General features: G+C 35.8%; 2 protein-coding genes, 3 long non-coding RNA genes and 1 pseudogene across 14 annotated transcripts in view; 3 read left to right on the top strand and 3 right to left on the bottom strand.

Annotated features, from left to right (window-relative positions):
- Positions 1-30090: 30090 nt before the first annotated feature.
- LOC131429990 (uncharacterized) lies at positions 30091-31705 on the top strand. The gene is made up of 3 exons (XR_009229475.1): positions 30091-30157; positions 30215-30557; positions 30613-31705. It is a non-coding gene; the product is annotated as an uncharacterized LOC131429990 (long non-coding RNA).
- Positions 31706-47420: 15715 nt separating this feature from the next.
- LOC131432091 (uncharacterized) lies at positions 47421-65427 on the bottom strand. Of its 8 annotated transcripts, none has more exons than XM_058598168.1 (7): positions 65278-65427; positions 64772-65211; positions 64451-64716; positions 64316-64391; positions 63390-63452; positions 63150-63300; positions 59674-59807 (listed from the first exon to the last, which is right to left on the bottom strand). In XM_058598168.1, exons 1-5 carry the CDS (start codon positions 65305-65307, stop codon positions 63440-63442), a joined length of 825 nt encoding a protein of 274 aa, XP_058454151.1. In that variant the 5' UTR covers positions 65308-65427; the 3' UTR covers positions 59674-59807; positions 63150-63300; positions 63390-63439. The 8 variants fall into 8 exon arrangements, with proteins under 8 accessions (XP_058454145.1, XP_058454151.1, XP_058454148.1 ...); XM_058598165.1 differs by having other exon boundaries at positions 63390-63439; XM_058598167.1 differs by having other exon boundaries at positions 63394-63439.
- On the bottom strand, positions 53965-63018 carry LOC131428857 (uncharacterized; annotated as a pseudogene).
- Positions 65428-83637: 18210 nt separating the features above from the next.
- On the top strand, positions 83638-84581 carry LOC131432096 (uncharacterized). The gene is made up of 3 exons (XR_009229786.1): positions 83638-83891; positions 83973-84240; positions 84296-84581. It is a non-coding gene; the product is annotated as an uncharacterized LOC131432096 (long non-coding RNA).
- Positions 84582-99937: 15356 nt separating this feature from the next.
- Positions 99938-111134, top strand: LOC131432095 (uncharacterized). 3 transcript variants are annotated; one of them, XR_009229785.1, is made up of 3 exons: positions 99938-100329; positions 110861-110958; positions 111010-111134. It is a non-coding gene; the product is annotated as an uncharacterized LOC131432095 (long non-coding RNA). The 3 variants fall into 3 exon arrangements; XR_009229783.1 differs by having other exon boundaries at positions 99944-100302; XR_009229784.1 differs by having other exon boundaries at positions 99977-100086.
- A 24391-nt stretch (positions 111135-135525) lies between these two features.
- LOC131428856 (probable cyclin-dependent serine/threonine-protein kinase DDB_G0292550) overlaps positions 135526-138591 on the bottom strand; it is a gene marked incomplete at its 5' end in the record, with an annotated part of 15927 nt that continues 12861 nt past the window's right edge. The window contains one exon of the mRNA XM_058592915.1: positions 135526-135550. Coding sequence (XP_058448898.1) covers positions 135526-135550 — 25 coding nt within the window. The remainder of the gene's footprint in view (positions 135551-138591) is intronic.

Raw genomic sequence — 138591 nt, 5'->3', positions numbered from 1 at the left:
GTCAAACAAGTTACGCGTTGTTGTGTCCGACCTGAAGCAAGCAAACGCGATTGCTACCAGCGAGTTGTTCACGAAGGAGTACCGCGTGTACGTCCCGTCTCATGTGGTGGAGATCGACGGTGTGGTCCGTGACGAAAGTCTGACAATCGAAGATCTGATGAAGGACGGGGTAGGCCGTTTCAAAAACCCCGACCTTCATCCAGTGAAAATTTTGGAGTGCAAGCAATTGCACTCCAAATCGATAGATGGTAAATTTTACCAATCGGACTCATTTCGCGTGACTTTTGCCGGATCTGCACTTCCAAATTATTTGGTAGTGAGTGGAGTTCGTCTACCTGTTCGGCTGTATGTACCGCGGGTAATGCATTGTACAAGCTGCAAACAGTTAGGTCATACGGCAACCTATTGTTGCAACAAACTGCGATGCGGCAAATGCGGAGAGGCCCATGAGGACGATCTCTGCAGAAGAGCAGTGGAAAAGTGTTGCTACTGCGGGGAGAATCCTCATGATCTTTCGGTGTGCCCTACGTACATACAGCGTGCGGAGAAATTGAAGCGATCCGTGAAAGAACGTTCCAAACGTTCTTATGCGGAAATCTTAAAAAGAACCACTCCATCGGCTTCTCCCAAGCTTCCTCGTAAAGGCCTCAGACTGTCCTCTTCGTCACAAAAGAACCAAACGGAAACAAAAAGTGCTGACTCAAAACCGAAGCAAACACCTCCTGGGTTCAAAAAACTTAGGGATGATAAGGAGTACCCAGCACTTCCTGGGGCATCAAAAAACCCGAATGACCCCAAAGCACAACCAGAAAATCCAACAAACGCTGGATTATTGAAATTTTCTGATATCGTGGACTGGATATTAACAGCCTTCAATATTACTGATCCTCTGAAAAGCTTCCTAACTGCTTTACTGCCAACAGTAAGGACATTTTTAAAACAGTTGACTGAACAATGGCCCCTCCTTGCAGCGATCGTATCTTTTGATGGATAATTTACCACTGAGAATCGAAGATATGATCATTGTGCTTCAGTGGAATTGCAGAAGTATCATCCCCAAACTTGATTCTTTCAAACACTTAATACATACTCATAATTGCGATGTATTCTCCTTGAGTGAAACTTGGCTTACTTCTAACATCAACCTCGACTTCCATAATTTTAACATAATCCGCCTGGACCGAGAAGACTCTTATGGAGGGGTACTTTTAGGGATTAAAAAGTGCTATTCATTTTATCGTATTAACCTCCCCTCGACACCGGGAATTGAAGTTGTTGCTTCCCAAATTAATATTAAAGGCAAAGATCTATGTATAGCTTCTATCTACATTCCTCCCAGAGTCTCGATAGGGCATCGTCGGCTTGCAGACATCATAGAACTTCTTCCTTCACCGCGGCTGGTTTTAGGGGACTTTAACTCGCATGGTACAGGATGGGGCTGCTTATATGATGATAATCGTTCTTCGTTAATCCAAGATCTGTGTGACAACTTCAATTTGACAATTCTAAACACGGGAGAAATGACACGGAACCCTAGACCGCCAGCACAACCAAGTGCGCTGGATTTATCCCTTTGCTCGACTTCGCTACAGTTAGATTGCAAGTGGAAGGTAATCTGTGATCCTCACGGTAGCGATCACTTGCCGATCATAGTTTCTATCACCAACCGTGGAAGACCATCGGAAACAATCAATGTTTCGTACGATTTCACACGAAACATTGATTGGAAACGTTACACGAGCTCGATATCTGAGAAACTAGAAACATCACAGGAGCTTCCTCCGGAGGAAGAGTATACATTTTTGGCTGGCTTGATTCTTGACACCGCAATTCAAGCTCAGACGAAACGAGTACCTAGCGCGCAAACTAGTATGCGTTCTCCCAACCCATGGTGGGACAAAGAGTGCTCAGAGCTGAAAACGAAAAAAGCTTCAGCCTTCATCTCGTTTAGAAAGAACGGAACTCCAGATAATTATCGGAAATACGCGGCGTTAGAATTTCAAATGAAAAGTCTTATTAAAGCTAAAAAACGCGGTTACTGGCGAAGGTTTGTTGACGGATTAACGAGAGAAACAGCAATGAGCACTCTTTGGAATACGGCCCGTCGCATGCGCAATCGAAATCACGCGAACGAAAGCGAGGAATATTCTAACCGCTGGATATTTGATTTCGCTAAGAAAGTATGTCCTGATTCTGTTCCGGAACAGAAGATATCCCGCGTCGCGACATTGAATACAAACGAAACACCGTTTTCGATGGTAGAGTTCTCACTTGCGCTCTTGTCGTGTAACAATAGAGCCCCGGGGTTAGACAGAATTAAATTCAACTTGTTGAAAAATCTGCCCGACTCTGCCAAAAGGCGCTTGTTGAATTTATTCAACAAGTTCCTCGAGGGTAATATTGTCCCACACGAATGGAGAGAAGTGAGAGTTATTACTATTCAAAAACCTGGAAAACCAGCCTCCGATCACAATTCGTATCGGCCGATTGCTATGCTTTCCTGTATCCGGAAATTGTTGGAGAAAATGATTCTCTTCCGTCTAGACAATTGGGTCGAAACAAATGGATTGCTTTCAGGTACACAATTTGGGTTCCGCAGGGGCAAAGGAACGAACGATTGTCTAGCGTTGCTCTCAACAGAAATTCAAATGGCATTTGCTCGTAAAGAACAAATGGCATCAGTTTTCCTCGACATCAAGGGGGCATTCGATTCAGTTTCCATTAACGTTCTATCTGAGAAGTTGCATCAGCATGGTCTTTCACCAGTTTTGAACAACTTTTTATATAATCTATTGTCCGAGAAACACATGCATTTTGAGCATGGTGATTTGACGACAAAGCGATTCAGTTACATGGGTCTTCCTCAGGGCTCATGCTTAAGCCCCCTTTTATACAACTTTTACGTAAATAACATTGATGAATGTATCAACACATCTTGCACGCTAAGACAACTTGCCGACGACAGTGTTGTGTCTATTATAGGACCCAAAGCTGCCGATCTCCAAGGACCATTGCAAGATACCCTCGACAACTTGTCGACATGGGCTTTTCAAATGGGTATCGAGTTCTCTACGGAGAAAACTGAGCTGGTTGTATTTTCAAGGAAGCGAGAACCTGCGCAATTACAGCTTCAACTAGGGGGTGAAACCATAGCTCAGGTTTTCACATTTAAATATCTCGGGGTCTGGTTCGATTCCAAAGGTACCTGGGGATGTCACATTAGGTATTTGAAACGAAAATGCCTACAGAGAATCAATTTCCTTCGTACAATAACCGGAACTTGGTGGGGCTCTCACCCAGGAGACCTGATCAGGTTGTACAAAACGACGATATTGTCAGTAATGGAATATGGATGTTTCTGTTTCCGCTCCGCTACGAATATTCATTTCATTAAACTGGAAAGAATTCAGTATCGTTGTTTACGTATTGCCTTGGGTTGCATGCAATCAACCCATACGATGAGTCTTGAAGTGCTGGCGGGCGTCTTACCGTTGAAAAACAGGTTCTGGGATCTCTCATATCGACTGCTAATCCGATGCGACATTTTGAATCCGATGGTGATAGAAAACTTTGAAAAGCTCGTTGAGCTTAATTCACAAACCCGTTTTATGTCCTTGTATTTTGACTACATGGCTCAGAATATAAATCCTTCTTCGTTTGTTCCCAATCGTGTTCATTTTGTGGATACTTCTAATTCTACTGTGTTTTTCGACACATCCATGAAAGAAGAAATTCGTGGAATCCCGGATCCTGTACGCCCTCAAGAGATCCCAAAAATTTTTAATAATAAATTTAAAGAAGTCGACTGTAATAAAATGTTTTACACTGACGGATCATATCTAGACGGGTCCACTGGCTTCGGTATATTCAATGTAAATTTCACCGCTTCCTATAAACTCAGTGATCCAGCTTCAGTTTACGTCGCAGAACTAGCTGCAATTCAGTATACCCTTGAGATCATTGACACTCTGCCCACAGATCACTACTTCATTGTATCGGACAGTCTCAGTTCCATTGAGGCTCTCCGTTCAGTGAAGCCTGGAAAGCACTCACCGTATTTCCTGGGGAAAATACGGGAACAATTGAGTGCTTTATCTGCAAAATCATACCAGATTACCTTGGTTTGGGTCCCCTCACATTGTTCCATACGGGGCAATGAGAGGGCGGACTCGTTAGCCAAGGTGGGCGCACTAGAAGGTGATATCTATGAAAGACCAATCTGCTTCAATGAATTTTTCAGTTGCTGTCGTCAGAAAACTCTAGCCAGCTGGCAGAATACATGGAATAGTGGAACTCTGGGACGATGGTTACACTCAATAGTCCCACAGGTATCGACGAAAGCTTGGTTCCGGGGGTTAGACGTGAGCCGAGACTTTATTCGTGTAATGTCAAGACTCATGTCTAATCATTATATGTTCAGCGCGCATCTCCGTCGTGTGGGGCTCGCTGAGAGTGGTGTCTGCGTTTGCGGTGAGGGTTATCATGACATCGAACATGTTGTTTGGACATGTGTCGAGTATTGTGATGCCAGGTCCCAACTCATAGGTTCCCTTCGGGCCCGAGGTATACCACCCTTCGTACCAGTCCGCGACGTCTTGGCAACTCGAAATCTTCCTTATATGACTCTCATCTATAACTTCTTGAAAACTATCAATGCTCAAATTTAGTGCTCTCCCTATCTCTTTCTCGTCTACAGCTCTACCGCACTCTTCTTTACGTTGCTGGAAGTATGGCCTGTGTAAACGATGCTTCGGAGCATGCACCTGCCTTGAACTGACTGAGTTGCTGGAAGCTACCCAAAAACGTCACATCAACGTCAGAACACACCAACGAAGCATCCCAATCCATAATAATCTCTTCATTGCTACAAGCTGAAAAACATGAAGATTCATCGAACGCAAAATGTGTCTAAAAGATGTATGCCACTAACCAATGATGTATTCAAATTTCAATTCAATACTGTGTAGGTCCCACCCTCCCTATGTCCCCTTACTAACTGGGGAGTATGCCGCCCCGTAATACGGCATCCCTTTCTCTCCCCCTAACAACAAGACAATCGGCCACGTTAAGCTAAAGCAAATGAGCCTAATAAAAATTTTATTTGAAAAAAAAAAAAATTATTTACACTGCTTTTTTATCAAAAATATTGACATTTCTTTATTTATATTACTAATCGCACAATATTTTTAATAAAATTAAACCAAAATTGTTTTGAATCTTTTACCTATAAATCGTCTGCTTAAAAATTTTAAACCTGAGATAATTCAAGTTTCCTGAATTGACATTCTTAAAGCTTTAGTTCTATGCTCTCACATTCACCTTTTCGAAGGATATGATTTGTCACATAAACCTTTGCGTTACTCAAAACTATGATTTTAACAGTATTTTACTATTCAAACGATGAGAATAGTAAATTAGGTTTGCTACATAGGATAGGATTCGCAACAAACAAACAAATGTATGTAAACAATGTATATTGTTTCGGGTGATTTTTTGTTTTTCTTAGTTTGTTCTTGTTTGAAAGAGCCATATTTTGATTAAAAGCTATTATATACTTATTTACTAGTTTACATTACTAGTTTTTGAGTTTATATACCTCAAATTGGTTTATTGATTTCTAGTAATCTTAGTGTACGAGGACCGAGAGCTTAATTAAGTAATTTAAACTTCATTCAGAAAAAAACAGTATAATGAAAACGATGAAACGCTCATCAAACATCAAATCAATAGATTCAAACTCGAATGTTATAACTTCAATCGAGGACATGGTTGCTCCAAACAAATTGTGCTTATTACAAAAATATGTCGTGTTTGTTTTAAAGTCACTAAGCACCCTGCCACTTACTTGAAGATCTGTTATGTACTGGCTGTGTGTATATCATAACAGTAATCGAAGAAGAAAAGTTCTCCCTTTCGTTTGGTCGTTAAAAATATGCTCTATTTTGAATAGTTCGCCTGCATTTCTTCAAAGAAAATTTTGCCATGTGACTTATTGGAGACCAATATTTGATTCAAATTAGAATATCTATTCATTCTAATTACTAGGCATTTGTTTAATTTTCGTGCGTGAAATAAGTAAGTTGTTTCGAAAACAATCTGGCACCACTTGAAACAACAAATCGACTTAAACAAAATTGACAATCGAACGTAGAACTAATTTCACCTGACGCGCCATCTAAGTTTCATTATTTGAACATTTCTTAAGATTGATTTTTTCTTATATAATTTCAATTATTTTGTAGAATTCTAGGACCTGTTATAAGAACTGTTTTTTTTAATGTAAGAAAATTTATTTTCTTTCGTTTCGTGTAATCATTTTTGTTTTTATAGGATGATATGTTGATAGGTAGAAATTGATTTTTCTCACACTAAAATTAACTTTTCGCTTGAAAAATGACGTTGTATGTAAGTTATAAAGGATTTTACAAGTGAAAATTTGTTTTCCCCTGTATTTTGACAGCTAATATTGCAATCATCATCCTCGCACACGTACGCATCTAGCAGTGAAACACAACGTTAGATCGCCCATCAAATTTAGTCATGCTTAATCGCAAGCTAATCGATTAATCGAGTAATTCTGTACGATTAATCAAGCAAATCGATTAGTTTGAAAATTTGTATTCGATTATTTACTAATCGAGTATTTCAAAAAACGCGACATCCCTAATCACTACTGTCGATATGAAAATTTCCGAAAGAATCCTCCTTTTCTTGGTTCAATTTTTCATTGGCAGGTGTCACTACCGGTAATTCAGCTTTGCAACAATTTGTCAATAGTAAGCAGGGATGCCAGGTATTTTTTTCAAAAATCTTTGATCAAACCCAAAAGATGTCTGTGAAAATCTGTGACCATTTTCCGTACCACAATAGCAGTTCAAAATCAATTTGATGAGCAAAAAAAAAGCGGTTTCACTACCAACACGCTCTGTACCTTTTTCCTTAACCGCTCTGTACTTTTTGGAGCTAAACTGTGCTCGATTTCCAAAATCTGTGAAAATTTGTGATTTATGCAAGAATCTGTGAAAATCTGTGATCATTTTCAGAAATCTGTGAAAATCTGTCATTTTAAAAATCTGTGCAGAAAATTCAAAATCTGTGAAACACAGATTAATCTGTGAACCTGACATCCCTGATCGTAAGAGCAAATTCAGCAGCTATCAAAAAAATCCGCACGTTAACCTTATGTGAAAAAACACGTAGATTCCAAAAATGGCTTTGTCATGGCGGATCATGATTGAATAACCATATATCAGAATTATTGCTGTTGTCACATATATTTTATGTATCACGCACTTACTTGAATTCATTTTGTCATGTTCATTTTGTGCTCGCAATATGGCGTCAGTTGAAAAACCTAGAACAAACAACATAGGCCAAATCCCTTTTGACCCTTCTACGGTATTTAGGAGTTCTATATGGAAGATCTATACACCGAAGAAAATAAACTTAATATTTTCATAAGTTGTGACTTATGAACCAGCAGCACAATATTGATTTTATTAAAGACTTCCCGCATAAATCCTCCTTATTATACATGAACGATTACCCTTGATGTTATTATATGTGGTATCGTTCTCGTAAGTTTTAAAAATAAGAGTATTTTCAATCATTTTTGGTAGAAAGATAAAACGAATATAGCATGTGTAGTCACCATATACCGAATCCTTCATTTATAAGTAAAACAATATGATGACTAAAACCATTACCATGGCTTAAACATTTTCATTAATTAGGTCATGAGGTTCCTAACTAAGTATGAGGTTCCTAACTTTAGAACAAATATTATTAGCACTGCAGAATTGTCTAGAAGCAGAGAAAACCTGTTTATTTCAAATAAAAAAATAACAGTTAGTTGCCGTCAAACTAAATATAAATTATTTTGAATTCCGGATGTTGTTGCTTAAAACTAGAATATAATAAATTTAAATTAGAATGTGATCATTTTGAACAAGCACATTTGGTTTTATTTTTGCCTTTTCACAAAAAATCGTTGATTCAAATCAGATTTTTTTCTGTCACTTCATTGTCACAAAAATTCGTTATAATAAACCGATATTTGCATAATTTCACAGTTTTTTAAACAAGTTAATCAATTTTTTAATCTAATCAACGTGAAGAGTATATTGTAGTTTAACTAGATACAAACTTTCTTCAGATTTAATTTTAATAAATTTGGTAATCGAATCGTCAACTTTAATTAGAAACATTTCGTTTTCCATCAGCTTTGCTTCATATATGTCTTTCATTATCATTTTTGTCTCAAATTGTTTAAATACAAAAAAGAAATTTATATCATCTGTCACTATATGCTGAATCTCTTCATATATATTATTGGCTCCATCTTTCAAAGAAAAATAACAATCATTATGAAAATTATTCCTGTTTGATTAATGATTCCAGAGGAAGTGTTTGAACAAATAATTTTTGAATTTAAACTTAGAACATGTTTTGAATTTCGTAATTGATAATCATTGGATCCAAAAAGTGGAATCCTTCATTTATTATTGTGTTGTTTGGTTGTACACAGTTAAGTTTATCCCTAGGACAGGACCTGACAATTGTTAATCCACTTCTAGGACCAGTTTCGGACCAGCTCGTGATTGGTTGAAATTGACATAAGCAAGTACAAGTTGTTGAAATCAATATTACTGCAGGGTGGTAGAAAAAGTGTTGTCAGTATCGTCAGTAACAATGTAGCTTGATATTGGATATTTTATTTTTCGGATCATCTTTTCAAAATTATTAATTTCAATAGGATTTAAGTTCAATTTGTTTTTAAGTCCTGTCAATGTGGAAAGTATACGAGTACATTTAACAATCACTGGAGAAAGCCTGAAATAACGAAATGTGATATGGACGAGAATATTGATTATGTTGGTTGAGAATAGTACCGAATCTTTGGATACTTCTGTATGTTATTATTTTTCTCAAATAGAATATGTTGAATACTTTAGTTAATAAAGCTGCAAAAAATAATTACCCAAAATTGAGTGTTTTTTCCGCTACGAATATTCATTTCATTAAACTGGAAAGAATTCAGTATCGTTGTTTACGTATTGCCTTGGGTTGCATGCAATCAACCCATACGATGAGTCTTGAAGTGCTGGCGGGCGTCTTACCGTTGAAAAACAGGTTCTGGGATCTCTCATATCGACTGCTAATCCGATGCGACATTTTGAATCCGATGGTGATAGAAAACTTTGAAAAGCTTGTTGAGCTTAATTCACAAACCCGTTTTATGTCCTTGTATTTTGACTACATGGCTCAGAATATAAATCCTTCTTCGTTTGTTCCCAATCGTGTTCATTTTGTGGATACTTCTAATTCTACTGTGTTTTTCGACACATCCATGAAAGAAGAAATTCGTGGAATCCCGGATCCTGTACGCCCTCAAGAGATCCCAAAAATTTTTAATAATAAATTTAAAGAAGTCGACTGTAATAAAATGTTTTACACTGACGGATCATATCTAGACGGGTCCACTGGCTTCGGTATATTCAATGTAAATTTCACCGCTTCCTAGAAACTCAGTGATCCAGCTTCAGTTTACGTCGCAGAACTAGCTGCAATTCAGTATACCCTTGAGATCATTGACACTCTGCCCACAGATCACTACTTCATTGTATCGGACAGTCTCAGTTCCATTGAGGCTCTCCGTTCAGTGAAGCCTGGAAAGCACTCACCGTATTTCCTGGGGAAAATACGGGAACAATTGAGTGCTTTATCTGCAAAATCATACCAGATTACCTTGGTTTGGGTCCCCTCACATTGTTCCATACGGGGCATTTAGAGGGCGGACTCGTTAGCCAAGGTGGGCGCACTAGAAGGTGATATCTATGAAAGACCAATCTGCTTCAATGAATTTTTCAGTTGCTGTCGTCAGAAAACTCTAGCCAGCTGGCAGAATACATGGAATAGTGGAACTCTGGGACGATGGTTACACTCAATAGTCCCACAGGTATCGACGAAAGCTTGGTTCCGGGGGTTAGACGTGAGCCGAGACTTTATTCGTGTAATGTCAAGACTCATGTCTAATCATTATATGTTCAGCGCGCATCTCCGTCGTGTGGGGCTCGCTGAGAGTGGTGTCTGCGTTTGCGGTGAGGGTTATCATGACATCGAACATGTTGTTTGGACATGTGTCGAGTATTGTGATGCCAGGTCCCAACTCATAGGTTCCCTTCGGGCCCGAGGTATACCACCCTTCGTACCAGTCCGCGACGTCTTGGCAACTCGAAATCTTCCTTATATGACTCTCATCTATAACTTCTTGAAAACTATCAATGCTCAAATTTAGTGCTCTCCCTATCTCTTTCTCGTCTACAGCTCTACCGCACTCTTCTTTACGTTGCTGGAAGTATGGCCTGTGTAAACGATGCTTCGGAGCATGCACCTGCCTTGAACTGACTGAGTTGCTGGAAGCTACCCTAAAACGTCACATCAACGTCAGAACACACCAACGAAGCATCCCAATCCAGAATAATCTCTTCATTGCTACAAGCTGAAAAACATGAAGATTCATCGAACGCAAAATGTGTCTAAAAGATGTATGCCACTAACCAATGATGTGTTCAAATTTCAATTCAATACTGTGTAGGTCCCACCCTCCCTATGTCCCCTTACTAACTGGGGAGTATGCCGCCCCGTAATACGGCATCCCTTTCTCTCCCCCTAACAACAAGACAATCGGCCACGTTAAGCTAAAGCAAATGAGCCTAATAAAAATTTTATTTGAAAAAAAAAAAATTATTTACACTGCTTTTTTATCAAAAATATTGACATTTCTTTATTTATATTACTAATCGCACAATATTTTTAATAAAATTAAACCAAAATTGTTTTGAATCTTTTACCTATAAATCGTCTGCTTAAAAATTTTAAACCTGAGATAATTCAAGTTTCCTGAATTGACATTCTTAAAGCTTTAGTTCTATGCTCTCACATTCACCTTTTCGAAGGATATGATTTGTCACATAAACCTTTGCGTTACTCAAAACTATGATTTTAACAGTATTTTACTATTCAAACGATGAGAATAGTAAATTAGGTTTGCTACATAGGATAGGATTCGCAACAAACAAACAAATGTATGTAAACAATGTATATTGTTTCGGGTGATTTTTTGTTTTTCTTAGTTTGTTCTTGTTTGAAAGAGCCATATTTTGATTAAAAGCTATTATATACTTATTTACTAGTTTACATTACTAGTTTTTGAGTTTATATACCTCAAATTGGTTTATTGATTTCTAGTAATCTTAGTGTACGAGGACCGAGAGCTTAATTAAGTAATTTAAACTTCATTCAGAAAAAAACAGTATAATGAAAACAATGAAACGCTCATCAAACATCAAATCAATAGATTCAAACTCGAATGTTATAACTTCAATCGAGGACATGGTTGCTCCAAACAAATTGTGCTTATTACAAAAATATGTCGTGTTTGTTTTAAAGTCACTAAGCACCCTGCCACTTACTTGAAGATCTGTTATGTACTGGCTGGGTGTATATCATAACAGTAATCGAAGAAGAAAAGTTCTCCCTTTCGTTTGGTCGTTAAAAATATGCTCTATTTTGAATAGTTCGCCTGCATTTCTTCAAAGAAAATTTTGCCATGTGACTTATTGGAGACCAATATTTGATTCAAATTAGAATATCTATTCATTCTAATTACTAGGCATTTGTTTAATTTTCGTGCGTGAAATAAGTAAGTTGTTTCGAAAACAATCTGGCACCACTTGAAACAACAAATCGACTTAAACAAAATTGACAATCGAACGTAGAACTAATTTCACCTGACGCGCCATCTAAGTTTCATTATTTGAACATTTCTTAAGATTGATTTTTTCTTATATAATTTCAATTATTTTGTAGAATTCTAGGACCTGTTATAAGAACTGTTTTTTTTTAATGTAAGAAAATTTATTTTCTTTCGTTTCGTGTAATCATTTTTGTTTTTATAGGATGATATGTTGATAGGTAGAAATTGATTTTTCTCACACTAAAATTAACTTTTCGCTTGAAAAATGACGTTGTATGTAAGTTATAAAGGATTTTACAAGTGAAAATTTGTTTTCCCCTGTATTTTGACAGCTAATATTGCAATCATCATCCTCGCACACGTACGCATCTAGCAGTGAAACACAACGTTAGATCACAGACTAACAGACATGACACTATGTGTAAATTCTTCTAACAAATTATTTTTCGTGAGACACTAGCTCCGTCTATATTGAACTGCGCGAACTATTTACTATCGGCACACCCCTTGTGTTATGCAAGCTGTTTTTTACTAGTTGGTTTCCACCCGTTTGTCAACACAGATCAGCTGCTTGCAGGGATGCCTGATTTCATCAGACTTTGTTTATTTGAAAATTAATCGTCACAATACGTTATGGGATTACGTTGATAATACATTTAATTTTTTCGGCGATTCTTGAAGGCAACAGTTTACGGCGAAACTGTTTACTGATTTGACTGATGTGTAAATTCTAATAAAAGCATGGGTAGAAAGTGTGAATTTGGCTGGTGCTACAATAACGTTGAATACAATCCAGAGAAAACTTTTCATTTTTTCCCAAAGGAATACGGATTGTATGACAGCCTCTATCTGTTTATTTTTTAATCTAAGAAATAAACCCGATTTGTCCGCAGATGTGCTTTATGGGTGCAGTTATGCTGTTCAGAAGAACTTCACAGCGAATTTTCGAGAAAGGGCATTGCTGCAGTTCGTCAACGCCGAATTTGCTCTGACCACTTTCATCCAGAGGCGTATGAGAATATTTCAAATTCAAGAAAACGGTAAGACCTTAGGCACAGCCTGTGCGAAGGGTATATTATTATTGAAAAGTGTGTTTACTTATTTTTCTCCATCCACCAGCCTTCGTCCGAATGTCGTTCCGGCTATTGGCGACAACTTTTTTGAACTCTTTGTTCTCGATAGCGAAATCGATACAGTTTCTCGTGGTGGGTACGGAAGCTTAGATTGTACAAATGAGTATATTGAACAGTCCTCTGTCAGCTGGAAGTATGATGATCCCACATTCCATTCCGACAAAAAGTACAACTTTAAGTTTGTATCGCTTGCTGCCTTCGATTCATATAATGACATTACTGACTACCAAATCACATACAAACGTTTGTATGAAGCAGAAAAGCTTGAAAAATTGCACCTTCAAAGTGAGAACCAAATTCTTAAACAAAAATTAAAAGCATCAGAAAACAAAAGCAATTGGAGGTTACATTCAAATATGGCCAAAAGGAAGAAAATCATTTCTTTGAGGAAGGCTCTAAACTTAGAAAGACAGTCTAACGCATATTCAAAAAGACTTACCAATACTTTGAAATGCAACAAAGTTATGTACAACTCACTCAAAAACGCAGTGAAAAAGCCAAGAGGTCGTAGGTACGATAAAGAGACAAAAAAATTTGCCCAGGAGACCTATCTGGCTGGGCCATCAGCATATAGATCGATTCAAAAATCCAATGTTCTGACATTACCTAACAAAAAGACCTTGGCTAGGTATAATGCAGATGTCCAGATAACACCTGGTATAAATTACAAAATTTTGAACAAACTAGAACGAAAAACACGGAGCTTTTCGGCACATGAAAAGGCAGTAATTATTGCAATTGACGGAATGTCAATTAAGGCAGAATTGACGTATAACGCACGAACCGACGTTTTCATGGGTTTCCCCTCTGATGGTAAGCCGAAGAAGCTAGAAAAAAATAATCCAAAAATTTTAGCTACTGAAGCAATCGCTGTAATGGTGTGCGGTGTGAGTACATTGGCGATGGAACATTGGAACATAAAAAAAACTCTAAATAAACACCATCGTTTTAAGCAGGTTTCAATTTTTGTTCAATTTGTGCAAAATGTCTATATGAGAGATCGGCAATATCATTACCAGAGTATTATTTCACTTTATTTAAGGCCATCGTCCAAGTATCATGCGCGCGGGTGGTTTTAGGAAATTTTCGATGGAAATTTCGAAAAATTTGCCAAAACCAAAAACATACAGACCTTTGAAATACATTTATCTATCTACAGGGTGAAAATGGCTGGAAAATTCGGAGGATTTTCCGAGTCTTATCAAAAATAGCTCTGAAAAATGAGTGTTTTTGTGATCTTTCACAATTATCTGGAAAAATAAAGCTATGACATAAACTTTTTTTTTCAAATAAACTTTATTATGGATACACAGATTACATTCGGACACATTTTTGGAAAACCTTTTCACGCTTTTCATAGAAAATCCACGAATTTCAAAAATTTCCACGAAATCGGTTATATGAAATTCATTGATTTTCCATGAAAAGCGTGGAAAGGTTTTCCAAAAATGTTTTCGAATGTGATCCTTGTTGCCAGCATGAGGTTTTTTTTGAAAAAAAAAATTTCATTCCATCGAATTATTTTTTCAAATAATTGTGAAAAAAGCTCATTTTTTCAGCGCTATTTTTGATAAGACTCGTAAAATCCTCCGAATTTTCCAGTCATTTTCACCCTGTAGATAGATAAAAGTATTTTAAAGGTCTGTATGTTTTTGGTTTTGTCAAATTTTTCGAAATTTCCATCGAAAATTTCCTAAAACCACCCGCGCGCATGGTACTTGGACGATGGCCTTAAATATGCAAAGTGCAAATGGGTTCTTGTACGAGGACCAGTAATGCCATTGATTGCTAGTGATTCCACTATTAATGATAGTGTAAGGGCAGTAAAAAAGAAAAACACAATTGTGATTACCAAGGATGTAAGAGCTGTTATCAGAATCCTCTACACGAGAATTCGGTAATATCATTACTAAGTATATGAAGATTTCGTCATTATTACCCTTACACTCTTACTTGCTAGTAATTACATTACTGGCCTCACATGTCCTCTATACAATACCTCGTAATGACATTAGCGTAATCTTATGCAAAAGTTCCTAATACCTTATTAATTCGATACTTTAAAACTGGTCAGTTATTTTAAAAACGATATCTACATCACTCTTCAGGCAATGCCTTCTGCCACATGATAATATTTGAATATCGAGTTAAATAAAGTATGAGAAGCATTTGCATTTTGAAATTATTTTGAGACTTATATTTATATATACATATCCTTAAGGCAATAGGTTACGTACTGGCACACCACACACTTGGAAGTAAAGCGCAATTTAAACTAGTTACAGAAGCAGTCAGATCACTCAAACAACGGGGTTTGGAACCAGTAGCTTTGGTTATGGATCAATGTTCAACGAACATTAAGATGGCCAGTGAGTCCGGCGTTACGCAAAAAATACCGTTATTGCAAATCGAAAATACTTCTCTTGCTTTATTCTATGATAGCCCTCACCTTATAAAAAATGCTAGAAATAATTTATATAAACACAACGCGGTATTTGAGAAAAAGATTGCCAGTTTTTACGACATACGAACTTTGTATCATATTGATTACACGTCGGTACCAAGGCTAGTTCCGAAATTAATTGAACGTTACGTGTATCAGAAACCATTTACATCCATGAATGTGGCCCAAGCAACACGCACATTGAGTACTTCGGTATCAAAGGGATTACAATATTATATTAAGTCTGGGGAAATGCCTGAACGCGCGGATGGTACCGCAAGATACGTCGAATTCTTCGACATATTATTTGACATATTCAATTCTAGAAGCACCCAAGAAACTGGCTCAAAAGTATATCATAGAGCATGCGGCATAAGTACGCGTTTTTAACCTCTATATACTTTTTAGCCGTATCAAACAGCAATTAGAGATGAATCATTCCATTGGGACTTTTTGGATACCGCCGTAAAGACCTTGCAAAATTTGTACTTCGTACCACCAACTTGTTACGATTTGGAGAAGGTATTAATGACACATCACGCGTAGAATTGATTGATATTTATATTTCAACTTCAGGTCCACGATGAAGTTAAAATGCTTACAACACGCCAGCGCAAGCCAGTTTTCATAAGTGGACTGATAAGCAACATATATGCTTTGCGATGGCTTTGGTATAATTTGAAAAATAATTTCAAATTTGAATATCTATGTACAAATCATCTCACCCAGGACCCACTAGAGAACAATTTCTCTGAAATTCGCAGAAGATGTGGAAGCAATGATGTTCCTACAGCATATCAATTTGGCACAGCATTCAAATACGCTGCAATAGCAGCACAGACTAACAGACATGACAGTATGAGTAAATTGTTATAAAAATAATTTTTCGTGATGCACTAGTTCCACCTATATTGTACTGCGCGAACTATTCACTATCGGTACACCCCTTGTGTTATGTAAAAGTTTTTTTACTAGTTGGTTTCCCCTCGTTTGTCAACACCGATCAGCTGCTTGCAGGGATGTCTGATTTCACCAAAATATTTGAAAATGAATCGTCACAATAAATTATTGGATTACGTTGATAATATATTTAACTTTTTCGCGATGTTGGAAGATAACCATTTATTTGACTCAACGTTGTCTAGACTATTTTTGATTGTGTTGGTAGTTTTCACCCGAAATTAAGTGGCGGCAGACCAGAAGCAAGTAAATATTGTAACAAAACGGGTTCGATTTTGTATTGCGTTGGAGGATGAGAAGTAGGCACAATTATGTATATAGTTTTGGCAATATGTATTAAATCTGTATCCTGCATGAAATTCGCATCGACGTATACAAATCAATACATTACAGGTAATTCTGTATGAATGGCAGCTCTGTTGGTAAATGAAAAAAATAAACACAGTCTAGATGACAGACAGGATGTTTTTGATAGGGTAACGTGGCGCCATCATGACACATGTGAGTGCTGTCCCAAATAAAGGAATATTCGAAATGACCGGTAAAATGATTGATGAATCTTATTTGAGTGTCCTGTCTGTTAGTCTGTGATAGCAGCTAATGCGAAATTGGCTGAAGGTGCCAACTGTGAAAAGGACAATGTTTTACCTATTCTCGACGATCATGATCTTTTGTGTGATGCAATCCCTAGTAGTTCTGAAATGTGTTCATATAAATTTGAAGCACTGAAATCAACAAATCAAACTGAATACACCCACAATGAGATGAATGCACTCATGTACATTTTAGGGGATTGAAAGCTCCATCATAAACGTTGCCGAAAAAAATTGCTATTGAATCGTGACGAAATGAAGCAGAGCTGCAACACGGTGTACAATTTCTGCCTACTAAAAAGTGCCCAATGCTATCCAGGCACCATCCTTTTTGACATTGGATTAAACGCCTTTACTGCCTACAAACAACGGTTCCTAAAATATTTGTTCCAAAATCGTAAATATGTTAAACGTAGACTCTCAGAGCACGTTCCATACGAGCAGTTCGAAGCATACGTATGCTTAAGTTGTTTCAAAATAATTATAGATAAGGTTTTTAATACTCTAATATCTAGCTATTTAAAGCAATTAAAGGAAAAAAAACCTCTAAGGAAGCAACTTGTATACAAAAAACGAAATCGTAAGGCAAAAAGAATGAATCTTTAGATGTTGAAGCAGATATAAAGACGTCGAAGCAAATACAAATAATAATACCCCTAGGTCCCATACAAATGGATCTGTTTTTCTTGGTTCAGCAAATAAACTAGTTAGCCTAGCCCAATCGTCTATTTCGTCGTGAGTGTTTCAAAATGCCGAAAAAGAAATGATTTGGCAACGCAACATCAAAGTTGCTATGAAACGAGGCTTGTTTGTTTGTTGTTTTGAAATGTCGACACCGTTTCCCATTCATCAGTGCCTCTTCTGATTTGAACTAAATTTTACATAGTCAGTCTATCCGCGGTTGGCGGATGTTTCAATCGGATACAAAGCTATTGACAGTGCTATGCAAGATTCACTACAGGTTACCTTCATTATGAAATTCAATTCGAGCATTCACCTGGAATCAAGTACAGTCACAGATTCAAACCAAACGAATTATGGAAATCGACTCTAAAATGTCGGCAGGTTTTTCCGAATGACTGGGGACTTAAAAGTCAGGTTGATAATTTCACCCATGATGATGATGCTTTTGCATTGGAGTTAGATAGTTGTGGTTGGTGAACCGGAAAGTAAACCCCACCCATCCTAAACACTAACTGATTCCTATGCGTCTTATGCAATATTATTTTAAGAAATCGTAAAGCTGACTTGAAAGATTTCTAGGTGCAATGAGAACGATATTAGTATGCCTTTTTTTGTTGTTTACCTACTGTTTCGCTGATGAGTTTTTGGTTGAGACTCGCTTTCGTTACTTTCGAATTGCCATCAGGATTGAAGTGGTTTCTATGACCAAGTACAAGACCCAATTCAATCTTATTTTTCGAATCTCTTGACTTGGTTTCAATAGCTATAAAACAATCAGGTTGGACCTGACCGAGTTTATGATCGTAGCCCTCTTCATATGAAGCAGCTGTTTGACAAAGACCCTTTTAAAAACAGACACGATCAGTAGCTCAATTGACCATTAGATACTGTATATTTTGATTCGATTAGAAGCGAGAAATAATTCTTGTTGAGCCGATTGAAATAGCATTCCAAAATTTGTCGGATATTACAAGCTTCGGAAGAACGACGTCTATTTAATCCAGTTTGAGTTTATTTTGTAAAATGCTTAAATATGTTTTCGCAGCGTTTCGTCTCATACTCCGCAATGTTGTAGTTGAATTTCTTTCTGTGCGACGATAAACTCAAGATTTTATTCGGCTCTATGAATTCTTTTTTTTTCGGTACTTAGGGCGTGTGTGGCATGGCAATTCAATAATATGTTGTTAAAAATGTCTGTGTGCTTAGAATTATCCGGTAAACATATTTCTTAGCGGTATTTTACAATTTCTAGCATAAACTAAGCACTGTCTAAAATCCGACGAATATGAAAAAGCTCGATCTTAAATCTTCCATTAATTTTCTGCAATAAATTCATAATTCTACGATACGATAATATGGTTAATTCACTAATGAAAACTTACCGAATCATGATTTCTTTTATTTTTATTTTGTAGCACCAGCCAAATTCACACTTTCTACCCATGCTTAAACTTTTTGGAATTGCATTGATAAAACGAAATGGTATGCTATAGTATTAATTCATGCATTGAAAAATAAATTTGTCAGTATTTACAGATTAAACCGATGCGTTAGAGATTGACACAGATGATTTTTATAATTTGTATAATTTTGATGTAGTAGCACAATTTTGTAGTGCTTAAAATTCGCGAGGACGTATACAAATTTGTACATTATAGATTATTCTGTATAAATGGCAACTCTGTTGGTAAATGAAAAAATAAACACAGTCTAGATGACAGGCTGGATATTTTTGATAGGGTAACGTGGCGCCATCATGACACATGTGAGTACTGTCCCAAATAAAGGAATATTCGAAATGACCGTTGAAATGATTGAAGAATCTAATTTGAGTGTCCTGTCTGTTAGTCTGTGGTTAGATCGCCCATCAAATTTAGTCATGCTTAATCGCAAGCTAATCGATTAATCGAGTAATTCTAGACGATTAATCAAGCAAATCGATTAGTTTGAAAAGTTGTATTCGATTATTTACTAATCGAGTATTTCAAAAAACGCGACATCCCTAATCACTACTGTCGATATGAAAATTTCCGAAAGAATCCTCCTTTTCTTGGTTCAATTTTTCATTGGCAGGTGTCACTACCGGTAATTCAGCTTTGCAACAATTTGTCAATAGTAAGCAGGGATGCCAGGTATTTTTTTCAAAAATCTTTGATCAAACCCAAAACATGTCTGTGAAAATCTGTGACCATTTTCCGTACCACAATAGCAGTTCAAAATCAATTTGATGAGCAAAAAAAAAGCGGTTTCACTACCAACACGCTCTGTACCTATTTCCTTAACCGCTCTGTACTTTTTGGAGCTAAACTGTGCTCGATTTCCAAAATCTGTGATTTATGCAAGAATCTGTGAAAATCTGTGATCATTTTCAGAAATCTGTGAAAATCTGTCATTTTAAAAATCTGTGCAGAAAATTCAAAATCTGTGAAACACAGATTAATCTGTGAACCTGACATCCCTGATCGTAAGAGCAAATTCAGCAGCTATCAAAAAAATCCGCACGTTAACCTTATGTGAAAAAACACGTAGATTCCAAAAATGGCTTTGTCATGGCGGATCATGATTGAATAACCATATATCAGAATTATTGCTGTTGTCACATATATTTTATGTATCACGCACTTACTTGAATTCATTTTGTCATGTTCATTTTGTGCTCGCAATATGGCGTCAGTTGAAAAACCTAGAACAAACAACATAGGCCAAATCCCTTTTGACCCTTCTACGGTATTTAGGAGTTCTATATGGAAAGAAAATAAACTTAATAATTTCATAAGTTGTGACTTATGAACCAGCAGCACAATATTGATTTTATTAAAGACTTCCCGCATAAATTCTACTTATTATACATGAACGATTACCCTTGATGTTATTATATGTGGTATCGTTCTCGTAAGTTTTAAAAATAAGAGTATTTTCAATCATTTTTGGTAGAAAGATAAAACGAATATAGCATGTGTAGTCACCATATACCGAATCCTTCATTTATTAGTAAAACAATATGATGACTAAAACCATTACCATGGCTTAAACATTTTCATTAATTAGGTCATGAGGTTCCTAACTAAGTATGAGGTTCCTAACTTTAGAACAAATATTATTAGCACTGCAGAATTGTCTAGAAGCAGAGAAAACCTGTTTATTTCAAATAAAAAAATAACAGTTAGTTGCCGTCAAACTAAATATAAATTGTTTTGAATTCCGGATGTTGTTGCTTAAAACTAGAATATAATAAATTTAAATTAGAATGTGATCATTTTGAACAAGCACATTTGGTTTTATTTTTGCCTTTTCACAAAAAATCGTTGATTCAAATCAGATTTTTTTCTGTCACTTCATTGTCACAAAAATTCGTTATAATAAACCGATATTTGCATAATTTCACAGTTTTTTAAACAAGTTAATCAATTTTTTAATCTTATCAACGTGAAGAGTATATTGTAGTTTAACTAGATACAAACTTTCTTCAGATTTAATTTTAATAAATTTGGTAATCGAATCGTCAACTTTAATTAGAAACATTTCGTTTTCCATCAGCTTTGCTTCATATATGTCTTTCATTATCATTTTTGTCTCAAATTGTTTAAATACAAAAAAGAAATTTATATCATCTGTCACTATATGCTGAATCTCTTCATATATATTATTGGCTCCATCTTTCAAAGAAAAATAACAATCATTATGAAAATTATTCCTGTTTGATGAATGATTCCAGAGGAAGTGTTTGAACAAATAATTTTTGAATTTAAACTTAGAACATGTTTTGAATTTCGTACACGCAGGGAAATAGAACACATTAGATTCTAATATATTGAGTCTTTAAGTCAACTTCAAACAATTTTTTGAATCAAATAAAACAATTTTTGAACTAAAATTTAAATCTAATAAAACACTTTTTGAATCAAATTTAGTGTGGCAAAGTATATTAGATTCAAATATATTGAGATATGGATTCAAATTTCCAAATTTTATTGAAACAAATCAAAAATGTATTTGATTCAAATGCTTATTACAGTACATTAAATGTATTTGAATCAAATATGTCGTTGAATAGATTCGAATAAGATAATATGTTGACGCTTGAGTTTAATTGAATTAAATGTACTGAGTCTTAGATTCAAATTCTTGGATTGAAACTTTTCGTCCTTGAATCAAATGCCAGAGATTATTGATTCTAAAACATTTTCATTGAATCAAACGTTTGTACTGGCTGATTTTATGAAATTTAACACAACTTTGACTAAGATTGAAATCGATCGAATTGTGCGATACTATAGTGAGTGCTTTCATAGGATAGGTAGGTTATGAATTCTTATCTAACATTTGTATTCATTCCAGACAGCGGTTTCACAGTAGAGCTTTTGGAAATTATTGAACGAAAGGAATCAGAGGAGTCAATACCGCAACCGTACTCAACTGAGCGCACAAAATGCATTCAATAATAAATAAAAAATAATTTTCCATAATTAATATTTAATTTACAATAATTAGTCAAAAATTCTTTTCAAATAACAATTTATTGAATTAAAAAAAACATCATTGAATCTACACACAGTCGCCCGAAAGCCTGATTTTAGAAACAAAACTAATTTGCTTTGAATCAAATAACAATTGTATTTAAATCAAAGTGAAATGATTTTAGAAACAAAATTATTTTGTTTGAATCAAATAACAATTGTATTTGATTCTAAGTGAAATGAAATTCAAGTGGAAATAAAATATATTTAAATTCAAAACACAATATATTTGAATTTAATGTTTATTTTGTTTATTTCTGTGTGCGTAGAAATAAAAATAATTTGCTTTGAAGTAAATATCAAATGTTTTTGAATCAAAGGAAAATGAAAATAAGCGCTGATTCAAAATAAAATATCTTTGAATTCAAAGTGTAATATATTAAAATTTAAAATAAATTTTTCTGCGTGTAATTGATAATCATTGGATCCAAAAAGTGGAATCGACGACACGACCTGCCACTCGACTATCAAAACTGTATCGCAAATTTAACTACCCCTCAGTAACTGGTAATGTCAAAACGGATTTGCTTGAAAAAATGTTGGAACTGGCAACACAAGTTGATAAGTTATTGATTTTGAAAAACAGTTACCAGTAGCCTTGGTAACTACATATGGAATGTAAACAAAAACAAGAGATTCTCACTTGAAACGAAACCAGTTGGCGCGCTGGCAGGTATTAAATGCATTCTTTCAAAGAGTTTTGAGTCATTTTTGCTCATTTTTTTTAATTTGTTTTATTTTATAGCCAGTCAGATACCTCTAGCTTCGACTATCAGTTCGATGTTTCTTTCCATAATCTTCACAATATCAACATCGTCAGGGAAGCCAAAGAGCTGTACGTACTTTCGGAAGATCGTGTTGATCCTCGCTCTTCGAAGCAATATTGAACAAGAGACGAAAGAATCCAAAACCATGCCGTAGCCCTCTCTGAGACTTGAGACGACTCGAGAGCGTCCCAGATACTTGGACGTAGCACATTACTCTATCCATCGTTGCCTCGAAGAATCACGTCAAATTATACGGAAATCCGCATTCGTGCATAATCTGCCATAGCGATTGTGTCGTATGCCGCTTTGAATTCAATGGCGCGTTGTATTTTCGACACTTCTGGAGTACTTGTCTCATAACGAATATGTAATTCGTAGTGGCGTACCGTACCGGCAACGCAAATTATTCACTACCAAAAATTTGATTTCGGTTGTTTAAGGCAATAAAAAACTTCTCTTGTGTTATCTTCAGAGGGAATATATTCATATAACTAAGCATTGATCACTTTCATAACGTTCCCAGAATTACATTTCTCGTTTACAGTTTTGCTCGAACTTCCTGGTTTAAAACTAGTCCACCAAGCCGATTGAATGTAGACATTTTGATAACTCGCTCCAGTCGACCACAGTGTTTCTATAAACTCGAATGAATTATTGTTATTCCACCAATAAGGGCATCAATGTCTCTCGCATTCAGTTTATCAACCGATCCACCACCTGATGTGTTCCCTGATCGTGCATTCCAATTAAAGGAAAAATTTTGAAGAATCGTTCTACCGATGCCAAATTATCTTTTTTGATTGCATCTTCAAACTTTTGACAAACGACGTTGCGGATCTGTGTTGTTGCTTGTTCTAGCGTAGAAACAGCTTTTCGAACGGAAGCTATCGATCCAGACACGTCATCAGTAATTTTTTGTAAAAGATTCTTAATAATGAAATGTGGAATTATTCCACAACTATTTCAAACTGTTTGTTTATTTATTCTGGTGCTCCTTGGTAACTAGTTCATAGCAACTTAAACAGTGTTGCTCGAATAGTTAGTTTTTGTCATTTTCAAGGGGTGGCTATATTTATGGTAACTGGTGGTAAATCGCACACGAACACTTTTTATTCCGATTTTTCTTCGGAGTGTCTGGTCGTGTCGTCGGTGGAATCCTTCATTTATTATTGTGTTGTTTGGTTGTACACAGTTAAGTTTATCCCTAGGACAGGACCTGACAATTGTTAATCCACTTCTAGGACCAGTTTCGGACCAGCTCGTGATTGGTTGAAATTGACATAAGCAAGTACAAGTTGTTGAAATCAATATTACTGCAGGGTGGTAGAAAAAGTGTTGTCAGTATCGTCAGTAACAATGTAGCTTGATATTGGATATTTTATTTTTCGGATCATCTTTTCAAAATTATTAATTTCAATAGGATTTAAGTTCAATTTGTTTTTAAGTCCTGTCAATGTGGAAAGTATACGAGTACATTTAACAATCACTGGAGAAAGCCTGAAATAACGAAATGTGATATGGACGAGAATATTGATTAGGGGCTGTCCATAAAAGACGTCACGCTTTTTTTGACGATTTTTGACTCCCCATCCCCCCTTTGTCACAAATTGTCACAGAAGCAAAGACCCCCCATCCCCCCTATGTCACATGTTACGAATTCGAAATAAATAAAATTCATTAAAATACATTCTCAATATGTATGACAAACCATACAAATATGAGGGAAAATCGATTTATTACATGCTGTCGTTAGATTAAAAAATATCCCTAAAAACTACAAAATCATCGAAATTATTTTATTAATATCAATTATATAAATTAACAAAAGTATTTGGTTGAAATTGATGAAACATTTAAATCATTTGTTTTATTCTTCCTAGGGGTACACAGATATATTATTGTTTTAGGTAAAGAATAAAATTTCCTTAGTGTAGTATACAGGGCTGAGAAAATAAAGACCAAAACCTCATCAAAACGAGATCACTGCCGGAGAATCTTTTCATGATCATTTGATCAGTGAATTTTAAATCACATCGATCAATATCGGTACTGATCTTCCGTCACACAATAGTGATTTTGAGCTAAAATGATTCTTGATTTATGTAAGTTCAATCATTGGATGATTCGATAAGCTTTGATGTTGGTGGAGGAAAACCGCATATAATCAAGATAAGATATGACATGATCTACGTCTAAAATCGTTGATCTCCCGCTCTTTTTCAAATGGTGTACAATAGAATAAACTGCATCAGAATCAGATAAGAGAAATTCTTATGATATACTATTATCAATGCTAGAAAATCAAATTACTGAAAAAATTGTCAGTGCACAACTTAAGTTAAACCGTTTAAATGCATCTTTTTCTTTTTTACTCATATTAGGCAAAGTTTATTAATTTCGCTAATTTACTCGCTCCTCCGTGCACTTTTGCTGATCACAACAGAAATGATTTCCTGCATCATTCATTTCCGAATTTACATAAAGAAGCTTTTACATCAACAAATACACGTTTCTCTATAGAATGTAAACGTTTATTGTGGAGATTTTTTCAGGAAATAGGGCAAAGCAGTAATATAATTAGGTATTTCAAAAATGCGCTCATTGAAAATATTGGACGTCACATTCCAAAAACCTCCCCCCCTTCCCCCTGTCACAAAAGGTCACGTTTTATGAAACACCCCCCTCCCCCTTGCGGCGTGACGTCTTTTATGGACAGCCCCTTATGTTGGTTGAGAATAGTACCGAATCTTTGGATACTTCTGTATGTTATTATTTTTCTCAAATAGAATATGTTGAATACTTTAGTTAATAAAGCTGCAAAAAATAATTACCCAAAATTGAGTGTTTTAGAAAAATTTTATTACGCTGTTTCAACTAAACGTTTTCATCAAAACAAACATCTGATCAAAATGAATCCAGAGCTTTATATTTTTGACCGATATAACATTTGTCTAAGTGTTTTCAAATGATAAATAATCGCATGTTATATAGGGGAGAAAGTTTTCAGAATGAATAATTATCTCTACTGGCAACAGTGATCGAGAGGCATTTATTATTTACAGCAGGGAGCAACCGGAATAAGAAGAGAAATATTTTTCTGGAAAAAGAAGCCAGTTGTCTGGTCCTGTCCTAGGTTTATTCCAAAAATCTGAAACATGCGGCTGGAAATTTTTATTATCCGAACTACACGTAGAGAAATTTTTTTTAAATATAACCAAATTTGGGTTTCACGCAACGATTTATTTTGTTAAAATAGTGACAAAAGAAAATCTGGTTTGATATAGAAAATATTGCTGCTTGAAACTACAAAACATGATAATCAATTTTACTCAGTGTGTTAGTTTGTTTCAAACGACAATTTGATAAAAACAACAAATATTTCACTTGTGCGTTCCTGTCAATTTCTTGACAAACAATTTCACAGTGAATTCAATTTGAAAAATTTGTTACGAATGAACGAACCTTCGATAAAGTTAAGAATTGTTGCGCTTTAAATTTACAAACTTTTTAGTTGAAATAAATTACCTTAAATTTAGCTATTTCAACTAACGCTTTTGTTTGTTGAAATCATACATTTTTGTATGTTTTTAAAAATAAAATGATTTCTTTAAAACTAATTCACAAGGTTATATTTAAAACTACTTTTATTTCGATTTATATTGGTTTAAAAATTTCTAGAAAACAATTATTTTTAATTTTGAAATTTTTTAAGACGCTTCGTCATTCCCGTTGCTACACGATCGAATTATTCACATACCATTGTATGTAATTGTAAAGCCCTGTTTCTTAATTTTTATAGCATCCAAACGATTCGGTGCTCCATCAGTCCGACCAATATAGAGAACCTGCATCAAATATTTTTGGTAAAGAAAATGTGTTATGTAATGTTATACAAATTTTTAAAATATACTTTATCATCAATACATACACTTGTACCCTTAGGACATGAAAGAAGCAGATCAATTTTTACTTATGAAACGCGTACAAACTTCTTCCGTGGGAGACAATAATGTCAATAATGGTGTATACGCGCGAGAAAAAATTGTTCTGGTTTACATGAAATAAAACTAACACGGTTCATTTAAACAGTAAACTTAGTTGTATCATTACACAAATAATACCATAGATAAATTGAACCAAGTTTTTTCTAGATGTGAAGTTATAGCAGGATTGAGTCAACGAGAACACTGCCGGTAACATTAATTCAACTTTGGTTGACATGTAAAAAATTGTTAGTTTATTTCAACAATAAACTCATTCGGAACAATCATATTTTTGGTTTGGTTGGACCATAATTTTGATTCAAATCAAACAGAGATCATTGTTTTTGTTGAAGGGAGAAATTGGTTTGAAACAATCATATTCTAGCTTGAAATGAATATAAATCAAATTTAAAAAACTACTAACTGTTTTGTTATTTTAAACATGCTCAATTTCTCTGCGTGTAGTTGTATTATTACTCAAATAATATCATAGATAAATAGAACCAAGTTTTTTCTTGATATGAAGGTATAGCAGGATTGAGTCAACGAGAACATTGCCGATAACATTAACTCAACTTTGGTTGACATGTGAAAATTTGTTAGTTTATTTCAACAATAAACTCAGCGGGAACAAATATATTTTTGGTTTAGTTGGACCAAAATTTTGATTCAAATCAAACAAAGATCATTGTTTTTGTTGAAGGGAGAAATTGGTTTGTAACAATCATATTCTAGCTTGAAATGAATATAAATCAAATTTTAAAAACTACTAACTGTTTTGTTATTTTAAACATGCTCAATTTCTCTGCGTGTATATCTAATATGTGACATTATGCATCGATTCGCAATCTGAACAATGGGTTCATTTGGACCTTTGACTTATCTTTTCAAAACTCCATTAATGTTCTCAAATACAAATACTGAGAACGCCCAGAGAGGACCCACGATGTAAAATACCCTGGTGGCGTGATAAGACATTTTTAGTTGTGTTGGTAATTTTCTCACGAAATTAAGTATGGCGCGCCGGGATTCAAGCATGTAAACATAAACAAACGACCAGTTCAGATCGTGATTTCACTTCTAAGTTACTCCAGTTGTCGCGCACCCTGGCGAATCTTTGGCACTAATTGAAAATCTGGACGTCGAAATATAGAAAATTGTACACACATCCGATTCTGTTCATTTCGTTGGATGAAGGATTTGGCGGATCGCACTGTGGAATCTTTTACGGTTAACATGGATCAGTGTGATTGTGCTGTGGCTGGCATTTCAAATGCTGGCGATGCTCTAGATGATTCGGAATTGGATGAGAAAAATGTTGCACTTATTGATAATATTAACTGATAAACAATGGAGACCATACGTTGATTGTTGCTTAACCGATCGGTTCACCGATAATGGATACATCTTAGTTCCTAATACAGTTCCTAATCGATCAAACAATGTCTGACTGTAGCTCTTCTGACTCGTAAGTATAGTTTTATTTGACCTATTAACTTTTTCTAACACAATTTATTGTCATCGGTTCAGCGCTCTCACTGGCGAAAATGATGTTTTGTCAACACCACAAGGAGACATCAATCCATCGTGAAACACCAAAGATGACAAAATGAAATCATTCCAGACAACCGATGTTCACATGGAGGTCGATCGAATCATTTCATTTTAGAGATGGGCAATTCGCTCCTGAGCTGTTCCAGTGAATCGAATCATTGAAGTGAGCTGACAGCTCACAGCTCTTTTCAAAAGAACCGCAGCTCATCAGCTCACTCCTTTGCTACCCAGTTCACTGCATTATGACGCAGGGAACACGCTACGAGCTGATCGGATCTTCGGCTCTTTAAGAGATTCAATTTAGTCGACATCAATTAAAGATAAATTATTTCGCATGGCATTCATTGCATCATTGCAAATCAATGATTCAATTTCGATCATGCATTTGAAAAAAATCGGTGCATAAGAAAAACGGCGCACAAAATGAACCTTAAGTTCAAAATAAAAGAGCTGATGAGCTGATACATCGAATCGATTCACTTTGGTGAGCTGATCGGTTCGGAGCTGTTCACCAAAATGAGCTGTTTTGCACGCCTCTATTTCATTTGTTCGCTCGAATTACACTGAAATCCATCGGTGAGAATGTTATCAGCTCAAGTTTTAGATTCCGAATGTTTACTGCGTACATCCGTTCGAAGTTAACTACGAGCGAGTTGGTTATACGCTGGTCTACTCTACGATACAGGCTTCAGTACATCCGTTAACTCACACACAGTACGAACGGTTCATTTCAAGTTTATATCCGTAGTACGTAAGTGCTTTTTTTAATTATGGTCGACGTGTTTCTAATCTTAGTTTTTTTACAGAGGGAAGGTGCTGTGGTCACTAAGTCTGGCAAGACAAGAGGCGAAAAGATGTATCATTATAGCTTGATGACTAATTGTTTGATCAGTTAATTAGTATTACGTAAAATGCAATGATTAAAGAAAGTGAAATTTCATGGATACGAACAATCGATCAATATTCCTGGGTTTAGAAACGTACTCTTTCGAAATGAACACATGATGCATTGCTGTAAATTGTATATTCGGTTGGTATCTTTCACGGGTCGATTGACACTAGAAAAATTAGTTTAGTTGACAGTTTGTTCAGGTTGCAATTAGAATAACTGGCTGGTGCTTGGTTACACTCAAGCAAATTGAGTAGTGAAAATCATAAGGTAAATCTTATGATGCATCAAAAATCACCAAAATCATAATTTCATAAGATAAAAATGAAAAATATACCTCTGCAATATACATATTAGGGTAACAGAGGTATTTTGGCCAGTTCATATATTTTGGCCCACCTGACAAACTTTTTAGGATTTAACCAATGTTAAGTAACCCATGTTGCATCTATTGAAGCTATTCACATGAAATTACCTATTGCGGAACGATTTTTCGAAAATATTTCAACATTTGCTAGTTATTTTTACAAAAAAAACATCATTAAAATGTGGTAGTCAGTTGATACCTACGGATTACGAGAAATTGAGAGGAGGTTGAATTTTCGCAATCATTTTTCAAAAGATATTACATCTCTAAAACGACGTGTTTTGTGCATGTAATGAAGTAGGCCAATAATTACGAACTATTTAAAGTAAGTATTATGAAAATAAAAGCAAAACAATCGTTTATAATTAAAAATACGCCATGTCCAGAATGCATTCCACATTTTAAGACAAAATGTATTTTTGCCATAGCCGTTGTTTGAGTGTGAAGAGACTGTTTGTCAACAACAACTTCTTACAGAGGAATTATTCATTTAGCTTTGAGCATTCGAGGTTTGCAAAATATACTTAGATGAATCTATAAATACACTTATTATTTTTCGTTTGCAGATGGCTAAAACAAAAAAGAACATTAGGGAGAAAAGGTACACGGAAGAAGGTGTACAAAAATGTTTAAGTGAGATAAGGAGCGGAATATCTATCCGTAGTGCATGCATACGCTTTGGAATACCACGATCAACTATAAAATTCCGCATGAGTAAAAATTACAAGCAACAAATTAGATCCGGACCACCTACTGCTCTTCGATCGGAACAAGAAACAGAACTGGTTAATTGGATATTAAAGATGGCCCGGAAGGGTTTCCCAGTTACTAAGTACCGATTAATAAATAGTGTGATGAATTATCTCGAACATAATCCCAATATGAATGTCTTCAAAAACGGCAAACCAAGTAAATACTTTTTTTCTGCTTCCATAATAAGACTCACGGTTTGTATTACCAACAGGTAGCGCATGGTTCAATTCCTTCATGAGTCGTCATAAGGTACTTTCTATTCGCAAACCGGAAAGTGTCACAAAGGCAAGTGCCAATGTTACAGAACTCGATATACGGAATTGGTTCAAGGAAGTTTTAACGGTTTTGGAAGAAGAGGGACTATCTGAAGTGCTTATGAGCGCAGGCAGTACTAAATGGTGATGAATCTTCATTCTATCTTGATCCATCCATCGATAAAGTAATCTCAAGACGTGGAGAAAAAAATGTATATAAAGTCGACCAGGGCCCTACCAAAAAGAATATAACCGTTATGTTCACTTGTGCGGCTGATGGAAAGATGTTTCCTCTTATGGTTGTTTTGCCATATAAAAAAATACCAACCGACATAACTCGAAGTGTACCTGCTGATTGGGGACTAGCTAAAACCGATTCTGGTTGGATGACAAGATCGTGCTTCTTAAAATATATAAAGTTTATACTTCAACCGCAGTTGGCAAAGGAAAATGCGCTACCAGCTATATATTTTATTGATGGTCATTCTTCTCATACTGCTTGGGAAACTGCAGAAGAATGCCGCAAGATTGATTGGACTCGACACCCTTGGCATTCGACGTAATTTGTCCCGTGCTATGTTGATCGCCGACATGTTGAACAACAAAATAGACTGCCCTGCACTCCTCAGCGAAATTTCTTTAAATGTACGCAGTAGAGCTCTTCGGAATAACGTCTTTCTTCGATTGCCTCTTAGCCGTACGAATTATGGATATAACGGTGCTATTATTGGTCTACAGCGAACTTTCAATGGAGTATCTGCCGGATTCGATTTTCACATTACGCGTAGCAGAATTCAAACAAATTTTTTAAACATACTTAGAAATAGGAATAGTTTTTAATCATTGGGACTACACATTGTCTGTTGATTACATGTAAATAAATAAACAAATAAATAAGATGGGCATACACTTAGTTTGCCTGTATGCAAACTGCACTAGAATACTACAGCCCCTTGATGTTGCGGTATTCAAACCTATGAAAAGTTCATGGCTTAAAGTGGTAGATGATTGGAAATGTTTAAATCCTAATAAATATTTAAAAACAGAAAATTTTGCTCCGCTTCTTGCGAAAGCTATTAAATCAGTTGAGAGTAAAATAATACAAAACGGATTCAAAGCGTGTGGACTATATCCATTCAATGAAAATAATATCGACTACAGTAAATGTTTGGCGAACAGTCTTCCAGTAGGCGAAAATTTCGAGAATAAAGGGACGGATACTCGACAAATTACTTCACTAACATTTCCCATAATACGATCGAAAGCTGTGGAAATTTTAACATTGATAGGGCCCGACCGTATATCGCTTTACAAAAGAAATAATCCTGATGATTTTCCATCTGATGAAGATAAAATTCTTGCGCGCGTGTATAAACTTCTTGAACCCTTGGATTCGTCTTCGAATATGAATATTCCTGGAAGTAATACTACAAAGATGCATATAGAGCCAAACATGCATATTGCGGAGTTTGTCAATATGTACAATGTGGAATCTGTTACAGAGGTAGAATATTTGGACAAACAAGAGTCATATGAAAGCGGAATGTTGGACTTTTATCAGTCGACCAGTGAAGATCCACTGAAAGAATGTGTTTCAGATTTAAATATTATTCAACAAAACAATTTAACTGATGAAATCTGTGAGAATATTTCACAAATTTCGTTGTCTCAATTTTTAACGTCACCAGAAACGCCACATAGAACCGGGAACAGACGCTTTAAACATCGAAGCCCAGCTGTTCTTACCTCACGCCGTAGACTACAATATCACAAAGCACTACAAGAAGAAAAAGCTAAAGAAATAGAAGTAAAACAAAGAAAAGCAGAACTACGAAAGAAGAAACAACTGGAGGAAAAGAAACGAAAATGACAAATTGCTATTTTTATCTTGATTGTATTTTATACGTTAATGTCTGAGAAATACATATTCTAATATTATTTCTAAGTTTTATTGCTGAAACATTTCGCATTTATTTGAAGATACTGCTTAAGATATAATCTTTGTTTACTTTTTTTGCATTTACACATTGAAAAATTACGATTTTAGCGTAACAAATAGCTAAATTAGAGATGATATTGTTCTATTATTAGTTGGAATAGCTTTACAATTTAGCTAAATGTTAATTTAAAAGTAAAAGTGATTTATTTATTTGTTTATTTATTCATATTATCATATTTTTTTAAGGGGGGTCAAAATGTAAGTGATACAAATTTGCTCTGGCCAAAATATATTTCCACCATGGGCCAAAATAAAATTGGGGTGGCGAAAATAAACAAAAAACTAAATATTTGGAATCTATAATTGCAAATACAGTCTTGATAATATCACGCCGCAAAAAAGTTTATATCGTAGAAAAGATGTCTATTTATGATCTCGGTTTGAAATTTCAACATACTGTATGGAACTAGCCCACTAAATTCTCAATATTGTGAAACTGCTTCCTAAAGCGGGCCAAAATACCTCTGTTACCCTATCTATCACTATTATAGTTTTCATACGAACAACTTATGAACTTCACAAGATATGAGAGAAGTTATGTTTATCATAGAAATTTCGCATAATGTTCCTAAAAATTCCGTATGAATTTCATAAGGCGTTTTATTGGAATTCCTATTTTCGGGATTTCATAAGGCGGTCTTATGGTTCGCTTACGATATTCTTGTGGCTAAAAATCATACGAAATCATTATGAAATTCCATATATTTTTTGCCTGAGTGTAGGAAACGATGAGTTTGAAGAAATTCTATCCATCAAGTAAGAAAATTTAGCAAATGCATCACATATTTCAGTAAGCTGATAGCAAGTGTTGTCAGGAAATCTTACGGAAGATTCGTGAAATAAAATTTTCCGAAAATGCTTTTAAATTGTTTTGATAGGTACGAAAATAGATGGATTCATTAGAATTATTCGTAATAATAAAGGAACAAAGTGAATTTATTCGAAACATAATGTTTATGAGTTAGAATGCATTCCGAAAATGTTTAAGTTTTGTGTTATTTTTTCTAATAACTGAACTTCTTTTGTCTATTCCGGCACGGGTTTGCTTAAACTTTAGAAATTTGCTCTCGATTATTTTTTTTCGTGTGTGGCGCACACGTATATTTATTCTGGTTCTAACAAATCGAAGAATGATATCATCTTCAATTTCAGGAAACTTCTTTTTCATTAAACGTATTGTTCGATTCCTAACAAATTTATGGTTTTTGAAACCAGTGTTATCCAAACTGTTGTGAATAGCATTGAAGAATTTTTCCAGCTTCCGTGATTGAGCCAGAAATTTCTCTGATGGTTCAGTCAATCCACCATATGAGAGATCGTTAATGTAATTCTCTTTTTCAGATTCCACGTTTTCGAATGTATAGTGAGCAATCTCTGGATGATTTGGTTTCGGCACTTTAGCGACATAGCCCATCGCATATTCGAAACCATCTTCTTCTTCCAAATAGCCATTTTGTATTTTCAGACTTTCACTTGGACTTGGACTTTCGGGCATTTCATCAGTATCATCGTATTCGTTGTTTTGTTCGAAAATGTTTGATTGTTTGAAAATTTTGCAAATCACATAATTTTCTTCTATTTGAATTCGTTGCGAGTTTTGATTTCGCGTTAGTTGATGTTTGAGCCCCTTGCCTAAAATTATCATCCTCAAACGATTTAATGTCTCAAAAGGAGAAGGATGGTTGTTTGGGCCACCATTTTTTTTTCTAAAACATCTTGGTTCAATTTATAAGTCATTATGTAATTTACTTTGTATTTATTGGACATATCGTTCAGCAGTAACCTGGTAGACTTCATTGACATTAGAATGCCTTTTTGAAAGACCTGCAACAATGTTTGATTAGAATGAGAGTTACTTGTGTAAGGAATCAGAGAAGTGTGATATTTATATTACGAAAGTTTAATTCAAGTGAAAGCGACAAGGCATTTTTATTTGAATATGTTGCTTCAAATATTAATTTTTGTTGCTTCATTCTATTAGAACTTATAGAATTTACCTGTAGTGAGCTGGTAAACGATGTTTGGTTAGTGTTCGCATCGTCGAGAGCATAGTCGCTACTTTTTCCAGTGCTACATCTTGTTCATGTTTTTGCAGGCCGTAACACTTTTTCAATTGTATTGTTACTTTGAGATTAGAACTATTCATTATATCAAACCAATCGTTTATGGTTTGAATAATATCGGCTAAAATACGAGCTTCCTCGAATTCGCCGAAATGTCTTCTAAGGTTGATGGCAGTCGTGTGACTCAGTAGCTGTACTGCTAAGCGTACATTTTGTCGCTCAGATTGTTTACACATAATACGTCTTTGGTTGAGCTTGAACAAGGCATTAAATTCTGGACATCGCCTTCTCTGCGCGTTTAAAGTTGATGCTTTCAACACAAGCATAGAAATGAATTGTTTGGTAATAATTTTACCTGTAAATAAGGAATATTTTAAGATTGAAAGAATATGTTAGTGTCATTACTTGGTTTGGTAAACAAAGAATATAGGTAGAAAAGAATAGACACTGATACGAAAAGCAAAAATGCACTGATTGGCATTATTCGTAAATTCAGCTACCTTTGTAAAAAAATCCATGATCGAGTGTCCAATTACGGAATAGTTTCAACAAATGCGGCGCATCCGCAAAAAAATATACACTTTCGCCAGTAACAGGATGTCTCGTACTTGTATGTTCATGGTCAACCAATAGGGAACTCCAGAGTCCCTGATTTCCTCCACCACAATCCGAAACGCAACCAACAACATTATAACCCGCATTATAAAGAGAAATTATTATAGTTTTGAGTATCTCTACGGTCATCTTTGTGTCAAATGCCGCATATACAGGTTGCTTCCATTGGCCAAATAGGCCGCGAGCTATTGCAACTTGAATGTGCTTATGAGGACCAATTGCGGTGTTGTTTCTGCTATCGTATTCGAATGTTTCATCGACAGACATTTCATCGAAGCTCAAAATGGTAACGCATTCCTTTTCTGGCATAACAGTAGCAGCAATTTTCATTAATTTTAGAACATCTTCGAGTACCCCTTCATGCATTTTTATGCGCGAGCCCCATTCTTGCATGGTTTTTAAGGAGGGAAGAGGGAACTTAAGTTCTTCTTTAAGGAGTTTCCATGTTGAAATTCCACAATATCTGCACAAATGAATATTACTAATAACAAAATATATCAAAAGACAAGGGGCAAATCACTCTAAACTTTGTCTGAACTCAAAAAAGTTTTACCGGGAGTAAAAAAGTTTAGCAGGGATTTCGCTGGATTAGAATGGGATTAGAGAAGTTTAGCCGAGATCTAAAAAAGCATTATTTTGACATAAGAAGCTGTAAACATGGGAGCAGAGATGCCAGATATTTTCATAGAAAATGTGTATTGCTTTGTATAAAAATTCTGTATTTATCTGTATTCACTAATGAAAGGAAATTTCGGAAATAAAATGATGTTTAAAGATGTTATTCCATTAGATTATTGTAATAGATGCACTGGCAGATGCAAGGAGAATTCCTTTACATCGTAAGTCCTTGCCGCACTGACAAGAACATTCAACGACGAAATTTAATTGTTTTTGTTATCAACCACAATTGAATTGTAAATCCATATACTTTTTTCGTTTGAAAATGATGACTTGGAATTCAAACGCCCAATACGCAACGTCAAGTCAGGTCATACAACTTTTCAGTCTGACAATAAAGTTTCATGACGCCATGACTTCCATGAACATCAGTTCAAATTGGTTTCAAATTATGATATAAATGTATTTCAGCGTTCATCATTAAACAGCTGTACGAAAAAAATTTCATTCTAATATGGGCAATCAAACACACTCAGACGGAAAAGTTTCATTATTTCTTTCTTACTTTTTGTGGTATCTGTGTAAATCTGTATTTAATTTGAGAAATCTGTATAAAATCTGTACTCTGTATTAAATCTGTATGCGCATGTAAAAATCTGTATAATACAGATAAATCTGTATAAATGGCATCTCTGCGTGGGAGCTCGAATGACAGATATACTTCAAACAAGATTAGCCAAAACTAGGTTGGAATAGTTTTAAATTACCCAAACTTATCTAGACTAGTTGGGATTAAATGAGATTAGAGAAAATTATTTTGGAATGACATGAGTTTATTAGTATGAGATTGTCTAGAGTTTAGAGTGATTTGCCCCTTGTCAAAAGATGTTTAGTTCTTACCGTATAGTAAAAGCGATAGCGATTTCTTCTGTAGTCCAACGAACCTTTTTCTTACGCCCAAGAAGAAGATCTATTTGATTAGAAGTAAGGATGTCTTTCAACGCTTCCTTTATCCGCTTCACAACTTCTTCTTCCCTTATATTATTCAGCTCTTCACATGCTGCTCTAAGTGCAACTATTCGTTCTTCCTTCCCAACAATTCCCTTCTGCTTCCTTTGCAAACATTCAGTAAAAGACAATCGTTCTTTTTGCAACATCTCTTGAAGCTTCGCGATTTGATGAATCAGTGTCTTAGAAAACAGTTTTTCTTGGGTTAGTTCTTTCTCTTTTGTTATTGGAAATGGCATTTCCACTGATTCAGTCGACATCGTTTCGAGGCTCTCAACGTAAGAATGATCATGCGCACAGGTAATTTGATTTAAATTAACCTCTTCAGCATACTGCCTTTGGACTTGTTCTTCGACATGACTAACTGCTGCCAACAGCAAATCGAAATTGTTATCGTTTGCATCTATCCTATTAGCATCAAGCTTGTTCGCGTTCTGTTCATCAAGCAATACCTGAAAATTTCTTAAGTTATTATTACTGTATAACTACACCCGAATATCTTAGAGCGACTTACATAGTGGGAATCAGAAGTCCGAACAGGATCCGTTTTCATGGATTCGTCAAACGATTGTTCACCATCCTGTTTTTCGACATAAGAAACAGCTGATAGCAATAGATCAATACCATTTGCTTCTACCGAATACGTTTCGGGAAACATGTCTTTACCAGTGCTATCAAATGGAATGAAATCCAACTCCGACATGGATTTACAGCGAATCGAAGGTTGAGCTAAAATCAGTGTCCTCATTACCTGTGATGACTAAAAATATTGAACTTACCATGCTTTGCTAAGACCCGACGTTGAAATCCACAAAATTTACGCTGTATTTCGCTCGACTGATAATCTTTGGTTCCGAAATGTGCAGAACATACGCGCAAGTTTTTTACACTATTGTACTCCAGTCCGCAAAAAATAAACCAGTTTTCTCTAATAACCGGATTCTTCGGTGCTCGATGATATGAAATAGACAAATCATTTCCTCGAGTTCGACGATTGAAACATCCCGGAACAAAACACCGCATTTCACTGTCAATATTTTTGCAAACAGAACCAACTCTAAATATTTTCATAAAAGCAACTCCCGAAACGTCATTTGTTAATGTTTTTTCTTCTTCACGTCTCTCTGTTATTCCAAAATAAAATGACAACCGCACCAACACATAGAAAAACGTGATCACCAGGTATTTTACATCGTGGAGAGGCCCATTGAGCAATTTGACGTCTCAGTTACTCACACCGATGCAGAGTGCGCAGATCTATTCATATACGAAATTGGAATGTGTGCGAGCCGAAGTCAAAGTTTGTTGTGGGTTCAATTTTACACTGAGGAAAAACATTTTTGACTCATAATCATACACTGCGAAAAATGCATATAGAATTTCGTAAGCTATGGACTAATGAACCCAGTAGAAGACAGTACCATTACGTGGTATAGAGTTTCATGAACGATTTTATGTCTTTCTCAACTGTTCTCTTGGCATTGCAGTGTTTTTTATTGCATATATGTCTACAATAATTGGCACGATGCGGCTCGACAAAATTCACTGGGTTATTTCGACATACTCACACTAGCATTAACCTTTCAACTGCTGAGAATTTTGTCGAGCCGCATCGTGCCAATTATTGAAGACATATATGCAATAAAAACACTGCAATGCCAAGAGAACAGTTGAGAAAGACATACAATCATTCGTAACCGAATGTTCGAAGTGAGCACACGCGTTTTTTTAACAATCGACATCGGTAAGACGAAGGTGCCTATCACAGCAGAGGCTGTAGTATAGGCATTAAATAAAAGTGATAAAAAGTAGCATCCCCGCAAGTGAGTTCTGTCTGTGCACCGGTTTTGTATCGGTATCGACAGTAGACGCTATTGTGCTATCCTCGGGCAGCAGTTATTTCTATTTTTTGCTACCCGCATCGCAGCAGCCAAATCCGGACTCAAGGTCACGCTGAAGCACAACGAAGGAGTGAAGGAGCAACTCACCTAACAGCTTACCGTGACATACTGTTAAGTATTTTCTCAAACTTTTTCTTTCAACTTTTACTATTCATATATTTTCTTTTCATTTTATTTCTTTCTTTCTCATTTCAAGTGCGGGAGACTTCTTTACTCCCGCACTTTAAATATGAATATTGATGACAGTGGGGGTGTCTCGGAGGAGGGCGAAGCTGAACGAATGAACGAAGAACATTTAGAGGCTGAGTTTGCTTCCGAGATGCCATCTACCCCTCCTATACCATCTCCCCCTCCGATACCATCTCCCCCTCCGATGCCATCTCCCTCTCCGATGCCATTTCCCTCTCCGATGCCTCCATCTCCCTTTAAGATATTGCCTGCTCGTCAAAAAGTTTACCAAGACGATGGCTCGGAGGGTCCGTGGGTGGTATACTTCCGGCCCAAATTAAAGTCTCTCAGAGTTTTAAATATTGCTCGGGACCTGGAAAAACATTACTCGGCAATAAAAACAATAGATAAGGTTTCGCCAAACAAGTTACGCGTTGTTGTGTCCGACCTAAAGCAAGCAAACGCGATTGCTACCAGCGAGTTGTTCACGAAGGAGTACCGCGTGTACGTCCCGTCTCATGTGGTGGAGATCGACGGTGTGGTCCGTGACGAAAGTCTGACAATCGAAGATCTGATGAAGGACGGGGTAGGCCGTTTCAAAAACCCCGACCTTCAACCAGTGAAAATTTTGGAGTGCAAGCAATTGCACTCCAAATCGATAGATGGTAAATTTTACCAATCGGACTCATTTCGCGTGACTTTTGCCGGATCTGCACTTCCAAATTATTTGGTAGTGAGTGGAGTTCGTCTACCTGTTCGGCTGTATGTACCGCGGGTAATGCATTGTACAAGCTGCAAACAGCTAGGTCATACGGCAACCTATTGTTGCAACAAACTGCGATGCGGCAAATGCGGAGAGGCCCATGAGGACGATCTCTGCAGAAGAGCAGTGGAAAAGTGTGGCTACTGCGGGGAGAATCCTCATGATCTTTCGGTGTGCCCTACGTACATACAGCGTGCGGAGAAATTGAAGCGATCCGTGAAAGAACGTTCCAAACGTTCTTATGCGGAAATCTTAAAAAGAACCACTCCATCGACCCCTGAGAACCCGTTTGCAATCTTGCCAGTTGAAGAGGATACCTCTGACGACCCAGGCGAAGGACCTTCCTACACACAGGTTGAAGAAAGCAGGAAAAGACAAAATCTGGCTTCTCCCAAGCTTCCTCGTAAAGGCCTCAGACTGTCCTCTTCGTCACAAAAGAACCAAACGGAAACAAAAAGTGCTGACTCAAAACCGAAGCAAACACCTCCTGGGTTCAAAAAACTTAGGGATGATAAGGAGTACCCAGCACTTCCTGGGGCATCAAAAAACCCGAATGACCCCAAAGCACAACCAGAAAATCCAACAAACGCTGGATTATTGAAATTTTCTGATATCGTGGACTGGATATTAACAGCCTTCAATATTACTGATCCTCTGAAAAGCTTCCTAACTGCTCTACTGCCAACAGTAAGGACATTTTTAAAACAGTTGACTGAACAATGGCCCCTCCTTGCAGCGATCGTATCTTTTGATGGATAATTTACCACTGAGAATCGAAGATATGATCATTGTGCTTCAGTGGAATTGCAGAAGTATCATCCCAAAACTTGATTCTTTCAAACACTTAATACATACTCATAATTGCGATGTATTCTCCTTGAGTGAAACTTGGCTTACTTCTAACATCAACCTCGACTTCCATAATTTTAACATAATCCGCCTGGACCGAGAAGACTCTTATGGAGGGGTACTTTTAGGGATTAAAAAGTGCTATTCATTTTATCGTATTAACCTCCCCTCGACACCGGGAATTGAAGTTGTTGCTTGCCAAATTAATATTAAAGGCAAAGATCTATGTATAGCTTCTATCTACATTCCTCCCAGAGTCTCGATAGGGCATCGTCGGCTTGCAGACATCATAGAACTTCTTCCTTCACCGCGGCTGGTTTTAGGGGACTTTAACTCGCATGGTACAGGATGGGGCTGCTTATATGATGATAATCGTTCTTCGTTAATTCAAGATCTGTGTGACAACTTCAATTTGACAATTCTAAACACGAGAGAAATGACACGGAACCCTAGACCACCAGCACAACCAAGTGCGCTGGATTTATCCCTTTGCTCGACTTCGCTACAGTTAGATTGCAAGTGGAAGGTAATCTGTGATCCTCACGGTAGCGATCACTTGCCGATCATAGTTTCTATCACCAACCGTGGAAGACCATCGGAAACAATCAATGTTTCGTACGATTTCACACGAAACATTGATTGGAAACGTTACGCGAGCTCGATATCTGAGAAACTAGAAACATCACAGGAGCTTCCTCCGGAGGAAGAGTATACATTTTTGGCTGGCTTGATTCTTGACACCGCAATTCAAGCTCAGACGAAACGAGTACCTAGCGCGCAAACTAGTATGCGTTCTCCCAACCCATGGTGGGACAAAGAGTGCTCAGAGCTGAAAACGAAAAAAGCTTCAGCCTTCATTTCGTTTAGAAGGAACGGAACTCCAGATAATTATCGGAAATACGCGGCGTTAGAATTTCAAATGAAAAGTCTGATTAAAGCTAAGAAACGCGGTTACTGGCGAAGGTTTGTTGACGGATTAACGAGAGAAACAGCAATGAGCACTCTTTGGAATACGGCCCGTCGCATGCGAAATCGAAATCACGCGAACGAAAGCGAGGAATATTCTAACCGCTGGATATTTGATTTCGCTAAGAAAGTATGTCCTGATTCTGTTCCGGAACAGAAGATATCCCGCGTCGCGACATTGAATACAAACGAAACACCGTTTTCGATGGTAGAGTTCTCACTTGCGCTCTTGTCGTGTAACAATAGAGCCCCGGGGTTAGACAGAATTAAATTCAACTTGTTGAAAAATCTGCCCGACTCTGCCGAAAGGCGCTTGTTGAATTTATTCAACAAGTTCCTCGAGGGTAATATTGTCCCACACGAATGGAGAGAAGTGAGAGTTATTACTATTCAAAAACCTGGAAAACCAGCCTCCGATCACAATTCGTATCGGCCGATTGCTCAAATGGCATTTGCTCTTAAAGAACAAATGGCATCAGTTTTCCTCGACATCAAGGGGGCATTCGATTCAGTTTCCATTAACGTTCTATCTGAGAAGTTGCATCAGCATGGTCTTTCACCAGTTTTGAACAACTTTTTATATAATCTATTGTCCGAGAAACACATGCATTTTGAGCATGGTGATTTGACGACAAAGCGATTCAGTTACATGGGTCTTCCTCAGGGCTCATGCTTAAGCCCCCTTTTATACAACTTTTACGTAAATAACATTGATGAATGTATCAACACATCTTGCACGCTAAGACAACTTGCCGAAGACAGTGTTGTGTCTATTATAGGACCCAAAGCTGCCGATCTCCAAGGACCATTGCAAGATACCCTCGACAACTTGTCGACATGGGCTCTTCAAATGGGTATCGAGTTCTCTACGGAGAAAACTGAGTTGGTTGTATTTTCAAGGAAGCGAGAACCTGCGCAATTACAGCTTCAACTAGGGGGTGAAACCATAGCTCAGGTTTTCACATTTAAATATCTCGGGGTCTGGTTCGATTCCAAAGGTACCTGGGGATGTCACATTAGGTATTTGAAACGAAAATGCCTACAGAGAATCAATTTCCTTCGTACAATAACCGGAACTTGGTGGGGCTCTCACCCAGGAGACCTGATCAGGTTGTACAAAACGACGATATTGTCAGTAATGGAATATGGATGTTTCTGTTTCCGCTCCACTACGAATATTCATTTCATTAAACTGGAAAGAATTCAGTATCGTTGTTTACGTATTGCCTTGGGTTGCATGCAATCAACCCATACGATGAGTCTTGAAGTGCTGGCGGGCGTCTTACCGTTGGTTCTGGGATCTCTCATATCGACTGCTAATCCGATGCGACATTTTGAATCCGATGGTGATAGAAAACTTTGAAAAGCTCGTCGAGCTTAATTCACAAACCCGTTTTATGTCCTTGTATTTTGACTACATGGCTCAGAATATAAATCCTTCTTCGTTTGTTCCCAATCGTGTTCATTTTGTGGATACTTCTAATTCTACTGTGTTTTTCGACACATCCATGAAAGAAGAAATTAGTGGAATCCCGGATCCTGTACGCCCTCAAGAGATCCCAAAAATTTTTAATAATACATTTAAAGAAGTCGACTGTAATAAAATGTTTTACACTGACGGATCATATCTAGACGGGTCCACTGGCTTCGGTATATTCAATGTAAATTTCACCGCTTCCTATTAACTCAGTGATCCAGCTTCAGTTTACGTCGCAGAACTAGCTGCAATTCAGTATACCCTTGAGATCATTGACACTCTGCCCACAGATCACTACTTCATTGTATCGGACAGTCTCAGTTCCATTGAGGCTCTCCGTTCAGTGAAGCCTGGAAAGCACTCACCGTATTTCCTGGGGAAAATACGGGAACAATTGAGTGCTTTATCTGCAAAATCATACCAGATTACCTTGGTTTGGGTCCCCTCACATTGTTCCATACGGGGCAATGAGAGGGCGGACTCGTTAGCCAAGGTGGGCGCACTAGAAGGTGATATCTATGAAAGACCAATCTGCTTCAATGAATTTTTCAGTTGCTGTCGTCAGAAAACTCTAGCTAGCTGGCAGAATACATGGAATAGTGGAACTCTGGGACGATGGTTACACTCAATAATCCCACAGGTATCGACGAAAGCTTGGTTCCGGGGGTTAGACGTGAGCCGAGACTTTATTCGTGTAATGTCAAGGCTCATGTCTAATCATTATATGTTCAGCGCGCATCTCCGTCGTGTGGGGCTCGCTGAGAGTGGTGTCTGCGTTTGCGGTGAGGGTTATCATGACATCGAACATGTTGTTTGGACATGTGTCGAGTATTGTGATGCCAGGTCCCAACTCATAGGTTCCCTTCGGGCCCGAGGTATACCACCCTTCGTACCAGTCCGCGACGTCTTGGCAACTCGAAATCTTCCTTATATGACTCTCATCTATAACTTCTTGAAAACTATCAATGCTCAAATTTAGTGCTCTCCCTATCTCTTTCTCGTCTACAGCTCTACCGCACTCTTCTTTACGTTGCTGGAAGTATGGCCTGTGTAAACGATGCTTCGGAGCATGCACCTGCCTTGAACTGACTGAGTTGCTGGAAGCTACCTAAAAACGTCACATCAACGTCAGAACACACCAACGAAGCATCCCAATCCAGAATAATCTCTTCATTGCTACAAGCTGAAAAACATGAAGATTCATCGAACGCAAAATGTGTCTAAAAGATGTATGCCACAAACCAATGATGTATTCAAATTTCAATTCAATACTGTGTAGGTCCCATCCTCCCTATGTCCCCTTACTAACTGGGGAGTATGCCGCCCCGTAATACGGCATCCCTTTCTCTCTCCCTAACAACAAGACAATCGGCCACGTTAAGCTAAAGCAAATGAGCCTAATAAAAATTTTATTTGAAAAAAAAAAAAGACATACAATCATGCATGAAACTCTATATCACGTAATGGAACTGTCTTCTACTTGGTTCATCAGTTCAAAGCTTACGAAATTCTATATGCATTTTTCGCAGTGTATGATTATGAGTCAAAAATGTTTTACCTCAGTGTAAAATTGAACCCACAACAAACTTTGACTTCGGCTCGCACACATTCTAATTTCGTATATGAATAGATCTGCGCACTCTGCATCGGTGTGAGTAACTGAGACGTCAAATTGCTCAATAGTCTCTAGCACACTCTGTCAAATGCATAACAAGCCACGCTTAGAAAAAGTTACTCAGAGTTTGAGTACTAGTTACTCATTTTCAAATGATACATGGAAACGTCAAAAATTGAGTAGTTATCATCAATGATATTGAGTAACTCCTACTCTAAATTTGAGTTTAACGCAATAACTCGTTTTTTTTGTTACTATTCGCAAGATCAGTCTAAAAGTTGTAATAACCATTTGTAGCAACAGGTTGTATTTTTTGTTATCGAGATCGCGTTTTTCGAGGGTGAGTCGCTCAACACAAACGGTGTTGTGTCTGCAAAAACCGGAATGATAAACTCCGTGTTGTGCTTTAGAATGGAAACGAATATGCTCAAATGTCATTTATGAGGAATAAGTGTATGATTGGTGCCTGAGAATAACTGACATGTATGTTAATTTGTGATTGACACACTACTCCAAGCAACCACAACCTGATATAGTATTGAGTTTAATTGCCTAATATTTTAATACAATACACTCAAAAAAGGAGTAATTTTTTTTTGCAAATTTGGTATATGTGAAATAAAATTTCACTCAAAATTTGAGTGATAGTTACTCTATTTTTAGTACATGTACAAATAAAATATTACTCAGTAAATGAGTAGATTTTACCCAAATATCGTTTCCAGTGGAAGAACTCAAATTTGAGTAACTTCGGAGTTACTCTAAATTAGAGTTGTTCCACTTTTTCTGTAGATGAGTAAGATCTTACTCAATTTTGAGTAACTATTTTTAAGCGTGCATGTAACTGTTGAAACTGTCTTACAAATTTATCTAGGTTTTCAGAACATGTTTTAAATGTATTATCCTGGATTTCGTTCTGTAACAGTTCAGTAACTGATGTTACTAACAAAATGTGGTGCTTCAAGTATTTACTAGGTAAAAAATTTTGCAGACTTACACAACTATAGTGTAGCAACCAATGTAACCATTCATTGGCTTTCCAACTGCATCGCTCACTTATTTTTCTAGCGTTACGCGAACTTTCAGCAAATGGACTGATCGAAATTAATATTTTATCAATCAGAATTATTTTATCTTTAATATAAGCTGGACTACTGGGTGTTTCGAACCATATTCGACACATTTGTAATCCAGTGGACAGTTTTTAACAATATCGCACTCCGGTATTCTGATTACTGGTGAAATTCCCTTTATGCCATTGATTGGGGTTTTACGGTAGCTGCTGATAGCCATCGCTTTTAATGTGTCTTGAAAATTTCTCCGTGGTAAATCTTTTTTGTAACTATATCGAATTTGTTTGCCACTTACGTCACCAGGATGTAAGCAAAAACTGCACGCCTCATATCCGTTATATTGCTTGAAATTTTGTATTTTACATCTAGCTTTAGTATCCACACAACAAGCAACCACTTGGACTGTATCCACAAATGATGAACCAAAAAATAATCCATCATTGTATAATGTTTTGAATGTGTTGCTGATAGGCTTTAAAAATACATCCAAATCTGGCTCTCCAGTTGAAAGCCATAGTCCTGCGACAATAACATTTTTTCTTAAATATCTTAACTTAGGAGGTAGTTCATTGATGCAAATAATTATAGGCCACAGAGATTTTCTCATTGAAGAATTGAAAATTTTTACTCCATCTGTGTTGAAACTCAAAGTTATGGCATTTTGTAGTCGTCTTTTCTTAATTATGCCAGCATTTATGATGTCTGGTACAAATTGGAACTGTTCAGCCTTACTTTAGTATTCTACAATACTTTCCCAATTATTTTTAAGTATATCACGAATATTTTCAACGAAATAAAAAATAATAAAAAATGACGAACTGTTACTCTTACAATTCAAACATGATGTTTTTTTTTCACCAATATAATAATTACACCGTTGACACATGTAATGCCGAGCGAAATTGTTTTTGGCAAAGAAATCAGTAAATTTTTAATATGTCTCTGGAATAACGTTTTTTTCATTTATTAAGTTGATCATTTGACACAAGTCTTGCAGGGCCACATTAGTTAAATTATGCCGCATAAATATATTCATCAGAATGAACATTAATTCGTGTTTAGTTATGCTCAAGCTCGGATGAATAGTAGTCTCCATCAAAAAAACTCCTGAAACATTATCAAAATTTATATGTTTACATGCGACTCCATTCATTTTGTTACAAGCTTACTGTTTCAATACTTTTTGAGTTAATATTTAAACTACCTTCGTCATATACATATTCGAAATCACTGTCTGACATATCTGTATGATTATCACAGCTTTTTGTTGGCCACTGGAGATTGAGATTACCGAAAACTCAGACTGAATATCGCACATTTTTGCCGGATTATCATTGGTAAACTCTCCACTTTTATCCCATAAATTCGAGATAGTTTCGGTACAGGAAACATGATGCAAATTTAATTTTAAATAGTTTTTACGTGTACATAACATAAAACAGCTGTTATAAAAATCATAAATTGTGTTTTAAGGAATGCATATGTCATTGATATGAATTTCATAAGTCATGCTTATAAAGTTCATATGTGTGCTCACTGAATGCATAACCCGCATGTGTCGGTAATACATAAATTCCATAACTTGTATCGTTCTGCAGCTGGGTTATAATCTATAATACGCATCATAATAAAAATTAAAAGACAGTGATATAAATGAACAAATATATTACTCTTATTTTATTATTACAGGATTTAGTTTAATTCTTACATAAATCAACTTATACTATAACAAATCTCACTGGTCGGTTATAATATTTCGCCCTTAGAGTATGTTCAGTTATTTTTCTTCGTTCCAGAAGTTTTTAATATAACGGTCTTTTTAAGATTTGCAATTTTCTGCGCCAGGTATCTTCTTATGATTTTTTCCTCACAACGCTTACGAATCAATATTATATTATCCTGGCCGACACTAATTGCTGTACGTTCTGCAACTTTGTCTGTAAGAAATAATAATTGTTTTGTTGAATCAATCCTAGGAACTAGAACATACACACTACAATAATCAATATATTTCACACAATATACAGTATAGACAAATATTAACAACTATATAAGACTTCACAATTCGGTTGAAATTATCGAAGCAAAAATCTGTCAATTAGCTGGAGAAAGTAAGAAAAGTCAGTAGATAGTTCGAGGAACAATATGGAATAAACGATTCCATCGAAAATATTACGAATGTAACAATCCTAGATTACAATTTCTATTACTACTCACACAGCTACTTTGATAATTGTTCACAATACTACGTACTGCAAATAAATTCAAATATATTCGGGTCCATCTTCGTTCCTGCTGGATAGAGAGGTGATCCATCTGGCTTTTTCAAATTCATAAAACGATGGGATTGTTGTCCCGTAACACTCATCGTTATCAATTTATCTGTTCCAATTAAATGCGGAGCCAACAAACCTACAAACATCCTATCTGTAGTGGCACGGTTGTTCAGATCAACCAATTCTTGAACCAATTTCTTATAGGAATGCCATCAGTTTGAGTGAATTTAGCCTGTAAATAAGATAAATATAATCTAATGAAAATTCTGGATGTTTTGTTCTACCTATGGAATTTTTTGTCCATCCTTTAATGCGACAAGATCTTTTGAAAGACGCAGAGCATGATTGTCTGACGAGCATTTGGCATCATCCATTTTTAAAAGTTTCTTACGCAATATTCGCAGTTGGTTGCGCAGCTTTCTATTTTTTTCTTCTAAGTTCTTGCATAACATCATCCAGTCGATTGATGAATTCCTTTCGAGCGTTGGTAATGAATCATCTAATTCATGAAACTGTTGATTATCCACACCAATATCATCCGTCTCTGTCTCAGGGGACGATTTTCGTTCTCTCTGGGTCACTGTTGATACCCTTTCTGTTGACATCTCAATTTCGATTTGCGTGTATTGTTCAACATTTTCCACACTGATCAAACTGTTGTGCTCTTTAACATTTTTAACATAACTTTCATTTGATCCTCCTTGTGACGACGACAAATCAAGCGGTACATCTTTGTGCGTTTCATCAGTTTTGAATAAATTCTCGGATGAATTTGTAACAAGCGGATCCTGGATAGCAATATCCCAAAGCCGACTGGTTGTGGGCATAACCGACACAAATGTCCCATCTGAACACCAGATTGTTGTAGTAGTTGTTGTAACTATAAAAATATAAAACAAGAATATTATTAGTATATGAGGGATGTTAACAAAAATTGAACCAACCTCATCCTGCAAATCGCTTTTGTTGAGTTGATCAGCAACCCTTTTACTGAATTTCCTGTTCTGTAAGACGCCATTTTCTAAACTTTCTGAAAGGAATAAAAACCTGAGTGTATGTTATAAGAAGTAATTTAGCGTCGTTAATAATACCTTGAACCGAACATTTTTCACCTTGTTTTTATTAATTTGTCTTTTCTTCGGCATCCTAATTGAATATTTCCTGACGTCGACCCAAGCCAAATGAATGTAATGGAATATCACAATGAACTGAAAAAAGTATGATGACACTAACTCAAACATTTGTTTCGTAGCATCTAAGAGCAAATTCAGCAGCTCCAAGATTCATATGGGTGGTCTATAATGTAACTGAAACTGAAACAAACGTATCCCCAGCAATCCGTTTTAGTTTTATTTATTCGACAGTTCTATAGAGATGGGCAATTCGCTCCTGAGCTGTTCCAGTGAATCGAATCATTGAAGTGAGCTGACAGCTCACAGCTCTTTTCAAAAGAACCGCAGCTCATCAGCTCACTCATTTGCTACCCAGTTCACTGCATTATGACGAAAGGAACACGCTACGAGCTGATCGGATCTTCGGCTCTTTAAGAGATTCAATTTAGTCGACATCAATTAAAGATAAATTAATTCGCATTGCATTCATTGCATCATTGCGAATCAATTAGTCAATTTCGATCATGCATATGAAAGAAAACCGGTGCATAAGAAAAACGGCGCACAAAATGAAATTTAAGTTCAAACTAAAAAAGCTGATGAGCTGATACATCGAATCGATTCACTGCAATCACTTGAAAACCCGACTAGTGAAAATTGGCCCGGAGGGCCAAGTGTCATATACCATTCGACTCAGTTCATCGAGCTGAGCAATGTGTGTGTGTGTTTGTGTGTGTGTGTGTGTGTGTGTGTATGTATGTGTGTGAGTGTATGTGTCAAATAATCTCACTAGGTTTTCTCGGAGATGGCTGAACCGATTTTGAAAAACTTAAACCGGCGAAACAAAAAACGTAAAAAAATTTCTAAACTGGTCTCAAAACTACACAAATCGATAGTCATTATCAGTAGGCAACTAAACAAACCGATTCCGGCTATCCTGGTTCTTGGTATCCGGTTCCGGAAGTACCGGAAATAGTGGTCATATTTACCAAAACGCATCTCACTCACTTTTCTTAGCGATGGTTTGATCGATTTTCACAAACTTAGATTCAAATGAAAGGTTTTTCGGTCCCATACGGAATTCCAGAATTTCATCCGGATTCGACTTCCGGTTCCGGAGTTATAGGGTAAAGTGTGTTCAATATTGTACACCGGCACTTAAACCGGCGAAACAAAAAAAGGTAAAAAAATTTCTAAACTGGTCTCAAAACTACACAAATCGATAGTCATTATCAGTAGGCAACTAAACAAACAGATTCCGGCTATCCTGGTTCTCGGTATCCGGTTCCGGAAGTACCGGAAATAGTGGTCATATATACCAAAACGCATCTCACTCACTTTTCTCAGCGACGGTTTGACCGATTTCCACAAACTTAGATTCAAATGAAAGGTTTCCCGGTCCCATACGAAATTCCTGAATTTCATCTGGATTCGATTCCCAGTTTCGGAATTATTGGGTAAAGTGTGTTCAATATTGTACACTGTCACTTAAACCGGCGAAACAAAAACCGTAAAAATGTTATAAACTGGACTCTAAACCGTTATTCTCAATCTTAGGGTCAATTGAAAGGTCTTCTGGTTCTACCAAATATTCCTGCATATTTTCGGATGCAACAAACATTTAAATCATCATTTAGAGTGCGTACTAGTAGAGTTTGTATGTCATGTTATTTGGTGGCCGTACGAACCGACTTTGATTATACCGGTTCTCGGGTTCCAGTGCCGGAGGTGCATATAATAGTGAACCCACTTCGTTTTCTTAAGGATGACCTACGCAATCAAAGCACTGTTTTATTCTGTATGTTATACTAGTTAATGCACAAACAATCTCTTGGTTTCTTTCAAAAATCGAAGAGAAAAATTTTGAATAGAATACCACAATATTATATGTACATGAGAAAGACATCATTACACCACTAGGTGGATTAAAACGGGTTTTTTTTTATCGGGATCAGTTTTAGCGAGCAAAATAAGGCCTTAAAAATTTACAAAATATGTGCAACTCTATATCTTGTACCAAAAAACTATACAAATCTGTGTACTGCGTCAGATATCCGAGAAAATCTGTGCGACATATCTGTAGGCCTGGCACCTCTGTTTATGAGATCTAGAAGTGTATACAAGGGGCAGATCACTTATCATATATGCAATATATTGAAAAAATTAAATGTATATTCTCACATGAACATTAAAATTCAATATATTTTGCGGAGTGTGTAATTGTTATTCTTTTTCCCTTGTCAATGTTTATCCGCCCAGTCACAAAGATGCAAACATGGTACTGCCTAAATCTAAAGCGAATATTTTGAGCTGTGTTCAATTGAACCCGCAAGAGTTGCTTCTCAATTTATTTTAGTTTGGATGATCCTCGAGCAGGTATGTGTTTTCGATCCGGTAGAAGCTCAGCTAAAGGAAGTTCTTGTGATTCAACAGCAGGCGGTTACACAGGAATCGTATGTTTTCCTGAAATTAGGTTATAGTGAAGAAACAAAACACTGTGTTGATCATTTAATAAAAGCTGGCCGTTGGACTGGGTGCTTCAAATAGTTGTGCTTGTCGGAGATCTTGCACTAGCACGTAGTACAGAAAAACTTTTGTGTAGGAACTAACACAACACACACATATTTTGTGTTTTAAAAGGCGGGTGAGTAATGTCAGAGACATAACTGGATGTCGTGAATACGAAAAAACGGACACGCTCCCATCACTTTTCCGAATATCAGTTAGTAGATTGATTGTATGAATTGTGCAAGCTTTCCTCTTTTTCACTAATAGAATTTGAAGCGATACACCTACATTAAAGTACAGATTAGTTACATTAAACAGCTACTATTCTACAACTATATATTCCAAACTTGAAACAATTCCTTTTTAATTTGCTAATATAGGAAGCTAGGTACAACAAATTTGTAGTTTATTTTTATTGAAGCTATGAAGTTCGAAGATATCTGATTCTTCTCGAAATTCCAGTACGAGACAATTGCAATGGCCTGGTCTGAAATGTATCTACGATCTTCGGTATGCAAGTGATTCTAATAATAATAATAATAATAATAATAATGATAATACATATTAATCTGTATATATGGCAACCCTGTTTCGCAAGGCATATTTTCACACGACCCCATACTAGTATAAAGATGTGTTCAACATTCGCTTTCGCATTGCCGTTCGTAATTGAATGTGTTAGTAATGGTACAAATCTGCTTTTCTACCTGTTTTCGGACCCATCGTTCTGACGGTGTCTCGTACGTACAGAGTAGCTGCTTTAACTTAAATGACGCTATTTCTCACATCACATTTCCTTTTATACGTGCTAGTGGTAGCGGTGGACGGACTTCCCATTTGTTAGAATTCCTTTCCTATACGCAGAACGGGAAACAGTGAAACGATATAAAAGAGAGAGTTAGCAGAGCGGCAGCCAGTACTGAATTGGTCGTCGAGCTGTTAACTGTGTATTGTGGAATTTTTACGCAGAAACACACACACAGGAGGAACAGTTAAGGGCAAGGCAAAGTCCCGCTTAAACCGTGCTGGTCTGAAGTGCCCAGTTGGCGGCAGAATCCATCGTTTGCCTCGGAAGGGGAACTACGCCGAGCGTGTCAGTGCTGGTGCATCGGTCTATCTGGCGGCAGTGATGGAGTACTTGGTTGCCGAAGTGTTGGAATTGGCCGGTAACGCTGCCCATGACAACGAAAACGAAAATCATCCCTCGCCATCTGCAGCTGGCCATCCGTTGAAAACCCCGTCCTTTTCAGGATGACCACATCACTGTGATAAAGAAATATTTAGAATTGCTTTAAGTTTAGCCAGTTCTGATACGCCTGGAAAGTAGAATGCGCAAATCAAGTGGAAACATTTGTTCTAACAATTTTTGTTTTCGGCCGCATACTAAAGTAATCGCGACAAAAATACATATTGATCTGTGGCAACTCTGTTTCGCTCGGCATATTTGTATACTAGTATAAAGATGTGTTCAAAATCATCACTTTCGCTTTCGCATTGCCGTTCGTAATTGAATGTGTTAGTGACGGTGCAAATTATTTTAACTCCCATCTTGATTAATCTTTTGGTAGGAAATATTGAGATCTGAGATGGTTCTCGTGTGTGTCTTGTTTCGGAAATGGGCCTTGCTGGACTTTTCGGCTGCCTTTTTCGGTGTCATTGTGCTGACGGTGTCTCGTGCATTCGGGAAACAATGAGACGACAGGTCCTCGATGTTGCTGTCGTGTGTCTTGTTTCGGGAAGAGTTGCTCAGCAAATGGTAGGAAAAATGAACCATTCAACTTTTATATGGATGCTCTTGTATAGATGCAGACAACTCGCGTTCTGATTGGCTGGTGCTGTCATGGGTTAAATCAAACAGGTTTTTCAATAGTGTACTATTGAAAAAGTTCAATATTGTTGTAATACACGTTCAAGTTGAAAATTTTCGATTCTATTGGTAGTTAGATTATATAAATCCTTCTACAGATCACTGAGCTATGAGCTTTCAAAATACGAGAATGGCAAACGCGCCTTATGAATTATCTTCTTTGATACTCGTTTATACCAAACATTTCAGAAAAGTTTAATTGTGAACTATTTAAGAATATGTCACACAACTGAAAGTTTTATCATAAAATTGTGATCATATTTTCGATGGCATGTAGCAAGAATTATGTTGATTCGTTAGATATAACAGGAGATATTCACGATCAAAAACTTATCACTCTCTCAGAGGGTAAATTTCATTTAAATCATTACAATTTCTACTAGTAATGAGTATTGGTTAACCTTTTGATGAAGATGAAAACACATGTCCTACTTTTTAAAAAATATTAGAGTGAAAATACCATATTTCAACAAACGTGACGGGTTAATCAAAAGTTCCACACATCGATTTCTGATACGATGATAACATAATGTGAATTCATATTGGAATACACGCATTAGAACGTTGGGAAGAAAATTAGCGTTCCGTGCCAGTACTGAACCGTGTAGAAAAGGTTTGAATTAATCTTCGTGATTGAATATTTGTAAAAGTACAAATACAAATACAAATGTACTTGGTGAAAAGTCCGAACAGTTTTTTTAGATTGTTAAAAACAATGGATTTCGGTATATTTTTAAACAGTAAGCTTAAAAACACACTTAAATATACACTCCTTTTTTATTATAAACAGAACAACCACATACTTAATCATCCGAAATCAAAAATCCTCATCGATCCGCTAAGTAATGGTCTCATGGTTTTTGTAGTGCTGGATAATTTACATTTCGATGACGATACCTTGAAACACGAGTTTCTGTTCTTCTGTGACGTCCGTTTGTTAGCATCCAAACGAATGTCGATTTGTTCACGAAAAATATTTTTCCTTTCTGATCTTTGATTTTGAACGTATGTTTTTTCGATGTGCTATTTTTCAAGTTCAGTTCACTTTTCAGATTGATAAATATTTTTTTCGGCATCGAAGATCTTATTATCGTCTTTTGAAGCGTTAGAATCTTCTGATTCAATTGAGCTTTTGTTCATTGGTTCAATCTCAAACAATGCCTTATTTTTAGAAAATTGATTGCCTTCCTTAAAGTCATGATAATCACTTGAGTCATTCATAGCACAAACGAATTCGAATGACGCTTCTCTTGCATGTAATGAATCGTAGAATGATGGCTCGATAATTCCAAGCGCTACAAGCATGGAAGACGCCGATTCAAGAGCTTTATCAATTGTCTGCGTTATTTCTTGATCAGATGGCAATTGAAACAACTGTGTGTATTTCGAGTTCATTCGAATAATTGAAGGAAAATTTAGTAATTTTTTGTTACGATATGCGACGCGTAATAGCATTTGGGCGCGACGAAGTTTTTCTCCGAACTCTTTCAAAGTAAAATCGACCTGTGTGTGCTGAGCAGGCTTCCCAAATGTACCGCCGCGCGACATTATTATTGAGGATGTCATGCTACTCTTTCCATGACAGCCTTGTGATAGGTTTCATCACGACAGCCCTTAGACAAATAGTTCTGTACAGCCAACGTTGCCGTCATTCACTTCGTTCGACAGTTCATTCCATCTTAAGACATTTTGTCGTGGTCCACGACAGCCGAAGAAGCATGAAGTTCTCGCTGTTGCGACAGTAAGCTTCGGGTATCAGTCACTGCGTTGTTTCTATCGAGAGCAAAATATGACTCTCCCTTGACCAGGTCTGCGACAGTAGCCGGTGCGGTTCAAATTTGTTGCTCTTGGTTTGCTATGAAGATTCGAGGCAAGCATGTGGGTTTTAGTTTTGCCTTTGGTGATTGCTTTGCGCAGCGGTTGATCATTGCGCATAGCAATCACCGTTGGTAGGGCATTGATAACAATATAATTGATAATTAATAATATACGAAACTACTAATACGAAACGGATTGAAGAACGGACTTTGGTTTTAATGAAAGTTAATTTTTATATTTTGGTCGATCTTCTATGAATTGATCGATCGATTAATTAAAGAGCAATGTATTTCAATAGCTGAGTCAGTTCGGCGTGCTCCTTTCAGGCAGTTTGCGGTCGGTTTGTGGGCTGTAACATTCATAGTGTATGCGCGTACTGATGTGCGTGGAGCATTATTTTCATCCAATCGTTCCTTATATAAGAGTGTAAAAGCCAATTGAATCAGATTTTAGATTTATATGTTAATGGTAAATAAATGTTCGTAGTGAAAGATATATTCAAATCAAAGATTCCGTATTCGATACTCGTTAGCGTTAGCTTTACAGTCGACTTGTAAGTCTACGGGATTTTTGCATGGCTAGTGCTGCAATACTACGGACACTAAGAATTCTTTCAAGTCAGGAATGAAACATACAAAACCTGGCTCGTTAAGTTCGTTATACATTGAACCACCAATCGAATAAAAACCTTGAGTGAAAAATTTGGAGTCGGAATTTGCAAGGTAAAAATCATTCAGAAACATCTTATTTTCAGGTACTGTACAACAAAACTTTGAATGCAAAAACTGAATGAAAAATTCCGGTTCTTCCAAAAAATATGTTTCCAAGCGTGGAATGCAGCATGGTTGCCCGTAACAGATTCGAATGTTTATTTTGTTTTATTTAGAAAAAAAGTTTTAATTCCCCAAGTTATGTAATAATGTCTTTCTTGAGTAATGTGGTCTCAAGCTTTCCAGACATATCAAGTTCTCTTCTATATATGAATAGTATAGTGTTTCTATTACCCTGGAATATATTCCAAAATACATATCGGATATAGTACGGTTACTTATATGATATAGGGTTGTGCTGATAATCTGCTGAATCATTTTCTTCCTGTTATGCATAGAATTATCTTATTTCCAGAAACAGCATATTAACTATTACATTATTTTGGTCATAGCTACCAGAAGTTCGCGACTTTTACACACGTTGAAACTGTCACTTTACATTGTAAAATTTAAAACTCGGTTAAAGCGTATCTTTCATCAAGTAGAAGCTTGTGTTCAGTATATTTTGAATTCTTTAACTTAATGTCGTTGTTTGCCACAAAACTTGCTATAAAAGTAACTGAGGCCCAAATTTATATCTACAGTTAAAAGGACAATTTCATGTAAACTTCTAGAAGTATCTCAATCATTTCCTTTATGTGCTTTTACGCTCAATCCAATTTTGGAAATGTAGATGTTGCAATCACGAGCCGCACGCAGAAGAAGATACGGTGCATTGAAATTTCAAACAGCACATCCAGTTTATATGCGCTCGCTACAATTCTCGTACACATTTTTGGTTTTCTGTTTGAGTCGGCTCTCACGCCCTCACGGAAAAGGACAGTTATTCGTGAATAGCAAAGCGAACTATTGAATTTAATTCGGATTCGACTTCCGCAGTTACAAGTCTAATAATGTCGAAAATTTTCTAAAATCTAATTGGCTTAGTAGCTTGTGTCTGCATTTAAAAAAATCAAACGTTTGGAACTATAAATATTGTAACTAAATAGTCAAACTTTCTGAGAGCCGAGTTCTTTGCACATATTCAACAGTTTTCTTTCTGAAAAGAAATTATGTTCTGAAAAATGTAGGTGTAAATCCCCGGTGAACAATTAAGTTTGAAACCGGGAATAAATAAAAGATATAATAAAAATTATAATAATAATAATAATAATAATAATAATAATAATAATAATAATAATAATAATAATAATAATAATAATAATTATAATAATAATAATAATAATAATAATAATAAAAATAATAATAATAATAATAATAATAATAATAATAATAATAATAATAATAATAATAATAATAATATTGTAGCAGTCATTTCCGACCCTAAGAAACTCATTGTTTTCGTTATCCTAGGAGAAACAGAATTTAAGAGCTGTATATGACACGAATTTGTCTTTCATTTATTTAAAATTCAAAAATTAAATTTTTAAATTCCCAGTTTTGGTACTGATCATCCCTTAATTTCGAAACAAGAAGTTGGATATGGATTAAACTAAATGGAAGGCTTTTAATTAAATGATTTGCGATTTGAAAATTTCTTCTTAACTTTTCTTCACATAAACAACCATCTGTTGAACTACTTTTTATCTGAGAGCTCCCCCAATCAACTTCATGGTTGCGGACCTTGTATTTGTGTAGATGGTACTAAAAGATCTACCACCTCAACGAAAAAAGAAACTGCAAAAACATAGAAACTTGCAATGAAAGCAAAGGGAAAGTCAATTTAAGCCGCAATGAAGCTATATTAATAGGCACTGAATTCCATAAAAAAAAACTTATAAATTTATTTTCCTAGTTTTGTGATATTTATGAAAACAAAAGAGGTTTATTGAAGATCTGTTCTCAAAGGTAGTAACAAATTAAGAACTCAACGTTTTTATATTCTCATTCCTTCAACTGCTGGAAAAACCTATGTGAATGTTAAATGAACAACTAAATTTAAGCTATTTTAAATAAATTTAAGCTATTAGTTGATTGATTCCTATGTGGAAAAGAACAATTGAGAATACTATATTTGTAACAAAGTTTGGGGAAAACCAAAAAATTTCATGCTTTTGGGAAAAATAATGGTTTCATTATATTTTTCTTTTTAAAACACTTTTATCGAATATCTGAAAGCACATGTTCACATATAAACATAAAAGTTGCCCATTCAATTTTATGGTCGAAAACTATTCAAAGTGCACCAAACATCTTATTTGGGTTCAGAGTATCATATTCTATAGTTTCAACGAAATCGGTAAGGCACGGGTACCAAAGTGTGCCAACAATTGGTGGAGTAACGTTAAATACACTAAATAATTAATTAGTTGTGCATAGTAGCTACGATTCGATCCAAAAATCAAACGTCATTATTCAGAATAAGGGTGCATAAGACATTTTCGGAGTATTGTTAATGAATGGAAGTGTATCTGTTTCTTTAGGAATAAGAAGGAAGCAGTAAGGATCAATACTTTAGAAATTCATATATATGAGCCGTTACACAAAACTCAGTGTTTATCTTTTAATATTCGTTAGTTATTAAAATTCATTGCCTTCGCCGACAGTATATATAAATCTAAAACAATTTCTTTATTTTACAATGGAATTGTAATGAAACCCTAAAATTTCCTGCAAAGGTAATCCCAACAACGCAATCGTATGTACTAGTACCATTTCATTGAGGCCGCCGAAATAGTGCGAGCGCACTATGAACCACAGCTCGTCTCCAGAAACAGCCGGTTTATTGCTTCAAGAGACATTGATGAGACAGCCGGCTGGCGACAGCCCTTCGTAACAGTAATTCCCTAAAAATCAAAGGATGTCTTCGATTTTCTAAGGCTGTCCCCGTAACATTTTATGCGAATGAGCGAACAGAAAGAAACAGGATACAAACAGCCCGTTCGGTTTGACTACTCTCCGGATAGAATACTCTCATTAAACTGGCGAATTCAAACTGTCTCAGTGACAGCACTCATTTAGGCATGCGAGCGCTGTTGCCATTACAGTTCGGCATATGCTTGCACACATATTGTAGACTGGGCTTTCGACTTTGCGCTCCGACAGTTCATGCTATCTCGTGGCGGATGTCATTGAAAAGCAGTACTGCTGGGAAGCCTGGTGCTGAGTTGTAGTCATTGAACGTAATTCGCGAAATAATGCTTCTGCAGGTTGGCTCGAAAAATTCAATATCCAAAATTGCTCCGGTGCATTGCGATCCCTGCATCTTACCATCAGTAGAATAAGAGCGTGTGCGTTTAGTTCTAAACATATGTAAGCATTGGTTGTTATACAATTGTTCAAATTACCATATTTATATTTAGCCCAATTTCGCCAACCACGTATCAGAAAGAGCACATACCTACAAAGTGTTTAAAATTTATTATTTTCAAAATTATTGTACTTCGTAATCATGTTTGATGAAAGAAATGTTCATACCAAAGTTTGAAAATCCGATCTATTGGAGATAGATCCACATTTGAAAATACTTGATGAATTTTTTGCATGCATCTCAATATCTCGGCTGACCGTATTGCTTCGCGATACGTTTGCCTCCATATATTCGACTAAATTCTCGTTCATGATTTTCTCTGTTGGAGAAAATTTCATTTTGTCATGTGGGTTTAGATCTGCTGCAGTCAGTTTATGCTTATCTTTTGAATGTACTAACAATTCATTTAAATGAGTTTTCGTGATTTGAAAAGTACCTAAGAGAAAAATGAAATTATGGTTGATAAACAAAACAAAAACATCAAAGGGATCATATGAAACAAAGATGTCTACTGATCATCATATCTGCTTTCAGAATCCGATTCCGAATTTTATTAATCAGATGAATGAAATCCTGTACGAAAATTGGTCCTTGTTCATGACTAACAATAAACCATCCTGACCATCTTGATACTTCCATACGTGATATGATAGCTGTCCGCAACATCATTGCCTTAACTAGTTTAGGATCACCGTCTGAGCTGTAACCCATCACTTTGATACCTTCAGATTCCAAAAGCTTTTCTGTATACTTCCATCGATTCACAACATCGAAAAATCGGAAGGTGTTGTCGGTTCCAACGTAATACAAAACATAAGGTGGTGCACCTACTGCCATTGGTAATGCCAATTGAACATACGCTGTATCTGCTAATGAACAATTTTTCAAATGATCTGCTACAAGGTAAGCATCCTTAGCATCGAAGTGATGTTGAATCGGAATTCCATTTTCATTCAACGGAGATACGCATCCCGATAGAGTATCCATTCTTGCATCATATTGCACTTGTTGCAAAATTCGTGTACCATCTTCTACCAGCATAACTTCAGCTGAATAATTATTCTCGGAAAGATAGTCTTTTAAACCAGCTACATCTATTATACCTAATTTAGGACAAATCGCACGGAGAACCCTTCGATCATAAAATTGCGATATCGCACTTTTTGATTTTTGCGATAGTTGATTTAACTAATTTCTTTTTGATTCAACCAAAATGGTTTTTGATTTGCATATATTCAAGTAGTTGAAAAAGTACAGGTGTGTAATGTCAGAGACATAACTGGATATCGTGAATACGAATAAAACTGGCACTCTTTCTTTATACTTCCGAATATCAATTAGTTGATCGATTGTGTTAATTGTGCAAGTTTTGCCCTTTTACTAGAATTTGAAACGTTACACAAAAACTACAGTACAGATTAGTTACATGAAACAGTCTGACACACAAATATTACAACATAACAGTATAGTCTTTATGTTAAAATATTGGTGATTTTGGAAAGAACCTCTTATGAAGGCGTGAGTGAAGGGCCAAATTATATAATTTTCTAAGATATTGAACACTGATTGGATATAAACGATTTTGAACACTGTTGCGAATTTAGAACTGTGAAAATTGCAAATAAAATGATCATATTATCTTAGATTTGCGCTGCACTGCTAATTTTAATTTTTGATTTACAATTTATAGTTTTTTAGGTAACATTTAAAGCCATTAGAAAGGCTGGTTTTGCATAATGTACCACATTGTTGTCCATTTCCCGTTGTATGCAAACGACCACCAACAGGCTTATGTAATCGATCTTCTTCGAAGGGAAACTGGCTCTGCGACCTAAGCGTTTGAGGCTTTATACCACGCAAAAGGTCTGCTTTCATTGACTACTGCTCCACCTGACGGCTGAAGTCCAAATGAGAGCACGACCTGAGCGTTTGAGGTTTTTAACCACGCAGAAGGTGCACTCTCCGAAGCTGCTAGTCCCACGACGTCTGCTTCCGTACAACGCACAAGAAGAAATGATCGTCTTTTGACCACGGTTCCCCTTTTATACGCAGTCAGTTGAAGATATGTGCCTGACTACCTCAAAATCGTCGTCCTTGCGCGAAAAAGCCAAGCAAAAGTAAAGAGTTTTCCGCGTTGTTTTCAAAGTTTGAGAAAACTTAATTTTTTAGTTGTTTGTGGTTATCTCACACTGTTCAAAATATTATCCTCAATTCCTGATCATATTTTTGATGAAATAGTGAAAGAATTATGTTGCTACCGTTAATACAAGTCGAGATATTCACGATAAAGTTCTGCCCATTCTTCCATATGGCTAATTTTGAAAAGGCACCCCATAGTAAAGTAAGTCGTATTCACGACAAAATATGTTGTTTTGAATGCTGTCAAATACCGGAGACAGTTGAAAGCAAAACAATAATCGCAATGCAAAATCAACAACTTTTCTAGTTGAAATCTGTTCGCGTCGCTTCAAAATGTCAATGAAAACAACATCGATGGTTAAAGCGTTTGGTGAAATTGTGTTCATTCGATTTGAAAAATTTATGATAACAAGTGTTTATCTAACAGCGGTGTTGTGATAAAGTTAACCTTGTTTAAGATGAAAAAGATTTGGTGACAAATTAGAAAATGTTAATGAATGATCATCTCGTAATTTTTCAGGTATGCGCAAAAATTTTATGCTTCAAACTCGATCATTGATTTACTTCCAGCAGACTGTTTTACTTCCAGCTGTTTGATACCGATGATGATGTTCATGCATTAGCAATAAAACGCTTTTTGACATGAATTTAATTTATAAAAGTAACAAGAGCGAAGGGTTTCAAACACACAGAGGCGCTGCGATTGAATGGCGCGTTTGAATTGCCGTCGCAAAATTCCAATTCCCAGCGGTGCACCCAAGCTCATATAAATTGACTAAAATTATCAGTGAATAACTTTAGTTCAACCGTTTGAAGGCATCATCTTTCAATACTCATTTTTTTTACTTTCAATACTCATGTCTAAAACAAATAAAACCGATTTATTTTTCAACTAACAGAATTTTGTTTCAATAACAACACCAGTTCTTTCAACTAAAATATTTGTTGAAATCGAAAGGTATGTGTCCTCACTAATTGACAGCGTTTTTTTTTCAAACAGTTAATTTGGTTGTTTCAACCATCGTTTCTGCTTATCGAAAAACAAAAATGACAGTTTAGTTAAAACAACAATCGATTAGTTGTACCAAATTTTAACCAATCGAATTCAGAAAATCAACTAATATTCTGGTTGAAATGGGATCGCGGGTGGTTCCGTGCGCAGTAATCAATATTGTATAGCAATTAATATATGTGTAGTCACCTTCATTTACATTTTTCGTATTTGAAGAAATATGCCGCAAAATCGTACTACGAGCAGCAATTGGCATATTAGCCTTTTAAAAAGCATGGCATGAATTTCCCGTCGATATAAACTCGTAGGTGAAAATGTCCTTTTGTATTTCTGTGTATCTTTGACCATGATTCTTTTTGTTCTTATTTTCATTTTGTACTGCATTATAATGGTTCAGCAAAGGATGATTGGCCGTTGGAAATAAAATGGAATGGCCGGCCGATTCATTCCATTTTTTTAGTTTTCCTGGTCTGTGTCTAATATTTGCTCGGAATGCACATCATATTCAGTTGACTCAGAAAACGAACTCTTAAGCTGCTCAACTTCCATATAATCACTACTTTCAAGCTCTAAACGATCATAGTTGAATTTGGATTTATTCAGAAATTTTGTCAACTATATACTTACCGACGACATCAGAAGCAGAATACACTGGGCTACATGCTAACTGACCGTGTTGTTGTTGGTGTACACTCAAAAAAAATCCACACGTTAACCTTATGTGAAAAATCACGTAGTTTCCAAAATATGGCTTTGTCGTCAGAGTTCACGTGATGTTCTTACCAATCATCGGATCATGATTGAATATGAAATGAACCATATGTCAGAATTATTGCTGTTGTCACATATATTTTATGTGTCACGTACTTACTTGAATTCATTTTGTCAATATGGCAATATGGCGTCAGTTGAAAAACCTAGAACAAACAACTACGGTATTTGTCACAGTGATTTTAGGGTAAATAATTGCTTATTAATTTTATCGACAGTTATGAAGTCTAGCTAATTTTTGTTATACTTTCAGATATACTACTAGTATCAAGCAGAAGTATATTTATAAACAAATGTACCATTTATTGAGTTTACTAAATGGCTCTGCGAACCCAATCCTCAACAACTTATTTGCAAGACCAATTGGCGAATTACGCGAATTCTCTGCACCAGAAATACGGAACTGAAACACAATTCAATTTTGTTTTTTTCTACAGCGGAGTTCAAAAGGCAAAACCTCTAGATTGTGTTCCAGCACATCAATCGCATCTTGAACTACTAGTTCCAGCTGAAGGTATTCTTTAAAGGAAACAATGTTTGCTTCAGTTTAGCTGCTCCGAAGAAAAAATCAGATCATACATTTAGAACAATGCATTCTGTATTTCTGATATTTTTCGTCAGTGATTCAACAGAAACGAATTTAAAATTAAAATTTGCAGAATATCTGCGTGCAAACAAAACTTATCGCAATGTTATGTCCAACAGACTATGTAATCTATTAGTTTTTAGTACCAATATACATTATTAAGATTCAATATACAACTTTATAGTAACAGTTACATGAAAATAATGTGACTATTATGTAAAATTATGATAAAATCTAAGTTCAGATGATATAAATTTACAGTATATTTTAAATGAATTTTGTATAAATTTCACAAAATTATTCTATAGAATCTACGAAAAAATGACGTAGATATTACGTGATACAAATGTGGACTAAGAGTTCATGAGTTCATTATGTGCTATCTATACTTCACATAAGTATTACAAGAAAAGTTCGATGGATAAAAATCACATACATTTTCACGTAGCATTGAAGTGAGAATTTTTCTGAGTGTAGATTTTCAACAGCATTGAATGGTTCAAACACTTGCTCTACAATGAGAAAAAAAATCGGATAAGTGAAAAATTATGAATTAAGTTAATACCCTCACCGTTAGAATGTTCTGCTTGTGTCACGAACGGAAAAATGTTTGGTTTTTCGGAAAGAGATTTTGGGGAATTTTTGTTGTGTTTGTTAAAGTGCTGTGCAAAGTTATACACCGGCCAGGAATGAGACGGATATCGCACAATCTTTATCTCTTTTATACACACTGGGCACGTAACAAAGGCTACTAACTTGCCTCCTGATCCTTGTGTGCTTCTAATCACTAAGTTTGACATGAAGTCATCAGGGAATTCACCTTTGCACTGATTTAATCTGCAGAAAATTACGATAAATGGATTTCAGAACTGAAATTTATCAAAATTCGTACTTGTTATAATAACTTAAAATTCTTTTAACCAATACATCGTGTTCGGTAGTATTATCTGTTTTGTTTCGTACTATGTCGCTTTTCTTGCCTACTTGTTCGGAACCAACACTCGTTCCATTGAAATAATGAATACCATGTTTATTTACTGCTGCAATTATGGCTTGTATACATTTCCTTTGTGCCATAGAGAAAGTGAACTCTTCTGGATTGTCGACAAAACCACCAAAATATTCTTCTGGTTTTAATTTGTTGTTCTCGATAACCGCTCTGTTGACAAGTTTTTCTCCTCTATTTGGCATTTCAATTTCAAGCGCATCAATGTCTCCTTCGGTTACATTGGCTAACCAACTGGTAGCTGAAAGGCCATGTAAATCAAGAATGTTTATCACAAGTGGAGGTATTAAACCAATGGTCACTTCCATGCGAGTCCAGAAATGTTTCTGTGAAGATTATTGAAAACGAATAAAAATTAAATGAGATTGAAACTGACTTTATAGTTCACGTACTAGTACACTGCTCCTATTTTCATTCTCCATTATATTCAAAAACTTAAAATGTTTTTAAAATTTAATTGAACCAGTAACAGGTCTTATCTTTTTTCTTCAAATTAGTGCTGTCAAGTGTCTGTTGTAGAAACGTCATTATGGTGCTATGACGTTTCATCAAATCGAAAAAGTTGATGCCAGAAATGGAAATTGAATGTCAGGTTTTGATAATTGACTATAAATTAAATGTGCATTTTCTGAGTGATCTGCCCCTTGATTCAAAGTCAAATATTTATTGAATCAAAATTGAAAATTGCCTGTTTCAAACCAATGATTTATATTAATCCAAACTATTAATTCAATAAGTTTCCAATCATTTAATATTATTGTTTTAATCCACTTAGTGGTGTAATGATGCCTTTCTCATATTACTCATTACATCATAATATAACCGTGAAATTCGCAAAAACAACTGTTTATTGAATAGGAATAGGATAATTTGTTCGGGTCTAATCTCACAAACTCTATAAATCCTGTTTAACCTGTAGTTCCGGAACCGAAAGTAGTATCCACAACAAATTAAGGAATTCCGTATGAAACTGTAAGACTTTTCTTTTGAACCTATAAGTTTGTGAAAATCTATTCGGCCATCTCCAAGAAAAGTGAGTGAGATCCTTTTTGCAGTTTCTAATCACAATTTCCAATTCTCCCGAAACCGGATTCAGATGATCGGAATAGCCGAAGTTGGTTCGTTTGCTACCAACAAATATGACCTACAAATTGGAACAGTTTTGAACGTAGTTAAACTTATACTTACTATCTCATGCTCTATTTCGTTTAAATAAATTAAACTAAATCTAACGAAACGAACCTGCGTTTCTGTTACTACTGCGTGCTAAACAGCATGAATATACAGCATGAAACATGTAGTAGGATTGTTATTATTATTATTGACATCACTACACAACGTGTACGAAATAGAACAAAGCACGCCTTGTTCGTTTTGTGTTTTCTTCTTCTTTCGGTGTTGTACATATTGTCACTCTATATGGCGATTTGAAAACTTTGACACTCATCGCTCTGTAACTGCGGAACCGGAAGTCGGATCCGGATGAAATTTCACAATAGGTTTAAATACAGTATGAACTTCAATTCAAATCAAGATTTGTGAAAATCGGTTCAAGCATCGCAGAGAAATCGAAGTGAATGAACATTGGTCAATGAGGTTTGAATCGAAACATAAAGAATTCAAAGCGCATTGTAGAATTAATAGTAATCGTATAGATATGCGCTCAACCACAGCCATAAAATCCGGTTTTAAATTTGCAAATGATTGTATCAGAAATAATTTCTCAACCTCGAAAATTACATACGACGAAAGTCAAATATATTTTAATCAATTTAATTCAGTTAATGTTAATGAAAAATACAGTGATACCATTGATATTTTCAAAATAACAATATTTTTCAAAAACGATAATGCGCTTTTGCTGCTCTGCGAGAAATATAAAATAAACAAATGTAACGAACACTTGCAATCGTATGAAATAAGCACTACAGCTAGACCAGTCTACTACATTGAATACAATAATATGCAATGTTATAGATCTAGGGTACGGGCTCCCTATTTCATCTCATTTGTAAGGATGTCGCCTTCAAACCTAGATTTAGCCACTAAAATCACTATAACTATTTCATATTACTGCTTCATTCGCCTTGCTCCACATTGAGAATTGATTCACATTCCTTGGAAATTAAAATAATGTTCATAAAACAGCAAAAAACACTTATGAAATGTTCACTACTCTGCTCCTAATTTCATCTCAATCCATCCTATCGTTGATCCTTTATTCATCCTATAAATTATCAAAGGCGACAGCAATCAAAACGAAATTTTCCACTATTACACTCTCAGGTTCAAAATGTCAGAATTCTTCTTAAAAACGGTCTAATGCCAACTATGAGACAATATACGATATTTTTAGAACCAGTTTGAAATCATTTCAACGTTTAAAAATTTTTCAGTCGTTTTCGTTACCTTTCGCTTTAAATTTAAAATTTTACTGAAAAGTTAATTTGGTGAACTTTAAATAAAAACAAAACTGTGATTGTTACTATTTATTCATTAGCCCTTCTTAAAACAAAGTGTAGAGCCAGAGATGCCATTTATACAGATTTATATGTATATTGTATAGATTTTTGCGTTCGCATACTGGTTTAAATCAAAGTACCGATTTTGTAAAGATTTCCTAAATTTAATACAGATTTGTACAGGTTCATAGAAAGAAAGAAGTAAAAAATTAGACTTTTCTCTCTGAGTATCTATTAGTATTTGCAGTGATTCTTTAAAAGTTTATTAATCAACGGACAAATCGCATGTTAAAGTGGAAATCTTTTATGTAGATAATTGATTATGAACACTGACATACATTTATATTAAAATTTGGAACCAATTTGAACTATTTGAAACCAGATATTTTCATAGAATATGTATTACGTTGCATAGAAGGTCTATATCTGGTCTATCTGTTCTCACTAATAAAATGATGTTAACAGATTTTATTAGTGAAAACAGAATTAACATCTTTTGTCGTGAATACGACTTACTTTACTATGGGGTGCCTTTTCAAAATTAGCCATATGGAAGAATGGGCAGAACTTAATCGTGAATATCTCGACTTGTATTAACGGTAGCAACATAATTCTTTCACCATTTCATCAAAAATATGATCAGGATTTTGGGATAATATTTTGAACAGCGTGAGATAACCACACACAACTCAAAAATTAAGTTTTCTCAAACTTTGAAAACAACGCGGAAAACTCTTTATTTTTGCTTGGCTTTTTCGCGCAAGGACGACGATTTTGAGGTAGTCAGGCACATATCTTCAACTGACTGCGTATAAAAGGGGAACCGTGTACGAAAATCGATCACAATTCGTCATCTAACACTCGATGTGGATAGACGAATAACCTACTACGACTAATTTCGATTTTGTTTTATTTTTTATTCGCAGTTGTCTACCTACCCAAGCTATGGGTAAAAACCGCCATAGATCCGAGAAGGATCCAAAGGATGCTAAGCGTCTGAAGCCAAGTGATGTACAGGTAAACGACCGTTTGCTGAGTAAAAACCAATATGCTGATCTGCCAGTAGATGTCGAAGAGGAACTGCAGAAGAAGGAAAAAATGCCGCCTTTCTACCTGAAGGGCTTCCCACCAACTCTGCGCTCGGATTTCAACACACTGATCAGCAAAGGACTACAGGCAACAATCCGTTTATGTACTGAAGGCTACAAAATAACTGTTCCGGCTTTGAACCACTACAAAGGAGTGGAATGCTATCTAAAGCAGACAAAAGCGGAATACTTCACACACGATATTGCCGCCAACAAACCTATGAAGGTTGGAATTCGAGGACTACCCGACATGATGGAAGCCGAACTAAAGCAGGCACTGTCGGAGGCTGGACTAAAGCCTTTGATGGTATTTAAAATGAAGCGCCATAATACGGACAAAAAGTTTAGAGATCAACTGTACCTGATTCATCTGGAGAAGGGCTCCATCACCATGAGTCAACTGAAAACGATTAAATCGTTATTTCACATAATCATCGAATGGCAAAAGTATAAACCGGTACATCGGGATGTCACACAGTGCACGAACTGTTTGAACTACGGCCATGGAGCGAGGAATTGCCACATGAAAAGTCGGTGCGGGAAATGTGCCGAACCACACAATACCAACGATTGCCTACTAGATGACATCGCTGTAAAATGTGTGAACTGTGATGGCGACCATCCATCTACTAGCAAATCGTGTCCCAAACGTGCTGAGTTCACAAAAATTCGACAACAGGCATCCCGTAAACAATCAACGCACAAGAATGTTCCACAGAAGGATGAAATTAATTTCCCACGGCTCCCACCGAAGAGGGATATTCCGAATTTGCCGCCACTTCCTCGCAGCAATCCAAAGACTTCAGCCTCTGGATCCCAAAAAGAATCTTCCTCAAGAATCCCTCCTGGATGGGGCAATAATCAACCACAAGCAAAGGATGACTCTGGTGATTTATTCTCTGCTGAACAACTGATCGTCATTTTTGAAACAATGACAACAAAACTACGAAACTGCAGAACGCGGTTAGATCAAATCAACGCCTTAGGCAAATTCATCATCGAATATGCAATATAATGAGTTGGTTATAGTAAATTGGAATGCTTGCTCACTCAGGAGCAAAACTGCGGAATTGTCCGACTTTCTTCAAGAGAAGAATGCCGATATTGCTATTTTAACTGAAACTCATCTTAAACCTGAAATTTCTATTTTTATTTCCAATTACAGGATTCACAGGCTCGGCAGGACAAATACCAGAGGAGGGGGAGTTGCCATTGCCGTTAAACGATCCATTCAGCACAGGCTTCTGTCAGCCTTTAAATTGCAACTCATAGAAGCCATCGGAATTGAGATTACAACGACGATGGGACCCATCATCATCATTGCAGCGTACTGCCCCAAACAAACCAATCTTCGAGATGGTACGTGTGCATCATTGAAGCGAGATCTGGCTATGCTCACTCGACGACAGAACAAATTCATCATTGCTGGGGACCTGAACGCACGGCATGAGCTGTGGGGAAACAGAAGACAGAATCGAAACGGATTCGTACTTGCCGAAGATTACGAAGCTGGACAATACAACATCTTCGCTCCGGATCAACCAACGCGACTTTCCAGATCGGGAGTTCATTCCATTTTGGATATATTCATCAGCAACATCGCCATAGACAGCTCTCCGGTTGTCTTCAACGAGCTCTCTTCCGACCACTTTCCAGTAATATTGACGTTGGGATCTTCACCAGAAACAGTGCCTATTCAACCTCGGAGGAACTATTATCGCACCGATTGGGTCCAATTTCAACATATCGCCGACCAACTTATTAATATCGATTTGCCACTTGATTCCCCGATGGAAATCGATGCAGCCCTATCTTCCTTCCAGCATTCAATCACAGTCGCTCGTGATAGGACGGTTCCAGTACAACACATGTCGAGTTCCTCTCTTCAAATCGACAGTGTCACCAAGAAACTCATCCGACTTCGGAATATCTACCGGAGGCAGTATCAACGAACTGGCATTCTAGATAGGAAGACTACTTATAACAACTTAACTAGGATAATCCAGGAAAGGATATCTGAGCTTCGCAACAGGAACTTCCAGCAAAAGCTTCGAGTAATTCTCCCACATTCAAAGCCCTTCTGGTCCTTAACGAAGGTGCTTAAGAAAAAACCGAAGCCTATTCCTCCTCTGATGTCACCCCAGGACGCAGCTGAAGGAATACCTTTAATCACACTAGTAGAGAAGGCAAATGCGCTAGGCCAGCAGTTTGTGTGTTCTCACAATTTAGGACTTAACATTGTTAGTCCATATGAAAGAGCCGTTGCTGATAGCGTAGCTGAGGTTGACCAATCAGACAGCTTGGTTCCTGAGGAAAGTAGAGTCACTGCGAATGAGCTGATGGCTTTTGTGAAAAAATCCAAAAATATGAAGGCCCCCGGTTTCGACAACACATTCAACATTGAGCTGAAACATTTGAGTATTCGCTCATTTGTCTTCTTAGCTAAAATTTTTAACAGGTGCTGGGAGCTTGGTTACTTCCCTTCAATGTGGAAGTTAGCTAAAGTTATCCCAGTTTTGAAACCGGGGAAAGATCCTTCCTTTTCAAAGAGCTATCGGCCCATCAGCTTACTCTCTGCCCTATCCAAGCTGTTTGAAAAGTCAATACAAAGGCGAATTCTTGCTTTTGCAGATGAACAGGATATATTTCTGGAAGAACAGTTTGGGTTCCGGAAAGGAAGATCCACCATCCACCAGCTCACAAGGGTTAACAACGTCATCCAGCAAAACAAATCAGTGTCCAAAACGACTGCCATGGCAATATTGGATATTGAAAAGGCATTCGATAATGTGTGGCACGATGGCCTGGTGTTTAAACTGCATCGGTATAATTTTCCCATGTATCTTATTAAAATTATCAAAAATTATCTTGCAGATAGAGCATTCCAGGTTTCTCTGAATAATGCACTTTCAGAAAGATTTACTATTCCTGCTGGTGTACCCCAGGGAAGTATCCTAGGTCCCATTCTATACAACATTTTCACATCAGACATCCCACCTCTTCCAGGTGGTGGTGTTCTGTCACAATTTGCTGATGATACTGCCATTCTTTACAAAGGTCGTGTCATTAATGCTCTGAAAAATAAACTACAGACAGGTCTGGACGCTTTAACGGAATATTTTACAAGCTGGAAAATTGTGATCAATGCAGCAAAAACTCAGGTCATCTTGTTTCCACATTCAAGATCTCCAAAACTTGTTCCATCAGACGAATGCAGAATACGATTCGGTGATGAGGTCATTCAATGGTCCGATGAAGTTATCTATCTAGGACTCACCTTTGACAGACATCTGATATTCAGGTCACATGTTGACAAAATCGTTCAAAAATGCAGCATACTCATTAGGTCTCTGTATCCGCTGATTTGTAGAACATCTAAACTATGCCTGAAGAATCAGATGGCTGTCTATAAACAAATCATCTACCCCGCAATTGAATACGCAATCCCTGTTTGGCGGGGCTGTGCACGAACACACAAACTTAGGCTTCAGCGCATTCAAAGTAAGATCTTAAAGATGATTCTAAATCTACCCCCTTGGACAAGAACCAGTGAAGTACATGAGATGGCCTCACTGGATATACTAGAACAAAAATTCGAACAATACTGCACGAAATTTGAAGAGAGGTGCTCAATCTCTGAAATACAAATAATTCAAAATTTGTACGTATTAGGTTAAGGATAGTTATAAGTAGGTAGACATTTTATAAATAATTAAAATAAATATTATGATTAAACATTAGTATGTAAAACAAGAGTAACTAACACACCTAATATTAATAACGAATCGTATGAACAACAAAGATGAAAGGCCAAAGGGTCAAAACACTTGTACTGTAAAATGTTGATGTAATACACAAAAATAAGATTAATAAACAGATATTTATGCAAAAAAAAAAATGCGAAAATCGATCATTTCTTCTTGTGCGTTGGACGGAAGCAGACGTCGTGGGACCAGCAGCTTCGGAGAGTGCACCTTCTGCGTGGTACCAAACCTCAAACGCTCAGGTCGTACTCTCATTTGGACTTCAGTCGGCAAGTGGAGCAATGGTCAATGGAAGCAGACCTTTTGCGTGGTATAAAGCCTCGAACGCTCAGGTCGTGATTTCATGTGGACTTCTATCGTCGAGTGCCCCGGGTTGGCGGTTCAATGCATGGGACGCTGGTCTTACAAGCCAGTTGTCGTATGTTCGAGCCCCGACCTGGAAGGATTCTTAGTGTTAGTAGGATTCATAGTACTAGCCATGCAATGATTCTGTACGCTAAGAATCGGCTGCGAAGTCTGTTGAAACAGAAAGGCCAAATTCCACAAAAGGAATGTAATGCCAAGACTTTGCTTTGCTATCGTCGAGAGCAGCAGTCACTAGTAATGAAAGCCGACCTTTAGCGTTGTACAAAACCTCAAACGCTCAGGTCGCAGTGCCAGTTTCCCTTCGAAGAAGATCGATTACATCATCCTGTTGGTGGTCGTTTGCATTGGAGCAAAATACAACGGGAAATGGACAACAATATGGAACATTATGCAAAATCAGCCCTTTTAATGGCTCTAAATGTTACCTAAAGAACTATAAAGATTGCTTCTTTGTAAATCGAAAATTAAAATTATTTTATCATAAAGAACTATACTGGTTATTTTGTAATATTTGTGTGTCAGAATGTTTGATGTAACTAATCTGTACTGTAGTTTGGGTGTATCGTTTCGAATTCTAGTAGTGAAAAATGGTAAAGCTTGCACAATTAATATTTGCACAAATTGATATTCGGAGGTATAAAGAAAGAGTGTCAGTTTTATTCGTATTCACGACATCCAGTTATGTCTCTGGCATTACACACCTGTACTTTTTTATTAGTGAAAACAGATAGACCAGATATAGAGTTTCTATGCAACGTAATACATATTTTCTATGAAAATATCTGGCATCTCTGTGCACAGCCGATGAAACACACACACTTCACAGCGTTATGTTGACGTATAGCGGAATGAAACCAGTGCTACTAGATTTGCCACAATGGTTATTTCATTAGTATTTAACATGCTCTTCCTGGTAATATTCGAAGCCAAAACAGTTTTATTGAAATATTAATATCAATAATATAATTAAACTAATGTCACGGATACCAAAAAACTTACTTTTTGATGATATTTTGAAGAAGAAAAACAATTTTTGTTTTGTAACATTATGAGATAACTTGGCAAATTTGCGAAACCAAATGAGATGAAAACAAAGCGCAATCAAGTGAACTAAGTGAAAAACTTTCATCTCATATTTCTAAAGACTTTTATTGTTTGTCGGGTAGTTTTTGAAGTATTAAATCGTTAATTAAACAAGTAGCAAGTGAACATTACTAATTATGAAGTCATACAACATTCAATGGTAGTGTAATTGTGCGAAAAAGTGATCATGTTTTGAGACGAATCGATTAGTAGATAATCAGAAACATGACGAACTGTAAATCTTGAGACGAAAATGTGTCCTAAATTGAAATGTGAGTTTATTTGAAATGAAAAAAACGATAACCGAAGAACTTAAAACCATTTCTTTCAATAGGAAAGTGTGACAATAGCTTTTATAATCATTTTAAAACATTTCACAGTTTGGTTCAGGTAGGTTTTAAAATATTATTCATGTTCAAAGTAATGAGATGAAGGGATGAGATGGAAATAGGAGCTCAGATGAAATAGGGAGCCGTTACCCTACATAATTTAGAATGGACTACTTATTTACGACTATGTAACTACAAAACTTGAAGCAATGTACTTATGAGGAAAATACAAACGAAAGAATAAAATTCATTTAATTTCCCTCAACCAAAATATAGTGTTCTCAAAACTTCTCATTTCGTTCGAACAAACTTTTTCTTTGAATCAACAAGAAGTAATGATTGCACTCACGATTTTGTTGCTCATTTTAAAAATAAATCACAGTATGTGTAATCCAAACTTTGTTTGAAATAAGTTGTGAAGTATGATTGAATTTACCTAAGAGTTTTCAGCTATCAAACTGGAATAACCATAATTATGGTTGTTCCAAACGAATATTTGTTAAAAATACGTTAAAATCGGAGCTAAAAACAACACTAAAAAACTGCACTTCGCTTCGAGTAGGCTTTTTCACGCTGCATATGATTATGCACACTTTGCTTCTCTTTGCTACACATAGTAACGGTTGAATATGGATCGATCGTCTTTTCATGGATTTTTGCTGGTTAAAAACATAATCATGGAGATATGATGTATCGTAATAGGCCATGAAACCTGAAAGTTGCAAATGTCACATGAAGATGCCAGATGCAGACAGTTCGGAGAGTTGTAAACTATCGTCCTGTAAAATCAGTTTTGTTATATTCTGGTGCATAGCTAACCCACACACCGAGAGCGTATGCTCCGGATTATCTGCCATATCCTATCGGAATGTTGGCCATTCTCGTTTAATATCTGCGTCATTTGCCACAGTTTCTATATTCAACTCGAACCAAAAATTATTACGAATTTCATCTACATCGTACACTGTAGGGTTTCTCTTGTAGAGACGTTCCATTGTCTGATTTTTTTTTAACGTCTGCGAACCTTCAAAATATGCTAGAAGGGAAATCATGAAGTAAACAGTTATGTAGTTTGCTGTTAATATGTATTAAAGTAAAAAAAAATGAATTGTTATCCTTTCTATAAAATTTTCAATAACATATTAAACACAGCTTTATTCAGTTTTGGCTTCAGTATTAATGAAAAACGTTTCTAAACATAAAAGTCTTAGCATCTAACAAAATATAAAACCAGTTTAATATCACAGACAGAGATATCTTTGGGTAAACCTTCAAACGGCTAAAATAAATTGAAATATATTCCATCTTCATGCTCCCAGCTACCAAGAAAACAAATTTTCAATGTTGTTTAACCCTAATTTCATTTTACCAATCTGCTGACGAATCAATGTTGACACTCAGTGAATGTCAAGACCAGTAACAGAAACTTTTTAAGAGATCACATGTTCTTTGACTTTCTTTTACACGGTTAGAAACGCTTTCAAACGGATCGATCTAGATGTTTGGATAGATGTAGTTTTTTTCACTTTCCATTGACTTTTTGTATTTTATTTGAAAAAACCAGATCTGTCGTCCCCCTCGCCTTGTACTCTATTTTATTTCGAAGTTCATAGTCAGTCAAAGTAAATCAAAAACATGGTTGTGCAAATTTCAATGTAGGAATTCGATTGAAGTAACCTTCAATATGGTTGATAGTACCATAGATTTTTCTCCGTGTTATTACCGACGACACGACCTGCCACTCGTGTTTGAAAACTGTATCACAAATTTAACTACCCCTCAGTAACTCGTAATGTCAAAATGGTATCGCAGAAAAAAAACACCGAAACTGACAACTAAACTGTTGTTATTCGAATAACAGTTACCTTAACCTTAGTTACATATTTATTACTGTCAGTTATTTACGTAAAACAACAATGGCTCTAATGCTAATAAAATGGAGAACAAAAATCGTCAATAAGAAATTAAGCTAATATTTTAGGTTTTTGAACCAGAATCATTTAAATCATTTAAATGTTAAGTAAAGCACTATGTTTATATCGATATGATATGATATATCCTAGAAAACCGAACCGCAATAATGAACGGAAACTATCTCAATGTTTAGAGTAAATATTCAGTTTGCTCCTGCTGCAAAGTATAAAAAATGACTTGAAGAGATTGTTAGAATATAGGAACGAAACAAAAGGGATAAAATATTTTAGTGTGAGCTGAATTTGTGTCATGTACCGTACCGTAGTTTTCCTAATGATAATGATATCATGTCATGTGTAGTCAGTGTCAATGATACTGAACTCATTTATATTGGGTGGATTTTATACTAGTTCTAAAACTCACTGAGAAATGGAATCATTCATCGACCTACACAATGTATTAGACGACCTACACAATGTATTAGACGACGCAATCACGACTATGAATTCAAAGTAGATCAAATCATCATCATTAGTTTATTTGTATACCCTCTATGGTACAGTATTATTTTATGACCAATTTTTTTTTTTTTTTAATAACTATTTATTGGAATATGAGTTAAAATTAAATTATTAAGATTTAAATTGGGTGTTCAGCCACAAGTGGTGACTTTTCAGCCCTGTTATATATATATATATATATATATATATATATATATATATATATATATATATATATATATATATATATATATATATATATATATATATATATATATATATATATATATATATATATATATATATATATATATATGTGTATATATATATATATGATTTGGTTATTACCATGAAGACATCATTTGCTTCCGCAATTCTGAGATTTTTGTGTAGGGAAAATTCTAAACCTACTTGTATTGTGTAATGGGGAAAAGGAACTTATATACCAACTTACTAACTAATACAGAGAGCGAATCGATTCAATTGAAGATTGCATCGATTTTTGTCGGAATTTGCTTATAATATTATGTGACATTACATCTAATGGTTCTATATTTGTGAGTCTGTGTAACTCATTTGTACTAAACCAGGGAGGACGCTTCAGAATCATTTTCAGAATTTTATTCTGAATCCTTTGAAGCGTTTTCTTCCTGGTGGAACAACAGCTTGACCAAATTGGTACCGCATAAAGCATGGCTGGTCTGAAAATTTGTTTATAAATTAACAATTTGTTTTTTAGACAGAGCTTAGAATTTCTGTTTATAAGAGGATATAAACATTTAATATATTTATTACACTTTGCCTGGATTCCTTCAATGTGATCCTTGAAAGTGAGTTTTTTGTCATACGTTAAACCTAAGTATTTAGCTTGATCAGAGCATGTCAATTCCAAGCCATTCAATTTGAGAATGTGATTATTGTTTGGTTTAAGAAAAGAAGCTCTTGGCTTGTGAGGAAAGATAATTAATTACGTTTTTGCTGCATTTGGTTTAATTTTACATTTTGACAGATAATCTCTGAAAATATTTAAACTTCTTTGTAGGCGACTGCAGATCACTCTTAGATTTCTACCTGTGGCTAACAGACTTCTCAAGGTCTCAAGGCAACATCGGGAAGATTTTTAATAAGAATATTAAAAATTCCATCATTACCAGGAGCCTTCATGTTTTTGAGTTTCCTAATAATTGATTTAATTTCATCAAAATTCGTCTCAATAATGTCATCGTGTGATAACACTTGGGTTGAAATATGATCATATTTCAGTGAGACTTCATTTTCAATAGGACTCACAACGTTTAAATTAAAATTGTGGACACTCTCGAACTGCTGAGCTAGTTTTTGAGCTTTTTCACCATTTGTAAGAAGTATTTGATTTCCTCCTTGAGAGCAGGAATTGGTTTCTGAGGTTTCTTAAGAACCTTGGAAAGTTTCCAGAAAGGTTTAGAATATGGTTTAATTTGTTCAACTTCTTTAGCGAAATTTTCATTTCGCAAAAGAGTAAATCTATGTTTAATTTTTTTTTGTAAATCCTTAACTATGTTTTTCATAGCAGGATCACGAGAACGTTGATATTGTCGTCGACGAACATTCTTCAACCGAATGAGCAGTTGAAGATTGTCATCGATGATAGGAGAATTTAATTTAGTTTGAGCTTTGGGAACTGAAAGATTTCTAGCTTCGATAATATAATGATTCAAATTATCAATTGCTGTGTCGATGTCCGCAGAATTTTCTAAAATAGTTTCATGATCCACATGATTTTCAATGTGAGATCTGTAATCCAACCAATTAGCTCTATGATAGTTGAAAATAGAACTAATTGGATTAATTATAGCTTCGTTGGAAAGTCTGAATGTTACAGGAAGATGATCTGAGTCAAAGTCAGCATGTGTCGGTTCACTACAAATGTGACTTTGATCTGTTAGAACCAGATCAATTGTAGACGGGTTTTTCACGGAAGAGAAACAAGTAGGATTACTGGGATGAAGAACTGTGAAGTAACCAGCTGAGAGTTGATTATGAAGTATTTTACCATTACTGTTATTTTGCCTACAATTTCACTGGACATGCTTAGCATTTAAGTCCCCTATTACGAAAAATTTCGATCGATATCTTGTAAGTTTTTGCAAATCGCCTTTAAAGAAATTTAATTGTTCGCCGGTGCATTGGAATGGCAAATATGCTCCAGCGATGAAATAAATTCCATGAATGGTTCGATTCCCAAGCTTTCAATAACTTTAGTATTGAAAGAAGGTAAAATTCGATGTTCAATTTGCCGTTGGACAAAAATGGCAACTCCACCACCCAGTCCAGTAAACCTGTCAAATCGATGAACCACATAATGTGGATTACTTTTCAATTTTACATTTGGTTTAAGGAAAGTTTCTGTCACAATGGCAATATGAATTTTGTGAACTTTGAGAAAATTATAAAATTCATCTTCACTCGATTTCAAAGATCGAGCGTTCCAATTTAAAATATTCAAATAATTATTTAACATCACTGTTAAATTTTAAATTCATTATAATATTATTTGCAAATTTCCATCCGATTTGAAATGCTTCAAAAAGTGATGAAGTCGAATTCATTTGGATGATCATTTGAAAAAGTTGATCTTGTAGGTAGACCATTTTATTTTCAGTTATATCGCCTAAATCGACTTCATTTAAAGAAGCGAATGGCATTGAAGGAATATTTGTAGGTAGACTGCCATTAGAAGAAGATGATTTGGCCGGTCTACATATTAATAAATTGTTTTCGTTAAAAGAAGAACTGCAAGGCGGTCGTGTGTTTTGATTATTTACATTAGAAGAAATAGGTGATAGATTTCTACCTAATATACCAGCATAACTGACATTAGAAGAAGATGATGACGAGGTCGATCTACCTGTCAATAAATTGTTTTCGTTAGAAGACAAATTGACAGGCGTACCTGTTTTTTGTTTCGAAGAAATCAGTGCCTTAGAAGAATTAGGCGTGGCATTTGTAACGGTTTTTTGATTTTCAGGTATGTTCTGTAAATTTAAGGTCGTTGATTTGACTTGTTGTCGAAGCGAACGAGCGTTTAAAATTTTTTCCCTGACAGGACATTTCAAATAATTGGATTTATGATTTCCATTGCAATTTGAACATGAAAATTTATCAGTGGTTTCATTCATTGGACAAACGTCTTTCGAATGCGATTTACCACAATTCAAACACCGTATATCCATATGACAATTTTTGGTTCCATGACCGAAGCCTTGGCAACGACGACATTGCGTTAAGTTTTCAATACGATTATGCCGTTTATAATGTTCCCAATGAATTTTAATGTGGGGAATGAAACGTACTTTTTCTAAAGTTTTCAAATTGTTTACATCACTTCGATTGAAGTGTATTAGGTAAAGTTCATGGGAAATTCCAGAGCGTGGTTTAGAAGTACCATTCGCTCTTTTTTTCATAAGTATTACTTGGGAAGGGGCAAAACCAAGCAATTCTTTTAATTCATTTTTAATTTCATCAATACTTTGATCATTTGATAATTGTTCCAAGACAGCCTTGAAGGGTCTGTCTGATTTTATATCATATGAATAAAATTTATGAAGTTTCTCGGACAAATATCGAATAAGACGTTCGTAATCTTCCAATCCATGTTTTTATGACCAATTAATTATGCTCACGCTTGAACAGTTCTTGACGTTTGGATAAATTTTTTAAAATTCCCTTGAGAAGAGAAATGCATCTCCAATAAAGGCCCTCTTGGATTACAATCAAGCTTTTTAGTTTGATTAGGCAGGGAAATAACAAAAATAAATGCATTATTTGTTACTAACATAATTTGTTATGGGTCTATTGAAAATAACTTAAATTTAATTATGTTGTTTTGAATCGACATCACAGAACGCAGCAATTTTATCATCGTGATTTTTTCATTGATTTTAACTTCTGTGAGGGTCCTTTTCGTATCACGAGACAAAAATTTATTTTAGTCTCAATCGAATGCATAACATATGAAATAAACTTTGCGATACTGCACCATTTTTTTCGTATTCTGGAATGCAGTTTGTGTCAATCCGTCTTGTGGAAATTTAGAGATACATGACCGCACACAGAAAAATAGCTCGCTTTATCATGAATTCAATCCTGTTTCTCTTACATTTTCATAGGTACTGGCAATGGAACGAAATACTTTTCCGATTTGTTTGTTTATTTATATTATTGGGGTCACTTGACAAATAACGCATAGCAACCAGAACAATGTTGCTCTAAGACAAGACCTGACATCTGGGGGGCTGCTTTTGTTCCAAAATGGACCACCCAGAGAACCACAAATCGCATAAGGTAGCACGAATTAGATCGTTTAAAACGCGGTTCATAGTCACCATCGCATAATCATATAACTGAAGTTCATATTTTTCCCCATATGATGCTATCGCACAAGCTTATTGCGACGATGAGCACACAATCGCATAATAGTTTGAACAACCTCGCCGTATACAAAATTGAACTCGCATTACTTCCATAAATGTTTGGCTGTACATGATATCCAAAATTTGTCTGAATTATATCGCATTGTACGCAAAACCCCTCGCACAAGATGATAATTCCTAGCATCCAATGCGATTGGCTCACAATTCTGACTTTACTGGCTGAATATAAAAATATTTGGTCGCTTTCTAATACGGAGTGTTTTACTGAAAATTCAAGAACACTTGTTTGAAAAATGGTTAGGATAATTGAAAATTATCAGTATCATGGAATATTTATGTAAACAACAGACTTGTTCGTGAAACAATACGAACTTCCTCACAATAAGGAATTCTATAAACCTTCTCTTCTACGATATATTGTGAACAAATATGTGTGAATGTGAATGATAGTTTACATCATAAAACGTAATGAGTTATTTCGCACTGTAAGATTTTAGTTATGCTTAGATATGCGATGTGACTCAGTCATCTGTAAGATAAAAGAAGAATGTATTCGTCTGAAATCGGGCTTATCAACAGCTATGGTATGGATGAGAGTAGGAAAACTCGGTAAACGATCCACAAGTTTCAGGTTCGAGCCTCGATCCGTAAAAGCTCGTTGTTATTTTTTACTCATTAGTAGGATGTATAGTTAGAATCGCATAGACACTTGAATAAACTCTAAAGAAATATACTTACGATCGCATACATTACAAAAGAAAATCACTGAAGCTGATAAACTGAATCACATTAAATGCTTTACTACATCGCATCTAGCTTTTGATTTTTCGAAATTGCATGTATATCGCCTCCACTTTTGCACGCATAGGCCATATTTGCAGTATGCTCTGCGATTTTATTATAATATATAACAGAACGCATAATGCGATTATAGCTTGCGATATAGGTACGAAATGGTTTTCTGGGCAGTTTCCGATTTGGATGTTGCTACCTGCACATTGTGAAAAGAAAAAACTTTTGCAGGGTACGCGAGCAATGATGCCAAGCATAAAGAAAATCAGTGAACAAGTTTATTTAAATGTATAATTTTAGCTCACCAATGAAAATGAAAATTTTCGGAGAATGTTTCACTTTTTTTCAATCTCATTGGTAATAAATGTTTATAGTGGCAGCACAGTGTAATTAAAATAGACATCAAGCCGTTTTTCTTTTTAGTGAATTAAAGTGTAACCAAAAAAGATTTGTTAAATTAGTGTAAACTCGAAAGTGTGTTCAGTTTTACGAGAAGAATGAACTGTTGTGTTCCACACTGTGGTCGCACTAAGCATTTCTATCCAAACCTGACTTTTTCCGGTTTCCAAAAGATCCGGTAATACGCCAAAAATGGATTCGATTTTACGTTCAACATGAGATATTTCGTGTTTTGTCATCAAAACTAAATTAATTGTTTTTAAGCATTAATATATAATAAAGAAATGCATTCACCAAAACATTTTTCATGTTCATTTCAATTCAAAAACCTAAAGTCTAAAAATTTAAATGTAATATTTTTTCTATCATAGTTAATAAAAAAAATCTGTAAATATGGCTACACTGTAGCCGATACGTTGGTATTTATTCCACAGGGCGAAAATGACGAGAAGGATGATTCGGAAGGAAGAATAAGAAGCCAGTTGTCAGGTCTTGTCTTAGGTGTTGCTCAAAAAGATTATTTTTATCATTTTCAAGGGGTCGCTATTTTTGTGGTAACTGGCGGTAAATCATCCATAAATACTTTTTATTCCGATTTTTGTTCGGAGTGCCTCGTCGTGTCGTCGTTATTACCCTTCATATCACGCGTTTTTTTTTGAAAACGGCCAATAAGCCACCTGTCAACTTCCACTTTCGAAAGAAATTGCAAGCGAGCTATGAAAGATAAAGTATTAAATTTATCAACAGACGAAAGAGAAAACTTTTCTCTGCCGTTTACTATTATGACTTACTCTCAGCGAATGCCGAGTCATTCGAAATTACTCTTCAAAGTGAATGTTGATGGATGGCTTATTGGCCGTTCTCAAAAAAAAAAGGCGTGATATATACTAATTAAGGAAAATGCTATTGGCATATTGTTGCAAAACTGAATTGTAGAGGCGCTGCTTGTTTAGAGATGATACTTTCAGCAAGAGCTGTCAAATCGGTAGGAAAATTTCTAACTACTCCACTTTTTCAACGATTTGTATTGAAAACGGGCAAATTCATCTGAAAAATCATAGTAAAAGTTGAAGAAAAAGTTTTTACTCTGAGGTGGTAATGTTGATCTTAGTTCATTATGCAAAATCTACCGTTTATTCAGAATAGAGCAGTAAACTTGTGTTGATACCATTTTTCAAATGCCTGAAAATAACAAATAAAGTATCCAAAATAAATAGTACCCGATCGCTATACATTCTAGTACTCGAGAAATCAACGTTACACTTGTTTCTCTTACAAAAATGTTGATCCGAAAAAAACCTAACCTTACCCAATTTCACACATTTCTGAAGATTTCCCATGTTTAATCGTAGTTTACACTAAAAAAAGTAGCAGTAATCACTTTGAAATCGATTTTCTTCTACTCCGAGTGTACTTTTATTGCTAATATCTATTTGTTGTTACTCTTGCATAAACGATAAAAATGTTGCAAATCACTACTGCCGATATGGAAATTTCCGAAAGAATCCTACTTTTCTTGGTTCCATTTTCATTGGCAGGTGTCGCTACCGGTAAATCAGCTTTGCGACAATTTGCCAATAACATTGCTTTCTTACTACCAAACATACTCATATTTCAATCCCATTTGGCAAGTTGTCGCAAAACTGAATTACCGGTAGTAACACCTGCCAATGAAAAATGGAACTAAGAAAAGGAGGATTCTTCTAAATATTTTCATATAGGAGGTCGTGATTTGTGTACATTTCTTCGTTTCTTCCATTATACAAAAATATATCAGCAATAACAATGGACTCATAGAGTAAGAAATTAAATTTGAGATCGAATAGTACTACTTTTTCTAGTGTGAACAGTGTTTGAATATAAGAAAAACATCAGAAACTGAGAAAATTAGTTTTAGGTTAGTTTCTAATCGGCTACTGTTTTTCAGATAATAACCGATGTGAAGTTAACATAAATGTAAATTTGATTGATATCCTAGATTATGTTGGTGATTCGGAGCGACCAATTCGCAAAGGATGTGCTGTTTTCGAAGCTAAACATGTTATTTGTATAGGCTACATAGAAAAATCATCGGATTATTTGATAATAACGGGATTCGTAAGATAATCATCTCATCCGAGAGAACTTCCGCATAAAGTAGTTTTAAAAATAACAAATAATGTATCTCGGTGGGCTTTAAATTGCTCGTGCAAAGCGGGAACTGCTCGCTGTAAGCATATAGTTGCTTGTTTGCTAGAACTTAATCGGTAAGTAACCGTTATTTGGACGTTTCCAGATATAACCGTATCTATTGTTTTTCAGTACGAATAAATGCGAATATCTCTCGTGTACTACTGCAACTCAAGCATGGGATGCAACTAAAAGCGAGAAATTCAAGTGGGAGGCAAAGCGAGTATGTGAACTTTGTTGTATAAAACATTACACTCGTTTAAATCCCGAGAATGTCAATATGAAAGATCAGATTATTGCAGAATCTTTTGAAAATACTAATCCTGGTTTTTATCTAATCCTGATCCTGGTTTTTATCTGAACTCCAGTTGCAACAAATTCTTCAATCGCGAAACACAAAAGCGAGCGAGAAATGAATGAATTAATGACATCAAAATCGACTACTGCCAGGCGCGTACACAGGGGGGGGGGGGGTTTAGGGGTTCAAACCCCCCCCCCCCCCCCCCCCGAAACAAAAAAATTATAACCCATGGGAAACATTGTGATATAAATTGTACATGTGTTGATTTATCACCATGTTCTAAAACCCCCCCCGAAATTTTTCACTGGCTACGCGCCTGACTACTGCAATGTAAAGTGATAAGATTTACTGATAATCAGTGTTGTACAATGAACGAACTACAGATGTTACTAGAGCATACACACACCAACGTTCCAGTAGCAAAGATTACTTTTCAATCAGACCGGGAAGAGTTGTTTTATAAGAAGAATTTCGCAGTGAGTTTGGCAAGAATTATTGAAATTGCCATTGAAACACAAAATCAAACATCAAATTTTTGGAAAATTCAGCGATCTATACGTATCTAAAGCTTTCCAATGTTACAAACGAAATCGAAACCCAACGATAATGAAGTGTGGGTTGGTTGTGAAGCACGAAGAAAATTGGTTCGGTGCTTCTCCAGACGGCATTGATTGTTTCAGTAACGTAGTTCTTGAGATCAAATGTCCAATTTCTGGTAAAAATGGCAGTGTCAAGGATATGGAACGATGTAAGACAGTTAAACAATATTTGAAACGTTGTCCTATTACGGGTGACTTAAAATTAAACAAACATCATGCATACTATTGACAAGTTAAACTAAATATGTGGGTGCTCCAATGCAAAAATTGCGACTTTATTGTATATTCATCGCAGGATGACGATTTTTTGCTAATTGAAGTGGAATTTGATTGTTCCTTCACTGAAAACATAATAAACAAATTGAAAACATTATATTATGTACTCACAGGTGAATAATTCATCAAATCTTAAATAAAACTTCTCGATAACTTGTGCGATTTTATTATATTTGAATAAAAGCTGTTTTAATACAAATCAATCAAACTGGTTATCGTAGTGAATGCTCGTTCTATTCTAAAATTAGCATTATCAAGGAGTCATCATTCAAAAATTGTTCACATGTTCAATAAAAGTATTTCAGCAATAAAATTCTAAAAATTTATCTTCACGAATAATAGGACTAGATAGGTTAACAATGCTGCAAATGACGATCATTATGTCATCTATGTGACCAATTATCGAGGCATCAAGGGTTCCTTGAAGAATGGCAAACATTTTCAATCTTTGCATGATTCGTTCAACGTGAATTCTTGCTTTGGCGATCGCTTCATTTATGCAGGCTTGTTCATCTGTTAACCGCTGACATCTCAGGAATGGTGGAATATGTAGTTTGATTCCTTTTTGAGATAGCTCTATTTCTATGGTAAATCCTTTGTCTGTCATGATTTCATCTATGTAAGGACAAAACTTATCAACCATTTTTTCTTCATCGAAGATTAATTTGTCGGAAGCTTTGCCTGAGTAAGCTTTACTGCAATATAATATTATTCCAGCTGGAGTAACACCAATTAAAAACTTTGCAGTCCGTCGTGATTTGAACTGGGAGTACGTTGCAATTCTACAGTTCAGGCATTTTAGAGTCACTTTAGATACCTCCGTACAATCAAGCACCATAGTAACGTTTTTGAAATTTTCGCGGAAGCAAAGTGGAATATTTTTCTTTATCTCTTCTTCAGGTGGCATGTACACAAACGATGATAACATTTGAAATAGCAGCTGTACAGTGTGACCAAAATACTTGGAAACCGTAGCAGGATGAATCTTAAATAATGTAGCGAGTGCAGCAAATGATAAATTTTGCTTGAGTTTCGTCTTTACTAGAACAACACGATCCGAACAATGCATGCTGTATTTTGTTGGATAAACAGCAGCTTCTAGTTTTTTCACAGCTAAACATATTTCCTGTAACATATCCAAAGTTTGTATGCCTGTCCACGTATTCACATCATCGTTCGAAAGTAATAAATCAGTCAAAATGAATGCTTTTGTTTTATGGATCGTATTCCCCTTTCTATGTCCTTCTTGGGAATAATTGGCATATCAAGCTGTAAGATATTTGGCAAGTCTTCGGTGTTATTTGTCATTTGGTAACTACATTCAACATTGGAAGACGTTTCTGTAATTGACGTGTTGCTGAACAAAGTGGACAATTCATCACAAGACGACGAATCGAATTGGTCTATGTGTTCATTAATGTCCATTTCCAAACAACTTTCTGAACTAGGGTGCGATACTAATTTTTTTGGTCGACTAATATGTAATTTGTCATAATCGTACTTCTTTATTATATCGTAGTCATATTCACCAGGTAAGTTCTGTGTTGGTACAGCAGTATTCTTGAGTCTATGGCCACCTGAAATTATATCAGTACACGGAACCACCCGCGATCCCATTTCAACCAGAATATTAGTTGATTTTCTGAATTCGATTGGTTAAAATTTGGTACAACTAATCGATTGTTGTTTTAACTAAGATCAACATTACCACCTCAGAGTAAAAACTTTTTCTTCAACTTCTACTGATTTTTCAAATGAATTTGTCCGTTTTCAAAAGAAATCGTTGATGAGGTGGAGTAGGGTAACAGAGGTATTTTGGCCAGTTCATATATTTTGGCCCACCTAACAAACTTGATCAATTTTATCGGATTTTATCGATGTTAAGTAACCATAAATGTTGCATAAATTTGAAGCTAATTATATTAAATTACCCATTGCGGAAGGGTTTTTTCAAAGATATTGCATCATTTGGTGGATATTTATTCAAAGTGGGTCAAAATAAAATCAATCCTAAAGTGGGCTAAAATACCTCTGTTACCCTATATCGAAATTTTCCTACCGATTTGACAGCTCTTGCTGAAAGTATCATCTCTGAACATGCAGCGCCTCTACATTTCAGTTTTGCGACAATATGCTAATTAGGTTTTTTACCGTCACTGCTAACCTCAATCGGATGAACACATTTCGACAGTTCAGCAGTACTGTTTGTAAACAGATATTTTTTTGTTTGTCTGTTGACAAATTGGATGAGAGCATTTACGGTCCATATCGCCTAAATAGAGTAATAAAACATTTGCTCACGATTGGATACGGTTTGTTTTTGAGATTTATTAAATAAAAGTGACTAGTTGCTAAGTGTAAAGATGATTGTTTGAAATGTGTTCTTCGATTTTTAAGCTTGTTTGTAAACAGTACCGCTGAACTGTAAAGGATGAATTTTGTCGTGAATACGACTTACTTTATTATGGGGCGCCTTTTCAAAATTTACCCTCTGAGAGAGTGATAAGTTTTTGATCGTGAATATCTCCTGTTATATCTAATGAATCAACATAATTCTTGCTACATGCCATCGGAAATATGATCACAATTTTATGATAAAACTTTCAGTTGTGTGACATATTCTTAAATAGTTCAAAATTAAACTTTTCTGAAATGTTTGGTATAAACAAGTATCAAAGAAGATAATTCATAAAGCGCGTTTGCCTTTCTCGTATTTTGAAAGCTCATAACTCAGTGATCTGTAGAAGGATTGATATAATCTAACTACCAATAGAATCGAAAATTTTCAACTTGAACGTGTATTACAACAATATTGAAGTTTTTCAATAGTACACTATTGAAAAACCTGTTTGATTTAACCCATGACAGCAACAGCCAATCAGAACGCGAGATGTCTGCATCTATACAAGAGCATCCATATAAAAGTTGAATGGTTCATTTTTCCTACCATTTGCTGAGCAACTTTTCCCGAAACAAGACACACGAGAGCAACATCGAAGACCTGTCGTCTCACTGTTTCCCGATATGAATGCACGAGACACCGTAAGCACGACACCGAAAATCGGTAGAAAGGTAGCCAAAAAGTCCAGCAAGGCCCATTGCCGAAACAAGACACACACGAGAACCATCTCAGATCTCAATATTTCCTACCAAAAGATCAAGATGGGAGTTAAAATAATTTGCACCATCACTAACACATTCAATTACGAACGGTAATGCGAAAGTGGAAGTGATGATGATGAACACATCTTTATACTAGTATACAAATATGCCGTGCGAACAGAGTATACAGATCAATATTTTTGTCGTAATTACTTTAGTATGCGGCCGAAAACAAAAATTGTTAGAACAAATGTTTCCCTTTGATTTGTGCATTCTACTTTCCAGGCGTATTAGAACTGGCTAAACTTAAAGCAATCCTAAATATTTCTTCATCACAGTGATGTGGTCGTCCTGAAAAGGACGGGGTTTTCAACGGATGTCGTTACGGATGGCCAGCTTCAGATGGCGAGAGATGATTTTCGTTTTCTTGTTGTCACGGGCAGCGTTACCGGCCAATTCCAACACTTCGGCAACCAAGTACTCCATCACTGCCGCCAGATAGACCGATGCACCAGCACCGACACGCTCGACGTAGTTCCGCTTCCGAGGCAAACGATGGATTCTGCCGCCAACTGGGAACTTCAGACCAGCACGGTTTGAACTTGCCCTTAACTGCTCATCCTGTGTGCGTGTTTCTGCGTAAAAATTCCACAAGATGCTGTTAACAGCTCGACAGCCAATTCAGTATTACTGGCTGCCGCTCTGCTAACTCTCTCTTTTATATCTTTTCACTGTTTCCTGTTCTGCGTATAGGAAAGAAATTCTAACAAAGGTGACGTCCATCCATCGCTACCACTAGCAGGTATAAAATGAAATGTGATGTGAGAAATAGCGTCATTTGAGTTAAAGCAGCTACTCTGAACGTACGAGACACCGTCAGCACGATGGCACCGAAAAGATGGTAGATTTGTACCGTCACTAACACATTCAAGTACGAACGGCAATGCGAAAGCGAATGTTGAACACATCTTTATACTAGTATGGGGTCGTGTGAAAATATGCCATGCGAAACAGGGTTGTCATATATACAGGTTAATCTGTATTATTATTATTATTACTATCATTATAATTATTAGAATCATCGATCGTTGATACATTTCAGACCAGGCCATTGCAATTGTCTCGTACTGAAATTTCGAGAAGAATCAGATATCTTCGAACTTCATAGCTTCAATAAAAATAAACTACAAATTTGTCGTACCTAGCCTCCTATATTAGCAAATTAAAAAGGAATTGTTTCAAGTTTGGAATATATAGTTGTAGAATAGTAGCTGTTTAATGTAACTAATCTGTACTTTAATGTAGGTGTATCGCTTCAAGTTCTATTAGTGAAAAAGAGGAAAGCTTGCACAATTCATACAATCAATCAACTAACTGATATTCGGAAAAGTGATGGGAGCGTGTCAGTTTTTTCGTATTCACGACATCCAGTTATGTCTCTGACATTACTCACCCGCCTTTTTGTTCATTCGTGACGTCACGATAAAAAATTCAATAAGCCAGCTATCAACTTCCACTTTCGAAAGAAATTGCAAGCGAGCAATGAAAGATAGAGTATTAAATTTACCACCAGACAAAAGAGAAAACTTTTTTCTGCCGTTTACTATTATGACTTACTCTCAGCGAGTGCCGAGTCATTCGAAATTACTCTTCAAAGTGAATGTTGATGGATGGCTTATTGGCCGTTCTCAAAAAAATGGCGTGATTTTAACTTTTGGTTAAAATCTAGGACAGGACCAGACAACTGGCTTCTTTTTCCAGAAAAAAAAGGCGGGTGAGTAATGTCAGAGACATAACTGGATGTCGTGAATACGAAAAAACTGACACGCTCCCATCACTTTTCCGAATATCAGTTAGTTGATTGATTGTATGAATTGTGCAAGCTTTCCTCTTTTTCACTAATAGAACTTGAAGCGATACACCTACATTAAAGTACAGATTAGTTACATTAAACAGCTACTATTCTACAACTATATATTCCAAACTTGAAACAATTCCTTTTTAATTTGCTAATATAGGAGGCTAGGTACGACAAATTTGTAGTTTATTTTTATTGAAGCTATTAAGTTCGAAGATATCTGATTCTTCTCGAAATTTCAGTACGAGACAATTGCAATGGCCTGGTCTGAAATGTATCAACGATCGATGATTCTAATAATTATAATGATAGTAATAATAATAATAATACAGATTAACCTGTATATATGACAACCCTGTTTCGCATGGCATATTTTCACACGACCCCATACTAGTATAAAGATGTGTTCAACATTCGCTTTCGCATTGCCGTTCGTACTTGAATGTGTTAGTGACGGTACAAATCTACCATCTTTTCGGTGCCATCGTGCTGACGGTGTCTCGTACGTTCAGAGTAGCTGCTTTAACTCAAATGACGCTATTTCTCACATCACATTTCATTTTATACCTGCTAGTGGTAGCGATGGATGGACGTCACCTTTGTTAGAATTTCTTTCCTATACGCAGAACAGGAAACAGTGAAAAGATATAAAAGAGAGAGTTAGCAGAGCGGCAGCCAGTAATACTGAATTGGCTGTCGAGCTGTTAACAGCATCTTGTGGAATTTTTACGCAGAAACACGCACACAGGATGAGCAGTTAAGGGCAAGTTCAAACCGTGCTGGTCTGAAGTTCCCAGTTGGCGGCAGAATCCATCGTTTGCCTCGGAAGCGGAACTACGTCGAGCGTGTCGGTGCTGGTGCATCGGTCTATCTGGCGGCAGTGATGGAGTACTTGGTTGCCGAAGTGTTGGAATTGGCCGGTAACGCTGCCCGTGACAACAAGAAAACGAAAATCATCTCTCGCCATCTGAAGCTGGCCATCCGTAACGACATCCGTTGAAAACCCCGTCCTTTTCAGGACGACCACATCACTGTGATGAAGAAATATTTAGGATTGCTTTAAGTTTAGCCAGTTCTAATACGCCTGGAAAGTAGAATGCACAAATCAAAGGGAAACATTTGTTCTAACAATTTTTGTTTTCGGCCGCATACTAAAGTAATTACGACAAAAATATTGATCTGTATACTCTGTTCGCACGGCATATTTGTATACTAGTATAAAGATGTGTTCATCATCATCACTTCCACTTTCGCATTACCGTTCGTAATTGAATGTGTTAGTGATGGTGCAAATTATTTTAACTCCCATCTTGATCTTTTGGTAGGAAATATTGAGATCTGAGATGGTTCTCGTGTGTGTCTTGTTTCGGCAATGGGCCTTGCTGGACTTTTTGGCTACCTTTCTACCGATTTTCGGTGTCGTGCTTACGGTGTCTCGTGCATTCATATCGGGAAACAGTGAGACGACAGGTCTTCGATGTTGCTCTCGTGTGTCTTGTTTCGGGAAAAGTTGCTCAGCAAATGGTAGGAAAAATGAACCATTCAACTTTTATATGGATGCTCTTGTATAGATGCAGACATCTCGCGTTCTGATTGGCTGTTGCTGTCATGGGTTAAATCAAACAGGTTTTTCAATAGTGTACTATTGAAAAACTTCAATATTGTTGTAATACACGTTCAAGTTGAAAATTTTCGATTCTATTGGTAGTTAGATTATATCAATCCTTCTACAGATCACTGAGTTATGAGCTTTCAAAATACGAGAAAGGCAAACGCGCTTTATGAATTATCTTCTTTGATACTTGTTTATACCAAACATTTCAGAAAAGTTTAATTTTGAACTATTTAAGAATATGTCACACAACTGAAAGTTTTATCATAAAATTGTGATCATATTTCCGATGGCATGTAGCAAGAATTATGTTGATTCATTAGATATAACAGGAGATATTCACGATCAAAAACTTATCACTCTCTCAGAGGGTAAATTTTGAAAAGGCGCCCCATAATAAAGTAAGTCGTATTCACGACAAAATATTTCTCTTCTTATTCCGGTTGCTACCTGCTGTAAATAATAAATGCCTCGGGATCTTTGTTGCCAGTAGAGATAATTATTCATTCTGAAAACTTTCTCCCCTTATAACATGCAATTATTTATCATTTGAAAACACTTAGACAAATGTTATATCGGTCAAAAATATAGCTCTGGATTCATTTTGATCAGATGTTTGTTTTGAAGAAAACGTTTAGTTGAAACAGCTTAATAAAATTTTTCTAAAACACTCAATTTTGGGTAATTAATTTTTGCAGCTTTGTTAACTAAAGTATTCGACATATTCTATTTGAGAAAAATAATAACATACAGAAGTATCCAAAGATTCGGTGCAATTCTCAACCAACATAATCAATATTCTCATCCATATCATACTTCGTGATTTCAGGCTTTCTCTTTGTATTATCCAGTGATTGTTAAATGTACTAGTATACTTTCCGCATTGACAGGACTTAAAAACAAATTGAACTTAAATCCTATTGAAATTAATAATTTTGAAAAGATGACCCGAAAAATAAAATATCCAATATCAAGCTACATTGTTACCGACGATTCTGACAACACTTTTTCTACCACCCTGTAGTAATATTGATTTCAACAACTTGTACTTGCTTATGTCAATTTCAACCAATCACGAGCTGGTCCGAAATTGGTCCTAAAAGTGAATTAACAATTGTCAGGTCCTGTCCTAGGTCCGAAATTGCTGTTAAAAGTGGATTAACAATTGAAGACAAACTTGAGAAAAGGTCCTAAGTGCAAATGACAGTTTCTCTTTGTTTACTTTCTCTTTCGAGTATAACGGTCCAATCAGCAATCTTTCCATCTAACACTTCACATAGGATTATAGCAAAAACCATCAACTTTCGATATGCACTGTAGAATTTGTTGGAAATTACTGGAATTTGCCGTAATAAATGAAAGAGAAAGTAAACCAAGAGAAACTGTCACTTGCACTTGGGACCTTTTCTAATGTTCATCGAGAATTGTCAGGTCCTGTCCTAGGTTAAAATCTGCTAGGACAAGACCTGACATCTGAGGGGCTGCTTTTGTTCCAAAATGGACCAGTTTCTGATTGGCTGATTTTGATGTTGCTACCTGCACATTGTGAAAGGAAAAAACTTTTGCAGGGTACGCGAGCAATGATGCCAGGTATAAAGGTAATCAGAAAACAAGTTTATTAAAATGTATAATTTTAGCTCACCAATAAAAATGGAAATTTTCGGAGAATGTTTCACTTTTTTTCAATCTCATTGGTAATAAATGTTTATAGTGGCAGCACTGTGTATTTAAAATAAGCATCAAACCGTTTTTCTTTTAGTGAGTTAAAGTGTAACCAAAAAAGTTTTTTTAAATTAGAGTAAACTCGAAAGTGTGTTCAGTTTTACGAGAAAAATGAACTGTTGTGTTCCACACTGTGGTCGCACTAAGCATTTCTATCCAAACCTGACTTTTTCCGGTTTCGAAAAGATCCAACATGAGATATTTCGTGTTTTGTCATCAAACTCAATTAATTGTTTTCAAGCATTAATATATAATAAAGAAATGCATTCACCAAAACATTTTTCATGTTTATTTCAAATCAAAAACCGAGTCTACAAATAAATATTTTTTTCATAGCATAGTTTTAAAAAAATCTGTGAATTCCACAGGGCAAAAATGAAGAGAAGGATGATTCGGAAGGAAGAACAAGAAGCCAGTTGTCACGTCTTGTCTTAGAAAATCTGATACTAGAGCGCAGAGATGCCATTCATACAGATTTATCTGTATTATACAGATTTTTACACACGTATACAGATTTAATACAGATTGCGTAAATTTAATACAGATTTTTCAAAAAGTAATAAAAAACATTAAATTTTTGATTGCAGTAACGAGATAAAACAAAGACAAATCATAAATTGAAATGGATATCTTTTGTGCAGATATTTGATGATGAACACTGAAATTAATTTATATTTTGAAACCAATTTGAACTAATATTCAAGAAAGTCATAATGAAACTTTGTCAGACTGAGATTTTTATGCTTGACGTTGCGTATTGGGCGTTGAAATTCCATGTGTACTTATGAAGTCAACGTTTTCAAACTAGATAAGAAAACTATTGAAGCGCGGTAATGACTTACGATGATATGAATGATGAATGCTCATTAAATTTGTTATTCTATAACCATAATCTATTGGAATAAAATTTTTTATCATCATTTTCTTGTAGAAATTTTATTTTATTAGTGAATACAGATAAATACAGATATTTATACAAAACAAAAAGATTTGCTACGAGAATATCTGGCATCTCTGCTAAAGCGGTTAATTTGATATCAAAAATATAGTGGTTTTCAGCTGGACATAGAATGCGACGAAATCGTCGCAGAATAGCGAAATAATGAGCGTCAGAACCATGGATGCTAGGTTTACAGATTGGTATGTAAATTTGCAATTTCGTTTGTTAGCAGAATTTGCAATCAAGCAGACTTTTTGCAGATTTTCCAAGTTCTTATAAACATACGTCCAATTTAATGACTTTTTCTATTACTGTAGGGTATTTGTTTGGTTTTTCTCGTCATAATTTTAAATTTTGAGCTCGCATAGGAGCATTTCTTGTACGCGGCCGCACAAAATTATACCTGGCATCTCTGCCAGAATATTGGAGTTGTTTTAACCCCTTCGCTGTCTATTGTATTGAAATTAACTAGCATTAGAGCCACAAAAAAATAATCGACTGGAGGATTGAGGTCAATTGCAGTTTCAACTGATAATAATCCTTAGCGACCAGCATTATTTCATTGTTCATTGAAAGCGTCAACAAATATATATCTGTCAAAGACAACCAACTTTTTGGAGTGGACGATAAATAATCATTATGTCAAATAAATAACATACGCTTAAAAATCCGTGCCAGTTCTAGCCGATGGCAGATCACATACGCATTATCAAAATGAATTCATTATGATTGAAGTTTACTTAATAATTATTCTGCTAATAGAAATTTGTCATTGTAACGATCTATTTGAATTTTTTTTTTCTGGCTCGTGGTCTCGAAGCGGTTGAATCGATGCGAATGACAGTTTCGCTATCTTTGCGGCATTTTGTCGCTATCTTATTGCATCGCAATCTTTTCTAACCGACAGTGAAAATTACAATAACCCTTAGGGATGGGTATCGATACTGCGATACTTCAAGGTATCGATACCTAAGCCTAAAGTATCGATTTTTTAGGATCGATACCGTGCAAAGTGGTATCGCGTGGTATCGATATTTTCATGGTCGATACCTGTCGATACTAGTTTAAAGTAAACATTATCTAGATCCCACTCTAATAGTCAATCAAAGAGCAACCAGCGACACCAAAAGCGCCCATTCTGTCTGGCAACCAAAGAAATGTCCAAAGAAAAGTATATAACTCTTAGTAAGATCATTCCCATTGTTAAAATGATTTCTGATGTAAGTATGTATCGAAGTTCTGTAAGAGCATATAATTTAAAATAATCGACCTAACTATTAAAAAATATGATTTGAATGAAGGTTTTTTTTTACAGAAACCCGGTACCAAGAACTTGCAACCCGCTGCATGCATGGGAATCGATTTGCCATCAGTTTCCTCATTAATATCAATTAGCAAAAAAAAAACTTTTGTATTGGGGACCTCAGTACCATCCGTACGCCTATTTTCATTAGCCAGTAGGATAATGTGCGACAAAAGTTGTCGTTTGACGTCTTTCACTTTCACTTTCAATGAGTGTTCTTATCCAGTTTGGATAACGAATTTTGGTTTTCATTGGTTTTCATAGAAGAAACAGACTCAATCAACTAAGAAGTGAGATGACACCGTTTTTAATAACTCCGCAAGCACGAACTTGTTTGATAAAACTTATCTATATCTCGTTGGAAAGGTATTCTCGCGAGGTATTGAAATATAAAAAAAGTTCTTGATCAATTGCAAAAGATATTCTAAAATAACTGAAATTATCTGTAACTCAAAAGGTGAACAAAGGATCTCAAAACCAATCAACAGCGTTTTGGATCTTTAGGGAGGTCATTATTTGAAGACTAGTTTAATCAAAATCGGCCTAGCTTGCATTTTCGATCGATACCGATACCGATAATAAGTATCGATACTTTTTCCTATAGTATCGATACCGATACCTGAAATTACAAAACGGTATCGCGATACCAAGTATCGATACTTTACCTCTCGATACCCATCCCTACAGGGATAATAACCCTGCTCGAGCTAAGACAAGACCTGGCTTCTTATTCTTCCTTTCGAATCATCCCTTTCATCATTTTCGCCCTGTGGAATAAATACCAACGTATCGGCTACAGTGTAGCCATATTTACAGATTTTTTAATAATTTTATGCTAAGAAAAAAATATTCAAATTATATTCAATTTCAATTTTTTACACTCGGTGTTTGATTTATTTATTTTTTTATTTGTTTATTGAACAAAATTCTTCGGTCTTAATGAACTAACAGAGTGGGAGAAAGCCCATCTGAGTTAAAAAAATGTATATCATTCTCAGATAGGCATGAAAACCACTATCTTTTAAAACAATTACAAAAATTACATGATAACCACAGACTAACATACATGACAGTATGAGTAAATTCTTATAAAAATATTTTTTCGTGAGGCACTAGTTCCATCTATATTGTACTGCGCGAACTATTTACTATCGGTACACCCCTTGTGCTATGTGAAAGTTTTTTTACTAGTTGGTTTCCCCTCGTTTGTCAACACCGATCAGCTGCTTGCAGGGATGCCTGATTTCATCAAAATATTTGAAAATGAATCATCACAATAAATTATTGGATTACGTTGATAATATATTTAACTTTTTTAGCGATGTTAGAAGGTAACCATTTATTTTTCTCAACGTTACTCATCTAGATTATTTTTTATTGTGTTGGTAACTTTCATCCGATCTTAAGTGGCGGTAGACCAGAAGTAAGTAAATATTGTAACAAAACGGGTTCGATTTTGTATTGCGTTGGAGGATGAGAAGTAGCACAATTATGTATATAGTTTTGGCAATATGTGTTAAATCTGTATCCTGCATGAAATTCGCATGGACGTATACAAATCAATACATTACAGGTAATTCTGTATAAATGGCAACTCTGTTGGTAAATGAAAAAAATAAAAACAGTCTAGATTAGAGTGACTATAATCAGAGTGGCGACAGCTGTTCATTTGGAATGACAGCTACCAGTTCCAAACGAGCAAACGACCTGTCAAATCAATGTAAAGCTAATGGAATGTTTTTAATTGTTGCCAGCATTACGGATGAGATGTCGTCACTCTGGTTATAGGCACTCTAGTCTAGATGACAGACAGGATGTTTTTGATAGGGTAACGTGGCGACATCATGACATATGCGTGTACTGTCCCAACTAAAGGAATATTCGAAATGACCGTTAAAATGATTGAAGAATCTAATTTGAGTGTCCTGTCTGTTAGTCTGTGTGATAACTATACACAACTACTTAATAGCTATTACAAACAATTTATAACTAATTAAATTATCCTTCGTCAGATTATTTCAGATCGCTTGATTTTTTCAACGAAGCGGCGGGAAGGCTCTCCAAACTCAAACAACTCTTCTACAGTAAAGAATGTTCTTATGCATGCAGTAGTTTACTCGTTGTGTCCGAATACAGTCCTATGGGATCTGTTCTGAAGCAGGTTTGTGGTACGCAGTGATCTATTCGGTATTCGAAAATTAAGGCCATAAAGCAATTCAGGAGCATCAATCTCTCCGTTAATCAACTTAGCAATTATCAACGCCTGTGGAGTTGCAATATACATAAAAATGTTTTAGTGAATGCATTTATTTATTATATGTTAATGCTTAAAAACAATTAATTGAGCTTTGATGACAAAACACGAAATATCTCATGTTGAACTCAAAATCGATTCCATTGGTGACGTATTACAGGATGTTTTGGAAACCGGAAAAAGTCAAGTTGGATAGAAATGCTTAGTTCGACCACAGTGTGGAACACAACAGTTCATTTTTCTCGCAAAACTAAACACACTTTCGAGTTTACATTAATTTAACAAATCTTTTTTTAATTCACTAGAAAGAAAAACGGCTTGATGCTGATTTTAATTACAAAGTGCTGCCACTATAAACATTTATTACAAATGAAATTGAAAAAAAAAGTGAAACATCCTCTGGAATGTTTTATTTTCATTGGTGAGCTAAAATTATACATTTTAATAAACATATTTTCTGATTTTCTTTATACTTGACATCATTGCTCGCGTACCCTGCAAAAGTTTTTTCTTTTCACAATGTGAGGGTAGCAACATCAAAATCAGCCAATCAGTAAATGGTCCATTTTGGAACAAAAGCAAGCCCCCCCAGCAAGCTTACAAAATTCTATATTCATTTTTCGCAGTGTATGATTATGAGTCAAAAATGTTTTACCTCAGTGTAAAATCGAACCCACAACCAGAGTTGCCAGGTTATTTTTTCAAAAATCTGTCAAAACTCAAAAATTTATCTGGATTTGTCTGGGTCTACTATATACAAGGAAATTTTTGCCAGACTTCATTTTCAGTGAGCAAAAAATAAGAAAAAAAGGTCTCCTCATCTATCGTATAGAGGCCAAAACCGTAAAGATCAAGCGAGATCTCACAAAATCTAGGAAAATCTGGGAAAATTTGGAAAATCTTGCAAAAGATCTGGTTAGTTTGAGTGTCTGGCAAATCTGGCAACCTGGCAACGCAGCCCACAACAAACTTTGACTTCGGCTCGCACACATTCTAATTTCGTATATGAATAGATCTGCGCACTCTGCATCGGTGTGAAAAACTGAAAATCGGTATTTATCTGTATGAAAATTGAAATATCGGTATTTTGAAAGAGCATATCTGTATTCCTGTATCGAGTCCAAAAATCGGTATAAATAACGAGAAATCGGTATAGTTGGCAGCGCTGCCCGATACAGGAATAAAGATGTGCTCTCTCAAAATACCGATATTTTAATTTTCATACAGATAAATACCGATTTTCAGTTTTTGTGTTGGATTCCATAAGGGTAAAGATTTTTCCGCCAAATACAGATTTTTGACGAAAAAAAAAACAGTTGACAGCACTGGTTCACAGCCTAAGTTGTGAAACACATTCGAATGTGTATTGTAGGCCTTTTTAATCGGCTGTTTTGATACAAAGCATTTTTAAGCTCCCGACTAATGCTGCGCCTATTAAGTCGTACGATCTTGACCGACGTGTACAAGATTAAGTCTGTTTACTAAACCGACTGTCGCATCGGTCATCGCTAATGTTAAACTCCCATAAGCGTTTGTGCAACAAAAGGTCAATTAATCAATGGATCCGTCTGCCGATTGTACCAACGAAACTCTACTATGTCGGTGGGATAATCGGGAGGATTTTCTACGGGGAACAAATTGTTCAATTTGACGGGAACATTTCTTTAGGTCATATAAACCAATGAGAGTTTCGCTTTATTTAATTGCATCTCTGTTAATTACTTCCTAATTTTCACGTTTATTTACAAAATATGTGTGTAGAATGAATGAGAAAATTTCCATTTTTCTAGCAATACCAGATATGTAATGAACCTTTGCGTAGTCACGCATATATTCTCGAAAAAGAAAGTAAACAAAGAGAATCCGTCGATGGCTTTTAGGGCATTTTGAAATGTTTACGTCTAATTATGTTGGCTTGTCGATTAAGAAGTGCTGCTGAGTAGTTGGTTCAGAATAGTGAGTGTTTTTATTTCGTTTTGTTATACTTAATCTGACATAAATGAAAGAACGTAGTCGATTTTGAAATTCATTTGTGGATTTAATGTTATCACCATGTTAAATCAACTAGATTAAAAATAGTGTTGTGTAGCATTTTAATTTCTTCATCGAAGTTCACTTTTTAAAATCGACCTTGGTTCGCGTTGAATGCATTTGATAGAGATTATTGCATATGTAAGTGCAATGTTACTACGTATTTGGGTAAATCAAATTTTGAACGCAGAATAAAATTTTCACACTTGCTTGAAATTTACACCAAAAATCTAAGTACAAAAATTATTAATGCGTGTAATAGCGTCTTATATTAGTGAATAGCTGCACTATCCAAAGCGCCTACGTATGAAAAAAACGAGATATTCTGAATCTAACCACCAGAATTGAACCACAAAACTTTTTTCGCATTCATCCATACTGAATCAGAGATGCCAGGTCCAGGGATGCCAGGTCATTTTGTCGTGAATACGACTTACTTTACTATGGCGCGCCTTTTTAAAATTTACCCTCTGAGAGAGTGATAAATTTTTGATCGTGAATATCTCTTGTTGTATCTAACGAATCAACATAATTTTTGCTACATGCCATCGGAAAAATGATCACAATTTTATGATAAAATTTAAAGTTGTGTGACATAATCTCAAATAGTTCAAAATTAAACTTTTCTGAAATGTTTGGTACAAACGAGTATCAAAGAGGATAATTCATATGGCGTGTTTGCCTTTCTCGTATTTTGAAAGCTCATAGCTCAGTGATCTGTGGAAGGATTTATATAATCTAACTACCAATAGAATCGAAATTTTTCAACTTAAACGTGTATAGCAAAAGCATTGAAGTATTTCAATAGTACACTATTGAAAAACCTATCTCATTTGACCCATGTCAACACCAGCCAATCAGAACGCGTTCTGAGGAAGAGAAGAAAATAGCTGCTGTTGTACAACAAATCGTTCAAGAAAAATGTTCCGAAAAGTGGTGAATATCGTAGTGAGTTCCTCAATTTGGTCCTTCTGAATGCTAGAAACGAATCCATACAGCATATTGATAGTTTCTTTCAATAAATTATGCAAATCCGAAATGAAATAATCGACATTAAAATTCTATATGCGGCTAGGACCGCCCATTAGTGAAAAAGCTACAAACGAAATCACATAAAAGGAAATCTCTTAACAAAAATTGAATCAGTTTGGATTCTATCGCCACTGCGAGCAGATGTGTTTTGTGTCGTTTGCAAAGCTAGTTTCGCTTTCGACAAGAGCGATTACGTCACAGCTGCCAGTCATTAGCATTGGGGAAAAAACAACGGTGGAGAGCATTACACAATATCAGCCGTTCTAATGGCTCTAAAATTTTTCTAAAGAACTATTAGGATTTGTTTTTCGCAAATCGCAGGTAATTATCCTCAGTTTAGTGTAAATCAAGAACAATTTGGTTAGATTTGTGCACTTTTCGCTGTGTGAAATTCACAGTAATCGAGATCAAGTGAAGCCTTTTTTTGCGAAAAATGTTCCAGAGTTTAATTACGTAGAGAATTACGCAATTTGACCCTTCTGAATGCTGGAAATAAATCCCTACAGCATATTGATAGTTTTTTTTCAAAAAGTTATGCAAATCCGAAATGAAATAATCGACATAAAAATTCTGTATGCGGCTATTTTTATAGCCGTTAGGACCGCCCATTAGTGAAAAAGCTACAAACGAAATCACATAAAAGGAAATCTCTTAACAAAAATTGAATCAGTTTGGATTCTATCGCCACTGCGAGCAGATGTGTTTTGTGTCGTTTGCAAAGCTAGTTTCGCTTTCGACAAGAGCGATTACGTCACAGCTGCCAGTCATTAGCATTGCGGAAAAAACAACGGTGGAGAGCATTACACAATATCAGCCGTTCTAATGGCTCTAAAAATTTTCTAAAGAACTATTAGGATTTGTTTTTCGCAAATCGCAGGTAATTATCCTCAGTTTAGTGCAAATCAAGAACAATTTGGTTAGATTTGTGCACTTTTCGCTGTGTGAAATTCACAGTAATCGAGATCAAGTGAAGCCTTTTTTTGCGAAAAATGTTCCAGAGTTTAATATCGTAGAGAATTATACAATTTGACCCTTCTGAATACTGGAAATAAATCCCTACAGCATATTGATAGTTTTTTTTCAAAAAGTTATGCAAATCCGAAATGAAATAATCGACATAAAAATTCTGTATGCGGCTATTTTTATAGCCGTTAGGACCGCCCATTAGTGAAAAAGCTACAAACGAAATCACATAAAAGGAAATCTCTTAACAAAAATTGAATCAGTTTGGATTTTATCGCCACTGCGAGCAGATGTGTTTTGTGTCGTTTGCAAAGCTAGTTTCGCTTTCGACAAGAGCGATTACGTCACAGCTGCCAGTCATTAGCATTGGGGATAAACAACGGTGGAGAGCATTACACAATATCAGCCGTTCTAATGGCTCTAAAATTTTTCTAAAGAACTATTAGGATTTGTTTTTCGCAAATCGCAGGTAATTATCCTCAGTTTAGTGTAAATCAAGAACAATTTGGTTAGATTTGTGCACTTTTCGCTGTGTGAAATTCACAGTAATCGAGATCAAGTGAAGCCTTTTTTTGCGAAAAATGTTCCAGAGTTTAATATTGTTTATTGTTTATTTGTTAAAATAATTCATCTGACAAATAATAGTCTAAATGAAAGGAAAAAGGTACAAACGGTCAATTTATAAAAAAGAAACACTTGATAACTTTTGTGCAAACTTATGCGATGGTTCCCCAAATTCGAACAGATGCTCAACTTTGGAAAATGCACGTATACATTTTGTCATTGGTTCATGTAGTCCGAAAGTAGTACGATGAAATCTTGGTTGAAGTCTCGTCGAGCGTAGAGATCGCTGAGAAGCACGGAAGTCAAGGAGAGATAACAATTTTGCTGAATCAATATCGCCATTGATTACTTTAGCCACAAGTAACGCTTGCTGTATTTTTCTACGTCGCTCTAGTGTTTCCAGTCCAATCAGGCGACAACGGTCAGGATACGGTGGGAGATCCAGTGGGTTCCGCCAGGGAAGGTCCCGCAAAGCAAATCGAATAAATCTCTTTTGTACACGTTCTATCCGTAAATTCCAAACCAGTTGGTAAGAACTCCAAATTAAACACGCATTTTCAACTAGTGGACGCACCAATGAGCAATACAACGCTTTCAAACAATACGTATCCTTGAAGTCCCGACTAATTTTTGCAATAAATCCGAGTTGCCGCGTTGCTTTGGAAATTAAAGTTGATCGGTGTAGATTAAAGGTGAGTTTAGCATCCAACAAAACTCCGAAATCATTGACAAATTCGACTCTATCAAGCGTTTGTCCATCAATTTGATAGTCAAATACTATTGGATTTATTTTACGATGAAAAGTTATAACTTGACATTTCACGGTACTGATTATTAAAAAGTTTCGTCGACACCAGTCTACGAAAATATCTAGGAGCTCCTGAAGATGGACACAATCTTCAACAGCACGGACTGCCAGGTACAGCTTTAAGTCATCAGCCTAAATCAATCTGCATCCGACGCCAAGTAGTAAAGCAGCATCGTTGAAGAACAGCACAAACAGTAGTGGACCAAGGTTACTGCCCTGAGGAACACCCGATTTATTCGTGAACGGAGAAGAAGTACAAGAGCCAAGCTGCACACGTAGTACTCTGTCGCATAGATAAGAGCTCAACCATTTTACAAACGTTCTCGAAGCGCCTAATCGAGACAATTTTGCTATTAGTATTCCATGATCTATTCGATCAAATGCAGCTTTTAGATCGGTGTAGATGGCATCAACTTGTGACTTTTCTTCGATCCGCGTAATACATGTCGATGTAAAATCCAATAGGTTCGTATTCACTGATCGTCCAGGCATAAAACCATGCTGGTCGGTGGATATGTATGTCTTCGTTTGAGATAATATTGAAGCGCTAACTACTAGCTCAAATAGAATATCGTAGAGAATTACGCAATTTGACCCTTCTGAATGCTGGAAATAAATCCCTACAGCATATTGATAGTTTTTTTAAAAAAATTATGCAAATCCGAAATGAAATAATCGACATAAAAATTCTGTATGCGGCTATTTTTATAGCCGTTAGGACCGCCCATTAGTGAAAAAGCTACAAACGAAATCACATAAAAGGAAATCTCTTAACAAAAATTGAATCAGTTTGGATTCTATCGCCACTGCGAGCAGATGTGTTTTGTGTCGCCTGCACAGCTAGTTTCGCTTCCGACAAGAGCGATTACGTCACAGCTGCCAGTCATTTCGATGGATGAAAAAGCAACGTTCGAGAACATTATAAAAAATCAGCCGTTCTAATGGCTCTAAAAGTTTTCTGAAGAACTATTAGGATTTGTTGTTCGCAAATCGAAAGCAAATATCCTCAGTTTAGTGCAAATCTAGACCAGTTTAGTTAGATTTTTGCACTTTTCGCTGTGTGAAATTCACAGTAATCGAGATCAAGTGAAGCCTTCTTTGTTTTTGCGAAAAATGTGGAAAAGGGGAATGCTTGCATAATTCATACAATTGATCAACTAATTGATATTCGGAAGTGTTAAGGAACATGTCATTTGTTTTCGTATTCACGACATCCAGTTATGTCTCTGACATTACCCACCCGCCTTTTTTTTTCAAAAATCTGTTGTCAAGCCAAAAACCTGTCTGTGAGAATCTGTGCACCATAATAGCAGATCGGAATCAATTTGGTGAGCTAAAAATGATGATCATAAGCTAGGACAGGACCAGACAACTGGCTTCTTTTTCCAGAAAAATATTTCTCTCCTTATTCCGGTTGCTCCCTACTGTAAATAATAAATGCCTCGCGATCACTGTTGCCAGTAGAGATAATTATTCATTCTAAAAACTTTCTCCCCTTATAACATGTAATTATTTATCATTTGAAAACACTTAGACAAATGTTATATCGGTCAAAAATATAGCTCTGGATTCATTTTGATCAGATGTTTGTTTTGAAGAAAACGTTTAGTTGAAACAGCTTAATAAAATTTTTCTAAAACACTCAATTTTGGGTAATTAATTTTTGCAGCTTTATTAACTAAAGTATTCAACATATTCTATTTAAGAAAAATAATAACATACAGAAGTATCCAAAGATTCGGTGCTATTCTCAACCAACAATCAATATTCTCGCCCATATCACACTTCGTGATTTCAGGCTTTCTCTTGGATCATCCAGTGATTGTTAAATGTACTCGTATACTTTCCGCATTGACAGGATTTAAAAACAAATTGAACTTAAACCCTATTGAAATCAATAATTTTGAAAAGATGACCCGAAAAATAAAATATCCAATATCAAGCTACATTGTTACCGACGATTCTGACAACACTTTTTCTACCACCCTGCTGTAATCTTGATTTCAACAACTTGTACTTGCTTATGTCAATTTCAACCAATCACGAGCTGGTCCGAAATTGGTCCTAAAAGTGGATTAACAATTGTCAGGTCCTGTCCTAGATCATAAGCATTTTGATGAGCAAAAAAAGGGGGGTTAACCAACACACTCTGCACGCTGTTTGAAGATAACTCATGGTTTGAGTTGCGATTACTCAAATTCATAAACTGGAACAATATGTCAAAATTTGAGTAAAATAAACTCGTTGCCATGAGTTCTCTCGCATTTATTCATATATTAGAGTAAGCGTTGAGTTTTTAAAAATTTGAGTGAAAAAAATACTTCTTGCAGTTCAGTGCGTTTTCATTCTAGGAATATTCTTATCGCAATCAGGAATGCAAGAATACTTCGTTTTACATTGCCGTTTCAAAATCCGGTTTTAAAAACATGAATCAACGTCAATCATATATGTTTTGTGGTTTCAATTATGCTTAGTGAAAAGCGCAACATAAGGATATCAAAACAATTCAATTTTTACTCCAAACCATTCAAAAGGAAACGGTTTTGAATCACTATTTTGCGCATTCAAAAGGAACAATAACTTTGTATATGAAAATTAACGAAAAAAATCTTTTTCATTTTGAGAGCAAGGAACTCAAATTTTGAGTTGAACTTACTCAAATTTTGAACAAAATATTTGTTTCTTATTTTGAGTAAAAATGGCTTAAGTTTTGACAATTTAGTCCCCAAACGCAAAAATGAGTAGATAGGTGGTAACTCAAGTTTAGAGTACGTGCACTTTTTATGAATTTGAGTGATGTGTCACTCAATTTTGAGTTATGTTCATTGAGGGTGTGTACCTTTTTACTCAACTGCTCTGTACTTTTTGATTTATCTATGGTTTAACTATGCTCGATTTCAAAAATCTAGGAAAATCAGTGATTTATTTCAGAATCTGTGAAAATCTGTGATCATTTTCAAATATCAGAAAATCTGTGCAGAAAGTTGAAAATCTGTGAACCTGGCATCCCTGGCCAGGTCTGAAGGTTTGTCCCAGCTCGGTGGCAAGGATAGGGCGCTTAAGCAAGTCAGACCCTGTCAGCTTGGAGCGAAGTCAATCTTCAGTTCAGCAACGCCATCGCACGGCATCACATTCAACATATCATGTCAATTGTGTGGGTGCGCAACCCTGCTATTTTGGCGCGCACGAATTTGACATTTTTCTCCCCTACTTCTACACTGAGCTAAATTTTCTTTTTCACATTATATGATATTCTAATGATTTTGCACTATTAGCATTTCCAATAATAGTTACAAGATGTGTTCAACATCATGTCAAATATATGAGATAATCTTATGAAACATAAAACTCTTCTTAACGTTATTTTCACAAGATTTCCATATAACGAATGAAATTTCCAGTCTGAGTCAAATTTATTGGCGCGTCTTATAACCATTACTAGATATCCGCACAACATACATTGGAACAATCTATGAAGCGCATATTATATTCACTTCGAATTTATTTATATAGGTTCATGTATACCATATGACTAGTTTTATAAAATATATATATATATATATATATATATATATATATATATATATATATATATATATATATATATATATATATATATATATATATATATATATATATATATATAACTTTCAATTGAGGTCATGCGAATAGCAGATAATTGCCAACTGCTACTTTTCTTTGAGGATTCAAGCTGTACTAGTATTCCATTCGGTAAGGGAGCACCTCATGATATTTGCGAAAGAGAAGTGAGATCCCGAGACTGAAAATAAAAAAAAAACGAATCTTACTAAACAGATAGAGTAATGAAATGTACCGGATATATATTTCATGGTTCGTTAACGCTTATCCTTGAACGAAGTTGGATGTGCTGTCTTGTCAGCGATTTAAAATTACATTGAGATGCGAAACTTCCTGAAAAAAATGGTCTGGAGCAGTTGATGAATATCGAGGACACAACGATTCACGACATTCATCGGATTTCCATATAAATTATATGGGATATTTTTATAACTTTCATTATGATAACGTCCATTTATATTTGACGTACACATTAAATAAAGATTATAAGTTTCCATATAATTTCTATGAATTATATTCTGCGTATGATTCATATGACAAATCTAATGAATATAAATAAGATTTTCATTTCAGGGGGGCGACATGCTCGCAAAAAAGGATGTTGCCAATGATTTGTTCGGAAAATGTGAGAGCTGGATATCTTGTTAATATTATGTCTTTGAGCAAGTGCTATATCGTAGCCAGAGATGCCATTTATACAGATTTATCTGTATTATACAGATTTTCACATGCTCATACAGATTTAATTCAGAGTACAGATTTCATACAGATTTCCTCAATTTAATACAGATTTATACAGATCTCACGAAAAGTAAGAAAGAAAAAATTTTACTTTTCTGTCTGAGCTATCTTTTAGTATTTGATTCCAGTGACGATATAGAAGACTATCAATCAACGGACAAATCACAAATTTAGGTAGCGCTTCGCCGTGGTCACGGGAGTTCGCTGCCTATCCCGGGGTTTCACGCACTTTACCCAAAATTGTGAGAAAACGGAAAAGAAAACGGAAATTCCAAGAACATACGATTCTAGATAATTAATTTTTCTATGGATTCGTATATAAATTGTGCCTGATAAACGTTTTTATCGAAAGATTTCGTGCGAGTTATAAAAATAAATGAGTTTTTCCTTATTCTTTCGCACGCACACAATGTCAACGCATGCATTGGGGTGTGTAAAATGCCACATGCGGTAGACGCTAACAACATTTCTTTTGTTTTCGTTTTCCGTTCTCTCTGCGTAAACGTTGAATATAGATGAGTAGAAAATGTAAGTAAGTGTTACTACTTTGTAAAATAATTACTATTCATGTCTCAATAGAACGAGAAATCAGTAATGATTTTCATCGTTACTAGCTTTGACGCTTTGTTGAAAACGTAGCACATCCATACATATGCGAGTTGTTTATAGCGAGAAAAACAAAAAATAAAACAAAATGTTTAACAAAACTCGCACGAAATCTCGCGAAAGAAAAGCTTTCTAACTGATATTTTTCGTCAAATGCATAGTAAAATCATTTACCGACAATTGTATGTTTTTGATTTTTCGTGAATCGGGTTAGTATTGGAGAAATTTGCAATTTAGGGTGAAATTTCGGCGACAAAGCAAGAGGAAGCAGTGAGTTGTCTCGCTTCGACCTGACCACGGCGAAGCGCTACCTTAATATGAATATCTGTAAAATCCATTTATATTATAATTTGAAACCAATTTGAAATGATATTCATTTTTTTTTCAATGACTGAGTGGATACATATATTGGAAAAGCCAAATGAATGAAAAACTAACAGAAAAGATGATTTGTTGGAAAAATATACGCTCAGAGACAGTACTTTATTCAAGGAAGTAATGGCATCATGAAACTTTACTGTCAAACTGAGAGTTGTATGAACCGACTTGACGTTGCATATTTTGCGTTGAAATTCCATGTCATATTATAAAGTCACCAATAGATAAATATATGGAGTCACCAATAGATAAATATATGGAATTACAATTGAACTGTGAATTACAATTGAAACTTCGTCGTTGAATATTCTTGTGAGTGCGGCAATTACTGATTGACCACAATCTATTGGAATAACATCTTTTGGCATCATTTTGTTGTAAGAATTTCATTTTAATAGTCAATACAGATTAATACAGATTTTTTATGCAAAGAATACAGATTTTCTATGAAAATATCTTTCATCTTTGATCGTAGCCAACATCTGGGGCATTTGGTGGGCAATCAGAGCACTCAGAGTATGGTTAACAAACATTCGAGCATTTCAATTCAAGTGAAATCTTAATTTCCTTATTGTAGTGATGATATTCTGATCGATAATTTGCGGGATAGTGCTTTAAAGGGTACTGAATAAATAAGTAGTTTATAATATCCAATTTTTTGTTAGCCATTCTTCATTGTTTTGGTTTTTGCATAATGATGCTCGCCACAGATTCATGACGTCATAGCAGGAGGCTGGTTTGTCCTGTTAGGGCATGTTCAGCAGAGATGCCAGGTTCACAGATTAATCTATGTTTCACAGATTTTCAATTTTCTGCACAGATTCTGGAATTAGGGTAACAGAGGTATTTTGGCCCACTTTAGGATTGATTTTATTTTGGACCACTTTGTAAAAATATCCACCAAATGTTGTAATATCTTTGACAAACCCTTCCGCAATAGGTTATTTAATGTGATTAGCTTCAAATGGATGCAACATGGGTTACTTAACATCGATTAAATCCATAAAGTTTGTTAGGTGGGCCAAAATATATGAAGTGGCCAAAATACCTCTGTTACCCTAATCACAGATTTTCACAGATTTTTGAAATTGAGTATAGTTTAGCACCAAAAAGTACAGAGCGGTTGAGGAAAAAGGTACAGAGCGTGTTGGTAGTGAGACCTTTTTTTTTGCTCACCAAATTGATTTCGACCTGCTATTATGGTATGGGGAAACGGGCACAGACAGGTTTTTGGTTTGATCACAGATTTTTGTAAAAATGATCTGGCATCCCTGATGTTCAGTGCAAATTCAGCAGCTAGAAGTTCTATATGGAAGATCTATAATGGAACAGAAACTGGATCAAACGTATCCCCAGCAAGCCGTTCTAGTTTTATTTATTCGACCAATTCTTCTGTCAAATTTATAACTGGTCTACGATGCCATTCTATTTTTTGTATATAGTCCAATCCACGTGCGAATGTGTTGGTGTGGCTATTCTCAGCAGTTGAAAGGTTAATGCTAGTGTGAGTATGTCGAAATAACCCAGTGAATTTTTTCGAGCCGCATCGTGTCAATTATTGAACACATATATGCAATAAAAAACACTGCAATGCCAAGAGAACAGTTGAGAACGACATAAAATCGTTCATGAAACTCTATATCACGTAATGGAACTGTCTTCTACTTGGTTCATTAGTTCATAGCTTACGAAATTCTATGTGCATTTTTCGCAGTGTATGAATATGAGTCAAAAATGTTTTAACACAGTGTAAAATTGAACCCACACTGAAATGAAAATCTTATTTATATTCGTTAGATTTGTCATATGAATCATATGCAGAATATGATTCATAGAAATTATATGGAAACTTATAATCTTTATTTAATGTGTACGTCAAAATCTAAATGGACGTTATCATAATGAAAGTTATAAAAATATCCCATATAATTTATATGGAAATCCGATGAAAGTCGTGAATAGTTGTGTCCTCGACATTCATTAACTGCTCCAGACCATTTTTTTCAGGAAGTTCCACATCTCAATGTAATTTTAAATCGCTGACAAGACAGCTCATCCAACTTCGTTCAAGGACATGCGTTAACGGACCATGAAATATATATCCGGTACATTTCATTACTCTATCTGTCTAGTAAGACTAATTTTTTTATTTTCAGCCTCGGGATCTCACTTCTCTTTCGCAAATATCATGAGGTGCTCCCTTACCGAATGGAATACTAGTAAAGCTTGAATCCTCAAAGAAAAGTAGTTGGCAATTATCTGTTATTCGTATGACCACCATTGAAAGTTATATATATATATATATATATATATATATATATATATATATATATATATATATATATATATATATATATATATATATATATATATATATATATATATATATATATATATATATATATATATATATATATATATATATATATATTTATAAAACTAGTCATATGGTATATATGAACCTATATAAATAAATTCGAAGTGAATATAATATGCGCTTCATAAATTGTTCCAATGTATGTTGTGCGGATATCTAGTAATGGTTATAAGACGCGCCAATAAATTTGACTCAAACTGGAAATTTCATTCGTTATATTGAAATCCTGTAAAAATAACGTTAAGAACAGTTTTATGTTTCATAAGATTATCTCATATATTTGATATGATGTTGAACACATCTTGTAATTATTATTGGAAATGCTAATAGTGCAAAATCATTAGAATATCATATAATGTGAAAAAGAAAATTTAACTCAGTGCACAACAAACTTTGACTTCGGCTCGCACACATTCTAATTTCGTATATGAATAGATCTGCGCACTCTGCATCGGTGTGAGTAAATGAGACCTCAAATTGCTCAATAGATCTGCGCACTCTGCATTGGTGTGAGTAACTGAGACGTCAAATTGCTCAATACTCGATGAACATTACAAAAGGTCCCAAGTGCAAGTGACAGTTTCTCTTGGTTTACTTTCTCTTTCATTTATTACGGCAAATTCCAGTAATTTCCAACAAATTCTACAGTGCATATCGAAAGTTGATGGTTTTTGCTATAATCCTATGTGAAGTGTTAGATGGGAAGATTGCTGATTGGACCGTAATACTCGAAAGAGAAAGTAAACAAAGAGAAACTGTCATGCACTTAGGACCTTTTCTCGTGTTTGTCTTCAATACTGGTTTTCAGCTGGGCATAGAATGCGACGGAATTGGCGGCGAGAGGGGTATTTCTTTCCACTAATGAATTTTACTCTTCAACAAACTCTTCGACAAACCGCACTTATTTTTATTTCAAATGTACGACGCATCCGAGCGTCGAGAGGCGTATCTCTTTCAATGAACAAAGTGTCGAGACGTTTTTTTCCAACCCGTGAACCGCACTTATACTTACTTCTTTTAATAGCTCTTACAACTTCCCTACAGCACATCATTCTGTGCCTGTCCTATCTAAAGCACTTATTTTCCGTGCCTGACCTATCAAACACAATATATATCCCACCGGTTGACCGACGTTCCAGCAAGGTTCTAGTTAGAGATGTCCTGCGGTACAAGCCACCTCTAAGTCTAGATGGAATCTATAGTTTGCAGCAGAGATGTCTATCTCCTCTGTGTGACGAAGAGCAAGCAAAATTTCTCCCCTCGCACTGACAACTTCAACGAGAGCTCTTCTCTTTCACATTTACACACCACTTTTGTGTAAAGTGTGCACGCATCATGAGTGCGTTTGTTTATTTCCTTTTACCTCTTCCACTAAATCGCACCAAAGTGCTAGAGCATTTGCTAATAAATTCTCTGAGGTGGATGCAGATACTTTCACAGAGGTGTACACGCCGGTGAGCACTCTGCTGTATGGTTTTCGTAGATGAAGCGTGGACACACAAAATCAGCAAAATAAAACAATTTATCCTAAAATTTTCGGTTTTCCTTGCAAATTTTTCATAGCAAGGCCAGATCTGCTCTCTATTAATTGAAGTTCACAGAAGTGTTCGCTCACCATCACGCGGCAGTGGTCACTTGGGTGTATTTAGACGAGAGCGCGTGTGAGCGATTCATGCGAAGAGAATGTGTTTCACTCGCGCCAGCTGCTTTAACCACAAGCACACACTCAAATGCTGTCTATTCGACACTGAAAAGAAGTGCGCTTTTCTCTTTGTGCGGTGCTTCGTTTTTTTCATCCTCGGTGTGGCAAAAATCTGACTCTAGCGTGTATCACTCTGGTGAAATGCCATCTCTGGTTTGCAGCACCTGCATAACAAATGCTACACGCTATAGACCCTCTTAGAAAAAAACGTTCAACGGTGGTCCTTCATTGGCCCAATGGTCCAATTGGTCCAATGAAAGTCCAATCAATCGTTCAGGGAGGCCTTCGTTTGCCGATTTTGAAACAGACCGTTGAACCGAATGCCATTTTTTTCGTTCAACAATCCCGGCAGACAGAGGTCCATTGTTGAGCCATTTTTTAACGTGAGGAGTTGGAGCCTCGTTGAACTAGTTTTACTGCAGAATTTCTGAAGTTTTTTCCACTTATTTGTTTAAACTAACAATACATACCTGCAGAATACTTCTACTTCACGTAGAATAACAACAAATTTTCTTTCTATGTAAAGGTAAGACTTAATTTTCACGCTATTTTGCAAGAGAAAAAACAACAACAAACCGTTCCAGCAAATTGAACGAATATTTCGTGCAATATGTCGTTCAACAAGCGCTCAAAAACCAACAAAAATGAACGGCCTGCTGAGAGGGGACTTTGGGGTGGAGTCCTTCGTCCAGTTAGTACCGTCCTGCGTTACAAGCCGATACTAAGTCTGGGTGTATAGTTAATCTGATTCCCCGCCTGCATTACAAACAAGGAAGTAGATCGACCAACGGATGCAAAGTGGAAAAACCAACGAAGAGCTCCGGTGTTTTGGGACCGACAGTTGAACTACGAAGCTTCGAATAAATTCATAAACCGCCATTTTTATACTAAAAATATTGCTACCCAACCAAAATTATATATATATATATATATATATATATATATATATATATATATATATATATATATATATATATATATATATATATATATATATATATATATATATATATATATATATATATATATACATATATATATATATATATATATATATATATATATATATATATATATATATATATATATATATATATATATATATATATATATATATATATATATATATATATATATATATATATATATATATTCCATCTTTACATATATCTGGAATTCACTGCAAACTCTTAAATGCGAAATGTTCTTTCCCGGCGTATTTGCGAAAAGGTGCCCTAAATAATCCATACTGGGCATTCTTGGGTTGACTAACTACCACATATAATCAATAATCATATTTTCATTGCTATGGATATACGCGATTGCAGTGCGATCGCGTCGCTTGTGTACATAATCAATTAACTCGCTCGGTGGTACAGTTTTTACTGACTGATGCAATATGTTAAAATAGGCACCCGTGAGCATTGCAATAACTTTACTAATATACTATCTGTTCTAGCTAAGGTATAGTGAAATATGGTTTTCTATGATCTCTATGGTATGATTTAGGCCTGATCATAATCTGTGATAAAATCAAGCTTACTGAGCTTGATGATACCATCAAGTTGACCGCGCGGGTAGTGAATCAAAAGGTTGTGTTGTCGGAATGTAAAACTTTTAGCCCTAAGATTGCCGTTACAAAAGATTAATAATTTTTCGTTTCTTTTCGTAACTGTTTACATATTCATTTATTACATATTACATTCTTTCATTTAAATATCATATGAAGTTAGCTTCCCTATCCTTACAATGCCGTAGCGTGTGCTTCCATTCTAGTCCCAGTGCTGCCTTGCAGTCGCTTTTGTCTGTACCTTATCTGTGGGGTGGGGTGATCGAACGGTTGCTTGTCTCGGACTCTGGGTGCCGTGTCGTTTCCTCCATAATAGCTGTTTTGGGACCAACAGTTTAAAAATTGTATATATATATATATATATATATATATATATATATATATATATATATATATATATATATATATATATATATATATATATATATATATATATATATATATATATATATATATATATATATATATATATAGTATACATTGTAAAGTGGTTTATTGATTTCTTTTATGTTCACATATGAATTGGATTTCCCTTTATCCTTTCAACACGTTTTTTTTTAAGAATTATTCATTAATTAATTAATATTAATTAATTCCCTATCGATTTGATTTATATATTATCCCTTCATACGACCCTGTGTGATTCGTTGAGTGGTGTATTTGTTTTGTCATTAATAATTTGAGATTTCCAATAAAATCCGATTTTCAGGTTCATATTCTTGTTTCATTACGATTGTCTCGAAGTCTTGTTTGAGTATTGAGAATTATCACAAAATTTGATTTCATCTTTTTCCAGATTGTTTAATAATACAAATTGCCATTCCGTTCAAAATAGTGCGCACTTTCTTTTCATTCTAGGGTCCGGCTCCCCTTGTCCACACACACTAGTTTCCACACTCATACTGAAGAAATTGCTAAAATACCATTATGGCATAGGAATTATATGCTGGCCAGCGTCGTTTTGGTATTCGTTAATATGTCCACTAGTTTTTTATATCTTTCTCATTTTGTTGTTCTCCAACGTTGTGTCGTATTCTAATTCAATCACGTCATTGTTGAATTCTATTTTTCATAGTATTAGTTTAATGTCTTACTATGAATCTATATATTTGTGCTGACCTAATGTTTATCATGTCATTTTATTTTGAATCCATAAACTCTATGAAAAAAAATCCCGTTTGAGTATCCCCTTTTAGTTATATCCCATCATCCTTTTACTACTACTTGATATTGTTTCCCTTGTATTAAGTTTGCTTTCCATTGTAAGTAAAAATGTTTCTCATAATTCTCTCTTTTGTGATTTTTTTTTGTTATCTTTTTACTGTTATCCCCCTGATTTTCATGCGCGGAATATTTTTTTTACATAACTTTTTTTGTAATCCATAGATCCAAGTTGATTTTAAGTTCTCATTTGGTTTTCATATTGCATACTCAGTTAACATATTGACAACATTGATTTTGTTTTAATCCCGTTTTTTATAACGTTTTTTTTCTGTTTTTGTAACGCATCATAGCCATAATGTTGATTTGTAGCTTTAAGTTTTCCCATTCTTTTCTAAATGCCTGTATATTGCTTTACCCTAGTTTTTAAAAACGGATTATTTCTGCTTTGATAATTTTAACCCCGATTTCTTTAATATTTTGTTCGTTTCACTAGTCGTACACCTTTAAATAACTTTTGTCCGGTTTTACATTAACTTATCTACACTTTTATGTTGCATATTGAAACAATATCGCTTTGTCGAATATATTTTTCGCTAATAATTTTCATATTTTGTTAACTTGAATTTCATATTGATTTTGTGTTCCAAAATCTCATACTTGGTTTAAAAGTCTTTCTTTTGTTACACTTTTTTCATGACTAATAAACTTCATTTCGATCTTTATCCTATTATTTCGTGCTTCCATTTGTATATTGTCTTATAATATGCTAATTTTTATTGTTTATTTGTTTTTTGTTTGTATACAGTAATCACTATTCTTATACAGTTATACTGGATTAAAGGTTATCTTCTCAGTTAAAATTATATTTATATTTATTTTCAAAAAATTTCGAGTGATTACGAGTTTTGTTTTATATATCTTTTCAATCGATTATTATGGATCTTCTCAAGCCTGTTTCCATTTTTAATTGTAGTTGTTTGTTCACTATGTAGAGCGACTACTTCAAAAAATTCTCTTCAAAGTGATTGTAATTTTTGGCCTGCGCATGTGGGATTGCTTTGACTAACACTAAGTCCCCCCACATTGGTTGCCATTCGTTCGATTTTTTATCATACAGCTCCTTACGTTTTTCTTTTGACTTAATTAAATTTTCTCGTGCTTGGTGATGCAATCGCTTGATTGATGATCGTATTTCATTCACATAATCTTCATAGTACATTCCATCATTGTTATAGTAGTACATTGAATTAGGAATATTTACCCGTTTCCCATGTAATAACGGCGTGTAACCCGTTGATGCGTTAATCGTATTATTATATTCAAATGTAAAAAATGGTAAAAGCTGGTCACATATTCTAGGATCGTTACCTACATATTGTCTAAGATATGTTTTCAATTCTCTATTGGATCTTTCGACTAGGTTTGCCTGCGGATGATATGTAGTAATTTTCTTAAATTTTAAAATTTTACAGATATTTTTCATTAATGAACTTACAAAATTGGATCCTTTATCCGTTACTAATTAAGCGGGTGTCCCAAATCTACATATATAGTTATTTACAACAGTTTGAGCAACCGTGGAACTCTCTTGATTTTCCATCGGTGCTACAACTAAGTATCTAGTCAGATCGTCTTACATAACAAGGCCGTGTTTGTTACCCCAGTCAGACTCTGGGAGTACTACTATATCCATGTACAGTTTCTCGAATGGTTCCAACGATGTCGTAGTAATTTTCATTGGAATTTTGTTTGAACGGCCAATTTTGTTCTTCTGACAAGAATCACATTGTCTAACAAAATTTTCGATATCTTTGCGCATATAAGTCCATTGGAATAGCGGACACATACGTTCTGCCATCCGTTGGCCTTCAACATGTCCACCTACACACTTAAAACCATTTCTTGAGCTCGGCATAATAAAATGCCGAAACTGATCAGCAACACGTAAATTTGCTGATTGCTCAGTAATCAATACGCATGTTTCTGGCTTCGTTAAATGCATTCACTGATATTTCGGTAAAATGCTTCACTTTGCCGAAATTTGGCATAATTGCTTGCTGAATTTATCAGTAAACAACAGATATGCCGACATTAGCAGAGACGTTTGCCGAGATTTCGGAATATGCGCCAGCTGTTGCCGAGATTCAGCACGACAGCTGTCATTTATTGCCGCGTTACATTTTCGCTTCGCATTGTGCGATTATTTTCTAATGAAATTCTCGAGTGAAAAAATGGATAATCTTCGAAGAAGCGTGGAACCACTTGCAAGTAAAAATATTGAATAAATATAGTGACATGTTTCGCTTTATAAAAAGCGATATTATCAGAGCACTCGCGATTATAAGGGAAAAACACCCAACACGGGGCTCAAAGCGTCCTCGAGACAAAACTTTGGGGGATATGCGAAAAAATAACCCAATGCATGGAATAATTCAATAGATCAAAGTAAGTTTATTTTTTGAACAATACCGTATATGCATCATTAAATATTGAACATTTTTGTAAGCCAAAAATCAATATATATTTTTATTTTCATATTTCCAGCTCGACTCTAGGTGGCCGCATCTGGAAACGCCGCTTTCAATTTATGCTACATGTTTTCAGGTAGGCTTCAAGCACTACTGGCAACAAATTTGTAAGCTTCCTTTAAGTGTTAATAAAATGAATTTTTTATCCTGAATGGCGTGTTTATACTGTTGAGAAAATACAAACAAAATTAATTGACTAGATTTTTAATTACTGATGATTCGGTAATTTATTTTTTTCATTTTTTCGTTTTATTGGATTGCCGAATATTCAGTGAACGTTTCACTGAGCAAACAGTAAATCTTATGCTGACGATTTCGGCAATATTTGACGTTTGTCAAATTTTAGGATGCCGAGACGCTCAGTAATTTTATTTTTGCCGAGATGATTGCTGATTACTCGGCTGTGCGAATCTCGTCATTTTTTTGCCGAGACTCAGCTAAAAAAATTAAGTGTGTAGAGGAGCATCGTGGAATTTTTTCAATAAAGTTTCGCGATCTTTTTCCGGCACTCACATTCTGTCTTTTTCCGGTGCGTATAGTGTGAAAATTATCACACTAATTTTTCTGCGATGAACCTCAGTACATTTTATTCGGGAATTTTCTGCATAGGAGATTATCTGAATGTTTTTCGCCCCTCTCATGTCTTCATGACAATTACTGTAACCATCTACTAACCCATCTAATAGAATTTTTGTGTCGGTTACTGATTTACTTGTGTCATTTAAAACTAATCCCCATATTTTATGTTCAGGAATTGCGAATATGTAAATGTACCAGTTCGGATAGTTCTTTGTATGCTGATCTACTGTTTACTATTACAAAAGTACCATCAAAATCGCTTTCTTTAGTTTTATGTTTTGAAAATTTCAGCATATCAAATTTGATCTCATTGCTATTTATGCATGTTTCATATTCGTCAAAATAAGAAGTCCTAAGTCTTCTTTTTCGTCCCACCCAAAATCGACGTTTTCTAATCCATCCATGTGCGGATTCCATTCTGTCTTTTGTTTATTTTTATATAAAGTAAACCTGCCTGATTCGTCTTTAAGTTGTTTTGAGGGAGTTGTTCTCCACTTGCTGCTGTTGACGTTTCTGTTGTCTAGTGACTACTGATATAGGGTGTAAGGACTCGGCCTGCTTGGGTAGTCTCGACAAAAAATCTGCCACAACATTGTCTTTACCTTGTTTGTAGCGAATATCTATTCCGAGTTCCTGTAATTTTAGACGTAGTCGCGTAAGGGTTGGCGAAGTTTCTTTTAAGTGCCATATTGAAATGAGAGGTCTATGATCAGTATAGACAATGAATTTCTGATTGTAAATATAATGTCTGAAGCGGTTTACTGCCCATACAATTGCCAACAGTTCCTTTTCGATGGTGTGGTACCTTCTTTCGGCACCTACCAGGTCCCTGCTTGAGAAGGCTATTGGTCTCTCAACCGATTTTTCATTAGAAAGTACTGCTCCAAAAGCGTACTCACTAGCGTCTGTTGTGATTACGAACATGTCTTTGTAATTTGGTCTTACCAACAGTGTATCTGAAGTAAAAAAGTTTCTTAGTTCCTCAAAGGCTTTTTGACACTCGTTTGTCCAAACAAACTTCACATTCTTTCGCAAGAGATCTTTCAGTGGTTTACGTTTCTTTGCTATATGTGGTATTAATTTTCCATAAAAATTTACTGTCGCTAAAAATGAGCGGACTCCTTTCACCGTCCTGGGCGCTATCATTTCTTTAATTGCCTTAATGTTTTCTTCCGTAGGCCGGATGCCTTCCTTGTCGATTGCATGACGTAAGTATTTTATTTCCGTTTTGAAAATTTGACATTTTCCTGGCTCGATTTTTAAATTGTGTCGGCGCAATGCCCTTAAAACTTTGCACAAGTTATCGTTATGTTCTTCAATAGTTGCACCAAAAACAATTATGTCGTCCAAGTAGACTATAGCTTTCATGTCTTTTATTTCATACAGCACCGTATTCATTTTTCGCTGAAAATAGAATGGGCTATTTCGTAAACCCACAGGCACTCTTGTGAACTCAAAGTGACCTTTTGGAGTTGAAAACGCTGTCTTGGCAGCATCTTTTGGGTTAATGGGTACTTGGTAAAATCCCGATTTTAAATCCAAAGTGGAAAAATATTTACTGTTTCCGAGATTACCTAAAATCTCGTCGATTAGTGGAATTGGGTATACAAATGGATTTGTTACTAAATTTAGAGCTCTTAAGTCAACCACAATTCTGTATTTCTTGTTGCCAAATGCATGGGCCTTCTTAGGAACACATAAGACTGGTGCATTCCACGGACTCTTACTAGGCCTTATGATACATTGCCTACGCATTACTTCAATTTCTTCATTAACATGTTTTTAGTGGCTTCTGGAAATATGTATTGCCGTTTATTGATAGGCACGTTTGAAGTAGTTGCAATTTCATGTACCGTTGCATCGGTGATAGTTAATTTATCCCCCTTCAAATAGAAGACATCGCTATACGTTGCCATAATTCTCTCTATGCCTACAAAGTTTTCTCTTTTCAAGTGATCTGTATTCAATGTTTCCAGTACTTTATCCGACCGGTTCTGACCAGTTGTTTGACCGTATCTTTTATTTTCCGTTAAACTCAGGTCTTGATTTGATTCTAAATCAAGTAAATATATATCTTCCTCGTCGCAATATCTATGTAACAATTCTTGTTCTTTTTCATTAGTTATGTTAGTTCCACAAAATGGAAACATACTATCTGAACGATCGTCGTTGTTGTATATTTCATTGTTGTTCTGAGGCACAACATTAATGTTTTCATTTTTATTCACTTTTTGGTTTGTTTCATGTTTATCATGCTTTGATATACCGCGCTTGACTTCAGCATTTACGATGATTAATTCTTTTTTGTCATTCTCCACATTATTTTTAATATTTTTCTTGATTGTACTCTCTCTACTTGTTGATTTATTTATGTAACAATTGTTGTCGGATTTAGCTGCGCTTTTTGACAACATCTTTGGCTTTTGTTTACTATCACAAACTACTTTGTTTCTTTCATTATTCATTCGGTTTGATATTTCAATGTTGACCTTAACAGTTCGGCTGAAAAGTTCGTATTGTTTAATAGAAACACACGTTTTATTTGCCAAAATTCGTTTTTATTATTCAACATAATTGCCATAAGAGGCGATACAGCGATTATAGCGATCTTCCAACTTTTCGATACCATTTTTGTAGTACGATTTGTCCTTTGCCTCAAAATAGGCCTCAGTTTCAACGCTCAGCGAGCATTCTCTTGAGGTCTGAGAACAGGAAAAAGTCACTGGGGGCCAAATCTGGAGAATACGGTGGATGAGGGAGCAATTCGGAGCCCAATTCGTTCAATTTCAGCATGGTTTTCATCGACTTGTGACATTGTGGTTGTGAGCTCACGCGGCACCCATTTTGCACAAAGCTTTCTCGTATCCAAATATTCGTGAATAATATGTCCAACACGTTCCTTTGATATCTTTAGGGTGTCAACTATCTCGATCAACTTCACTTTACGGTCATTGAAAATCATTTGTGGATTTTTTTCACGTTTTCATCGGTAACAGCCTCTTTTGGACGTCCACTGCGTTCATCGTCTTCGGTGCTCATATGACCAGTACGAAATTTTGCAATCCACTTACGAATTGTTGCTTCGCCCGGTGCAGAGTCTGGATAACATTCATCAAGCCATTTTTGGTATCGGCGGCACTTTTTTCATCAAAAAGTAGTGTTTCATCAACACACGAAATTCCTTTTTTTCCATTTTTTTTCACAATAACAAAAGTAGCTTCACTCAAAATGCAATATCTCACAAACTAATAATCAGACAGCTGTCAAATTTATACACGTATCTTTTGAAGGTTGGTACTAACTGAAAATGGTATGGATTTAATTCTAGTGGCGCCCTCTCATAGAAACGATACGAACTTTTCAGCCGATCTGTTATCGTTATTTGCAGCACGCGTTCCATAATTCTCAGTTTTGTTAAAATTTTCTTTTTCCGATATTGGAATATATTCTGTTTTAATGTACTCGTTTGGTACCCTTAGGCATATGTACTCGAAATTCTGAGTGACATAAATTGTATACATCTTTAAAAACTCTGTATTGAATTTTTCCAATAATCAACGTGATTTTCACTGACCCAATAGTCTGTGATTGAGTTCCATCAAAGCCTGCAATGTATAAATTATCTTTATAGTTTATATCCTCTGCTCCTATTTTCGCAACAGTATCCCATTTCATCACGTTATAAAAGGCTCCAGTATCGAGCATATATTTAATTTTTTCATTCGGTCTATTTACTGAAACAATTCTCACTAACAATTGATTGTTTTAGTACAATTTATTTTCAACATTTCATGTGGTTGCATACTTTCTTGCAATTGCCCCGTGTAATTTTTTGTCGTTTCTGTACACTGCCTACCCTGTGAACTAAGCTTGGTTTGGTCATCCGCTTGGTATATTTCCTGTACCTTGACATTGTTGCCTGCCTCGTATTTTGAGACTCGGTTTTCCTGTTTCTGATGAGCTTCATATGATTCTGTTTTGTCGTGAATACGACATACTTTACTTTGGGGTGCCTTTTCAAAATTTACCCTCTGAGAGAATGATAAGTTTTTGATCGTGAATATCTCTTGTTGTATCTAACGTATCAACATAATTTTTGCAACACACCATCGGAAATATGATCGAAATTTTATGATAAAATTATCAGTTGTGTGACATAATCTCAAATAATTGAAAATTAAACTTTTCTGAAATGTTTGGTATAAACGAGTATCAAAGAGAATAATTCATAGGGCGCGTTTGCCTTTCTCGTAATTTTAAAGCTCATAGCTCAGTGATTTGTGGAAGGATTTTTGTAATCTAACTACCAATAGAATCGAAATTTTTCAACTTAAGCGTGTAAAGAAAAAGCATTGAAGTATTTCAATAGTACACTATTGAAAAACCTGTCTCATTTGACCCATGTCAACACAAGCCAATCAGAACGCGTTCTGTAGAAGAGAACAAAATATCTGCTGCTGTACAACAAAACATTCGAGAAAATGTTCCGGACAGTGTTTAATATCGTAGTAAGTTCCACAATTTGATCCTTCTGAAAAGCAGGAATGAATCCCGTACAGTATCCGGATAGTTTCTTGCAATGAAATGCAAATCCGAAATGAAATATCGAAATTAAAATTCTATATGCTGCTATTTTTATAGCCGTTAGGACTGCCCATTAGTGAAAAAGCTTCAAACGAAATCAAATAAAAACAAGCCTCTCAACAAAAATTGAATCAGTTTGGGTTCTATCGCCACTACGAGTAGATGTATTTTGTGTGGTTTGCAAAGCTAGTTTCGCTTCTGACAAGAGCGATTACGTCACAGCAGCCAGTCATTTGCATTGGCGAAAAAGCAACGGTGGAGAGCATTACACAAAATCAGCCGTTCTAATGGCTCTAAAAGTTTTCAAAAGAACTATTAGGATTTGTTGTTCGCAAATCGAAAGGAAATATCCTTAGTTTAGTGCTAATCTAGAACAGTTTGGTTAGATTTTTGCACCTTTCGCTGTGTGAAATTCACAGTAATCGAAATCAAGTGAAGCTTTTTTTTTGCGAAAAATGTGGAAAAGGGGAATGCTTGATAATTCATACAATTGATCAACTAATTGATATTCGGAAGTGTTAAGGAACATGTCAGTTGTTTTCGTATTCACGACATCCAGTTATGTCTCTGACATTACCCACCCGCCTTTTTGGTTTAAAGGTTAGAGGTATTTTCCGTAAGCATATCCAACCTTGGTCATTGTGTATGCTAGTCACATACTTATTCATAAATCTCATCCCCAAAATACCCCCTGGAGTCAAATTCTCCACTACGTCAAACTTCGTTTGGAAAATTCTTCCTGCGATGATGAAGTTTAGTTCTACGGTACCTAATGTTTTTCTAACAGTACCTGTTACCCCGGAATATTCTATGACTTCGTTTTTATTAATTGTGTATGCTCTTATGTACTCTGCGTTTCGTCTACTTATCAAGTTGCCATATGCTCGAGTGTCTACCAGCAACTGCATCTCGTTATTTGGTTCGTTTGCCGATTTCAACAACATCATAAATTCGTTGTCTTTTGTCTTATGTAATTTGACCCATATCCCTTCTTTACGTTTTTTGTACACATCACTCTTCATTGGTTTTCTATTATCATCATTTTTATTCTCCCCGTATCGATCCCAATGTTGCATTTGACATGTTTGCTTGATTAAATTTGCATTCGGATTTCTTGATGCTCCATATCTCCTTTGATAAGGTACATTTCTGGTCCTGATATTATGATCATATCTTCGCAATATGTTTCTATTACTGTATGTCGTACAGTTTACCCACAATTGTTTTGCATTATTTTTTATGTGTTTACTATCAAAATTGCTATCTTCGATTAGGCACCTGTCGTTACGAAAAAATTCGTTGTGTAACTTTCGGTTATATTAATGGGAATTTTCAATTTGTCCCTCTGGATAACATTTATATTTGTTGTTTGGACAGAGTTTTGGTTTATCAATTGCATGGTAGGATAGCAGCCAATTTTCAATATTTGTTAATATATAGCAGATTTTAGCCTCCTCTTTTAGGAATCTTATTAATTCTTAAAACTTAAGGTGTCTGCGATTTTTTGCTATTTGCTTTATGTTTTTATTAGATAATCCTGCTATAAAATGAATCGTTAATGCTCTTTCTGCGAAGGATTTTTGTACTTCCTCCGTGCCTTGATTCTCTTGTTGAGCGTCAATAAATTCCATTATTTGTAGCGCTCTTTCAGCGTACTCTTCAAAAGATTCTCCACATTTTTGTTAGAGAGTTTCGATCCTGATAAGAATCTCTTCTACTGTAACTTTTATTGCAAGTTGATCTCTCAAATTTCGGAAGACATCATTTATTAGGTTGGCTCTTATTCTATTAATAAAAGTTGCGGCATTTCCTTTTAATTTTGTAAGTATCACATTTGCTAAAGGTTTTTCATTCGCACCTTGCGGGATTTGCTCCGCAAAATAACTTATTTCACATAAAAATGGTTCCAGTTCATTAACTGAACCATGAAATTCTGGTATGCATTGTATTGCATCCAACATCGGAAATCGATAGGCACCACCGCCTTCAATATTATTTTCGTTCGCCATTGTCAATGTGACTATAATTCGCTATGCCGCTTTATCTTTTTAACTAGTAGCTCTTCATTTCATTTTTATACTCTTGTATCTTTGTAAAACCTCTGTTGTATGTTTTTACGAGCATAATTTTTAACATATGAAGGAATTTTTCAAGCACTGCTGTGCGCTTCTAATAGTTTTGTTTTCACTACCCCTCACCAGTACGAGATTAATTTCCGTCGACTACCTATCATTATTTAACAGTGAAAAACTACGATCTTGACCGTGGTCATGGTCGACAAACAAAAAGAACAATCATCGTAAACAAACTTGACCTAGTTTTAAATTACTGGTCATTGTATAACACATCGCAATAAGAAGCCCTGCACGAGCAACTTTCGCCCGGTTTGCAATTTTTGCTCTGTACCTTTAGTATTACCACACCCATTACACGGGAGTTTTAAAATTTGAATCAAATGAACTGATAACATCAGTTCCATCATATTATGTGTTGAAGGTTATGGGAAACGCAAAACCACTGTTAGAAATCTTTTTTTTTTTTACACGAAATTATTACACCGTATGATTTACCATACACACAAATGTTAGCATCGTGTGCAACCCTAACCAGCATAAAATACCAAACTGACATGTAAATGTAATTTATTATTTTGCTACAACTCATGCAATCTATTTTAGTTTAATATTTTGATTGAAATCTCGAAATACTTGGTAGTCATAGCAAATGAGATATGTTCCAAACATCTATAAATCATCGTAGGCCGCAATATCTTGACCAAGGCCAACACAGTTTCAAATTTCCTATTATAAAATACCATACGAGAATTTAACCTGCGCTAGTAATGTTTCAATCATTCGCGAAGTCGATCGCGCGAAGTTACTACCCTTTGTTATCTATATAGGTACCTTATGATCAAAAAAGAACCGAAATCTTATTAAAAACCTGTTTTAATCCACCTAGCGGTGTAATGATGCCTTTCTCATATCAATCGTACAATCATATACAGGGTGATTTTTTAAGAGCTTGAGAACTTTTTTAAACAATAAAACGCATAAAATTTGCAAAATCTCATCGGTTCTTTATTTTAAACGTTAGATTGGTACATGACATTTACTTTTTGAAGATAATTTCATTTAAATGTTGACCGCGGCTGCGTCTTAGGTGGTCCATTCGGAAAGTCCAATTTTGGGCAACTTTTTCGAGCATTTCGGCCGGAATAGCCCGAATTTCTTCGGAAATGTTGTCTTCCAAAGCTGGAATAGTTACTGGCTTATTTCTGTAGACTTTAGACTTGACGTAGCCCCACAAAAAATAGTCTAAAGGCGTCAAATCGCATGATCTTGGTGGCCAACTTACCGGTCCATTTCTTGAGATGAATTGTTCTCCGAAGTTTTCCCTCAAAATGGCCATAGAATCGCGAGCTGTGTGGCATGTAGCGCCATCTTGTTGAAACCACATGTCAACCAAGTTCAGTTCTTCCATTTTTGGCAACAAAAAGTTTGTTAGCATCGAACAATAGCGATCGCCATTCACTGTAACGTTGCGTCCAACAGCATCTTTGAAAAAATACGGTCCAATGATTCCACCAGCGTACAAACCACACCAAACAGTGCATTTTTCGGGATGCATGGGCAGTTCTTGAACGGCTTCTGGTTGCTCTTCACTCCAAATGCGGCAATTTTGCTTATTTACTTAGCCATTCAACCAGAAATGAGCCTCATCGCTGAACAAAATTTGTCGATAAAAAAGCGGATTTTCTGCCACGAACCGAACACTGATTTTGGTAATAAAATTCAATGATTTGCAAGCGTTGCTCGTTAGTAAGTCTATTCATGATGAAATGTCAAAGCATACTGAGCAAATAATAATGCATGAAAATCATAACCTCAAAAAATCTGAGCAAATACTAATGCATGAAAATCCTAACCTCAAAAAAATCACCTTTTATAATACTGTGGTATTCTTCAAAATAATTTTCTTCGATTCTTAAAAGAATAACCGAAATCGGTTTGTTTGAGCGTCTACTGATAAAAACTATCAATTGGAAAAGATTTGAGGTTGATTTCAGTGATTGTATACAATTTTTAACCCGTTTTACCCTATATTTCCGGATCCGGAAGTCGGATCCGCATGAAATTCAGGAATTACGTGAATTAGTTTGTGAAAATCGGTCGCGCCATCTATGAGAAAAGTTAGAACACTCATTTTCTTTTTCTTGCACATTTTACCCCATAACTCCCGAACCGGAAGTCGAATCCAAATAATATTCAGGAATTTTTATGGGACCTCAAGACCTTTCATTTGAATCTAAGTTTGTGAAAATCGATTCAGCCATCTCCGAGAAAAGTTAGTGCAAAAAACGTTACATACACACATACACATACACACATACACACACACATACATTTTGCATACTCGACGAACTGAGTCGAATGGTATATGACACTCGTCCCTCCACACCTCGGCTCAAAAGTCGGTTTTCACAGTGATTGCATAACCTTTCTATATGAGAAAGGCAAAACACCGTTCATCATAAAAAAACCTGTTTTAATCCACCTAGTGGTATAATGATGCCTTTCACCGTACATATAATTGATGGTATTCTATTCAAAAATTTTCTCTTCGATTTTTGAAAGAAACCAAGTGATTGTTTATGCATAACATACAGAATAAAACAGTGCTTTGATTGCGTAAGCCATCCTTAAGAGAACGAAATGGGTTCACTATTATATGCACTTCCGGCACCGGAACCCGAGAACCGGTATAATCGAAGTCGGTTCGTACGGCCACCAACTAACATGACACACAAACTCTTCTAGTACGCACCCTATAACTCCGGATTCGGAAGTCGGATCCGGATGAAATTCAGGAATTCCGTATGGGACCGGGAGACCTTTCATTTGAATCTAAGTTTATGGAAATCGGTCAAACCATCGCTGAGAAAAGTGAGTGAGATCCATTTTGGTATATATGACCACTATTTCTGGTACTTCCGGAACCGGATACCGGGAACCAGGATAGCCGGAATCGTTTTGTTTAGTTGCCTACTGATAATGACTATCGATTTGTGTAGTTTTGAGACCAGTTTAGAAAAATTTTCACGGTTTTTGTTTCGCCGGTTTAAGTGACGGTGTACAATATTGAACACACTTTACCCTATAATTCCGGAACCGGAAGTCGGATCCGGATGAAATTTAGGAATTCCGTATGGGACCGGAAGACCTTTCATTTGAATCTAAGTTTGTGGAAATCGGTCAAACCATCGCTGAGAAAAGTGAGTGAGATCCATTTTGGTATACATGACCACTATTTCTGGTACTTCCGGAACCGGGAACCAGGATAGCCGGAATCGTTTTGTTTAGTTGCCTACTGATAATGACTATAGATTTATGTAGTTTTGAGACCAGTTTATAAAAATTTTCACGTTTTTTGTTTCGCCGGTTTAAGTGACGGTGTACAAAATTGAACACACTTTACCCTATAATTCCAGAACCGGAAGTCGGATCTGGATGAAAATCAGGAATTCCGTATGGGAACGGAAGACCTTTCATTTGAATCTAAGTTTGTGGAAATTGGTCAAACCATCGCTGAGAAAAGTGAATGAGATCCATTTTGGTATATATGACCACTATATCTGGTACTTCCGGAACCGGATACCGGGAACCAGGATAGCCGGAATCGGTTTGTTTAGTTGCCTACTGATAATGACTATCGATTTGTGTAGTTTTGAGACCAGTTTAGGAAATTTTCACGTTTTTTGTTTCGCCGGTTTAAGTGACACATACACACACATACTTACACACACACATACACAGACATAGCTCAGCTCGATGAATTGAGTCGAATGGTATACGACACTTGGCCCTCCGGGCCAATTTTCGCTAGTCGGTTTTTCAAGTGATTGCATAACCTTTCTATATGAGAAAGGCGAAAACGCAAAATTTCAATTTTTAATAAATTTCTTTATTATCGCTTTCAAAGTACTCTCCTCCTGCGGCAATACATGCATGCCAACGCTTGATCCAATTTTCCATACAAGTTTTATAGGCCGCCGAAGGTATGGCCTTTAGTTCACGCAGCGAATTCTCCTTTAAGGTCTCTATGGTCTCTAAACGCGTTCCCCGCAATGGTAATTTGAGCCTGGTGAAGAGGAAAAAGTCACACGGGGCCATATCTGGAGAGTACGGTGATTGGTCATCTCTTTGGCCACATCAACATGACGCTGTTTTGAATGAAATTTAGCTTTTTTGGCACCAGCCGAGAAGCGACGCGTTTCAAACCCAAAACATCAGTTAAAATGTGTTCGGTTGATCCATAAGAGATGCCCAACAACACAGCAATCTCTCTAATCGGCACAGAACGATTTTGCAACACGGTTTGCTTCGCCGATTCAATATTTTCTTCAGTAACAGATTATGTTGGACGGCCAGGGATCTCATCATGATCCAAGCTTGTACTACCACCTTTGAAGCGTTTGTACCACTCGTATGCCTGTGTTTTTCCTAGACACGATTCACCAAAGGTATTTTCTAACATTTTCGACGTTTCGGAACACTTAAATCTATTTGCAACACAAAATTTGATGCACGCACGTTGTTCTAAATTTTCATCCATTATAAAAATCGCCACACGAAAATTTTTCAACTTCTTTGTATAGACGCCAAACAAAAACTAATCGTACGATATGCGTCAAAATTCGACAGAATGTGTATAAAAGTGTTGCCAACGTTGAGAGAATAAAAGTTTACCGATTGGACAAGCGCGGGAATTTTAAAATGAAAATTCCGGTTCTTTTTTTATTATAAGGTATATAAAAATGGATGTAAGTTTGTATGTTTGTAACGCGATAACTTCGGAACTACTGAACGGATTGCCACCAAACTTGGCACAGGTACTTCCTGTATTTCAGAGATGGTTTATAGATTATATTTATATGGGAGGGAGCGTAGTAAGTGTCAAAAACAAGGTGGGGGGGTCATGGAAAAATTCATATAACTTGACAAGAATCTAATCTTTGCATCAAAATAGGCCTCAGTTTCAGCGATTACCTCTTCATTGCTTCTAAATTTTTCACCAGCGAGCATTCTCTTGAGGTCTGAGAACAAGAAAAAGTCACTGGGGGCCAAATCTGGAGAATACGGTGGAAGAGGGAGCAATTCGAAGCCGGCACGCGGCACCCATTTTGCACATAGCTTTCTCATATCCAAATATTCGTGAATAATATGTCCAACACGTTCCTTTGATATCTTTAGGGTGTCAGCTATCTCGATCAACTTCACTTTACGGTCATTGAAAATCATTTTGTGGATTTTATTCACGTTTTCATCGGTAACAGCCTCTTTTGGATGTCCACTGCGTTCATCGTCTTCGGTGCTCATATGACCAGTACGAAATTTTGCAAACCACTTACGAATTGTTGCTTCGCCCGGTGCAGAGTCTGGAAAACACTCATCAAGCCATTTTTTGGTATCGGCGGCACTTTTTTTCATCAAAAAGTAGTGTTTCATCAACACACGAAATTCCTTTTTTTTCCATTTTTTTTCACAATAACAAAAGTAGCTTCACTCAAAATGCAATATCTCACAAACTAATAATCAGACAGCTGTCAAATTTATACACGTATTTTTTGAAGGTTGGTACTAACTGAAAATGGTATGGATTTAGTTCTAGTGGCGCCCTCTCATAGAAACGATACGAACTTTTCAGCCGATCTGTTAGATATGACTATATGGGGGGTGGATGTAGCAAGTGCCTTTAAATAGGGGGATGAAATGTTTAAAACGGTATAATTTCAAAACTACTGAACGGATTGCCACCTAACTTGGTACATATACTTCTTGATCTTCTGAGATGGTCATAAGGATATTTTAATGGGGGGGGGGAGCGTAGTAAGTGTTCTTAACAGGGGGAGGTCATGGAAAAAATGTCTAATTTGACGAGAATCGATACTTTTTTAAGACCATAGAAACATTTTGCATATATTAGATGTGATTATATGGTGCCTTTAAAAAGGAGGGGTGTAATGTTTGTAATGGCATAACTCCGGAATCACTGCTATCAAACTTGGCACATGTACTTCTTGCTCTTCAGAGATGATCATAAGCCTATTTTTATGGGGGGAGGGAGCGTAGCAAGTGTCATAACCAAGGAGGGGTCATGAAAAAATTCATATAACTTGATGAAAACCGATATTTTTTGAAGATCTTAGACACATTTTGCATACCGTAGATATAATTTAATGGGGGATGGATGCAGCAAGTGCCTTTAAGAAGGGGGTGTAATGTTTGTAATGGCATAACTTCAAAACTACTTAACGGATTGCTATCAAACCTGTACTTCTTGCTCTTCAGAGATGGTTATAAGAATATTTCCATAGGGGGAAGGAGCGTAGCAAGTGTCCTTAACAAAGGTGGTCATTAAAAATATTATCTAATTTGACGAGAATCGGTACTTTTTGAAGACACTTTTTGCACAACTTAAATAAGATTATAAGGAAGGTGCTGGGGTCCACTAGGAGATTGATAGTACCTATTAGCGCTCTCCGGACTGTACCAGCCTAGATGCCGTGTGGAATCCGGCGGAAAAAAATGAACCAAGAATAGATCCACTGGGTTCCTGCTTCCATGTCGTAAAAGGCGACAATTGCAGGAGTTTCTTTTTTCTTTCAGTTATCAGATATTTTCAATGTTTTACTTCTGATTACTCTATTTTACTAAATCATCTCTTTATTCAACCTATCAATTTCCGTCTAGCTTCGGAGAAAAGTTTTATTAGGAATGATTTCTTCTTCCATGTTATAGATTGTCTTTCAAGATTATAAAATGAATGATAAAAATCAACCATTGCGCAAATCCGTTTATAGTACAAAGTTAATAACAGAGATAACATATATCGGTATATTGAATACATATTAAAAAAACTTGATATTAATATTTCAAACAGTAAATTAATATTTTTCTCGGTAGCCGGCTGCCCAGATCAACTAATATAACCAATTAATAATTTCAATAAATAATTCAAATAATAAAGCGGAAATAATAAAGAATCAAGACGCGTGTGAAATCTGTTGACCTTTGTTTGGTGATTTAAAATGATTTTATAATAACTGTTTAGAATATTTCAATGCAATGAATCAACTTTTTTGTCTAAATCCTATTCGCTCGTTTATTTTGCATCACGTAGTTTCATTTATAAAAACGTGCTTAATCCACCTAGCAGTGAGAGGATACCTTTTTTTTTATCAATCCGCATGTGTTTTTTTGCATGACTAAAAAAAACGCGAAAGGTAGATGCATAAACGAGTAACTGCATACTCGACAGCCGGCTGTCCGTAGTTTTGTCAATTTCGGAGATTGACTGTTTCGTGCATTATATTGCCAGTACAAAGTAACACATAAAACGATAATACTTTAAAACATTCTTGGTAGCCGGCTACCCAGAGCAATAAACACATGATAACATTATTAAAACATTTACTAACAAAGTATCCTCTCCTGTGATGCATGTGGGAATGCAGAGGATTCCTCGGTTCTTAGTAGCAACATGCATCGAACTAACAATCCTTTCCCTCCAAAGTAGATCTGCATTCGGACGTGGCCGGCGTCGGTATTGATCAGCATGCATGGTTCAATACAGTTTGCACAGTGTGAAACAATGTGTTATTCCCAAACATGTTACTTCAAAAAATCATTTTGCAATCTCATTTGGTCCAGATCAATAACGGAGTAGCAACACACGGGCGGTCTCTAATGCTAATGCTAATGCTAAACTTAAATAAGATTATAAGGATATTCTGTGGGGGAGGGTGTAGTAAGTGCCTCTAAAAAGGAGTGTAATGTGTAACTAATAGTTCCAGAGTTTGCTATAAAATTTTTCTTTCTCTTCAGAAATAGTCATAAAGGAATTTTATAGGGGAGGAAGCGTAGCAAGTATCATTAACAGGAGGGGCCAAGAAAAAAAATACATAAAATTTGGCAAGAATCGATAATTTTTGAAGATCATGCAAACATTTTCCATACCTTAGATATGATAGATATGGGGAGGAAATGTAGCAAGTGCATTAAAAAAGGGGGATGTAACGGAATGACTCCGACACTACTGAACGGATTGCTATCACACTTGGCATAGCTGCTTTTTGCTCTTCAGAGATAGTTGTAAGGGTATTTTTATGGGGGAGAGAGCGTAGCAACTATCCTTAACGGGGGTCATGAGAAAATTTATTTAATTTGACAAGAATCGATACTTTTTGGAGACCATAGATAATTTTTGTGCAACTTAGGGTATTCGTGTGGGGTGGATGTAGTCGTCTCTCTAAAAAGGGGATGTAATGTTTGTAACGGCGCAACCCTGGAACTACTGAATGGATTGCTATCAAATTTGGCACAGACATTTCTTGCTATTCAGAAATGATCATTAGGACATTTTCAGGGGGGAAAGTGTGTAGGAAGTATCCTTAACATGGGAAAAGAGGGTCAATGACGAATGGCAAAAGTGGAAATCGATATTTTTTGAAAAGCACAGATACTTTCTACACTACTCAGGGTAATCATGAAGGAGATCTGCAGTAAGTTCACAGACAAAAAGGAAGTTAAATCAAAATAGTTTATAAGGTTATTTAGAGGGTGAGAGAGTGGAGTAAGTGCCCCGAACATGGAAAGTGTACGGGAAAATTGATCGAATTTTACTACAAATTGGTACTTCTTTACGAGTACAGTATATTGCTAGCGACTAAGTGAGGTTCACAAAAATATTCACAAAAGGGAGGGGAATATGTATTCTCAACATTGATCTGAATTGACGAAATCATACAATCAATGTGCATTTTATTATGTGAATTTAGAAAACTGTCGACTCAAGGTGATGGAAATAAGTTTACAACAACATTTGTATTACTTGAATCGTTATTCCATAAGTTTTCCTCCCCGATGAACGACCAAAATGGTTGAAGCCTTGGTAAAATAAATTATATAAAAAAGTTATTCTATAGTACGAATGTAGTTATGATGTTAAATCATTATCAGATGGAAAATTTTGAGCAATTAATGATGTCATAAAAAATTATATATTGAGGAGGGAGTAGCAAGTATTTAAAGCCATGGAAACCAAAGGTATTGTAGATCGAATGTGACAAGGAAGTACGAAAGTACGTTACAAGCACATAAACATATGAAACTCGAAGGTTACTAAGAAGGTATTTATAGAGAGAAAGGTGTTTTGAATGTTCCTAACAAAAGGGTTCAAATATAAAACTCTCCCAGTTTGTCGAGAATACCATGAAAATTATAATTCTTGTGAGATCTGAGCTGGGACACTGCTTATTCGCAATCTGAACATGAACGGACTATTGTTCCATCGGGTTTCAGTCTAAGTTATGTTTCACTAGAAGAGTATTTCATTAAGCAGGACAACTTCGAGAATTTTTTCGGCCTTCCCTTCACAAAACATTTCCGAGCCACGCCGGGAATTCAGCTAGTTATTATTATTTACACTGTATGTATCATCATACCGCTGTTATGCGCGTGGCTTAAAATGCATTGTTTGCGCTTTTTGTCACTATTCCGGATATGTGCATAGGTTGATACTTTGAATCGTGGATGACATGTCGTCATTGTGAATGGGTTTCAATATATTTGATTAGTACGAGAAAACCGTTTAAAAAAATTAAAAATGCAAAACTAATTGTTCCGATATTTTTCTTATGTTATAGTTGGTTGCAGAATATGAACCAACAATCATTGCTAAAGCATAAGCGGTTGTCGAACATACGAGCAGACCCTGTCAGCTTGAAGCGAAATCAATCTTCAGTTCAGCAACGCTCGCAAAAAATGTTGTTGCCAATAATTTGTTCGGGAAATGTGAGAGCTGGATATCTTGTTAATATGATGTCTTTGATACGAGGCAGGTCTGTTTTTATTACATTTCATACGCGAGCGTGTCAAGTGCAATGGCTACCCAATGATATTATTGCCGCCATGTACCTAACTGCATCTGCTGCGTTTGCGCATTTTGTCAACATATATATTATGTGCTTTAATGAAAGCACAGAAAAACCAGCGTGAAAGTTAGTAAAATTAGTGCGATCAGAACTTCGTATGCATTCAGTCAATTATGTACCTGACCGCTGTTATTCTAACTGTCTGCGTGCGCAATAATTCCTAACTTTTTTTTTCACTCTAGCGCCCGCAAACCTGACCTAAGTGAAGAAAAAGAAACTTAAATTTTCAGTATGACCGCGGATATCACTGGTACCTACAATGTACAAATCGTTGGATTCCTAAACCTGCCTTGTCGTGCGTTTATTTGTCCACTCTATATATAAAAATTTAAATGCAGACTCACCTGATTATAATTTTCTTCATTTTTAATTCACTCGCGTACAATATCTCCTCTTGAATAGCGTACCGTATTTTTTTCAAATGTTCTTTTTTTTCGCTGTCACCACAAATGTATGACGTACCCGAGCAGCGAGAGGGGTATTTCTTTCCACTAACGAATTTTACTCTTTTTTCTGTTAAAATCGACAAACCGCAGTTTTTGCCTTTCTCATATAGAAAGGTTATGCAATCACTTGAAAAACCGACTAGTGAAAATTGGCCCGGAGGGCCAAGTGTCATATACCATTCGACTCAGTTCATCGAGATGAGCAATGTCTGTGTGTGTGTGTGTATGTGTGTGTGTATGTGTCAAATAATCTCACTAGGTTTTCTCGGAGATGGCTGAACCGATTTTGACAAACTAGGATTCAAATGAAAGGTCTCGTGGTCCCATACGGAATTCCTGAATTTCATCCGGATCCGACTTCCGGTTCCGGAATTATAGGGTAAAGTGTGTTCAATATTGTACATCGTCACTTAAACCGGCGAAACAAAAAACGTGAAAATTTTTCTAAACTGATCTCAAAACTACACAAATCGATAGTCATTATCAGTAGGCAACTAAAAAAACCGATCCCGGCTATCCTGGTTCCCGGTATCCGGTTCCGGAAGTACCAGAAATAGTTTTCATATATACCAAAATGTATCTCACTCTCTTTTCTCAGCGATGGTTTGACCGATTTTCACAAACTTAGATTCACGTGAAAGGTCTTCCGGCCTCATACGGAATTCCTGAATTTCATCCGGATCCGACTTCCGGTTCCGGAGTTATAGGGTAAAGTGTGTTCAATATTGTACACCGGCACTTAAACCGGCGAAACAAAAAACGTAAAAAATTTCCTAAACTGGTCTCAAAACTACACAAATCGATAGTCATTATCAGTAGGCAACTAAACAAACCGATACCGGCTATCCTGATTCCCGGTATCCGGTTTCCTAAACTGGTCACAGAACTACACAAATCGATAGTCATTATCACTAGGCAACTAAACAAATCGATACCGGCTATCCTGGTTCCCGGTATCCGGTTCCGGAAGTACCGGAAATAGTGGTCATATATACCTAAATGAATCTCACTCACTTTTCTCAGCGATGGATTGACCGATTTCCACAAACTTAGATTCAAATGAAAGGTCTTCCGGTCTCATACGGAATTCCTGAATTTCATCCGGATCAGACTTCCGGTTCCAGAGTTATAGGGCAAAGTGTGTCCAATATTGTACACCGTCACTTAAACCGGCGAAACAAAAAACGTAAAAAATTTCCTAAACTGGTCTCAAAACTACACAAATCGATAGTCATTATCAGTAGACAACTAAACAAATCAATTCCGGCTATCCTGGTTCCCGGTATCCGGTTTCGGAAGTACCGGAAATAGTGGTCATATACACCAAAATAGATCTCACTCACTTTTCTCAGTGATGGTTTGACCGATTTCCACAAACTTAGATTCAAATGAAAGGTCTTCCGGTCTCATACGGAATTCCTGAATTTCATCCGGAACCGACTTCCGGTTCCGGAGTTATAGGGCAAAGTGTGTTCAATTGTACACCGTCACTTGAAATATTTTCGGGTGCAACAAAAATTTAAATCGTAATTTAGACTGCGTACTAGAAGAGTTTGTGTGTCATGTTAGTTGGTAACCGTACGAACCGACTTTGATAATACCGGTTCTCGGGTTCCGGTGCCGGAAGTGCATATAATAGTGAACCCACTTCGTTTTCTTAAGGATGGCTTACGCAATAAAAGCACTGTTTTATTCTGTATTTTATGCACAAAAAATCTCTTGGTTTCTTTCAAAAATCGAAGAGAAAATTTTTGAATAGAATACCACAATATTATATGTACATGAGAAAGGTATAATTACACCACTAAGTGGATTAAAACAGGTTTTTTTAATGTTCGACGCATCCGAGCGGCGAGAGGGGTTTTTCTTCCAATGAACAAAGTGTCGAGACGTTTTCTTCCCACCCGTAAACCGCACTTATGTTTACTTCTTTTAATAGCTTTTACAATACAACGCACTAACTTCCCTACAGCACATAATTCTGTGCCTGTCCTATCTAAAGCACTTATTTTCCGTGCCTGACCTATCAAACACCATAAATATCCTACCGGTTGACCGACGTTCCAGCAAGGTTCTAGTTAGAGATGTCCTGCGGTACAAGCCACCCCTAAGTCTAGATGGAATCTATAGTTTGCAGCACCTGCGTAACAAATGCTACACGCTATAGACTTTGGGGTGGAGTCCTTCGTCCAGTTAGTACCGTCCTGCGTTACAAGCCGATACTAAGTCTGGGCGTATGGTTAATCTGATTCCCCGCCTGCGTAACAAACAAGGACCAACGGATGCAAAGTGGAAAAACCAACGAAGAGCTCCGGTGTTTTGGGACCAACAGTTGAACTACGAAGCTTCGATTAAATTCAAAAAATATTGCTACCTAACCTAAATTTTATATATATATTTATATATATATATATATATATATATATATATATATATATATATATATATATATATATATATATATATATATATATATATATATATATATATATATATATATATATATATATTCCATTTTTACATATATCTGGAATTCACTGCTAACTCTTAAATGGGAAATGTTCTTTTCCGGCGTATTTACGAAAAGGTGCCCTAAATAATCCATACTGAGCATTCTTGGGTTGACTAACTACCACATATAATCAATATACATATTTTCATTGCAATGGATATACGCGAGTGCAGTGCGATCGCGTCGCTTGTGTACATAATCAATTAACTCGCTCGGTGGTACAGTTTTTACTAACTGATGCAATATGTTAAAATAAGCACCCGTGAGCACCGCAATAACTT

Source organism: Malaya genurostris, chromosome 2, assembly GCF_030247185.1.
Source record: "Malaya genurostris strain Urasoe2022 chromosome 2, Malgen_1.1, whole genome shotgun sequence".
NCBI classification, from domain to species: Eukaryota; Metazoa; Arthropoda; class Insecta; order Diptera; family Culicidae; genus Malaya; species Malaya genurostris.
Note: the sequence above shows the minus strand (reverse complement) of the source record. Positions and strands in the feature narration are given on the sequence as shown.

Coding starts and splice junctions, on each gene's coding strand:
- LOC131432091 (XM_058598160.1), bottom strand. CDS start 65,307: ATGGAGAATGAAAATAGGAGCAGTGTACTA. Junction 64,717..64,771: donor ATTTTAAGTTATTATAACAA/GTACGAATTTTG, acceptor AATTTTCTGCAG/ATTAAATCAGTGCAAAGGTG. Junction 64,392..64,450: donor ACAAGCAGAACATTCTAACG/GTGAGGGTATTA, acceptor TTCTCATTGTAG/AGCAAGTGTTTGAACCATTC.